Genomic DNA, 144,179 nt, shown 5'->3' on the forward strand with positions numbered 1-144,179 from the left:
AACATTGTCCAAAATATGAGACCTTTTACGAAAATTTATATGCTCCAGTGGCGGAGATACAGGGTGTCGGTGGCATATTTTCTAAATAAATTAGTACGCTACTGCTTTACGGTAACAATCATGATATTTTCGGATTCATCTTTCAATTTTGTACAAATTGCTACTCTCTTATGTTTTTCGAATAAACCTTAAAAAACGAACTGAAAATACACTTCGATATTCCAATAAAATTCGGTTTAAAATTACAGAGTAGGCTGCGACAGCAACTTTGTCATTCTGAACAGTTAGAAGAAAGAATAAATAATGCTTTTCATCAGATTCAGGCAACAGTAAATTTGGAATAAATTACATTTTCGTTACTAAAAAGATGACGCGCATGTGTTCGTGGAAATGGAGGTATTTTTGAGCATTTACTTAAATAAAATTATTAAAATTATGACTAATGTTGTTAATTTCTTTATTCGAATAAATAACCGAATGATTAGTGATGTCATGTCATTTAAGTAAAAATATTTTCAGTTCGTTTTTTAAGTTTTACTGGAAAATCAGGCTTTTTTCGAAAAACATAAGAGAGTAGTAATTTGTACAAAATCGAAAAACGAATCCGAAAATATCATGATACGTACTATTTTATTTAGAAAAATATGCCACCGATATCCCGTATCTCCATCACTGGAACATCTAAATTTTAGAGAAAGGTCCCAGATTTTGGACAATGTTTACGTAAATGCATGTGCCCAATTTCAAATTATTTCACTTACTAGTTTATAAATTATTTAAAAAAATTAAAAATATGTTTTTAAGTTTACCACCTTGTANTTAATTTAAAGTCACAATAATGTAGCACAGCGAAGAGTCACAACTTCCAAAAAAAATGCTACGCTAACTTTAGGATTTTTTATGTTTATACTAAATTGACAATGGGATTTTAAACAGAAAATTACTACACATTTTACTTTTTTGTAAGTTTTAGAGATACTTACTTACTAAATTTATGCAACTCGTTTTTTTCATGATATTAATTTTCCAAGAACTTAGTGGTATGGAAATTATGCCGTTTCCAATGGTAGTGCCTTCTAGTATCCTCTTCACTGGCAATCGTTGATATTTCTACGTATACATATATCAATGTGCTTTTTTAAATTTCAACATCCTGTATCTCAGAAACCAGTGGCAGATCGTCCCAGAATTTATAACGTGGACTTAAAAAATATTCTGTAGATTTGGTTATATCATGTATGTCATACAGGTGTTTCCTAAACCCCTGTCATAATTCCCGAATGTTGTCTATTGGAATATTTCCGTATAAAATCTAATAAATCTAAAAATAGTAAGCAGCTGGTTTTCGCTATAATACTCGTGAAAAATGTCATGTTTAGTCAAATATCTCCAAAATTTAACGTATATGGATGAAACTCACTTAAGTTTATTAACTAATTATATTGCAGGAAACAACTACTCTGCGAGCTAAAGCATTGTCCAGCTTTGAATTGCTCCCGAAATATCTAGACAATAGTTAATTGAGATCATTTTCCAGTAGAATCTTCAGATATTTACCAGTTTCCAAATTATAAGTGCCCATCAGTATGCCAGAATGGTCGACGATTTATCTGTTTAAGTGTCTGATACAAGTCCAGTGCGCACTTGTATTTGGAGCTATCTCAGACGCAGCAAACTTGTTTGCGTCTTAAATAGGTATTTATTTATTTTTGCTGGACGTGGTTTTAACCCACAGAATAGTTGGTTTCCTAAATATGGAGACTGAGACTGATATTTCGCCTACCAACATACACTTTCATATTAGTAGGTTGCTCTCTATCAGCAGATACAAAGCATTGATTCGTGAAAGTAGGCATAGAGTATCACTGAAAAATAAAATATAACACAGTTCGTAGAATACAGGGTGATTCACAAACGATGACCTCGTATTCTTTGGTGAATTTTAATTCTTTCGTATAAAGTTTTTACCTAGGACGCTTCGTTAAAAAGATACCGATGTTAAACTTAAACAAATATTTTTAATTTTTTTAAATAATTTAAAAACCAGTAAGTGAAATAATTTGAAATGGAGCACATGGATGTATGTAAACATTGCCCAAAATATGAGACCTTTTACGAAAATTTATATGCTCCAGTGGCGGAGATACAGGGTGTCGGTGGCATATTTTCTAAATAAAATAGTACGCTACTGCTTTACGGTAACAATCATGATATTTTCGGATTCATCTTTCAATTTTGTACAAATTGCTACTCTCTTATGTTTTTCGAATAAACCTTAAAAAACGAACTGAAAATACACTTCGATATTCCAATAAAATTCGGTTTAAAATTACAGAGTAGGCTGCGACAGCAACTTTGTCATTCTGAACAATTAGAAGAAAGAATAAATAATGCTTTTAATCAGATTCAAGCAACAGTAAATTTGGAATAAATTACATTTTCGTTACTAAAAAGATGTCGCGCATGTGTTCATGGAAATGGAGGTATTTTTGAGCATTTACTTAAATAAAATCATTAAAATTATGACTAATGTTGTTAATTTCTTTATTCGAATAAATAACCGAATGATTAGTAATGTCATGTCATTTAAGTAAAAATATTTTCAGTTCGTTTTTAAGTTTTACTGGAAAATCAGGCTTTTTTCGAAAAACATAAGAAAGTAGTAATTTGTACAAAATCGAAAGACGAATCCGAAAATAACATGATACGTACTATTTTATTTAGAAAAATATGCCACCGATATCCCGTATCTCCATCACTGGAACATCGAAATTTTAGAGAAAGGCCCCAGATTTTGGACAATGTTTACATAAATGCATGTGCCCAATTTCAAATTATTTCACTTACTAGTTTTTAAATTATTTAAAAAAATTAAAAATATTTTTTTAAGTTTAACACCTTGTATCTTTTTAACGAAGTGTCCTATATAAAAACGTTATAGAAAAGACTCTCCTTAAAATTCACCAAAGAATAGGAGGTTTCATTTTTGGTAACCGTTTGTGAATCACCATGTACATCAGTTTAGTCTATTATCCTCTTATCTAGCCTACCAGTTTTCGGATTATACGTAGGGTGCAAATGATTTCAAAATATTTCGCACTAGTCACACAACTCAAATGTGTTGCAAGATTTCAATTAATATTTTTGTACACCGTATTAATCAGTATTAAATAGAAATATTTCAATTTACCTATGACATTTCTCTACATTGCGTGTCATCAATTTTTTCCCAAAACATATTAATATCCTCTTCTCCCCCACATAACTCCGAGTGAACGATTAACTCGGTGAGTTAGTTTCGTCAGACATAAACTAGGATAGCCGGCTATGCACACAGAGCCTTCTGATCGGCACGTACGAAAAGTTCTGCGACCGTGTCGACATGTTTATCCGTGCGCCGGCGACACGGTAAATATTTGACTCGATTTAAACTGAAAACGTTCCGCCATCGAGCTATCTGCGTTTAATTTATTAAAATAGGAACTGAGAAGACGACTTCTCGCTAAAAACGTATTTAGGAAAGGGTGAATAGAAGACAGCGCGCCTATGTGGCCTCGGGCGACATCTCGATGTTGTTTTAATATCACCCTGTGATGTGTCGATCGAGACGGGGAAACTTCGTTTTCTGCAAATAACTGACGGCGCTATTGTTCTTACGGCCTTGTCCCTCGCCAAATAAAACATGGAAATGCTTGATGTAGCTCGACGTCGTTTCTTTTTCGTGCATTACGCCAGGAAGGCTCCCCGTAATGGTTGTTACCCGGAACAAAGGAGTGACCCGCTATAGAATGCCGCAATAAAGGTACAATGCTGCAGGCGAAAAGAAAATAATGACTGTCAATAAGACAACTGACGAACTGACATCGAAAATAATGGCGGTGACACAATCTTATAATTAAAATCTATGTCCCAAAGAAATATAATTGGCATCAAAACATCATAAAAGGCGACATATTAACTTACTAAGAAAAAGAGGAACCTTTTTGGGTCAACTTTCAGATTATTATATTACTGAAGGTGACTTTTCTTATTTATTTGTATGTTTCTCTTACAATTATGTAATTAGAGAGAGATACCTTTATCAAATAGTTAAGAATACTAGCTGAAACTCATGATTAGAATTCATATTCATTAAATACATTTTTCTCCAACCGTCACAAAACTATGACATTTTTTGACTGTCAGAAGTCTCTAAGGTTGACATTTTCCTTACTGAGAAAAAAGAATATCTTAGCAACAAAAGTATTCACTGTTAATCCTAGTAGCTAAAGATGACATTCTTAATCCTTAGATTAAAAGTGTTAATCAAGTTTTATTTTATAAAAGTTTATTCAACAATATTTACAATAATTTTTCTTTATCCACATTGATATTAAATACACAGTTTGAACAAGTATTAAAGTTGAATATACCACTACCCTTGTTCTGGGAGCAATTCTCAAAGCAGTCCAACGCGTCGTCATTAATAGTTATATTATTTTCAGATGCTGTGAAATCAGAAATGACAACGGTGCTTGGTTTATCATTACCAGCATCAACTGTCAGTATTCTTTTCCAAATGTTTTCTTTATTCAGAAGCGAGTCTTCAATATAGCCTTCCGATACAATACTTGATATCCACCTTCCTTGACTTTTAAGACAAGTGAGGTCACCATCGCCGTCAATTAAAAGGGTAGGAGACGTTCGTCATAATGCGTATCCACTGTATAGTCCGGGAGGCAGCGACATTATTGATGTAATTATTCCTACAAAGCTGATTTTTTCTCATTTTGTTGTTTCGATATCGTAAGTAAACCGAACGGCAGTCTACCGCGCCAATGTGGGGGCAAAAGTTAGTAACAATTTTTTAAACATGTAAATAAATAATACTTAAATGCCTTATACCTACAAGGCTGAAACTTTTTAGAGTGATCAATTATACCTAAAAATACAGTATAGTGATAGTCTACCGCGNATATTTTCAGTTCGTTTTTAAGTTTTACTGGAAAATCAGGCTTTTTTCGAAAAACATAAGAAAGTAGTAATTTGTACAAAATCGAAAGACGAATCCGAAAATAACATGATACGTACTATTTTATTTAGAAAAATATGCCACCGATATCCCGTATCTCCATCACTGGAACATCGAAATTTTAGAGAAAGGCCCCAGATTTTGGACAATGTTTACATAAATGCATGTGCCCAATTTCAAATTATTTCACTTACTAGTTTTTAAATTATTTAAAAAAATTAAAAATATTTTTTTAAGTTTAACACCTTGTATCTTTTTAACGAAGTGTCCTATATAAAAACGTTATAGAAAAGACTCTCCTTAAAATTCACCAAAGAATAGGAGGTTTCATTTTTGGTAACCGTTTGTGAATCACCATGTACATCAGTTTAGTCTATTATCCTCTTATCTAGCCTACCAGTTTTCGGATTATACGTAGGGTGCAAATGATTTCAAAATATTTCGCACTAGTCACACAACTCAAATGTGTTGCAAGATTTCAATTAATATTTTTGTACACCGTATTAATCAGTATTAAATAGAAATATTTCAATTTACCTATGACATTTCTCTACATTGCGTGTCATCAATTTTTTCCCAAAAAATATTAATATCCTCTTCTCCCCCACATAACTCCGAGTGAACGATTAACTCGGTGAGTTAGTTTCGTCAGACATAAACCAGGATGGCCGGCTATGCACACAGAGCCTTCTGATCGGCACGTACGAAAAGTTCTGCGGCCGTGTCGACATGTTTATACGTGCGCCGGCGACACGGTAAATATTTGACTCGATTTAAACTGAAAACGTTCCGCCATCGAGCTATCTCCGTTTAATTTATTAAAATAGGAACTGAGAAGACGACTTCTCGCTAAAAACGTATTTAGGAAAGGGTGAATAGAAGACAGCGCGCCTATGTGGCCTCGGGCGACATCTCGATGTTGTTTTAATATCACCCTGTGATGTGTCGATCGAGACGGGGAAACTTCGTTTTCTGCAAATAACTGACGGCGCTATTGTTCTTACGGCCTTGTCCCTCGCCAAATAAAACATGGAAATGCTTGATGTAGCTCGACGTCGTTTCTTTTTCGTGCATTACGCCAGGAAGGCTCCCCGTAATGGTTGTTACCCGGAACAAAGGAGTGACCCGCTATAGAATGCCGCAATAAAGGTACAATGCTGCAGGCGAAAAGAAAATAATGACTGTCAATAAGACAACTGACGAACTGACATCGAAAATAATGGCGGTGACACAATCTTATAATTAAAATCTATGTCCCAAAGAAATATAATTGGCATCAAAACATCATAAAAGGCGACATATTAACTTACTAAGAAAAAGAGGAACCTCTTTGGGTCAACCTTCAGATTATTATATTACTGAAGGTGACTTTTCTTATTTATTTGTCTGTTTCTCTTACAATTATGTAATTAGAGAGAGATACCTTTATCAAATAGTTAAGAATACTAGCTGAAACTCATGATTAGAATTCATATTCATTAAATACATTTTTCTCCAACCGTCACAAAAATATGACATTTTTTGACTGTCAGAAGTCTCTAAGGTTGACATTTTCCTTACTGAGAAAAAAGAATATCTTAGCAACAAAAGTATTCACTGTTAATCCTAGTAGCTAAAGATGACATTCTTAATCCTTAGATTAAAAGTGTTAATCAAGTTTTATTTTATAAAAGTTTATTCAACAATATTTACAATAATTTTTCTTTATCCATATTGATATTAAATACACAGTTTGAACAAGTATTAAAGTTAAATATACCACTACGCTCATTCTTGGAGCAATTCTCAAAGCAGTCCAACGCGTCGTCATTAATAGTTATATTATTTTCAGATGCTGTGAAATCAGAAGTGACAACGGTGCTTGGTTTATCATTACCAGTATCAACTATCAGTATTCATTTCCCAATGTTTTCTTTATTCAGAAGCGAGTCTTCAATATAGCCTTCCGATACAATACTTGATTCCTACCTTGACTTTTAAGACAAGTAAGGTCACCATCGCCGTCAATTAAAAAAGTAGGAGATATTCGTCATAATGCAAATCCACTGTACTCTTTCCAGCTGTTCAGCTTAAAAAGTTTTGCCACTTTTTACGAAACGGCACTGATTTTATGAATACCGACTACCATTCGATGACACTTTCCACTAACATATCTGACAATTAATCGACGTTCTACCAATCCATTGGACAAAAACTTATATAATTGTCTTCCAGAACAGTCAAAGAACGTGGTCTCTTGCTTTTGGTACTGGGATTTTTTATAATTAAGGCGGATTTCACATCTTCAACATTATCAATTTTTAAATTGACTGCAACCCCAAATATTAGGACGACCTATAAAAAGCTTTTTAAAAATGTTTTTCTTTTATTTTTAAAGCGGTTGTCTTCATCACCAAATATAAATTATCCAGTGCAGTATTCAAAAAGCAATCAACTTGCTCCTTTTCGATTTTGTCTATTGCTTATACCAATCTCGTTCTTTATATCCAAGCGTTGACGGCTTTGTTTTATTTGCTAAGTTTGGGAATTACACCATCAGTACATCTTCTGAATACAGCTTAAAATTTTTTTCTTAGCAAATCCATAAAACGTTGGTAGACACATTCATAAATTTCTGTCGATTTCTTTAAGAGAAGATTCAAAGAAACCTCTTTCGCACACTCCAGTATCTCCTCAGGTACATCTAAATCTTCATTATATTTCATTTTTACAGTTTTCAGCAAATTGAACTAACTACACACAACTCAGTGGTATAGATTTGTACCTGGAATTCTGATCTCATTCATCTCTTCCTGAGAGAAAAATGTTGAAGGCAGTTTATAATTAATTTATATAAGTATAACAGCCGAGATAATAATCGACAGAGTGCTTTGGCATTTCATATCTTCTAGCACTGTGTTCCATGGGGTCAGATTTCGATTGGGTCCGATGAGTGTCAAATATAGCAGTTTAGAACATACCTACACCTCAGGATTTTCCACAAATAGGTTGATATTCCACAATAACATTATTGCTATATGGAGGATTTGCTTCTCCACATGGGAGTTCCAATTGAGAAATGCATCTAGGATAGTGTCAAAATATTTTGCCTTCACAAATGGTATTGTCTCTATTCTATCCCAACAAACAGGAGGATCCCTAATGAACTAGTTTCCATTTTCATGAAGAGTACATTAACTGTTTTTGTGGGTGTTTACATACTCCCTTTCCTGTTACTCCAGCTCACTATCTAATAATACTGCCTTAAATGTAGATTAAATTCATTCGTCAGAAGGCCTTCTTACTAAAATGCCCAGTTGATCAGCATTGCCTGAACCTCAATATCCTATACAAAAATTATGCTAGCAGGTTATCTCTTAGAAGTGGTCAAAGCAAGGGAGGAAACTCTTGGATACCCTTTTCTAGTCCTGAAGAGTTTCTGTTTTCCGGCACTACCTAGTTCCAGAAACTGCTTTGTGAGCAATTATTGCAATATAGAGTGAATCTAGCAGTACGTTATTGATTCTTTGGTAGTATTGGGTGGTCATCTCGATCAGATTATCAAGTCCCTCTTTTCCATACATATTAAAATTAATAATAACTAATTAGTCTGAATTTAAATCTTCAGTTCAACCTACTGTAGATATGCTCGTGTATACTATCCTGACATTGGTCCATAGATGAAATGTAATGAAGTCTCATTACATTCCATTAGTCCAAATGATTGAATAGCTCTTTCAGTAACTGGTACCGTGATAACTTTCCTAGTTATATCCTTGAAGCCGACCTTTTACAATTATTTGATAGTAGTAAGTACATACATTATAATTTAAATTTTAATTGCTATAGGTGGGAACTTAGAAATGTTGTACGGTCAGAAAATGAACTTCAGGCACTAAATTTTTTTTGCTCTCGTAGAGTTAATCCACGAGTTGGTAGTGCAGATTATTTCACTCTTACCCAACGGGTTCCCTAATTTAAAGAGACGTAAGAAAACACCAGAACTTAAGGAAAGGAAATTAAGGCAAACAAAACGACTATAACACAACGAATTCAAACAAACAATATCAATAACTACTTTGCATACGACAACGTGATTTCCAGGAATCAGGGAATATACGGCGGAATTTGGAAGCAAAAATATAACCCATTAACAAATTAACCTCGATACTCTAAAGTTAAACAAACCGAACTGTGTAGAAACTCCAGGAGAACTGCCTTTTCCGGGAACTCAATGGATTCCAACACTTTTACTTCGACCCCGCCCATTTTGGACAAAAAGATGCCCTCTTCTTTATGTCTTGACTACAGAATGAACCTGACTTGGATTAAGTAATAGATGCCATTATTATAAATTTTAGACAGTGATTTGGAAAGTAATATTTTTGTAGTGATGATAGCGAGTGCTAATAAGCATAACATGTTAAATTTTAAAGTTAAATATTGTATCTACATTCCTTTTTATTTGTATTTGATAGCTATAAACATGTTAAACTATTTAATTGTAACAGAAAAAAATATTTTTATATGTTTATCGCCTTCTTAAAGTCTTTTGGGATTATTTCAGTAATAAAATAAAATATTGTAAGAGTAAATACCTACATTTTTGTCAGTAATGTACACCTATTTATCTAATCTAACAGGTAAGTACTCCATTAATCAGATTGATAATTTATCTCAAGCTCATTAACCTTATCCATATCCACACAATATCTTTACTAAGGGTAATCTATTGTCTGTATCTCCATCTCATTCTACATCAGGTGCGCCTTTTTTTATTTGCCCATTTCAGGGCTCCAGTTAAATAAGTCCTAAACAATTTTGAACTTTGCATAACATTTACATGTAAAATATAACTCTGTATAATAAGTTTATACAGGGTGTAAGAAGTTTGACTGCCATTACTTCAGCATGAGATAAAGTTGTAGTGTAAGAGTAGCTTTAGTGTTTTAAACTTAAACTTTCAATTGCTGAATTGACAATATGACACATACATTTAAAAACATAACTTAAATGAAATAACTGGCAACACGAATATTACAGAGTAATCACAAATGAACAAAAAAGTTGTATATTACAGGGGCGTAAGATTAACAGTTTTCAAAATACAGCGAGTATTCATATCGGGGAGTTTCATCACAACGTGACAACAGGGCTTAACCTAACGCTACACAGCTGATGCATACCATGTGTGCACGCGATAGACGTCCTACGAAAAAAAAACCGTCATTGTGAAACATTTAGTAAATTTCAAAACAATTGTTTTCCAGTATTTAACTTACTTAAATAAAATAAAATGTATCGATTTTGTGGCACAAAGATAGTGTTAAATTTTAGCGCGAATTTTAGTAATTATGAATCTCTTAAAACAGGAACTTAACTTTTTATCAAATTATGGATTTGAAAAGTATGTAATTAAAGTACCCAAAGATTCAAGTCTATTTGGATGACTTCATACGTANACGTTTGCCCCCACATTGGCGCGGTAGACTGCCGTTCGGTTTACTTACGATATCGAAACAACAAAATGAGAAAAAATCAGCTTTGTAGGAATAATTACATCAATAATGTCGCTGCCTCCCGGGCTAGTACACTTTCCAGTTGTTTAGCTTAAAAAATTTTGCCACTTTTTGCGAGACAGCACTGATTTTATAAATACCGACTACCATTCGATGACACTTTCCACTAACATATCTCACAAATAATCGACGTTCTACCAATCCATTGGACAAAAACTTAAATAATTGTCTTCCAGCACAGTCAAAGAACGTGGTCTCTTACTTTTGGTACTGGGATTTTTTATAATTAAGGCGGATTTCACATCTTCAACATTTTCAATTGTTAAATTGACTGCATATTAGGACGACCTATAAAAAGCTTTTTAAAAATATTGTTCTTTTATTTTTAAAGCGGTTGTCTTCATCACCATATATAAATTATCCAGTGCAGTATTAAAAAAAACAATCAACTTGCTCCTTTTCGATTTTTTCTCTTGCTTATATCAATCTTCTTCTTTATATCCAAGCGTTGACGGCTTTATTTTATTTGCTAAGTTTGAGAAATACACTATCAATACATCTTCTGAATACAGCTTAACATTTTTTTCTTTGCAAATCCATAAAACGTTGGTAGACACATTCATAAATTTCTGGAGATTTCTTTAGGAGAAGATTCAAAGAAACCTCTTTCGCACACTCCAGTATATCCTCAGGTACATCTAAATCTTCATTAGATTTCATTTTTACAGTTTTCAGCAAATTGAACTAACTACACACAACTCAGTGGTATAGATTTGTATCTGGAATTCTGATCTCATTCATCTCTTCCTGAGAGAAAAATGTTGAAGGCAGTTTATAATTAATTTATATAAGTATAACAGCCGAGATAATAATCGACAGAGTGCTTTGGCATTTCATATCTTCTAGCACTGTGTTCCATGGGGTCAGATTTCGATTGGGTCCGATGGGTGTCAAATATAGCAGTTTAGAACATACCTACACCTCAGGGAACAAATAGGTTGACATTCCACAATAACATTATTGCTATATGGAGGATTTGCTTCTCCACATGGGAGTTCCAATTGAGAAATGCATCTAGGATAGTGTCAAAATATTTTGCCTTCACAAATGGTATTGTCTCTATTCTATCCCAACAAACAGGAGGATCCCTAATGAACTAGTTTCCATTTTCATGAAGAGTACATTAACTGTTTTTGTGGGTGTTTACATACTCCCTTTCCTGTTACTCCAGCTCACTATCTAATAATACTGCCTTAAATGTAGATTAAATTCATTCGTCAGAAGGCCTTCTTACTAAAATGCCCAGTTGATCAGCATTGCCTGAACCTCAATATCCTATACAAAAATTATGCTAGCAGGTTATCTCTTAGAAGTGGTCAAAGCAAGGGAGGAAACTCTTGGATACCCTTTTCTAGTCCTGAAGAGTTTCTGTTTTCCGGCACTACCTAGTTCCAGAAACTGCTTTGTGAGCAATTATTGCAATATAGAGTGAATCTAGCAGTACGTTATTGATTCTTTGGTAGTATTGGGTGGTCATCTCGATCAGATTATCAAGTCCCTCTTTTCCATACATATTAAAATTAATAATAACTAATTAGTCTGAATTTAAGTCTTCAGTTCAACCTACTGTAGATATGCTCGTATATACTACCCTGACATTGGTCCATAGATGAAATGTAATGAAGTCTCATTACATTCCATTAGTCCAAATGATTGAATAGCTCTTTCAGTAACTGGTACCGTGATAACTTTCCTAGTTATATCCTTGAAGCCGACCTTTTACAATTATTTGATAGTAGTAAGTACATACATTATAATTTAAATTTTAATTGCTATAGGTGGGAACTTAGAAATGTTGTACGGTCAGAAAATGAACTTCAGGCACTAAATTTTTTTTGCTCTCGTAGAGTTAATCCACGAGTTGGTAGTGCAGATTATTTCACTCTTACCCAACGGGTTCCCTAATTTAAAGAGACGTAAGAAAACACCAGAACTTAAGGAAAGGAAATTAAGGCAAACAAAACGACTATAACACAACGAATTCAAACAAACAATATCAATAACTACTTTGCATACGACAACGTGATTTCCAGGAATCAGGAAATATACGGCGGAATTTGGAAGCAAAAATATAACCCATTAACAAATTAACCTCGATACTCTAAAGTTAAACAAACCGAACTGTGTAGAAACTCCAGGAGAACTGCCTTTTCCGGGAACTCAATGGATTCCAACACTTTTACTTCGACCCCGCCCATTTTGGACAAAAAGATGCCCTCTTCTTTATGTCTTGACTACAGAATGAACCTGACTTGGATTAAGTAATAGATGCCATTATTATAAATTTAAGTTTAGACAGTGATTTGGAAAGTAATATTTTTGTAGTGATGATAGCGAGTGCTAATAAGCATAACATGTTAAATTTTAAAGTTAAATATTGTATCTACATTCCTTTTTATTTGTATTTGATAGCTATAAACATGTTAAACTATTTAATTGTAACAGAAAATAATATTTTTATATGTTTATCGCCTTCTTAAAGTCTTTTGGGATTATTTCAGTAATAAAATAAAATATTGTAAGAGTAAATACCTACATTTTTGTCAGTAATGTACACCTATTTATCTAATCTAACAGGTAAGTACTCCATTAATCAGATTGATAATTTATCTCAAGCTCATTAACCTTATCCATCTCCACACAATATCTTTATTAAGGCTAATCTATTGTCTGTATCTCCATCTCATTCTACATCAGGTGCGCCTTTTTTTATTTGCCCATTTCAGGGCTCCAGTTAAATAAGTCCTAAACAATTTTGAACTTTGCATAACATTTACATGTAAAATATAACTCTGTATAATAAGTTTATACAGGGTGTAAGAAGTTTGACTGCCATTACTTCAGCATGAGATAAAGTTGTAGTGTAAGAGTAGCTTTAGTGTTTTAAACTTAAACTTTCAATTGCTGAATTGACAATATGACACATACATTTAAAAACATAACTTAAATGAAATAACTGGCAACACGAATATTACAGAGTAATCACAAATGAACAAAAAAGTTGTATATTACAGGGGCGTAAGATTAACAGTTTTCAAAATACAGCGAGTATTCATATCGGGGAGTTTCATCACAACGTGACAACAGGGCTTAACCTAACGCTACACAGCTGATGCATACCATGTGTGCACGCGATAGACGTCCTACGAAAAAAAAACCGTCATTGTGAAACATTTAGTAAATTTCAAAACAATTGTTTTCCAGTATTTAACTTACTTAAATAAAATAAAATGTATCGATTTTGTGGCACAAAGATAGTGTTAAATTTTAGCGCGAATTTTAGTAATTATGAATCTCTTAAAACAGGAACTTAACTTTTTATCAAATTATGGATTTGAAAAGTATGTAATTAAAGTACCCAAAGATTCAAGTCTATTTGGATGACTTATCATACGTATTAAAAATAATTTAGGTACTTACCAAAAAGCAAAATTCAGTAATTTTTAAACGCACAGGTCCAAAACAAACTACAACATATGCTCGCCCTCGCTGAAAAACGCCTCAAAAAAAGAAATAGTGGTACGCAAAAAACACTCAGACATGGTCCAATTCCAGATACCAACTGAATTGCGTATTACTGGACAGCCTAGTGCGTCGTGTTATCCGCTGAACCGTTGTTATATTGCTCGATATGAATTTTATCGAATTTTAAATTTATTACAATGCTAATTATTTTTTAGAATTAAGCAAAAAGAAATTAAAACAAGTGATAAACATTGTATTTTATGGTATTCTATGCAGGCAGTTATGACATTATTCCTTAATTTATTAATTTATTTATTTATTTGATACACCATTCAACAAAAAATATCCAATTACTGAATGGGTGGGAACACAATATGTAATATAAAAAAAAGAAAAATGACAATAACAATTGGTAAAACAATTCGAAGGCAAAAAAAATATAAATAAATTTAAAAGTAATAAAATTTAATAAACTATTATACATTAAATAAAATAACATTAGTGTAAAACAGTCATATGCTTTAGTAAAATACAATAAACATTATACATATACACAACATAAAATGAATAACAAAACAAACAAAAGCCAATTAAAATAGGTTTGTTATTGACTTTAGGTCTGTTCCAACAAGAATCAGGGATTGGTTCCAAACCGTCAGAAATCTGCATCCAACTAATTCTTGCGATATATTCAGTGAAGACACATTTAGAACTTAGCTGGCCAAACATTTCAAACGGTTCGGAACCAATCCCTGACTCTTGTTGGAACAGACATGTTATGTTACAAGAAAAAATGTCAATATTATGTTGAAGGCTGTTGCAATATTCACACATGACATAAATTGGTGATGACAATAATAAATTAGTATTAGGCATTGCGAGGTACATCATATTCGAGTAGCGTAGATTGGCGCGAGGCACGTGGAAGTTAAAACGATCCAAAATTTGAGGACAATCATACACATAATTAATGATTTTATACAAAAAAAAACAACAGAATGCATATGTCGACGTGTCTCTAAGGACTTACAGTTAAACATGTCCAAAAGAATATTGTGGGAAAATCCAATGTTGGGATATATTCCTTTGAGTTCTGAGGAGTTTTAAGTTATGTTTATAGACTGTATACTGAGGATACCAAACTATTGAAGCATATTCCAAGCGAGATCTTACAAAACAATTGTATAAATTTACTGTTGTAGAAGGATCAGCAAAATCTCTACAATTTCTGATCACAAACCCAAGGCATTTATAAGATGATGAAGAGACATTGCGTATGTGTGCATGAAAAGTTAATTTTTGATCAAAAGTTACTCCCAAATCTTTTATATAATTGGGACGAGTAAGAGAGTGATTGTTAATCCTATAATCATAGATCACAGGACAAGTCATTTTAGAGAAGGGCATTATGTTACATTTACTTATGTTAAGGGGAAGACAGTATTCTGTACACCATGTATTCACTGATGTTAAAGCATTTTGTAAGTTTTGACAATCATTTAAACTATCAATCTTTAATTAATCGAACTTTTGTACATCGAGTTGGAGATTTTGATAATTTTTTTCTGGGAAATGGTTGAGTTTAGGACCCATGTCGTATATGGTTTTTTTGTTTATTTTAATGCATTCTATCGTCTGTTAAAATTAAGGCAGTCAAACTTCTAACACCCTGTATGTATAAATGACTATAGTCGGAGTTGACTAGACAAATAAAGTTCATCTACTTTTTCCAGGCCAAAGGGTTAAAACTACCGAAGTAATGAAACATATTTCAATTAAAAACTGTTATACAAAATTAAATTCATATCGAGTTAAATAACATCAAAAAGATTACTTTTTTATTTTTAACGGTGTATTCTGTACAAAGTTAATTTACGCTCGGAACGAAAAAGAAATAACAAATAAAAATAAGTACGGCTATTGAATTACAACTGCTCCGCTCCAAATGCCGCTGAAAATCGCATTACCCGGGAAACTCCCGGGGCTCTTTTCACCCCCGCCCCCCATCTATTTACATTTCGTGTTGTCAAGCGATACTTAAAATTATTAGAACCATTTAAACAACTCATAATTATTCAAACAAGGCGACTCGGTAAATAAATTATGAAAAAGTTTTGGCGACTGACGGCGGTTAGCGCCGCGGGACGCGAGCGCAACTTGCAAAAGTCACTTACCGGATGTTATAAAAATGTAAATGGGATTTTAATCACGCGAAAGCAGTCGATATTTTAATTTATGCCGACGAGAGGCGCTCGATACCATGTTGGCTAGATTTATGGCGCTACGAGCCGTTCGCGGCGTGTGATCTGCCGTATTTTTTCGCTAACGCGGAAAGCGGACGGACGGAAGGTACTTCATTTACAAATTTCCAAATTTCCGTATCTCTTCAAACATTTTTAGTTTCCAGATAGTGTATGCTTATATACAGTGTGTCCCAAATCTTTTTCTACTTAGGTACTTTTTTTTCTCATAAAAAAAACACATCGATAAACACATAAAGTTCACCAGAATACGTTAGGCACAACGTGAATCGCTTTAGTTCCAATTCATTCGCTGTTAAATTATTTTGAGAAATGATTGCCCTTTGAACTGAATTAATTATGATTGGATGCGGAGATAAAATCCGTGCGACTTATTTCATCATAAGTATCCAGACCAGAGAATTAGTCGAGCTACAATAAATAAATTGTTGAAGAAACCGGAAGTATAAAAGGTTTACCTGGATCAGGTACCGTCAAAATGTGATGCTCGCCGTTACTGAAAATTCTCACTCATCCATTAGATTTATCTCAACCAACAGCCAATTTCAACTTGTCGAAGTCCTAAGTTCACACACTGAAAGAAATGGGCTTATTAAACTGTTTATCTAGAGTAATGTGTATAGCGCATATTAAAACTTTTATAACCAATATACAACTTTTATTAAAAAAAAAGCAATCATCTCCATACTCATTATTCAATCAGTTTAACTGGAAGGTGCTTAATACACCTTATGCATCTATGAAATAAAAGTTATAATGAATTACTTATACATTATTAGGTGTTATAGACTTTATATTCCAATTGTATAGTAGGGAAGATTTGTTGAATAAAGACCAGTATCCGAATTTGTATATAACAATTGTATTAACAAAATTATTCGTTCTTCTACTGAATATGTTTCCGTTTTTAACGTGTAAAACCCATCTTATAATGGTTAAGTGATCGTCACCTCTCGGTGCATAATCGGTTATGATCGTTGTTAAGTTATATTCATAGTCTTCATAATAATCATATGTCAGACCCGAGAGCGAAGTGCGCCGACTCAATAAGAAACCTGGCTATTCCAGCCGCTGATTTAGGGTTCGCCGCACGAGCTCATCCCTTCCCTTTTAAGATTTCAGTAGCATGCTATGCATGAAGCAGAACGGTACTCAACTATCTTATACAGTCCACTTTTATTATCCATAGATGTTCAATCATTGTCAAAATAAACACACAAAACCACAACGTCTTTATTATCTTTACTCAAGAAGAGAAAATACAACAATCGTAAAATTTCCGACAGTCCGCTGTGCATCGACTTACACACGTCTAGTTTGATGAAAATGGACAGTATATGCACATGTTTTGTGGGATACATGATCATATCGCGTTGTGTGAAATGGAAAGTTATTATGTAAGTATCTAACTGTTTTATGGCTTGTAATTGTTTTGTTTTTTCAAATGTAAATCTTGTCTAAATCTTAAAAATTATTATTTTGTAGGTCCTATTAGAAATCGCTGATGTTAAGTTTTACATAAGATGGAGGAACAGAAGGTTAACGGTGACAAAGAAGAGCATGGGTATAAAGTCAATCAACCAGAGGAAATAAAATTATATGGAAAGAAGCTCAACCTTTCTGGGGATGCTTCATTCTTAAGGTGGAAGAGTTATAGTGCAAATTCTCATGTAATACAAGAAAATAAGGGTGCATCGTTGCTAAGAAAATAAACTGGACAGTTTTGGGAGCGATTTGTCATCATTTTTAATGCTTAAAATATGTTTTATGTATGTTTACATTAGAACCTTAGCTTGTAATTACAGTTATCCAATAAAATTTCTGAAAACTTAATGACATATGTTTTTAACTCATACAGAGTATACAACAGTTTAATACATTTATTATTATAAAACTTATAACCAGTACTAGATGTTCTAATAACGATATGGAACACTTTAATAACAGTTATTGCTATTATTTCGTAAAGGGTATAAAAAACGTTGTATACTAGTTATACAATAATTTAATAAAGAATAAGGTTTATAGTCACTATACAACTGTGCTAGCAATACGCGTTTTATATCCAATATTCACCTGTTTAACTGTCACATATAGTATACAATGGTCTTATAAAGATATATAGAATTCTAATAAAGAATTAAACGCATTTCTTTCAGTGCAGAACTCTGAAGACTCAAAAGTTGTATCCTTACAAGTACTATGGACAGATAACATAGAAGGAAGATTACAGTTTTGCGAGGCAATTAGTTTATTTGAAAGACAACCTAACTTAAAAAATCACATAATTTTTACTGACGAAGCAACTTTTTGCTTAAACGGAACCGTAAGCAGACAAAATACTAGGCTTTGGAGCCCAGAAAATCCGTATTGGATGCAGAAAAACATACACAACGGCTGGAAAAAATGAATGTTTGGGTTGGAATAGTGGAAAATCTCATACTGGGACCTTATTTCTTCAAGGGCAATTTGACAGGCGACATTTATTTGGATTTTTTGCGTTTTCAGCTGATTCCATCCCTGGAATTAATTTTTCCTAACCCTAAAGAGTACGATATGCCTGCTGGTGATATCTGGTTCCAACAAGATGGTGCCCCTCCACATTTTCGCCTTGATGTAAGAAATTACCTTAATGAAGTTTTCCCAAATTGATGGATAGGCAGAAGAGAGCCGCTTAAATGGCCATCGCGCTCCCCTGACTTAACCGCACTAGTTTTTTTTTGTGGGGTTGTCTAAAAAGCAAAATGTATGTGAACAGACCAGACACTATCGAAGGATTGAAAAATTGTATCAGAGAAGAAGTTCGAAACATAACACCAAATAAAAAGTAGTACTAAATTATCGTTTTTATTTAATTCCTCAATTTTTTGGCAACTATAACGAAAAAGTAGGTATAACCTTATATTGCTGAATTAGTCATTAGAAGGGCTAGGTATCTATTTATACTATAAAATAGATAAATATATAGATAGATATAGGTATTTATTAGTCCAACTAGAGCATTACACCTTTGCTTTGGGATACGTGAAGAAATATAGAGCGTAATGTTATAGGTCTTTCAAAAAAAAAAGAAAATATTGTAGAAAAGTGACAATTTCTATTTACTAATTGACCTATTTCATCGTTTTCTTAAAATCTTAACTGAAAAAAATGTACTTTGTTCCATCACTTTGGGACACAGTGGATAGCGTACAAATACAAAATGTTACCTACTTGTTTCGTATTAAAGAGGATGTTAATTGGACACGCTTATTCAGAATCAACGAATAGCATACATATACAATTCCACAACACAGAGGACAAGGTTGAATTTAATTTTAATATAGGATATTGGAACATAAAAGACGTCAATGGTGTTCGTTATCAGATATTTTCTAAACATTTTACAACACAGCATATAATAACCATAATTTACATATGAAAAAGATTGAACTGGCACACCAGCACATATTTTCAAAGGTAGGTACATTGATTGGCATTCTGCCACAAATCTAAAAAAAAACTAAGAAAAAAACAAATTTCATTGGCGGCAACACATAAAAAGCATGAAAGGACCCCGCAGAGTCCTTATGGAAAGTGGCTTTAGGCTAATTTTTTTGAAACTTTGCTATGTGATAGTTCTGGTGGCGTGGATTAAGTCTAAACGGGCATAAAGTCTGAAAACCCTTTGTTTTGGACCTATGACCTCGGAAAGTTGATTTTTCCCCCTTACGCTACATAGTAAGAATACAGCAATGATTCTTTTTTTTATAAAATTGCATTACTTTAATATTAAATGGACTTTGTCCCGATCGATTAGAGATGTTTTCAACTGCCGGTTTCGACCGGAAGTAGCCCATTCGAACTGGTTCTTTCTATGAAATAGTTCCGATTGAAAAAAAGAATTTTCGGTCAGATTAGCCACTTCCGGTGGGAACTGAAAGTCGAAAATAACCCTATGAGAGAATGTATTCCGCTTAATATTGTGCATGACATGAAGATTTTTCTCGTTTTCCGAAAGTGAAAGAGCTTTCACAGGAATCGGCACAAGCTCAACTTCAAAGGTCATTTAGGGATCAAAAAACGCATTTAAGATAAAAATGTTTTAAAAATATCACATTTTTTGGTGTTGAGTTGAAATCCGTAATCATTTGAAAAAACTTACTTCCGATCCAAACAAGCTACTTCTGGTCCGAAACGGAAGTTGAAAGCATCTCTAATCGATCGGGTAGGGTCCATTTACTACGAATGAAATGCAATTTTACAAAAAAGAATCATTGCTGTATTCTTACGGAGAAGAAAATTGCACTTTCATGGGCCATCATAGGTTCAAAACAAAAGACCTTCAGACTTTGTGCCCATTGAGACGCGCGATCAAAATTATCACATAGGAAAGTTTCAAAAAAAAATTGACGAAAGCCGCTTTTCATAAGAATTCTGCGGGGTCCTCTTAGAATGAAAGAGATGAATGTACGGCAGGTAGCACAGATTTTTAATGATCGTCATCCTAACGAAAACACTTCGCATCTGTGCGTCCCTGGATTTAGTGCAAACATTTTCGGAAACTGATCGGTTGCGAACAGAAAGCATCAACGTGAACAGGTGGTATGGTACGTAATGAGGGTAACATCGCAACGAAACCAAATGTGAGTCTCAGGAAACTTGCCAGTACTATAAGAATTTCTGTACCTAGTTGCCGCCGAAACTTAAAAATGCCGAAGTATCGCCCATACAAAATTAATTTTGTACAAGAAGTTAATGAAGACGATCCTGATCGCCGCTTGCGAAGAAATGAGTGACCGTGCTCGAAGGAATCCAATTTTTTTATACTCAACCTGTTTTTCCTATGAATGTACGTTCCAACTGGATGGTCGAGTCAACCGCCATAATTGCCGCTACTGGAGTGATGAAAATTCATGCATTTTTCATGAAACTCATGTGCAACATCCGAGAAAACTGAATGTTTGGGCGGGCATACTGGGAGACCACCTCATAGGGCCTTTCTTCCTACCGGGAAATCTTGATGGAAACATGTATCTGAATCTACTGGAAATGCATATCTGGGTGATTCCATTCTAACAGTGATTATTAATGTGCTATTTGCTCTAACTGGTCATACATTAACAATGTATTTATACAATTTTGCAATACAGAGAAAATTTATGGTATATCTGTCAAATGTCAGTACCGTGTCATGTCCGTTCTTAGAATTTACCTATAAATCTTAATGTATATAATCGACCTCAAAAAAATTGACATTTTTTTTTCAATATACTTCTTTAACATTGAATTCTAGCTTAGTAACTTTTGTTCTTAGATTTAAGCAAATTTTTTAATTTGTATTCGTCTGACTCGCGCGCCATCTACCTCAAGATTTATGAAACAACTCGTTAGCCATGTTGAAAGTGCGTCACGTGAGCAATGCTTACAAACAATTACGTTGATGGAATAGTGCAACAAGTATGTGTCGTTTTAAAAGACAATTTTCAAAAAGGTATGCTATAAATTTACTTGTCAGTACTTGATTAACTATTGATTTTTTTTTGTATAAGTAATGAATTTTTGTACTTCTCACTAACATAAATTATACGGTAATTGGAAATTATCAAATTCATAACCAAATAATTATAGTTACTATTTAAATTTAAAATATCAGTACCGTGGCTGTCAGTACCATGTAAAAAAAGTATAAATATATTTAATTATTCTAAAGTGCAAAAACGTCGTTTAGAACAAAAAACGTATTGCTGAAAAATGAAGAAGACAAAAGTTAAGATATGATCCAGCAGCTTATGAAAATTACTGTCAAAAGGAAAGAGCAAAATATGAAAAAAGGAAGAAAGAAGGAAAACTTAAAACAATTCAATAATTATTAGATCGAGAAAAGCGAGTTCGTCGTAAATAACAAAATGTATGGAAAAGAAACTCACGAGCACAACAAAAGGAAATAATTGAATTAAAAAAATAATATGTATAAAAAAAACAAAAAATGTTTAATTATAAAATCAAAAGATTTTTAATCAAAAAAGTAACTGTTAGAACAGAATCACCAATCTATCCGATGATTGTAGAAGTATTGGAAAATGACAACGCTTTGCCAGAAGAGCATCTGTGTTTTCAGCAGGATTGTCCCTTAAAGTTCGTCGATGTAACGAGCGTTCAAATAAAAACGTGGTCGAAGTTAAAGACATTTTCTAAGATGCTCAGGGCATTGTTAATTTCACGAATCTTGTCTATAAGTCGAGCCTGCAGATGGTTTAAATCAGGAATAGGCAGTTCAAAAATAGTGTTTTTAAGGTAAGGCCACAAAAAGAAATCACACGGCGTAATATCACATGACCTCGGTGGAAATTCATGTTCAGCATTGAGACTTATTAGTCGATTTTGGAAAACTTCCCTCAACATATTCATCGTCTCGCCTGCCGTATGTGCCCTTGCGCCATCTTGTTGAAAGTAAAAGTTTGTAATTTCGTTTTCTTCCAGCTGGTTAACAAAAGGAGCGATAATTTCTTCTCTATACCTTTGCGCAGTAAGAGTACCATTAAAAAAAATAGGTCCATAAATCCTCCTTCGATTGAGAGCACACCAAACTCCAATTTTTTGAGCGTGTAGAGGGCCCTCGACAAAAAAGTTATCTGGTTTTTCAGAAGACCACATTCTCATATTCTGTGAGTTTACGTAACCACTTAAATGAAACCAGGCTTCATCAGAAAAAAAGGTGATATTATGAAGTTCACCGTAGTTGTTTAAAAACCATTCACAAAATACAGCCCGTCGCGGAAAATCAACTTCATGAAGTTCTTGCTGACAAGTTAAACGATAGGAGAACAAACGCAAATCTTTTTTTAACACTGTGTGGCAGGTACCGACTGATACTCCCACCATTTGTGATAAAACACGTACAGAAGTTCTTGGCGCATTTTCCATTATTTGTTGGACATTTTCTTTTAATTCTTCAGTCCGCTTTTTAGGTCGGCCGCTTCCTTCTTTTCTTGTTACACTGCCCGTTTCACGAAAAACATTAACACAACGCTGAACTGCACTTTGAAAAATTTTGTACTCAACAACGCCGGGAAATTGATTTTGAAATTCTATGAAACATTCCTCAATAGAATACTTCCATATTCCATCAATCTTGCATCCATTTCTAAAGTAGGACTCTATGGTAAACACTTTTTGTTCTTGAGAAAACACCATTTTAAACGCTTTTTAAAACGAAAATATTCAAATTGATAGCGGTGATATAGCGCTTTGACAGATGACGTTTAAGTTCATTTGCTATACGCTACGCCTTACGTCCAAATTTTCAGAACCAACTTGACCACGTTTTTATTTGAACGCTCGTTATTTAGGTAACATCCTGTATTTCATCTATACAGTGTATCGAACTGATAATGAAGTAGAATAACACAATATTAACAATGTAAACATTTTATTAATCGATATGGCCATTAATTTCAATTGCATCAATTTCAATGATACTATGACAAAATTAACGACCGCGAGACATTGATATAACACACTAAACATCAAGTAATCAACAGTGGTACATCATGATAACGAAATGAAGTATCGTTTGAAAGTTTATGTACAAAAGTATCGTTATAATGACCTTTTTCATCATATTTACGTCACTTTTTCGTTCTGCGTACTTTGTGGCTTCCAGCGACTAAAATACAAAACTAATACATAGATGCAGAGCGGTATCTTCGTTTCCTCCAACGACCCAGATCCAGATCTGACGACCTAAATGGTGGATGTCATTTCCAGGAAGTGGGAATTTAACGATCTCATAAACCCCACCACCAAAAAATCGGTAAATAATAACTGCCTAATCGACCGTCATACGATAAAAACCGAAACTGTTTACCCCCCATACATCTTCCTCCTCCCTTTTATTTACATTCCGCCAAAATATTCGGATAAATCTTTCACTCTCTGACGTCGGGGAATAAAAACTCCTTAATTTATTTAAAGACTCCATTTTATATTTTAATATATTGCGTTTCTTTGTGGGCCTTACATAACCATATTTCATGCTGATAGAGTGCGGCGGATCCTAACCGAATATATGCAAATTCTGAACAACTGCAGGGATGATGAATGTGGCCGGGGACTCTGCGGATTGTTTGGTGGGGCTATAATTTATCTTAATAGAGTCGTATAATTACGTGGACGGGGACTGGATTTTTCTCAGATCCGCCATTAGGGGCGAGTGGCGCAAAGATTTATCAATTTACTTCTGATGATTACTACAGATGTGTTTATTTATTGAACAAATAATGAGTACGTGTATAGGCAAGGATGTAACAGTTCATTGTAATTAGCTGATACGTTGGATCAATAGAAAAAAAAAGGGTAAAATAAATTATAAGAAAATTTTACTCTTATTACTTTTAATAATGGTAAAACACTCTTTTTCGAAAATTCATATTAACAAATTTACATAACCTCAAAATTGTTTTGTTAATTCGTATTTTAATATAACTTTTTTTTAACAAGGTGGTTATTTTCAAATTTGGTACCCTTATTGGCAATTACAGGAAACAGTCATGAAAGTTGTGCTATTCTAAAGGGCTTAAATGGCTCTTATTAACTAGGAAGTTTTTAAACTTATTTCTCAAAGAAATAAATAATATAGATCATTTAAAGACCTTACATAAATATGAAAACCTAGTAACAAATTTAAATGGTTTTAGGAGCTGAATTTAAACATTAAAGAAAATTTGGTTTTGCACAATTTGTATTAGAATTGTATTAATTTGAACATAAAATGTGGTGGCAAAATACTGTGGCGTAATATTAAATGCATCGTTTTTTGAAATCGGTTACTACTATAGACTTGGACCATTTCACAAGAACTTTTCATGACCATTCATCTCAAACTATTTATTTTTTTGAATGAAATGTTATGGCGAACATACAAGTCATTAAGGGTCATGTAAACATTTTGTAGTTTGTAATAATAATATAATAAGTCTACTGTATATCAAATTTGAATGAAATCATACAACAAAAGATGTTATAGCAGAATATTAATTAACAAAATAAGTTCCAGGTAGTATGGCTTTGACCTTTATATTAAAACAAACTTACAGTTAAGGTAAATATTTACATATACAGGTAATTCATTTATCCGAAAAAATTGTCATGAAAATTGGAGTCGCTAGTCGCTGGAGTAAAAAAAAAAATTTGTAAAATCATTATAGGTTCCGAGAAAAAATGATTGAAGTTGCAGTATTTTCAACCCTATTTACATCGCTAGGCTGCTGTAGTCTCTAGCGTCATTCGCGTTGTGCTGTGTGCAATGGGCTCTCTCTGCACGTGGCCCAGGCGATTCCTACTGAAATCCGATTTTAGTATTAATGTTTTTGTGATAGTGTTTATATTAGTTTTTCAAGTGTCAAAAATGGCTGTATAGCAACTCGGAGTTGATGGATATCGTTTTGATTTATGGTGAAGCAAGACAACATTTGTGTTAGTTCGTAGAAACTGGGTAAGACACATGTGTTTACACGTCGGTGGACAAAATTTTGAACAGTTGTTGTAATATCAGGTATGTCGAATTATTTTATTAATTAAAACCACAAATTAATTTTCTTAATTAATAATAACAGTAGCGCCCAAAAGCAGTTGAATTTTCTGATATAAAATAGGTGTTATAAAATTGTATTTTATTATTAAATTTTCTCTACGTTCGTTTTTTATTACACTTTGCCACCGTGCTGGTCGCTGACTGCATGCTTTGCTTTGCGCAAGGTCAGATTTTACAGTGGACCAGTTTCCAGTGGCGTGCAGAAGTGTATTTTTAAATCATTTTCAAATTGGCCTTTTGATTTTTTTTTTATAAAATCGTATTTGTAAAAGTCCCTTGTACATCCAAAAATTTAAAAGGATCAGTCAAGGGTTACTTTATGAAACTTTATTTATTTACCAAACATCTCACACTGACAAAAGCAGACACATCAGTAAGTCAGGTTATTCAATTTGTTATAGTTTCAAAAAATAATCTGTTTTCGTTCTAAAAATGAGGAATTATGATGGTTCATTCGATTTAATATAGTTGGCTAAAAACTATAGTAGTATTCTTTCAATTATTTAATTGGAAAACAAAGTGAGATCAGATAAATTATATGCAGACGCATAGACGACAGTATCATCAGCCAATAACGTACTATACAGGGTGATTTTGAATAGAGTAGCACAAACGCTACCAGTGCATCTAGATGAAAAAATAAGGCGAATAACTAATTATACCTTCGACAAAAGTTGCACTCCTGAGGATTTACAGGGTCTTGAATGTTGTAAAGCCAACCAATACTTCCTTCAATTTATCTTGAACGATGTGGCGTAAATCATTTATATTTGGTACAGCATTTGTCCAGTGCGGACACATACTTTCTATTAATATTGTTTAAATATATCCACCAGAGGCGTTGCTGTCGACTACATCCAACATATTACTCCAAAGAATGTTTCACCCTGTATGAAAATACATATCTTATTTACATTTTCGGACGTAACAACTAAAAACAAATTTTTTTTCTCTCTTGCATTTTTTCGATAAACGCGATAGTTTTTTTTAGATAATTTACGAAAAACAAACTTCGGAAATTTTACAGCGCTAATGATTGCAGTAACAAACATAATGAGACATGTTTTCAAAGACATGGCTTAGTTAACCATCGTAATAGTCATACATGGTCTGATGAAAACCCCCATGAAATATGTCCATCAAGATTTCAGCACAATTTTAGTGTAAATGTATGGTCAGAAATTGTTGAAGATGCTCTAATAAGTCCATTTATTCTTCCCCGTCGACTGACAGCTCTTGAATATCTTCCATTTTTAAAAGAAAATCTCCCAATATTATTGGAGGATATACCACTAGGTGTACGACAAGTTATGTGGTACATGCATGACGGGGTTCCGGCACATAGTACCTTAGCTGTCAGGCAATGGTTGAATTTAATTTTTCCGGGACGTTGGATAGGTCGTGGTGTCGATGCACCCGTTAGTTGGCCTGCCCGTTCACCGGACATTACCCCACTTGATTATTTCTTATGGGGACAACTGAAAAGTCTTGTTTATGCTACTCCTGTTAATACTGTTGAAGAATTGCGACAAAAAATCTTTCTCGCAGCTGACGACATTCGTAACAACCCAGAAATATTTGCAAGAGTACGTCATAATTTTAATCGTCGTGTTAGATTGTGTTTACAAAAAAATGGGAACTACTTTGAAAATATTCTTTAACTTTTTACTTTAAAATAACGTTATGTTCCTTAGTATTACATTCGAGATTACAGTAGGTAGTTTTAAATTAAAATTTATTATTTAAATTAGACACTTAAAATAACTTGATTTGTTACATAACGAATACTTACTGTTCCTTTAAAATAAATTTATTAAAATTACTTTACCAGAAAAGCGTTTTCCTTTAGCTATTAATGAGTGGTGTGTTGATGTTTTTGTATTACTGTAACCTTACTGCAACCATTGGCGCTGTAAAATTTCCGAAGTTTGTTTTTCGTAAATTATCTAAAAAAAACTATCGCGTTTATTGAAAAAATGCAAGAGAAAAAAATTTTGTTTTTAGTTGTTACGTCCGAAAATGTAAATAAGATATGTATTTTCATACAGGGTGAAAAATTCTGTGAAGTAATATGTTGCATGTAGTCGACAGCAGCGCCTCTGATGGATATATTTAAACAATATTAATAGAAAGTATGTGTCCGCACTGGACAAATTTCTGTACCAAATATAAATGATTTACGCCACATCGTTCAAGATAAATTGAAGGAAATATTGGTTGGCTCTACAATATTTAAGACCCTGTAATTCCTCAGTAGTGCAACTTTGGTCTAAGTTATATTTAGTTCATTCGCCTTATTTTTTCGTCTAGATGCACTGGTAGCGTTTGTGCTACTCTATTCAAAATCACCCTGTATAAAGGTAACAAAAATGGGGACAGATCGTTAATAGGTATATACAATGATAAACAGGGCCTCCAGTAAAAACCCTGTGGAATTTTATGCTGTACATATTCATATTTATTATTCATTATACAGGATGATTCAGAACTTATCAAAAAAAAACAAATTTGGATGTACAGGGAACTCGTACAAATACAATTTTGTAAAGATAAAATCAAAAAGGGCAGTCTGAACATAATTTAAAAATACAATTCTGCACGGCACTGGAAACTTTTCCACTGTAAAACCTGACTTCGCACAATGCGACCGACACGGCGGCGTGATAAAAACGGACAACAATTTCGCAAGAAATGGAATAAATAGAATTTTATAGCACCTATTTTATATCAGCAAATTCAACTGCTTTTGTCGCTATTATTAATTAATAAAATTAATTTGTTGTTTCAATTAATAAAATAATTTGTCTAACCTGATGTTACAACTGTTCCAAATTTTGTTCACCGACGTGTAAATACATTTGGGCCCGTCATACCCAGTTTCTACGATCTAAGACAAATGTTGTCCTGCTTCACCATTACACAAATGTTTCAGCATAATACAAATGTTGTCTTGTTTCACCATAAATTAAAACAATATCCATCAACTCCGAGTTGCTTTACACGCAAGCAATTTTTGATATTAACTACTAAAAAACTATTGTAAATACTATAGCAACGACGAATGTAAAATCGGATTTCAGTATTCGGAGTCGCTGAGATCACGTGGCTCTCCACGCGTATTGCCAATGACGCTAGAGACTACAACATTCTTGTGCAAATAGTAATACATATAACTCAGTGGAATTTGGCCAAAATCTCAGAAAAGAAATATAATATCTTTAAAAGGAAATTAAAAGTGATTCTTATTATTTTATTAAACTATCAAAGATATGTATCAAATTTTTCGGTGAACTTGCTTCCTTATTAGGGACGTTACCGAATACCGAATATATAACCGAAGAAATATTAATAAAATAAATATTATATGATATATCTAGCTATGAAAACAGATACACAAAGAAAATTTGATCTGCCAAAAAGAAACATCATCCCTAATTTTGAGAACGAAAATAAATTGTTTTTCGAAATGCTAACCAACTGAAGAGAATAGTTAATTAACCAGTAGTTTTTATTTGTCTGTTTTTTATTGTTTTTTAGTGTGAGTTTTTGTGAGGCCAAATATAACCCTTGACTGATTATTTTGGATCAAGAGCATATTTCATTGTATTTTTTTTTCAGGTGGTACAATAGCCAAGCAAACAGAAAAAACTAAAACTGTGCCACAAATAAAAATTTTAGACAAAATATGGAGTTATCGTCCTTGTCATGTAAAGCCGTCGCACGTGTATGATATCCTATCAATTTCCCTTCAAAAAAAAATTTAATTAAAAACGTGCACAAACCACGAAGAAGCACCGTCGCGGCACGTGTTCCTGTCGCGTACTCCGCAGGAGTAATCATCAACCATTATTATTAATTACCCCCGGCCTCTCTCATTATGTTCAGTAATTAATCACCTGCATTTGTATTTTATTAACCGGGGTCCCGGAAGCATTAATTATATCCGTTTACCGCACTGTATTAAGGCGGTTTACTTAGGGCGGGTTGAGGGGATCCCACCTTCCCGGGAAGTTTTATTTATCCGATGGGCCTTAGCCGGTCGCCCAACTAATACGGCATGGTGGCTAGATGTTTATGAGGTAGGTAATATCGCTCAAAGAAAGCAGACATTGTTAGCAATTTTTCTTAAAGAACTAATAAAGCCCGCTCAGTAATACATTTCTATCATAATCAAAAAGTTTTAAAATTAATGACTCGGGGGACTGTTGAGAATGTGGTAATAACGAGTTAATTACACCTCAATTGCATAGGGTGTTATTGGAAGCGGATTTTTCCTCTTACACTGAAAGAAATGCGTTTTATTCTTTATTAGAATTCTATATACCATTATAAGACTATTGTATACTATATGTACTGTATGTTAAACAGGTGAATATTGGATATAAAACGCGTATTGCTAGCACAGTTGTATAGTGAATATAAACCTTATTCTTTATTAAATTATTGTATAACTAGTATACAACGTTTTTTATACCATTTACGAAATAATAGCAATAACTGTTATTAAAGTGTTCCATATCGTTATTAGAACATCTAGTACTGGTTATAAGTTTTATAATAATAAATGTATTAAACTGTTGTATACTCTGTATGAGTTAAAAACATATGTCATTAAGTTTTCAGAAATTTTATTGGATAACTGTAATTACAAGCTAAGGTTCTAATGTAAACATACATAAAACATACTTTTAAGCATTAAAAATGATGACAAATCGCTCCCAAAACTGTCCAGTTTATTTTCTTAGCAACGATGCACCCGTATTTTCTTGTATTACATGAGAATTTGCACTATAACTCTTCCACCTTAAGAATGAAGCATCCCCAGAAAGGTTGAGCTTCTTTCCATATAATTTTATTTCCTCTGGTTGATTGACTTTATACCCATGCTCTTCTTTGTCACCGTTAACCTTATGTTCCTCCATCTTATGTAAAACTTAACATCAGCGATTTCTAATAGGACCTACAAAATAATAATTTTTAAGATTTAGACAAGATTTACATTTGAAAAAACAAAACAATTACAAGCCATAAAACAGTTAGATACTTACATAATAATTTTCCATTTCACACAACGCGATATGATCATGTATCCCACAAAACATGTGCATATACTGTCCATTTTCATCAAACTAGACGTGTGTAAGTCGATGCACAGCGGACTGTCGGAAATTTTACGATTGTTGTATTTTCTCTTCTTGAGTAAAGATAATAAAGACGTTGTGGTTTTGTGTGTTCATTTTGACAATGATTGAACATGTATGGACAATAAAAGTGGACTGTATAAGATAGTTGAGTACCGTTCTGCTTCATGCATAGCATGCTACTGAAATCTTAGAAGGGAAGGGATGAGCTCGTGCGGCGAACCCTAAATCAGCGGCTGGAATAGCCAGGTTTCTTATTGAGTCGACGCACTTCGCTTTCGGGTCTGACATATGATTATTATTACAAGACTATGAATATAACTTAACAACGATCATAACCGATTATGCACCGAGAGGTGACGATCACTTAAGCATTATAAGATGCGTTTTACACGTTAAAAACGGAAACATATTCTGTATAAGAACGAATAATTCTGTTAATACAATTGTTATATACAAATTCGGATACTGGTCTTTATACAACAAATCTTCCCTACTATACAACTGGAATATAAAGTCTATAACACCTAATAATGTATAAGTAATTCATTGTAACCTTTATTTCATAGATGCATAAGGTGTATTAAGCACCTTCCAGTTGAACTGATTGAATAATGAGTATGGAGATGATTGCTTTTTTTTAATAAAAGTTGTATATTCGTTATAAAAGTTTTAATATGCGCTATACACATTATTCTAGATAAACAGTTTAATAAGCCCATTTCTTTCAGTGTAGTACCTAGTAATGGTTGCAGTAGTAATGCCTCTTATTCCAAATAAAATTAGAATTACTGAAAACATACAGTTAAAATATACAAATGAAGAAATTGATGTATCAAATAAATCAAATGGTTTGTTTTGAAGAATCAACTAACAATGTACTGTCTGACGTTACTTACTTGTGACATAGTTTTCGTTATTTTCTTCATTGATTGAATATTTAGCTACTTGAGAATAAAATTGAAAAAAAAAATAAGTAAACAAAATGATCAGCCAAGAATTGTTTTTTTACTAAAATAGTTCTGCCCCAGCAGCCTGAGATTTACGCTGAAATACAAAATACACATCACTATACAGAGTGTTATTGATAAGTTTTGCCAAACTTTAATGGCGTACCTATCGATGAAAATAATCAAGTTTTGCCTATAAAAAATTTTGATAGGACGCTTCCTTGCGGAGATACAGGGTGTTAAAAGTTTCAAATATTTATATTATTTTTCCTGTCACTTCACTGGCATAAAAAAACTGAGTGATAAAATTTGGAGGATGATATTTTTTTACTCGGGACTATTTTTACATGGATACCAAAATAAAAAATATTTCAAAATACATTCCAGTGGCGTAGTTATTGGGAGAGTAGAGGACCTTTTAAAAAAAATCATACGCCACTGTTTTTTTTTAATTATTTTAAATATTTTTAAAACGTGGAATCAATTTGTGGCAATAAAGCAATAAAGTATTCGTAAAATTTACTGGTCTTTAGCTAATTGGGAACTCAAATAAGACAGTACCTACGTTGATAATTATTATTTTCTATTGATTGCTAAATGTGTAACAATAAATTTAATACCTAATATTTTTGAGAGATTTCAAAACACTATACAACGACACTGTTGTAAAAAGTTTGTTATTTTGCATACAACTAAAAACAGATTTTAATAAACAAAATGATATTCAATTCATTTCAACTGTAAAATACCAGTACCGTTGGTGGCAAGTTCTTCCTAGGAAACAGTCACAATTTTGAAACTGTGACACATTTTTGTCGTGTTTCTCTGGTAGTTATGGTCCGTTATACAAATATTAAACTAGCAGATATACATTTGACATTGGGTAGAGCGAATGGCAATGCTAGATAAGCTGAACAACTTTATAGACAGACTTTTCCAAATCGACGTCGTCCAACAAGAACATTGTGACACATTTAGCAATCAATAGAAAATGATAAATAGCAACGTAGGTACTTAAGTATCTTCTTATTTGATTTCCCAATTATCTAAGAATAGTAAATTTTACGAATACTTTACTACAATGTTTTTTTGCACAAATTGATTGTACATTTCAAAAACATTTAAAATTATTTGAAAAACCTGTGGCGTACGATTTTTTTTTTTCAAAAAAGGTCCTCTGCTCCCCCAATAACTACGACACTGGAGTGTATTTTGGAATAAGTTATCCATGAAAAAATAGTCCCTACTAAAAAATGTTATCCTCCAAATTGTATCACTAAGTATTTGTTGCCAGCGAAATTATAAGAAAAATTATGTAAATATTTGAAACTTTTAACACCATGTATCTCCGCAGGGAAGCGTCCTAACAAAAATTTTTATAGGGAAAAAGTTCATTATTTTTATCGGTAGAATACGGTGATACAGTTTGGCAAAACTTATCATTAACACACTGTATGTTAAACATTAACCATAAAAATAAAATAAACCTAGATTCAATTCTGACTCCTTATAAAGATAGGTATATCAGTTTGAAAATTATTTGTTAACAGTAGTTTTTCTTAAATATCTTCTAAACTAGTCCAAGTATCGCTGCCAAATTTGATACTCAGTTTTTGCTATTGGTGACTCATGTTTATACAAACAAAAGGAATCGTGTGGAATCTATTTCTTCATAGCCACCTTGATAAAACTTATTTGATCCCTTAGGATCTTTACCGCAAGATTGCACAATGCCTGGTTGCGCTAGAATTGGGGTCTAGGCCAGGAGCAATGTGCTCGCAAAAAACTTATGAACGTTTTTAGTAAACTTTTAAACGATTCAAAATAGATTGTTAAATTATGTATTTATAACCAACATGTATTTGACTACTGATCTGTAAAGGTTTAGAGGCTATATACTATGCAAAATGTCAGTAATATAAAACGTACTACACTCCCTCGTGGGTCCGCAGAAGTCCTGTAACGAAGTCCACCTTAGATTTGGTCAATTCTGCCGCGCTATGGTAAAACCTCGTAATCGTAAAGTAAACAAAGCAAGTCTCATAATTTGCTTGAAAATTGCTGTTATACCAATGATATATTAGAAGATAGACTGACGACTTGAGATGTTCCTATTAAAGTTTTAGACTGGTATATTGAACAGACCTTTTTTTGCAAGTAATTATTTTTTAAAGTCAGTTGCCTCAAAATGCATCTTTTTTCTAATAAGTACATGGTTCTGCCATAGCACGCCAGAATTGGCCCCTCCGGATTTCACCCATCTTGGTGGTACTTTAGTTTTGCCTTGTTGTTCCCCAGTTCGAGTTTCTTAATATTCTAAAAACTTTTCAGTGTTCGAAATTCGAAACTGATGTAGTCTATTTTTGCAGAGCGACGCCAATGGCTACTCTGGCCATAATATGCCTGATGGTGTCGTCTGCTGCGGCTTCAGTATTTTGGGGAGGCTGGGAATTGCAAAACAACTTTCGGCGCAAGTTTTGGAAAGTTAGTTGAAAATATTATTTTTCGTGCGCGCCTTGTGCTTCTAAGGTAATTTGTCCGTTTGGACTTGGGTTAGAGACAGCTTCGTTGTTCCGATTGGAAAGGTGAGCGAAAATTTAAAATCGTTCGCAAACTGGAATATGGCACTACATTACAATTGGTAGTAGGTAGTAGGTGGCATATGATGACATACTTTATAACTTAACTTGAACATTCTTGAAGAGCAATAGTTTTTCCCATCACTATCAGAGGATCTAAATCAAGATTACCTAAAAACAAAAATAATCGACATATTTTTATCAAGGCGACTATGAAAAATTGGGTCCAATGCAACTCATTTGTTTGCGCGTCTGTATAAAAATGAGTTTCAATAGCCAAAAATGTGTACTAAATTTGGTAATGAGGTTTTAACTAGTTTAGAAGATATTTAAGGTTATTTTCAAGCTGGTATATCTTCATAAGAAGTCACAATTGACTCTTTGGCATTTTTTTTGTTAATTTTTACTAAGAAAGATCCTGTAGAAGTTGTCCTGTCCGAATTAGGGACAACCCCGTAATTAAATAAAGTGATTAAGTGATTTTCATAAAATTTCTTTTTTTCCAAGCTTTCTGTAGTTCCAAATTTGGTACAAGAAATTCGAAATTAACCAGCAATTTACTTTTCAAGATCCTAGATCGGAGAAAATTCGCGCATTTGGATATCTCACACAAAATCCCATGAATTTTCTTAATTGACGCGTTGAATTCATCTTAGAGAATTTTTTCGGAATTTTTGAATTAAAAATTATTTGTATTCTTTTTTCAAAATCTGCGTCACCGAATTGATCTGTCAATAAAAGTAATAATTCTAAAACATAGAAAAAGCAATGTGTTACTGAACGCTTTAATGTAAATAAGAATAAATCCTCTTCTTTAGCTTAACGTCCTGGAGTATAAGCCTCTAGGCAGCACGTGCCAATTTGCCCATCTGCTTCACTCGTACACGAGCCGAGTCATTATTAATGGGTTATTCCCAGATGGCCCATTCCACAACTTGCTCCTGTTTTATTTAAAAATAGCGTATTATACAGTGCTAGCATTACCCCGGGTAGCCTTTGATCTATTGCGATGTATTAGAGCACCATGCTTATATTTATAACTCGACATTTCCGCCTGAAAGCGGAAACTTTCATAACACAAGCACGTTTATCCGTGGAATCCGAAAGTATTTGCTCGTGTTTAATTTCTTAATACATCGTGTGTATTGAATTTGTTTCTATTAATGTGTAAAAATATTCCTCGAATTAGTCTAGTGTTTTCTTTTCCTATTGACTTGATCTTACAATTAATATTATTTATTTGTAAAGTACAGTGCATACATTTTTATATCTTTTAAGGTTGTATGAATTTCAGTATAATTTTTACTGACTAGGGAACATAAGGATTTTTTTGCGTAAAATTCAGTGGCCTATTTAATTTTTTTTGATCAATAATTTTCAACTACCAAAGTAAATTTTTTTTAATGGAAACTATAGTTGGTCATGCCCTATAATAGCTAAAATAAAGGTATTCAGAAATATGAAACTTGTAACATAAATTGTCAATATTAAAAAAACATATTATGGAATTCACACAAATTGTTAAGTACTTTTTTTATTTTTGTGATACAAAACTAAGAAGGATATCTAATATCTTTCAAGTTGCTTTATGTCTAAAAATTTAAATTTTCATCTGATGAATCTTTTGTCTCCCATATACATATGTTGTTTCTCACCAATATCTAGATCTCCTTAGAAGCAACTTCAAAAATAAGTTAGCAATAGTTGTTGACCAAATTTCAAAAAGTACATAATATAATGCTACACGTACCAACTAGTGTGTATGCACAATTAGAGACTGAGAAACGCATCAGAATAGTTTTAAAATAATTATTTAAAACTGATTTTTTTATAATATTTCAAAACGGCTGTGACGTCTTAAAAAAATTATGTGTAAATGATTGCGTAAAAGAAAAAAATGGGAAGAAGAAGACGCTCTGTCAACACTGTCAGTAGTGTCAGTCAGTCAGTGACACTGTCGCATAAAATATTTTCAAGTCTACGAGTTATTTTCCTAATCTTCGAATTCCTTCTTTAAATAAAATTATTATTTAGTAATAATCATTTAATGTCTTCCCTTAGAATTAAAGCAGAATGTGTCAAACGGGATTTGTGAAAGCTACTTCGCAAATTTTACCGAAAATTGATATTTTTATAATCAGTGAATTTTTACAAAGAGACGATCTATTTAATGTTGGCGAAATCAGAGGTATAAAAGCAGTCAGGTAAGGATCAACATATTTAATGAATGATTTTATTGTTTATTTATATAAAATACCTATTTATTTATGGAAAATTATAGTGCAGTTCGGGAGTCATATGGAGATAATGCAATTGGCTATGTGGAATGTGGAACAGAACACCACTTAAATTTTGTTGAATCCATTACAATCAGGAAATTAATAATAACTATCACAAATACTCTTAACTGATAGACTGCTGTCACTTTTGTTTAAAAAACAGGAAACAGGGCAACAGGGTTTGACGGACAATTTTGACATATTTTCTTCTTCTTTAAAATTATGCAATAGTATCACTACTAGCTTCTTGTTCAATTGTCCCTTATGACGTCAGACTAGTTTTTAAGTAACGCAAAAATTCATAAATGATTTCTACCACTAATTTGTCATATATTTAAAATTTTACTATACAGGCAGGTTCTTTTATATAAAAATGGTTTGTTTTTATAGTCAAAAACCCTATTAATAATAATTAATGATAGTGTAGAAAACAACTACTCTCTGGATTAGAGATCCGTAACATGTAGTAGACATATTATACTTACCCACATAATAATAATTTACACCATACCACGAAAGAAGGCAGTCTGGGCCGTTAACCTGACTAGTGTATCTCAGTTTTGACCCTAACATCAAGAGCTTCATCTGGAAGTTATTGGAAAAACATTGCAATTCATGATCTATAACCAAACAACCCTACAACCTAATAACCTGGAAGTTATTTGAACGATTTTCCTAGAGTTTGACATTTGCGTACAAAATGAGTAGCGCTACTAAGAAACCACACACGTCTCCGCCATATTTAACCTACTAAATGTCAAACTCTTACCTACACAGTTTGTTTTTGCTTTTTGGTTATTTTACGTCGCCCTATATCTGCTACTATGGCTAAACACAGACGCCAGGAGACGAGCAACCCCCAATTTTGCCCCCACCCACCCACTTTGTCGTGGAGTAGGGATCTTTCACTTACCTAACATTGTTTAGACAAGGGACCAACAGTTTTACATCTTTCCGAGGGATGATATGTCTTCCTATACAAACCTCACCTAAATTTGTATAGCTTATGTGAACACAACAACATACTGAAATGAACACACTGTATTTCAGGACACTACACAGAGTAATGGTAGAGAGAAAAATTTAAAATGTATAACACCAATTCATAAAATTATAACGTAGACTATAAGGAAGACATAAATTGCATTTAAAGTAAAATAAAATCCAATTTCATAGTTATATCATATCAAAATTAAAATATTATCATTCAAAATTTAACTAATACATTTTAATAGAGAAGAATATCAAAAAGATAAAGTTTAGGATCGAAGTGGAAGCATGAAAGCACAAGAAAAATGCCACAAGAAAGGTCAATTTAACAATTTTATAATTAAATAAACGTTAAATAAATTAGTACAAAAGAAAATCCAAATATTATAGTATCAGAAAAACACATAGGCTAGAAGTTTATTATACAAATTGTCATTCAGAATTCCATATAGAAATTTCTTGTAAACTAGTTTTAAAATGAAAGAAATTTACTACGCAGTTACAAAATACAAACTACGCCGTAATTTATTAAAAATAAAATCACATCGCAATATGTTGGAGAGAAAATGCGCAGTAAGAAAACAATATCTCATGGATACAAGTGACCAATAAAAAAGGACAAATCAGAAAATTTTACCTTCTAAGGGAAACAAGACAGCATCGTTTCGAAGTAAACAAGTTGGAGAAGAAACTAGTTGGTCCCAGATATAGGTTAGGGGTGCATGTTATCCTGTAGCTCCCCAAATAACATCGTAGAAAACCAGGAAGGAACCAACTCACAAAAACCATCCACAAAAGACGAGATCAGCTGTCCACCCACGACTAAAAAGCGAGGTTAGAGTGAATATTGGACATTTCAACGCCGAGATAATGGAAAATGTAAGTCCAGTTGACTAAGCATACTCTCCGAAACATAAATTAAAGTGTTTACAAATTCGAATTAAAACATTTTGTGAAATAAAAAACTTCATAGACAGTATCAGTCAATAGAAATTAAAATCATATTTTAGAACATTTCATAGTATAAGGATTAGTTAAGTTTCTGTGTTTTTAATTTATGTTAATTTGTTTCGTAATACATTTAAAACAATACAAATTGGTTAACCAAATATTTTCAAAATTAAGTTAGGTAGAGATAAGAAAATTTTATCAGTTATTTATTCATGTAAAAGTCCATAACATATCCAGTTTCTGTGTTTCTTTAAAACATTGTTCGGATTTTAAAATGAATAGTTAATAAATGTCACATTGTTAAAATCGTTAAAAATTTGCCTTCATTCATTGCTTCCTACTCAAATCTATAGTGATAATAAGTATGAATAATATTGAACCGCTTCTCTGAGATAAGAACTCATGCTAGTATTCTTAATAAGTGTTTTTGAGGGACAGTGTATCATTGATTACTAAACATTCCTATCTACACTGTAATAAAGTGTACACTGTAAATATTATTTATGCAAGATAAAGCTGCCGGAGGAGAGGTAAGCAAAACCAAGGTAAGAAAAGTATAATTCGATGAAATTTGTCATTGTTATTGCTTAACTGTATCCTGAGAACCTGCATCCAATAAAAATTAATTTCAACACACACAAATTACATTCTACACAACAAAAGACGCCCAAACTAATACTTAATACACACAATAAAAAATCCATCCAAGTACTAACCGCGATCAGCAATGCTTGACTTTTCATATCAATGACATGAATGCCAAATCTCAAGTTGCACTGTGAAGAAGAACTTCTGATTTCAGTTTTTCAATCTTTCATATTGTTTTTAGATACTTTCTTAAATACATCGTCGGATAAGAGCTACTACAGTGTCTTCTCAGTTCTCAGCGTAAAGTTGCGGTCTTGTTCCCTTCCCATTGTACTTTCCTGAAGAAACGTATTTTGGTATTCGCCGAAGCGTAACTTAGTCTTAATAGAGATCGATCCGGCAAAGAGCGAATTATGTAAATATCCCACGGACGTGAATATAAATAAATAAATACGAACGAAACCGGTCTTGGCGAAATTTCAAAACAGCCAGTAATTAATAGAATTAGAGCGGTATGAAATTGGAATGTCTATTAAAGGAAATTCAATTCTGTTTAATTTCTTTGTTAAGAGGGGAATGCTTTGAATCCTAATTGAGACCATTTGGCAAATTAATTGAATTACATTTCGTTGGTACAACTGTAAAGTGTCGTCTTTGTTAGGAGCGACGTTGACCACTAACGCGCCTCGCTAAGCTGACTTTTATTTACTGTTACAACTTTATTTTAACGCTTTTAGTGCTCGAAGAGGGTACAATAAATAATCGCGTTCGATAAGGCCTTCGCACTTAAGAGCGACCATAAATACAATTTTCCAGTAAACACTTTACAATTAGAACTAATACTAACAACCTGCATTTGCTCAATTTTTTTTTCATCTAATCTTTCCTTAATTGTCTCTTCTGTTGTGATAAAGGTGTATGTACTTACACCAGTCCCATAAGGCTGTTGTGTTGCTGTTCTTGAAGCAAGGAAGTTACAATATTTATTGTAAAATTATCTTTCTAACTAATAATATTTATGTATTTATTTTATTTATTTATTTATTTACCATTCGGGACACAAACAGGCTAAAAAACCCACTAAAGTATCCACTAAATTAACAGATATACCTACATCAAACAACAGTACAAAGAGTTATAAGATTATAAAGAGTTATAAGATTGTCGGAAACAGCTACTCTACAAGCTATATGTCCCTGCTGGCATTGAATTACACTTCCAATATCTAGCAAATAGCTAAGATCAGAGACAGGAGCCATAGACGCACTTCAAACTTATTAGTGTCATAGGTGACACTACCAACAAATTATTCCGCTAATTATCTGTCTACCCTCGAAACATATAGCTCGTGAGGTAGTTGTTTCCTATAGTATCATAAGTAGACATCGGAAACTTAGTGGCGAGAATTAAATAAATAAACAGTGCTAGTAACCGGCAATACGCGTTGTATTAGCAGCAATAGGCTAAATCTGTAGGTAAGTCGTGTGCCGTTCTATGCTTATAATACACAATGCTAATGACTGCCACAAAAACACGTGCCATACACTCGACCAAGCAAATTCACTAACATATGCATAAACGACAATGAAATGCGCGGATAACGTTCCTCATCAAAAAAAGGTTTGTTCACCGCCACGTTAGACCGACAGGGTGCCGTTAGATACGTATCGAATAAATTGATCGATGCGAAGCTTCAGCTCATAAGCAGACATGTAAATGTTATTGTACAATGACGCGGATAGTGGGATTACTAAGACATAAAGTAGTTGATGCTTCACCACTATTAGTGAAAAGCATCTATTAAAACTCATTATTTTAGACATGCGCCTATGAGTCGGTAAATGTTGAACGGTCATCTTCATTTTTGAAATCCTACTGATCGTGAGAGACGATTAACCGCGGAACACTTAGAACAACTATTAATTATTATTTTCTACAATCGCTTTCCTTATGACTAAGAAATTATTATTTCCTCAAATTTTGCTGATGCTTATTCTTTCGTACAGTCCGTACGATATTTGTTGATATAGAATTTCACTTTTTTGGAATTAACCGCATTCTATACCCGAGTAGAAAGACATTGTCGGCGTTTTATAATCTTTTAACTTCATTCACATCGTGTAAACGTAGATTACCAAAAAGTTAAAGAATGAAGTGCTACTAAAGATATCAAAATACAAGACATATCTAAAGCCTACAACAAACTTCTACAGTCCATGCAATCATAATAAGATCACGTATAAAAAAAATTAAGAACAAGCCTTTAGTGACGTCATTTTATTTTCGAATTCTTCTCAGCAAACCCTTTCATTTGATACCCATATCATGGGGGTGCATAAAAAATAACTGGTCCGCCATTTTTGGGAATCCGCCATTTTGGATTTAGAATGACGTCATTTAGCTAACCATGCATTGTCGTCCAAACTAAACGTGCATAAAAATTTCAGCTCAATCGGTTGGGGACAACTGTTTTAAAATTCAGTTGCAAGATTTGACCCATACTAACAAAGCAAGTTAAATAAAAGCTTGTAATAATAGAAAATATAAGTAACATTACACAGATGATATACGTGTTATTTTGACACCACATAGGTTAATGCAAAATAACGTTGCTTTCATAAGGAAATTATTTTGATTGCACGACTCGTAAAAAAAGAAATAAAAACAAAAAATAGCAAAGTAATCATGTTGCAAGGGTTATGTTACCATAAATCAGTTTTATTAAAATTACAGCATACAATATTCGCGGTGTAATTTATGGAAATATTATTTTAGAAAGTTCCATCATCATAAAACCCACAACGTAGAGTTAGTTTTAGTCATAAAGGACGTCAATAACTTTGTAAATATCCTTGAATTGACAGTTAAATACTTGCATAATAGTATACGTATTACTGTATGCTGAACCTAAAGTACACTATTTCATCATGAAAAGGTAGTCTGTTCATAATTAATTAAAGTTGTACTATGACCGAAATTCTGATGCAGGCCAAAGCATGAATATGTAGTCCAAGATCTTGAATCATTAGGTTTGGTGTTTACGCATTATTCTACGTAGGATTTCATTCGATTGCTTTTCATGTAAAGTAATTAATTTGTTTTCGTTTGCGTACAAACTGAAATTTCAGCACATTCTGCTGAGTTGTTTTTGGTCTTACACATTTTCCAGACTGGACGAATGCAATCAAATTATTTCCAGTACAATCGTAGGGATTCGCTTGGAGAGCGTTACATGAAAAAAGTTAGTTTTTTTATTTAGTCATTGTTGTATTTTATTAGTTTGTTGTTGTTTGTTTGTGCATTTATTTCTTTATTCCTAGAAACTGTTTGGTGTATCGTGTTGAAAGTAAGTTAAGTAATTTTTAAGATACTTATTTACTACGAATGCGCAGCAGCACTTGCAAATTTTTAATTTCGTGTATATCAGAATGTAAAAGTTTGAATCTTCGTTCGGTCTTGTGTTTTCTATTTTCATATTTCCCAATAATGTGCCAGTTAGTTATCAAGTCAGAATAAAGTGCATAACTCAGATTCAATACAATTCAAACATGATATAAATATTATCGCTGAATGTTAATTGAAGTACTGGGACAAATTTAAAGAATATTTTGAAATTGTTTGACATTTATAATTGAAAATATTAATTTGGGACAAGCCTCCGAGTAGGCCAATCAACTATTTGTGATAAAAATACTAGTAGCAAACGGACTGTGCCATCATGTAAAGACACTAATTTAATGCTCTCTTGATTGGCCTAGAGATCAATTATATCATCTTGTTACGTTTCCCTCACATAGAAAAGTTAGTCTCCATCTTAACTAAAATTATATACCTACTTACCCATTACCCAAGACAACCAATAACTGCTTTAACTAAAATCAAAAATCATTTTATTTAATGTTAGACATTTTTTTAGTACTTACGCAATTATGTGGAAAAGAAAAAAATTATATCGAATTGCTGATACCGATATTAGCTTGCATTGTAATCTGGTCTATTCACGCCCTTAATCAGTAGTTCTTTACATCCATTTGTTCGACCGATTTTTTTGTATTTTGTTTAAGCGTGTCTTCAAGTCTTTATTCCTTGCAAGAAGAAACAATGCTCGAAATGAAACAAAAGATAGGGTACGCTTTTTCTTCCATCAGCAGACAAGGATGCTTGTAAATTGAATTAATTTCGAAATATCCCCTTTTGGGGCTGAACTTCTGAAACAGGTGAAATTAATTTTGTTTTGTTTGTATTAGAAATCGAATTTGTTGATTCTCGCGCGCGTTCACAAAGGTCCGCGCAAGGATTGACGGGATATTAGAGACGACAATAAGGCTATTATCCCTTTGAAAAGAAACTGGTAAGATTTATTAGCTGTAGCTATTCAACGACGGTTGATGTTTCTAAGGAGCGGTAAAAAGTTAAATATTTTATTAAAACTTGAGAATCTCTACTATTCCAAAGCAATCGACACAATGTCTTTGTTGCGAAAATAGTTATTTTCAAAGCCTCGCACAATTCAATTCATTAAAATACGATAAACTTTTTCCATAATTATTTTAAACTTTGTCGCCTATATATAGTTCAATAACTATACTCCTATTTCTACAATGTCAATAAACATACCGATTTTAGTAATTAATTCCCATTTGTGTCCTAATGAGATTGTAGCACTTTTTATGACTTGCTTCTGGTTTATGTTCCATTACTTTTTCCTACTGAATATTCTGATCCTGTGGAACTAATCAACAAAAGCAACTCTTCAGTTATTAAAGGAGAATGCAGAATCCAAACCGAACAAAAATGTTCATTAGACATCCATTTTGGATCCAAGGGAGATACAATGTACATCTGATGGATTATACATTTGTCCCAAATTAGGACTTTTCATGAACAATGATGTTGATTTATTGTTTTCCACTGGACACCCAGTGGACATTTAATGAGGTTCTGCAGAACGGTAGAAAGTAAAAAGTCGAATTAGGGAATCTGCTAATTTGCACTCAAAAATAATACATCACAATAAAAAATTGAAAATACCTATTACTTTTAAAATTGTTTAAGTGAATATAAGAACCAACAAAGCTTTTACTCATTGCAAAGTTGGAGACATTGAACGTATTGAAACATATTTACAGCTATTTCACAGAAAATAAAACTAAAACTAAAAGTGGTTAAAATCCGCTTCAGCGTTTGTAAGCCTATAGTAGCGGCATTTTATAATTTAATAATAAATTATGTGGCTTTCCACTTCTAATTTAAGAATTTTTCTAAAAAGAAACACAACCATAGCTAATATTTAGAATTTTCATTGCACTGATTACACATGCGCAATACCTACCAATAAATATATAATGTAGAGTGCTTTTCATATAAATGTATTCTGACGCAAAGTGAAACTAGGTTTTGATTGGTTTACTAGAATCAAAATGTTTCCAGCAATATTAAATAAAAGCGATTTCTACATGTTACTGTTACAGTTACTACTAGAGTAATAAGTAATTATAATTTCCCGAAAAAGTAAAAAAAAGAAATTAATTAAATTTATGAATGCCATATCAAATATTTAAAAAATTTGTGGATAAAATTAATGCTATTTTACTGATTTGCATTTTATCTTAATAGATTCTTATAGCAGATTATCATAATTGTAGTTTTCTGTATGTCCATTGGACGTCCAAACGATCTACAATCTTGACATCCGCAAGAGGACGTAATATGGACATCCAATGGACAGCCATTTGTGAACATGAAAGTGATGGATCAAAAATGAATATAAAATAGATGTCAAATGGATGATGAGTCTCCTCTGGGAATATGTACTGAAATCTAAAAATGTATTTCTAGATATTAATGCAGCACAAGTTATACTTCCCTAAGGTCAGTTATCCTTACATTGAGAGAAAAGAGAATTGATGAGAAACGTTCTTATTAGAAAGGATCGAGTCATAAGACTCACTGCTGTAGAACATGGCTATAGATGGCTGTGTTACTTCGGGAGACACGGACAGTCAATTTTAAAAAAAAATACCTACATCGACCTTCTTACTTATCATAAGAGGAGAAAAGTAAAGAGAGTTTAATCAGTCACCCTGTATGTAGGTTTCCTCAAATAGTGACCAGTAATTTATTATCTAAGATCACATAAAATTAAATAGAAAAATATACCTACTCGTTTTATAGAAAAGATGTTTATGGAATTGGTGAACAAATATATAACATGATATTCAGACTATAATGTTTGATAGAATTGTAGTTTATGTTTGAAGTTAAAATTTAAAAATGTTTATATGAATTGTTTTAATCTAAATATCTGCTCTCTCTTTCAGGTATGTCTGTTGCTCATTGTCTTCTCAGCCATATGCTGCTTGCTGTCCTTCGCTGTCGAATTCGGGAATTTAATCGATGTAAGTACAAAGAATTTCTTCATGAACATTGTCAACGGAAGCTATTTCTCAATATAGTAGGTGTGCGCAACTATCCCTCAGTCGAAAATACGACTTAATAAAGCGACATAAAGACCCCAGACACGTACCTAACGATCGCGCAATAAAAATAATAAATTCCTGGTGGCGTTAGGGGAAGCTGAAAAATACAAATTCCTGCAGCACCGTCATACACACACGTCCCTTAAAAAATCCCTGAAAGGTTATCGCATAAAAGACTCCAGCAAAATTTCACATCTTAAGTTGTTGTTTAAATAACTTGAAATATCTTCGCTATCTCTTTGTGTCGTAATCGATAATAAATGTAATTTGAGTCTTAGGAGTAGTTATGTAATAAGAGAGAATATTGGAAAGCAGGAAAGGAGGAAAAGAGGAAAAGAAACAACGTCAAATCAGTTAACATGTAGACTGTTTCGTGAAAACTTAAAAGTCTAAGATAGGATATAATTGGGTTTAGGAAAGGAATCTTCGGCCCTGGTTAAATCTGTACGTGGCAGTCAAAATTACGCTTTTGCCTCTCGGCTTTTTGTGCTAATGGGTTTCGGGAAAATGGCCCTTTTCTTTCGGCGCTAAATACCGAATTTGCATATAAAAAAACCTGGACGAGATGTGACTTCGATGCCGGTTCGTGAGGAACATCTTAATAACAAGGAAGAATATAGTCATTGCTAGTAATAAACAAGGAATTATGGAAATATGTAGGGAGATTTTCTTTATATTTTGGCACTTAGGTAGAGAGTTCATTATAAAAATTAAAAAATACAGTGCGTTTATGGTGAAAGGAACAAATTTGTTTAAAATTGAGGTAATTATTTAGTAGGAAATTTCGATTAGTTTTTTAGCTACGGAAATACCCATTTTTGAATTGTATGGTAAATTCTGAACACTTTTTGTATAACATACCATATCTCTAAAATCAGCGGTTTTCGTAATAATGACGTTTGAAATGTGATAAATGAAAAAAAAAAAAGATGTTTAATCATAAAACATTATTTAAATAACAATTGCTTTATAATAAATGTTCAATGTTTTGTCCGTTTGATCGTTTCCCGTTGAACGTTATCAGGTACCTCTACTGGAATAAGTCTTATTTCAGTAGAGGTAACCCCCATTAATGGGGTTAAATCCGGTGACCTTGGTGGCACTCTATAGGACCTCTGCGTCCAATCCATTTATTAGAGAAAGTTTAGTCAAGGAATTAACGAACATCAGTTACAAAATGAGGAGGTGTCCCATCGTGTTGGAACCATATGTCATTATGAGGAATATCTGGATCTTGTGGATTAGAAAACACAACAGCTAAAGCGAGGATGAGTTCAAAATGAAAGTCTAAGTAGCGTTCTCCATTTAAATTTTCTTCAAAAAAATAAAGTCCAAAAATTCGGTTTTCGACAATACCTGCTCAAATATTTATTTTTTGACGATGCTGTGTTTGACAGACTTGTGTTCAACGAGGATTTTCAGTTGCCCAGAACCTGCAGTTTTGTCTGTTTACGTGTCCATTTAAAACAAAAGTAACCTCATCAGAAAAAATAATAATCATTCGGGTGACATCTAAGTTTTGATTATTCATCTCAATTATCTCAAAAAACTGCGGTCTTCGGTCAAAATAGTCTTCTAAGTTCATGTATCAATTGAACTTTATAAGGATGATATTTATTTTTTCGGAGTATTTGTGACACAGATCCCGACAACAAATTACAATACCTGGAGATTGTCATAACGCCTACATTGGGATTATTTACAATTTCTACTAAAACGTCTAGTTTAGAATCTTCTGATATTTCTGCTGGTCTTCCTTTAAGTAAATTTTTAACGTGGCTGTGCACAGCAAATTTCAATTCAATTTTGCTGACAGTAGATCTAGTAATTGGAGGTCGATCAGGATGAATTACATTACATTAAATAAATTACACACTTCTTGTTGAGTACAAACTCTGTCTCCAAAACAAATCATCATAAGTACTTCAATACGTTCTTTCTCAGATAAATGCATTTTTAAAATGAAACGTAAAGCAGACAAAATGACAATGATAAACTAAACACCGTTGATAGTTTGGTTTTTATTGTCACAAAATACTACATTAAATTGGTCTAGGGGTCAAGGAATGAAAAACGATTAATACGAAGAAAATTGTTTTGTTTAAGATACAATTTGGCATACCAGGTTGTTTTTGTTGGCTTTAAAAAAATGTTCAAGGTTGTTCAATTTAAACATTTTATTTAATTACTTTTGTGTATTTCAAAATATCAATTTTCAAACGTTATTATTACGAAAACTGATTTTACAGATATGGTGTGTTATACAAAAATTGTTCAGAATTTACCGTACAATTCAAAAATTGTATAATATACAGGGTGTTCCATTAAAAAAATCAATGATGTCTGCATATGTACAGAAGTTACTTTGACCTTTAGAAACAAGTTTCTTTTCTTAAATTCTATCGCGAAACTATTTTTTTAAATTTCTTTTTCGTAATCTTCATATCCTGCTGAACAGGCTAGGCTTCATAACATCATACAATTTTAATTACGAAAACACATAAACATAACATACTGTCATCAACCACTGGAACAAATAACTTCGCAAAATATATAACTAATTTTAAGCAAAAAATATTCTACTCACTTTTCTCGAACTCCCAACGATTCTTCAAATATCGGGGTTTGAAGTTGCCAGATCGTGTGGGTAGTTGCTAAAGAGTAAATTACATTGTTGCGACTAGAGGGCTAGGTAATTTAATTAGCAACTTGACTTGTTTGTACCGGGCATTTTTGGAGAACGATCTACCTCTACTACTTCAGGACATTCCTCTTCAAATCAGAAGGACGATGTTCTTATAACACAATGGTGGACCGTCCCATTATGGAAGACGTGTCATTAATTTCCTCAATGAGAAGATTCATACAGTGTCTGATGAACTGAAAAACAATATGGAGAACTACAACTGGGAACGAGATCTTCGATAGAGGATTGAGTTATGCATTGCACAACGCAGTGGTCACATTGAGCAGCTTTAATAATCACACTGTCATTACGTTTTTATTATAATGAACCACATGTTACTTAGAAGTCCTGTAGTCGCAACAATGTTATATTTATTTATTGGGAATTCGAGAAAAGCGAATAGAATTGCTTAAAATTAGTCATAGAATTAATATACGAAGTGATACCTCGGCCACCCTGTATAGAACGAAAATGTCATAACGCTAAATTTTGACAGATTGGCAACTGTTGCTAAAATAACTTTTTTTAGAAATGTTTAGTATTGCTGGCCGTTTTTCTAGGAGCCAAGTAACAACCTTCTGATCTAAATTCGTACGCCCATGGGTGACCGCTGTATCAATGCATTTTTTTTATTCACTGTTTTGTTCCAACTTGGGCGACAGACAATAAACAAATTCGAGACGACCGACTTACAAATTACGGCGGCAAAATATTATAATCAGCTCAGTGTTGGGAAGTTAACAATGGCCACACTGGTGGCGCCGCTAAGAGCCTCACAACAGATCAAAAGGCCTACACGGGGATATTCACAAGGAGCTTACGCCTTTGTTGCATTGAGAACTGCCGGGGCCGCATTATCTGATGTTGCGGCGCGCTAAAATGGCGCTGTGTGGTATTTAGGAACCGGATGGAATTCCTCCGGCGAACAAAAAAAGAAGCGTCGCAAGAAGTTCTACCAATCGGCGAACCCCAGTGGCGTACCGATGACTGAAAATTTGGAATACAATTAGTCCGGTCAATCTAGACATTCAAAGATACATAAATTTACAACAAGCTGAAAGTGAGTAAAGTTGTTCAAAATATAATTAAGAATAACATATTAAAATTCCTCATCGTTCCGGTACTCGGAAAAAAATTTATTCGAGGTCAAAGGTACAAAAATGGGTTTTTCGCGATTTTCAGCTAAATGGTAAGCTTTATCATAAAATTACCTCAGACAAAAATTGTAGATCATAAAATTATCTATAAATGCATCAATACTTTTTTCTTAAGAGCTACCGTTTCTGAGATATAACGATTCAAAAAGTTGTAAAAGTTGTAATCGTCATAATATGCACACGTTTCCACGCCACCTATGAGGTAGTGTACTTAGCACGTTTTTTTTAACGTGGTTTCCCCAGTAGCCTATTCCACAGGTCTGTTGTGATTCTGTTTAGTTTGAAACTATTGCATAATAACAGGTCAAGGGTTGGAAATTATAAAAGCGATGGAAATTAAAAAAAAGTAGAGGAACTTATTCGTTTGATTCATAACTTCAAATACTTCTTCTTGCTCTTCTTGATCTTCTTCTTCTTCTTCTCCTTCTTCATTCTGGGTGTAAGTAAATTGCGTCAATAGTGATGTATCGCATGTCTCCTCGTTGGTATCAAACGAATCCTCTACTGTTGGTGATTAAACATTAGAACACGACCGGCCTTGACAATTTGTACATGCCAGAGTCCAAACAGTCCAACTTTTTTGCAACAACATTTAGCACTGCATCCCTTTTTACAGTTACAAAAAATTTTATTTAGCAGTTTTTCCAGCGCAGGTGGGAGTAAAGTCTGAATTGGTTCTAATGTATTGTCGACCAACTTCCAACCCCAGTCTTTTGGGTCTAGCTGATAACCAAGCCACACTTGAACTTGGTAATATACCCGAAAAAGATGTTGATGAGCAGCAACTGAGGTTGGAGGAAGACAAGCTAATTGCACTTGTTTTTTATATCGAGTGTTTTTAACGAAACATGCATGTCGATACTTATCTAAGCAGGTAGTTTTTTTAGGAGCTCCGTACATAGAAAGAAGAAACCGAATTCCGTTGGTGATAACTTCTTGTGGAGTTGAATTACTATTTTTAAAAACTTCAGCACATTGAACTAAATCTTGTTTTTCAAACATTTTAAAAACTGTTGTTTTACCTCTCCTGTAAAATGCAGATGTCGTATCACAGCCAGTTATTGCTTGTAAGAATAGTACATGCTTTCGACACTGCAAAAGTAGATAAACTTTTCGATGAAAATATTTCCAATTGATGTTGAGCTTTTCCCGGTTTTAAAAAGAAAATAGTTTTTTCAGTTGGAGTTCGAGCAGTGAGTAATACGAGTAAGTCTACATCTTCACCAACAACAATAGTTGTATTTGTCAAATTGAATTGCTCTATTGCTGTTTCAATAATCAGTACGCACACAATTGAACAGGGAGACAGATGTTGTCTCAAGGTTACACCGGCGTATAAATTAAGGGGTTGGGTTTCATTTTACCTGATATTCTCATAGTTATACTTATGTATATTTTATATTTTAAGTGTAAGTTACAATCACCGATGGAAAAATATTTTTCTTATATTACAGCTTCAGAGATGTATATACGTGGCGTACTTATGTATATTATGACGATTACAACTTTTACAACTTTTTGAATCGTTATATCTCAGAAACAGTGGCTCTTAGAAAAAAAGTATTGATAAATTTTGTATAGATAATTTTATGATCTACAATTTTTGTCTGAGGTAATTTTATGATAAAACTTACCGTTTAGCTGAAAATCGCGAAAAACCCATTTTTTTACCTTTGACCTTGAGTAAATTTTTTTCCGAGTACCGGAACGATGAGCACTTTCAGCTTGTTGTAAATTTATGTACCTTCACTCTTATTTTTTGGTCTAATTTGACCGGACTGTATAGCTCTTTTTATAGAAGAAATGTTGTATTATAGTTTTTAAGTAGCCAAACAATTTGTTATGGATTGAGTATAATTTTAAAATAATTGTACTAACATTTTCGTTTTCTTTTTGTAAACGCATAAAAAAAACCGGAAATGTACCGAAAGTTTATGGCCGTCGAACTTTTTTATTTTAAGAGATAGACAAAACTTATTTTAATAAAATTTCATGGCAAAATTGATATCTTTCACCTGGTGTAAACAAATTTTTGAAGTATCGTATGTAATTTGCTGTGGCCTCTACGCGAACAAAAAAATTGTCATCGAAGCAGGTTGTGGATACAAAAAATTGCTTGTTTTTTTTCCTCTTTTGTGCGATGTACTACATGTTGCCTTTATCTTTTATATTTATAACATTTTTATAATTTTGATATCAAAGATGTAGATTAATGTTTAGAAATTGTTTTAAACAGACCAACTACAAAAAATGTTATGAATATGATGTACTTTTTTGAAGCTAAGGATCTCATCAATATCTGGCACCCATCAGTTTACCATCATAGAAGTAAGGTCCTAAGATTTTGGTATCAAGAACTCTAACCCTATAACCAAAACTTCTGTTGAAATGCAGTTTCTCCTTGCCAATGTAAATTACCATTAGTCTATTTGAAGTAAATGTTCCTTTTAAAAAATCCATTGTCAATATAGGCTTCTAAAAGTAGTAAGTAAACAAAAATAAATTCTTACTCAAACACACATTAAATTCGCATTCATATACCAAAAACGGGCAACAATAATACTTTTAAAACTCTATCGGTTTCGGTATATAAATGAATTCTAATTCAAATTGAAATGTAAAAGTCTAGTTTGCATTTATAATTTTCATAGGCTAGAATTTTGCAATTCTACGCTCACTCGCGTAATCAATAGAGACCAACTCGTTTGCCAATATATCGCTAATTATATGACCGCTATTTGTGTAATTGCAGGGGTTATAGCCTGAACTAAAATTAGATAAATAGACTATTAATGAAAATATTAATAATTATATACTCATTAATTAAAGCACCAATTAAAAAAGGTATGGGTATGCGTTTATAATATTTTGTCAAAATATAATTTAATTATTCTCCTTCCCTAACGAAAATTGGGTTTTTGCAATATTATTATTTTTTTATTGTTTTCGTTTTGTGTTTCCTTCATAGATCTTCCAAACTATTCCTTCTAAAATATACTGAGGTCTTCTAAACATATAGTGTGTTCTACTTAGAGCAGCACCACTTCGTATTTTAGAATCCACGAGTCATTTTCAAAATTGTTTTTATCATGAAGCACTCGATATGACTTATCTAATTTTTTTTCTTTTTTTAACGGGAGGAGACATCGAAACACTTTTTTAATAAAAGTTGCTGTGGAAAAATAAGGAATTACATATGGTAGAAAAATATGTGTGAAATCGGGAAAGACAATTTCGATGAGATCACAACCCATATGGTCATTATCATGACAAAGATCTCTTGAGATTTCCTATTTTTTCTTTCCGTTTGCTTGTAATGGCGGTCTACCATCAGTTCTATTTCATCCTGTATATCCTGTTTCATTCCGATAGTGCGTAACATGAAGTAGGTACAATTTTTAAATTACAGATATTTAGAATAATAATGCCAACAATTCATTAGATTGATCTGTTTAAGACTAAGGTAGTCTTCGTATATTGATAAAAAAAAATTTGGTCAGTTGCTATTATAGAAATAAAGAAATATTGAAAATATAAAAATTAAGCAAGATCCAGTTATTTATTTATTTTTCATTGTGATTTGATGTTAATATTTATGAGTTTTCTGTTTTCAGTATTTCTCTATTTATTTATAGGTAAAAAAAATTATATTGATAAGGCAATATTACAGTTATTGAAAATATGTCTGTACTTATCTCTGCACAAAGAAAGTATTACTACACTATTGATTATATCCAAAAAAACTGACATTCAAGCCATTTTATTGCATGAATCGTTCAAAGGGTAATTTTAAATGAAAAATCCGCGGAGTGCTAGTAAATTAGAGGGTGGAAATTGGAGGCAGGGGTGAAAATGAACCCCTTTCAGTTTTTTAATTGTAGCTCAAAAACGAAGCAAAATTTTAATAGAGTTCATAGAAAAAATTATTTAGAAAATTGAATTTATCATCGAAATGGCTTATTTAAAAAATTTTAGAGGAAAAGTTTGTGCAAAAAAATCGTTAATAAACAATTTGAAAATAAGCAAAAACAAATTCGATTTATTAATTGTTTTTTTACTTTTTTGCCTCTGTTTTTTTTTTTAATAAAGATAGGTATAGGCATTGCTTCATAGAAAAAAAGTAGATGCAATTTCCTTTAAAATAAGCGGTTGTAAAGTATTTTTGGAGGAAAATTGACTGATATATGGCCACTTAAACTTACAATCAGCCAATTTTTCGATTTTCGTCGCGTTTACCCTTATACGTTTTAACTTTAATTTTTTGCAAAAAAGGAAGGAAATAAGACGTTCAGGGATTTTCATCACATGACTTGTTCGAAGGGTCGTTTTTAACATAATAATGATTATAATTCTTACTTCATCCAAAAAGTAAAAAAAAAATCAAAAAATCTTATTTTTTGCTTTTTTTTTTAAATTGTTTATTAACGTGTTTGGCATAAAATGTTCCTTTTAAATTTTTTAAATAAGCCATTTGGGAAATTCAATTCTCTAAATAATTTTTCCTATGAACTATAGTGAAATTTTGCTTCGTTTTCGAGCTACAAATAAAAAACTGAAAGGGGTGCATTTTCACCCTTATTTCCACCCTCTAATTTAATGGCATTCCGCGGTTTTTTCATCTAAAATGACCTTTTGNATGGAAAATTCTATGAACTATAGCGAAATTTTGCTTCGTTTTCGAGCTACAATTAAAAAACTGAAAGGGGTGCTTTTTCACCCCTATCTCCAATTTCCACCCTCTAATAATATAACTCCGCCGGTTTTTTAATCTAAAATGACCATTTGAACGATTCGTGTAATAAAATATTTTGAAAGTCATAGTTCCTTTCAAAATCCTGTAATCAATAGCCTATACGGCTAAATTAATTCATCGTTCTGTATAAGACCATATTTTCTTACAAACATTTAGTTTATCAATAGGACATCTAAATCGCATTTACATACAACAATAAGGTATACATATACTGAGACACTTCCATGTCGTGGCAATTTCCTGGATCTTAGGTAGGTATAGATTTATGTCGGCCCGCAAGACAGGGTTTGCCGGCCCTTCGATATCGGATTAATCCGTGTTTTGCACTGGATGCGTGTCTATAGAACGCTATTAAGTGTACGCGATGATGATATATACGTCTATGAACCTTCATGGGTCCGGCACAGAACTCAAGTGGGGCGAGCCCATCGATCACCCTGAGATCCCTGTAACTGACACTGGTAATAACACGTCGATTTTAAACATAATCGTGAGATACAACCTCTTTGAGTCCCTCACACGCCTCGTTCGTGCTCAAAGGAAATGCTTAAATGTAGTAACTAAAATGACTTATCCCTTATCCCTATGCTCGCTATCTGAAGAGTGTTTGACACGGATGTTGTTTATTTCATTGCAATTGTTACGAGTTTATTGAGATTTGTGCACTCCAAAAAACAAATGTTGTACTTATGTCATATCTTTTTTAGGTTCTTATTAATTTATTTTTTCGAATTTTCAACTATGCACATAATTTTTTTGCGAATAGTTTATCTTTCTTAGAAATTTTTCATTTATTGCATTATTGCTTAAAGGTTGTTTAAAAACTAATAATTCAGGGTTATTAAGAACAGAGCGCTACACGGAAAAACAACGCACTTACATTGTTGAACAATATTTTAAAAATAATGGCAGCTACTGTTCACAATTTTCGTACCAGAATATGGTCGGTATAGTGATTTAACTTTATCAACTGTGGAGAGATTAATTGAGAAATTTAGGGAGACTGACAGGGAGACTTAACACTCTAGCCCTCCACCAACAACTCGTTCAACACAAAACATCGAAGCAGTTTTTAAGAGTGGTGCTCAGAGTCCATCAATTCCTTAAGAATTGGAAATTTCAAGAAACTCTCTACAGAGTATTCTCATGAAAGATTTGCATCTTCATACTTCTATAATTAACTCAAGAACTGAAGTCTACTGACCACGCAGAGCGAAAGGAATTTGTTGAATGGATTACGGAACAACAAGTGAATGCTGATTTTTCGAACAAAATCATATCCAGCAATGAAACTTAAGGTTTCATTTTGATAGCTTTATTAATCGACAAAATTGTTGCATTTAGGATTCAGAAAATCGACGAGTGATTGTTGAGGAACAAATGCATCCACAACGCGTCACTGTTTGATGCGGATTTTTAGGCCGGAAGCATCATCGGAGCATTCTTCTTCGAAAATGCAGCTGGTCAGGAGAAAACAGTTAACGTGCTCGCTATAGCAACATGATAGTCCAGTTTTTTGTGCTAAATTGCAAAATATGGGTGTAGACGGCATGTGGTCTCAACAAAACGGCGTCACATTGCATGCATCCCAAGTCTGTGATCCCAAGAAACAATTCACTTACGGCTTGAGTAATTTCCTGGTCGTGTAATTTCCCATTTTGATGGTCACATAATTGGCCGCCTAAATCATGCGATTTAATGACGTTGGACTTTTTTCTCTGGGCTTTTTTAAAGTCTAAGGTTTATGCCAACAAACCCACGACGACCCACGTCCTGAAGGAGGATATTGAGCGCTGTATTAACCCTCAGCCAGCGGCATTTATGCAACACTGTCATGGAAAATTTCGGCAGAAAAGTGCGTATGTACCAGCCGTGGAGGCCATTTACCCGATATGCTATTCCATACACAACCCTATAGCGTATACTTTATGAAGCAATAAAGAATTTACAATTTTTATTTAATCTCTGCTTTTTTTACTCCGTGTGAAATTATAACAAACATTTATTAAACAAAATTCCTAATAATGTTAATTTTAAACTAATTTAAAATACAAAATTTTGTAAAAGGATATTACATTGGACTACATGACATTTGTTGATGTCTTCTGTCCTTAATGAATTGTTATTTATTCGTTGTTCTGCTCCTGTGTCACGAAGCTACCGAAAGGGCTATTAAATTCAAATTTATATGCATAAATCGGAAAACCGAGCATGTTATCCGATCATTAGGGGAGCAGAGTTATTAAAAAAAAAAATACGGTAAAATATTACCTCCCTGGGTAACTGGTGTATCCAGAGGTTAAAAAAAATCATAAAGTCGAGCCTTTTGCGTAAAAAGTTAGAATTTATTGCTCCTTTTATTAAAACGCATAAAAAGTGTTAAGTGATATTTATCGTTTTTTCGTAATAAATAGTTATTCCTCATAATTGGAAATGACAAAAGTTATTTATTAATTCAGACAAGATGAAAAATTGTCTCCAGAAATTATGATGCATAGCCGCTAAAAAAATCCAGAAAATCAAAACGATTTATAACTTTATATTTGCACGAATTATGAAACTGCATGAAAATGAAAATAATATTCTACAAGAAACACGATATAGTAATTATAAAGTATTTTTATAATAAGATACATTTATGAAAAATATTAAAAATCTTTTTCCAAATACTTACCCACATTCCAAATTTATTTTTTATAGGTTCAAAATTAATGTTTCTTTATTATCTTTGACGTCTAACAAATCATTTTTAAATAGGTAATATGATGTTGTATAGTGCATTTCATTTTTGGTGTATCAAAACTGATATAAAAAATAGAAAGTTGGGATTTTCACAAATGTTTTTTTGAACAAAATTTTATGGTCAAAACAGACTTTCGACATGTTTAATAAAGGAGTTACTGCTAAAAAATAATATTGTAATGGTTTTAGTTGGACATTCCTGAGGTTTTGACACTTTACCAACGGTTTTGAACTTACAGATCAAAACTGCATTATTTTAATTATAATCGGTTAATAAATAAAAATGGGGTGGCTAATTCTTAAATAGAACACACTGTATTTATTTCCCATAGTTCATTACTGCACATAAAATACTCCTATTATGTGCACAGAATTATTCAGAAAGTGAAGAACCCCTCAAATTTAGCGCCACATCTTTCTGCGAAGAAATAAATTTATCATTTAATTCAATTTAAAAACTGTCCCAAAGGGCCGAGAGGACCGATCTGAATTTCAAAAGCAATTGGGCGGATAATTTATAATTCGAAGGATATTGCAGAGAAAATCCCTGCGTAAGGTTGTTTAGTTTGAGTTCTAAAGAAACAGACTGGTAGAGTTTTAATAGAAACTTTATTTTATATTTCGAGAAACAATTTTTGCATCAAATACTATTCTCATCTGTATAATCAAATAAAGGGGATATTGTTTCTACAACTTATGACATTTGTCAGAAGGTACGTTGAGTGTAGAATAATTATAAATTGATACGTTTTGACATTTTAGTACGAAGTAGATACCTGATAATAGTCGCTTTGACTATTATTTGATTTGAATTATATACACTAAAATTAAAAACTGTGTAGAATTATATTAACGATTTTTTTATCTAACTGTTAGTAATTTTAATCTACCCGAGAAGTGTGTTAGTGATTGAAAATGCCCCTCCAATCGGTTCGCGTAAAGCGAATATTGAAACTTGATTTGCAAAATTTAATTAAAATACACAAACCGACATAAAACTTCCGCCATACAAATCAGATTTAAACCCAATCGAGTTGGTTTGCGTTGCTATGAATATCAACTTCAATTTAACATCCGTTGAGATCATTTTTGATGAATCGATAGGAAAATGTAAATCTCGGTGAGAAAAAGGAATCATGCTGAAAAAAATGATAAAGGCTTCCTGGAGATGGAGCATTTATTAGACGCTTCTATGGACAATTTTATATTGGTTTACTAGAAGGCAGTGACAGCAGTGACAGTGAAGTTCATAGTGAAAGTTCAGTTGTGAACTTCATAGTGAAAGTTCAGTTAGTGAAGTTTCTAGTACTCAACCTTTTGTGCTTTTTTTCATTGTGTATCATCGATCTCCTTATCGATAGAATATGGGGACCTCAAGCCGAGGATACCATACTGGATGTATACCTCGATAGTAAGTTCTACAATATTTTATGGAGCTAAGCTATGGTGGCATAACACAACAACCACAGCGAGTGAAAAACTGAATAAAATCCAGAGAGTGACCTTTTTGAGAATAACGGGGGCGATGCCATCGACCCTAACAGCTGCGTTAGAAATCATGCTAAATCTTCCATCGCTCCATATAGCGGTGGAAAGAGAAGCGTTGTTAGCAGCACGCCGACTCAGGAAAATAATGACTGGAGAGATGGTCCTATTTCATGATTATGGAAACATCTATGTAGGAATCAATTCTGATTATTCGAGACTCGAGTAGAGAATCAGAGCAAATAGAAAGACAAGTGTGATAAGTACCCTGGAAAGATGAAGCCTGGTACGGTGTACGAATGGTTCCAAAATGGCCAGAGGAACAGACTCAGACCAGCGATACAGAATGGGAAGGCTTCTCCACTGTATTCCAAGTAGAAATTTTCGCAATAACGGTGTTCTTAGCAGAGAATGTAAGTAGATACAGACTCACATAGGTATATGTACTCGTACATATTCCCTGATAGTCAAGCAGCAATTAAGGTTTTCAACACACAAAACTTGTGTGGGAATGTTTACAAATGCTAACTGAACTGACTACCACTAATATAGTTAGATTGTATTAGGTTCCAGGGCACAAAGGCATTGACGGAAATGAGAAAAGCGGATGCACTTGCTAGAAAGTGGTCGGGAGCCTCTGCGCAAATGGACAGAATATGGAACTTATGGAGTATCGTTTGCAGAACAGAACAAATGGGTTGCTGAGTTTGAATAAAATTCGGCCTAGGAAAGTGACAGGACTTATAACGGGACACTGTCACTTGAGGAAACATCTATACAAGCTAAGGCGTATAGACAGTTTGGTTTGCCTTGTACGCGGAGCGCAAATGTCTCCATCTGTCGTGCTGACCCCCAACTGTGCCATTCAAATGGCTACAGTAGGAAGCTACCAGCTATATTGCATGTACTTTGTTGCACGACTGCCACCCACAGAGGGCGGCCACAGTGTTTTAATTGCCAGTGTTGCGAGGGCTATATGCCCCCAATTAAAGTTTGGTTTGCCGACTTGGCGGATGAAAATTTTCTGTATATTTTGGGCTAGTGCTCAGGATTTGCACGTAGTAGAATTATGCGCCCGGGAAAACACTTTTTGGAAACCAAGAAACTGAGAGAAGTGTGGACAAGGAATCTTTTGGACTTTGTTAAAAGGACAAAGCTATTTGCTAAATAGATTTGAACAGTGGGACACACAATAGGCCAGATAAGGCCGCGGTGCTATGGAATTCGAATAGTACGTAATCACAGGAAGAAGAAGTAGATGTTATTTTATATTATATATTTTTTCTAAGAATTAGATCCTTTATATAATTAACGACACTGCTACTTTTACCCATATTACACTTTCAAATATTCCTTTACTATGTTCCTTTTTTGCTTGTTTTATTTAATTTGTTTAATTAGTTTTTTAAATTCTATTTCTAAATATTGTTATTACAACTCTAAGAATCTCTAATTTATATATTTTGTTATGACCGCGTAAAATCTGTGGTTTTTGACGCCTCTACTGGCGACTACTCGAAAGATGGACTTGAATGGTAGTGCTCGTTGAAACCCTTATATTCTCTTGTGCCTTTTTTTATCGCTTCTGTTACTCTATTATTCCGCTATTAAACTCTGGGGATTTGATTACGAAACCGGCCAGTATCAACCTTTAGAAGTGCTCTCCCGTATTAAGTGCGATTGTGTAAGAACACGCCCATTTTAAAGGTAAGAAAACCATCGATCGTTTTTTCTTCATATTCTCAGTTATTTTATTTCCAATAAGTCATATGAACCAGTAACAAAAAATACAATCCAATTTCAAAATAAACTAGTTTTTTAAATATTAACTTAATATTATTTGCAAATCCCTAATTTAATACATATTTTTAACATTTAATAGCTCTAAGAATGTTTTGATAATACACTCGTAATCTGTATTAATCCGATCCTGAACAAAGTTCCAGGTGGCGTTATCCTAAATTATACGTCTTATTCCTTCTATTGCGTTCTTTCTCAATCTCGCGCAGCTCCGCCCTATCCAGAAATACAAACTTATTTGTGTCGGTCTGTACTTTTCCTATTTCCCTCGTAGCACACACATAAACAGGGCTGACGTCGAGCAGAGCCCGCTAACTTTTAGATTAGATTTTGCGACCGCGGCCCGGAACATCGCTGGGAACATCCAGCATTCCGGGCGTCGTCCTTAATGAAAACAAATATCGACTGTTCGCGGCGCGCATAGAAGGTTCGCAACATAATTACCTTCCACGTTTATATGTAATAAAACCGGCCGCTGGCGTTTAAAAGCTTATGGCAGTTAAAATTAACTGTAAAATCCTCTCTTATGGCCGCGCCATAAACCGTATTTCTAATGAATATCGACCCCAGTTTGGAAGCAATAAAACGGGAGCAGCCTCAAAGTTACTCTACCGCTGAAAACAAGGTTAATAATAAAAACAATACGTCGCAACTTGGGCCATAAAGGAGAAATATTATTACCGCTGTGCGATAGGGATAGCCACACCGTCATTTTAATGACGTCACAAAAGTAAAATTGGTAAAATCCAACGACCTGTAAACTTAATTAGACCCAGTGCATTGTACTCATATTTCATAATAGGAACAATCCAAGAGTTTCATACAAAAAGCGGGCAAATCCGCTTGTTAAGTATCAATTTCTTTTTGCTCATGATGCAGTTTATGAACCATGTCAATTGAATCTGATAAATTAGTCGAGGAAATAAAGCACTGAACCTCTGAATTATGTGCAGTAAGATGGATCGTGATGCGGTTTTTTGCATTCGATTCGTTAGAGCATCCAGAAAGTTTGTGACCCTATGTGATCAATGAGAAATGAAAATTGCATCGGTGCATAGAAAATGCATATTTTAAATTGCATCTGGAAGAGTTAAAATATGAAAAATTTATAACTCGGAAAATATTGACGGAAATGAGTTTAATTTTGCTACTCGGGGTTTTTTGGGGTCGTTCAACACGAATATCACGACGGCAACGGTCTCCGAGGTACCTAGTGCCCCAGGGTGGCCGGTTTCAACGTCATCTTCTGGAGTTTTGTGGAAATTCGTTATAAACATAGCCGAAACTCGTTACCTCGGGGTTTTTGGAATCGCTCAACACGAATATCCCGACGGCAACTGTCTCCGAGGTACCTAGTACCCAGGATGGCTGGTTTCTGTGACAACTATTTAATTCTTAATTATTTTTTATTATAAAAATACATTTATTCATTACAAAATGTTTATTTAATACAGCAAGTGACCCATCCTGTGCCATAGATTCAGGGATATACTACATTTTGTTGCAGTTTATAGTTTGTTTGTTAAAAACAGGTTTGTTTTGTTTAAAACAGGTGTCCACATTTACCCCAAAAATTAAATGCTATGGGGTAAATACGAACACTTTGGAGGGGTAAATGAAGACACGTCCCATGGCCTCAAAAACCCCCAGGTAACGAGTTTCGGCTAAGTTTATAACGAATTTCCACAAAACTCCAGGAGACGACGTGGAAACCGGCCACCCTGGGCACTAGGTACCTCGGAGACCGTTGCCATAGTAATATTCGTGTTCAGCGACCTCAAGATGATACTAAGATACTAGGTAATCTTAATCCAATTTTATTTATGTCAACACCTATGGCTAACATTAATTATCGAATCGGTGGAAAAAGAAAAATGTTGAATCTTCGAAATTATTAAGTGCTTGGTACTTATCTGTGACGCCTTAAGATGTAACAGGACACGCGATGAGGTGGTACATTTTCCACGGGACGAATAATGGTCGCTGGCGAGTGGATTGTATTTAAATCTGCAGCGGCTTCTTTTCAGACCGATGACGAAACTCTGGCTTACAAAACTCGTTGAAGGAGTTCTCCAAAAAAAATTATCTTAGGACAAAAAAGTACTACCTCCCAGGTAAAACGTCTAAAAGTGTAGACAAAAACAAATATGTAACGCTGTTCTGTAATGAGTTAGGACTTGAATTACATTTTTATCGAAATTTTATGCACGCTTACCTACAATGCCGAATTCCCTAACAATGGAGACATAACAGACAAATATGGCTCAATTCAAAAGAAAATCTGTCACGTTCTTCAACGAAAACTTATATACTAAACAGCGATGCCTTTTATTGCAAATCACGTATAATAATTAGCAATAGTAATTATTTTGCTGACACCTACGACAGCTGGCCATTTTACAAAACTCGATCAAAAACTCTCCGAGAAACGCTCTTTACTCTACGCGAGGCGACGTTTTTCGGCAACCAATAGTGTTATCTTCCTCTTTTTTAAAACTTAAATAAAAATACCTTTCCACTCTCCCATAGATGTCCTTCAGTGTCCGAAAATATTATTAAGTGCTTATTATGTATCAATAAATATATACCAAATAAAATAAAATCTTAACAAGTGCTATGAAAAATATTATGAACATAAAAACGCAATCTTAACGAAACAGAGTATGAACGAATTTTCCTCACTTATATTGTTTTATTATTATTTAATTATTTTGGATAATTGTGTAAACAATGTAGGTAAATGTATTACAATACACACAACAGAAAATTTGTTTTTGTTTTTGAAGCGTTTTCAGATATGAAGTTTCTCTCATATACATTTTATATTTCCCTAATTAATATTTAATTAAAACAAGATAAACCAAACTCATATTTTAATTAATTGAGTATTTCCACAACTTTTAGAAAATTTACTTAAGTGATTCTTACACCAAACTCTTCAACCTTATTACTACGCCTCAAAATGTTTATACCTGCAATTCCACCAAATCATTGGAAATGTGGACAGTGGACAGTGGAGTTTGAGATTAAACGATTCATACTGTATGAACAAATTGAGCTATTAACGAGCTGAATACGAGTATAATCGGAGTTACAGCATTATTGTGACGTCACCACCAGTAGTTTAGATAATGTGTAATCGTACATGATAGAATTCGGTACGCACATGTTGCTAGATTAATTCAATAGTATCAGCAATTATTACGAGGTATATTTCATTGTAAAACGGTTTATTTCATTGCGATTTTCAATAATATGTAATTGTAGTGTCTGGTACGCGTTTATTATAATACAAACCGACACAAATAAGCTTGCGTCTGACACAGCTCCCCCTAAATTGTGCTCTGAATGCGGCCCCGCCAGGCGCAAAATGGTGAGGCATTAAATTTAAGAGGTAGATGATAATATAACTCAGTTAAGGGACATTCTAACAAAAATTATTAGATTTCTGTCTTAGAACTATGACAAATATACACCAAAACAGTTTATTTTTGCTACAATTTTAATTATCCATTGACGGTGGATTTTCGATGCATTTCCGTTACGTTACTTCAGGCACAAAGCCCATTTGACGTCGATCTGATACAATTTATAACATACGGCCACGTAAACAGGCACCCCGGGAACAGGAACTGATAAAAGGCAGCGAATTGTGACTAATGCAGCTGACCGGTATTTCGGACAGGTATTTATGTTGGCGTGTCGCGAACACTTCACGCCGAGAACTTATCAAAAGAACGGACGATTAGGTTTTCACGTTTCTTGATTTCGGCATTGTTAGTTTTGCCCGGGATAATAAAAAAATATATTATTAGTTTGTGTGTCACACAGTGGGAAATAGAAAGCCGGAATGAGTTTCGATTACAGTTATCGCAATTTAATATTATTGAATTTGTCCTTCACCTGTATAACAGGGAAATGTACTTCAAGGTGTCCCGTGAGCAGTTCTGAGCGATTTCGAAAAACACCGATGTTTCCAATCCAAGGCACGAAGTCACTCGCAAAGCTGGAAATACCATATTCACATTGCAACAACTTTCAGCGCATAAAGTCTGTCGCAAAAAACAGCCAGACATGGTTATATCAGCTGAAATTGAAATTTTTCACGATCTTTCGAATTCAATCGCCGGAGCTGCCCACAGAAATGCAAATTACTCACAACAGCCAAAGCCGCAACAGAGGATGTCAACAGAACCCGATACTTTTGGCAGGACTATCGACAGCAACGAGTGGGGCGGTAAAAATTTCTGTGAGAAAACACCAGAGAACGCTAGTAGAGCTCTAAACAGCTCCAAAATTATGCACAGTATATGTCCGAGACTATAGAGTTTCTTGCCAGAAACACACAACGTCGGTTGAAAAACGAAATTTTCATCCATATTTTGACTTCAATCGCCGAAACTATCAACAGAGCAGCAAACTGCTAAAAGCACATCCACCCAGCCAGGGAAGATGACATCCAGAAAGCTGATACTGTTGGCAGAACGACCGCGAAAAAACCCTAAAAAAGCTAAAAAATTTCGAATTTTTCCGAGAAATGCTAGAAATACCACGAAATTCTAATTGGGAAAGAAGACTAAGTTGCCTTACATAAATCTAAGATTTCAGCCAAATCCCAAGACAGATCAAGATGACCCCAAAGATCGTCCAAATTCAATGAAATCAGATGTCAGAAACGTAACGGAGATCCTCTTCAGGACATGACCGAGCCACTCCGAAGTACTTTCGAACATCGAATCTGGTTTTATACAGATGAGTCTTTCCAAAGTTAGTTGAACATGTCTAAAAACGTCTAAAAATAAAATTTAATGACTTTCATAGGCGTCCCTAAGAAAGTTTTCTGCTAAAGGTAAAAAATTATAATAATTTATATATAATGTGTATTAAATTTCTATTATATGTTCATTTGGCCAACAGCATATTTTAATAATTTATGTCCTCAAACAATTTTATTATATTGATGGTAAATTTCGTTTTGTTCCGTTTCAAAAGGTCTCCAAAATGCCGTGTTGTAATAATATTAGTAAACAAAATATCCCTCTTATTTCCCCCTTTCGAAATTGTAACATGATTAATGGTGCCTATAGTAAATTAAAATTACCTGAATCACATCAAATTCCGTATTGCTGCACTGCACTGCTAGGCAAATTGTCAACTACTTGTCAACAGTTGAGATTTATTGCCCAGTCGCCCAGTTCGGCTGTCTGTGTACGCCGTTTGCCCGTCGCGTATTCTTCAACTGGGCGTGTACATTCCTACCACTTACACATCTAGTTTGACCAGACCTGTGTATGGGTATGGCTAAATAAATATGAGAACAAGTTTTTCAAATATTTCAATGTCGAGTTGCTGCTTTAGCGACCGAACCTGGTACAAACTGCCAACCTCTTGGTTCTTGAAATGGCAATTGAAATCGGACACTACAGCAGGGCAACGTTTCTGGTCAATACAGTTATGTCAAACCAGTTACATTTCGAAAATCGCCAATACTAGGAACTTAATTAGTAATAGTTACCTGACACTCCTCGTTACCGATTACTTTTGATATTACCCTTTGTGTACAGTATTTACAATACTACTGCAGTTACAAGGACCAGATGATTACAACTAAGCGAGTCCTATTACCAATCAAACTCAAATTCAATTAACGTTACATATGCAGTGGCGACATCTATTGACTACTTGACAAAGAAATATAAAGTTTTTTTAGTATAGCGTATTTATTTAATTCCTAGTCCCTAGATAACTTAAAATAAAAATCCATACAATTTTAAACCCAAGCTGAGTCATTTATTTCAATGTACTTACTTTCCTTATCATTTGTTTGTTTTCTTGCTACATATTTATTTTTACATAATTTTATTTTTGAATTGAGTTTTTTATAAGTAATCTATTCATTTATTTATCCCCCCTCATATTTTAAATTAAAATCACTAAATAATTATTATTTTAATATTGGTATCTATCAGTTGGTATCAGTTATGAGTGATAATATAATAATAATTTAATATGAATCTTGTAACAAAATGTATTAAAAAAAACTTGTTTTAATAAATGACGTACCTATTTCTCGTTCCAGTGTTTCACCATAATGTAAATTGTAATGTATACCTAGTACCACAATTTATCAATACCTACTTGTTGCTTTTCTGTAATATTTGATAATACTGATGAAATGTCAGTGAACGAATAAATAAATAATAATCGAAAAACCGACGATAAATGAGATCCGATCTGAGTTTACTAGAAACATTAAGGCGATGTTTCGCATTGTATTAGCTATGTTCTGTCCAAATTTTGTTCGTACAACTCTCTTGTTTCGACTATGTATGTTTTTAGCCACGAAAATTGAATAATTTCAAATATTTCGAATTTTCACCACCAAGAACGGCGGTGACAGCATTTTTAACCTTAAGGCTATGTTTCGCATTGTATTAGCTATGTCCCGTCCAAATTTTGTTCGTGCAACTCTCTTGGTTTCGACAATGCCTATGTATGTTTTCAGCCACGAAAATTGAATAATTTCAAATATTTCGAATTTTCAGTTTAGTAGACTTTAATATTACCCGACTAGTATTGTGAGTAGGGATATATTATGAGAAATACGTAGTAGTATAACGAGTATGTACAAATCTAGTACTCTATTACTTTGGAGCCTACCAACGATTACTGAGTAACGGATAATTATTATAACATTGACATTACTAGTCAGTACTCAGTCCGCTCATAAGAATTAATGTTATTTGCATTGTATTCATTTAACTCTGTATATTAACGAAATATATTGTTATACAAATATTCTCTATAAACAAATTTTTACGGTTCAAAACATTGTAAAACATTTTTATGAACCACAGTTTAGATCATCATACTAGAATCCAAATCACTCCGGAATAATTAGAGGCTTGCGGTCCTAAACCTAAAAAATGCTCAAATAAAGACAAAAATGCAGTAGAAAAGACAAAAAACAGACAGTTGAAAGGTTCAAGTAGAAAATGTCATCGAAGTGGTGTACATCACATTACAAACAAGAGCGTGTCCTACTCTTAACAGGTCCAGAATCTAAGTCCAAGACTGAGCTAGACAGAGATAACCGTGATGAAAAAAGACTGTAAAGTGCGACGCACAGTTTCCAATGAGTCAGCTGTGTTATTAGCTCAGTTTCTCGAGGTGCATTCTACATCGGTAAAAGTCAATGAGAGAAGGGTCAGTGGAAAGGACGAAATGCCAGAAAATCTGTAACTTGACATATTTATATTGTATTACCTGTTTGCCTAAATATGTGACAAAATTAATATCACGAAACTAAATGTAATAAATAAAAGTATTTAAGACACAGACTTGTTTTTTAAAAATTGTACATAGTATTGTTTTTAAAAAAACTGAACGTTGCAAGAGGCGTTTTGCAGATAGTCTGCAACGTTGTAAAATAACGGTAACATCAGCATTATAAGTTGCATAGTACTAGCAGGGGCGTGGAAGGTTTTGCGTGATTCTAACAACATAATTGGACTCTGGGGGCAATGTATTCTTGAAACGTGTAATAAAACGAACTGCAGGATTTTAAACGCAGGTTTCATACGTCTTGCCAAACCGGACCAGCCTGGAAAACGTTTCGTGATAGCTGGAAACAATTGGGAAATAGTAATTGTGGTATGTGTCAAAACGTACATATTACAAAAGACTTTTAATTCTCATATTCCCATACACGTTTCATTCGACCACAGTAATTTTTTAAGTAATGAACGTAGTAGGTGTGTATAAAACTAAAAATAAAAATCAATAATGTCAAAGTTATAGTCACTTTCATGCTGCACATGCACATCAGCTACTAACACAATATGGCACTCAATACACGTACTAGCTATGCGTGTTGGTATTGAGTGCTGCATGTATGAGGAAATTGAAACAAGCAAATTAAAGTTGACATAAATTATTTGGTAATAGCAGAAACTAACATCAGAGGTTCTGGGCAGTCTTCTTTCTTTCTGGGCCTTTGTAAATAGTAAGCAGTTAAATTTGTTATCTGTCTTTCTTCTATGTAAGTATATACATACAACAACCTCTTTTTAATTTTGATACTGTTCTTGTAAACGATCCAATAATTTTGAATATTTTGAATATTGAAGTTTTAAGTATTTTAAAGCAAATGAACCTAAATTAACGTCACGCCTTAACACCATTCCTGCATTCGTGCTGCGAGAGTATGCACACGTTCTCACGTCTCCCTTAATTAAGCTTTTAAATCTTTTAAAACTTTTACTATTCCAACAGTATGGAAATTATCCAAGATTTGTTCTATTTATAATACGAAGAAGGTAAACCTATTTCAACTAAATTTTGTAAAGTGTTTGATATGCTTCTTCACAGTTGACTTTACCTTCACGTTCATGAAATATTATCCATACATATTAAAAGACGTTCAAGCCACTAATCTGGTAAATATTGTGTATAATATAAGCATTCTACAGACTTGACCGCGGACTGCTCTTAAGAAAATGAAAAATGTATATCATTATCCTTAATCGATTTGTTTACACAAACAGAAAACAATAATATGTTGCCTTTGGTGGTTTTAAATCCGTAGAACATATAGTTTAATCTGAAATTCATTACAGTTTAATATTTTTAGGAATGACAGTTGAGGTTATGTATGACCAGTGTGTAGAGATGTAAAATTTATCACTGACTGGGTTCTTCAAATTATTCCTAAACGTTTAATTTTTTTTTAATAAATGTTTTAATGCCCAATCACTTTAAACTGCAGTATGTTAAATGTTAGATATCCTTCTTCAAATGTCCGAGATTTTCTATGATTTGGGAGTAACGTTTGATAGATTTTTAAATTTTAGTGCACATATTCACAATGTTGCGAAATTTAATCTCATGTATGGTTTCATTTCACGAAAACTTTATCAAGACTTCTTTCTTACAGAAATATTGAAACTACTATATGTTAGATCAAACACGTTCTCTTATTACTTTGAAATTACCCATTCCTAGAATAAATGTTTTGATAGGTTTCCCCTCTTTGTCTGTATTGTAAAATTTATAGCTCAGTAAGTGATGTTAGCTTGACTTCTTTAATATGTTCTTAGCATATAAAATATTTATTCCAAAATTTTGTTTACTCTACTTACACTTGCTGAATGTTACATATATCTAATTCTCCTCATCTTACATCTTATACTTATAACGTTGGATGTCGTAATTTACAAAAAATAAAGACAAAAAGCTCCTATGAACATACCCTCTGCTTTATAAAGAAGCTATAACCTTTTATTAACAGCCACAAACTTTAATTTTTGTTTCCAAAGGCCGACATTTACTTATACCCAACAATTTCGTATGGTTATGGCTGGTGATATGAAAGAAAAATAAGTTTTTTATGATCTACATAAACTTTCTGTATTTTGAAGAAGAACTTTGAAAACATTCAAATGAAACTCATAAAACATAAAATTCTGAAAAAAAATACATTATTCGAATCGTGAATTTAATTAAAAATCAACTTTTAAGAAATTTTCTTCATATTTAACTGATAATAACTAGATCTTGAGGATTACTGCACTATATTTTTGATATCCTACATATTGCTGATGAAGTGTATTGAAAAAATCGCCAATAGAGTTAAGATTAGTTCTTTTTNAACCTACAGCTAACTGTCGGATTATATTCGTCTCTGTACTTATGTTCAAATATCTCAAAATCGGTGGGATTTAGGTATAGGGAATGCTTATACCAATGGAAAGAGAGTTAATAGGAGCATCTACTGGTATTATAAAACACAGGGTGTTCTATTTAAAATAAGAGAGTTATTAAACTTTCAAATTGACATAATTGGTCCGAGTTTTTTAGACGCCCTGTGTAACATGCACCAACTTTCGAATATTCCATATATTTGGACACGTTTTGGTATTGACCATCTAAAATTTCAGCTTCCTATCTTAAAAATTGGAAGAGATAGAACCGATTAAGTGTAGGTATGTTTTTTTTCAAAAATTTTGAAAAAGTCAAAATATTTATATAACGATTGAGTTTAAGGATAAAGTAAGGTTATCTAACTTACCTTAAAATTCGATGTAGAATCCAAAAATTAAATAAAAAATAGTACATTCCATTTGAAATAAGCGAGTTGACGTCTACTTCCGGTAGAACCGGAAGTTCCACGGCGACGCCAATATTTTCAATCGATAGAACATTAGGAGAAACCCCCGTACATAAATTTTCAGAATTCCAGTACGCGTAGTTTTCCAGAAACGTCTAATTGAAGGTCTATCTGGAACACCCTGTATACATACAATAATCTCTTTTTAATTTTGATACTGTTCCTGTAAACGATCCAATAATTTTGAATATTTTGAAAATTTAAGTTTTAAGTATTTTAAAGCAAATGAAGCCTAAATTAACATCACGCCTTAACACCATTACTACATTCGTGCTGCGAGAGTATGCACACGTTCTCACGTCTCCCTTAATTAAGCTTTTAAATCTTTTAAAACTTTTACTATTCCAACAGTATGAAAATTATCCAAGATTTGTTCTATTTATAATACGAAGAAAGATCTCTTAGGTAAACCTATTTCAACTAATTTTGTAAAGTTTTGATATGCTTCTTCACAGTCGACTTTACCTTCACGTTCGTAAAATATTATCCATACATATTAAAAGACGTTCAAGCCACTAATCTGGTAAATATTGTGTATAATATAAGCATTCTACAGACTTGACCGCGGACTGCTCTTAAGAAAATGAAAAATGTGTATCATTATCCTTAATCAATTTGTTTACCACTTACTTAACAAACAGAAAACAATAATATGTTGCCTTTCGTGGTTTTAAATCCGTAGAACATATAGCTTAATCTGGAATTCATTAGAGTTTAATATTTTTAGGAATGACAGTTGAGGTTATGTATGACCAGTGTGTAGAGATGTAACATTTTTCACTGACTGGTGTTCTTCAAATTACTCCTAAACGTTTATTTTTTTTTAAATAAATGTTTCAATGCCCAGTCACTTTAAACTGTATGTTAAATATTAGATATCCTTCTTCAAATGCCCGAGATTTTCTATGATTTGGGAGTAACGTTTGATAGATTTTTAAATTTTAATGCACATATTCACATTGTTGCGAAATTTAATCTCATGTATGGTTTCATTTCATGAAAACTTTATCAAGACTTCTTTCATACAGAAACATTGAAACTACTATATATTAGATCAAACAGATTATGCCTCCATAGGGCTGCGCTTTTAAAAACGTCTTCATTTTATCCGAAAACTGATGTACCACATGATGCTCTTCTTGCAAGACATAATATGTTAAGTTTAAATGATCGTAGAAATACCAACTTTGTTATCTTCTTATGCAATATATGACATAATATTATTCATATTCAGCCATTTTACGAAAGTTTGGTGTAGCTATTCAAGAGTAACAGCACGTTCTCTTATTACTTTGAAATTACCCATTCCTAGAATAAATGTTTTGATAGGTTTCCCTCTTTGTCTGTATTCTAAAATTTTTAGCTCAGTAAGTGGTGTTAGCTTGACTTCTTTAATATNCACGTTCTCTTATTACTTTGAAATTACCCATTCCTAGAATAAATGTTTTGATAGGTTTCCCCTCTTTGTCTGTATTGTAAAATTTATAGCTCAGTAAGTGATGTTAGCTTGACTTCTTTAATATGTTCTTAGCATATAAAATATTTATTCCAAAATTTTGTTTACTCTACTTACACTTGCTGAATGTTACATATATCTAATTCTCCTCATCTTACATCTTATACTTATAACTTTGGATGTCGTAATTTAGAAAAAATAAAAACAAAAAGCTCCTATGAACACACCCTATGCTTTATAAAGGAGCTATAACCTTTTATTATCAGTCGCAAACTTTAATTTTTGTTTTCAAAGGCCAACATTTACTTATACCCAACAATTTCGTATGGTTAAGGCTGGTGATGTGAAAGAAAAATAAGTTTTTTATGATCTACATAAACTTTCTGTATTTTGAAGAACTTTGAAAACATTCAAATGAAACTCATAAAACATAAAATTCTGAAAAAAAATACATTATTCGAATCGTGAATTTAATTAAAAATCAACTTTTAAGAATTTTTCTTCATATTTAACTTAACTTAACTTAACTAGATCTCGATGATTACTGCACTATATTTTTGATATCCTACATATTGCTGATGAAGTGTATTGAAAAAATCGCCAATAGAGTTAAGATTAGTTCTTTTTAAAAAAAAGTATTTTGCGCGTACCCTTTCAGGTAGAAGAGTTATTTATTTAGAATTACTGCGGTTTCCATAGTTCTCTTATCATCGTGATTTATTGTTCACATCAGTCTTACAAGTATTCGAAATGGCCAAGTGAACAATGCAGAATTAATGAATTTTGTTTTAATTGACAGAGAAGCAAGACAAAATAGATTAGCAGTTTCTTCTTGTATTCCGAGTAAATTTATGACAAGACATTAATAATAACAAATTTTGGATTTTGTTAAAATATTCTTTTTTACACTATGGTTTCTGTATGAATGTGTTGTACAGCCCATATTTTCTTTGAGAAAATTGTGGTTTAAAAATACAGGGTGATTCATTAACAATGGTAAAGTCGAAAGCTGAAGATACTGCACGCCAAATGGTGACCATTGACGCAAACATGCTTTATCCGAAAGTTGATAGTTTCGGAAATACAGGGTGTTAAAATTAAAGTTAAAATTTTAAATCGTTTTTTTGCGATTATTCTGAAAATATGTAGGTTAGGAACTTGAAAATTTGTGAAACTATATTTTTTTAGGCGACGAATAAGATGCGTGTTGTAATTTCAGCATTGCTCATAGAGGGCGCCACTTACGACCAATTTTACCGAAAATTTAGTTAATAACATTTTACCCTGTATATTTAACATGAAACTTGATTCAAAACCTGAAAGAGCTATCATTTTTCCATTAATTATGTACTCTTGTTTCATTTCGGTATCTCGATCCGTTTTCGAGAAAAATCGATTTAACGAACACTATGTTTTGATAATATGAGAAATTAAAAGCGAAACAAACCAAGTGTTTCTTCGTGTTATTACAACAATTAACAATAAAACAAATAAAATACGTAATTATGATTTAAAGTAATTGTTCGAAGAATCCACCGTTGACACTGATACACTTTACACGTTTTCTGAGAGATCTTCGAGTTTGAAACAACATATTGGGATTGCGTCTGACTTCGTTGGCAGCGATTTGTATTCTTTGCCACAACTCTTCACACGAGCCAATAGATTCTTTGTAAACTATATCTTTCATTCGAGACCAAATAGAAAAATCAAGAGGATTGAAGTCCGGACTTCTGGATGGCCAAGCAAAAATGCTTACATGGCCAATCCAGCGATTTGGAAAAACTGCATCTAAATATGCACGCACTGGCCAAGAAAAATGCGGTGGAGCTCCGTCGTGCATGAACCACATGTCTCTTCTTAAATAAAGTGGAACTTCTTCAAGCCGTGGAAGCATTTTTACTTGGCCACCCAGAAGTCCGGACTTCAATCCTCTTCATTTTTCTATTTGGAAGAATTTATTGGTTCGTTTGAAGAGTTGTGGCAAAGAATACAAATCTCTGCCAACGAAGTCAAACGCAATCCCAATATGTTGTTTTAAACTCGAAGATCTCTCAGAAAACGTTGTGTAATGTGTGTAAATGTCACCGGTGGATTCTTGGAACACTGACTTTAAATAATTATTACGAAATTCATTTGTTTTATTGTTGTAATAACACGAAGAGACACTTGGTTTGTTTCGCTTTTATCTCGTATTATCAAAACATAGTGTTTGTTAAATCGATTTTTCTCGAAAACGGATCGAGATACTGAAATGAAACAAGAATACACAATTAATGGAAAAATGATTGCACTTTTAGCTTTTGAATCAAGTTTCATGTTAGACATACAGGGTAAAAAGTTAGTAACTAAATTTTCGGTAAAATTGGTCGTAAGTGGCGCCCTCTATGAGCAACGCTGAATTTAAAACACGCATCTTATTTGTCGCTTAAAAAAATATAGTTTCACAAATTTTCAAGTTCCTAACCTACATATATTCAGAATAATATCAAAAAACCGATTTACAATTTTAACTTTCAACACCCTGTATTTCCGAAACTATAAACTTTCGGATAAGGCATATTTGCGCCAATGGTCACCATTTCACGTGTAGTATCTTCAGCTTGCGACTTTCCAATTGTTAATGAATCACCCTGTATATGAATGAAATCGTTAGTAGGAAGGTTTTTCCTCTAATTTAATTAAATATATACCTATACCTAAATATCGACGATACAGGTTCGCTAGTTCTTGTATGCAGTTGCCTATTATAACTTGCTTTTGCACATTTTGTGAAAAAAATACAACAGCCATGTAATTACTTCCTGATTTTCTATCTCTTTCTTCCTCGCAACTCTGACTATGCGCCTAAAGGTCAAAGGCGAAAAATGCCATCCAATATTTCACCGACATGGGAACGGGGGCAGGTGACATCTATAATGCAGCCCGCAGGACGAACGTCCACGAATTTTTTATTAAATGGACGCGCGCACAGAAAAAAAATCGTAAATATTGCGGGTCGAAGCAATATAGGGAAGACGAGTTATTAATGTCGGCAGTTTTCTTTTATCGTTGGTTTGTGTCTTCCAAATTGGATATTTATTTTTGTGGGAATAGAAAGCATTGTACCAACACAGAAACTGTAGTTAAAACAATTATTAGGACTTTGATATTAAACAGCAAATGTGTTTCCTTCAGTTTTCTTTCATCAAACATTCAAGGTGATTTAGGTGAATATTAATTAATAAATACAAGAAGAAATGTAATAAAGTCGTATACGATCACACTTCAAATGCACCAATTTATGTTTGTGGCATTGTTGGAGCCTTACCTCGCATTCAGTAGGAGGGGAGTATANTGTACCAACACAGAAACTGTAGTTAAAACAATTATTAGGGCTTTGATATTAAACAGCAAATGTGTTTCCTTCAGTTTTCTTTCATCAAACATTTAAGGTGATTTAGGTGAATATTAATTAATAAATACAAGAAGAAATGTAATAAAATCGTATACGATCACACTTCAAATGCACCAATTTATGTTTGTGGCATTGTTGGAGCCTTACCTCGCATTCAGTAGGAGGGGAGTATATACCAAGCTATTCATGTATCACCATAGAAGGCAATTCATTAATGTGAAGTCAAAATTCGTCTACCTGGAAATTTGGGCACATGCAATTACATTTTCTTACATCTGTAAATATTATAATCATTCTCGAGGACCAAAAGTTGCCGTTGTTACACTTTTGCATCACAATCTTTTTTAACACGTTCCAACTTGCTAACCAATATTTTTTCTTCATTTACGATTATTTCATTTGTGCTTACAGTAATTTTAAGATGTCTTTTTATGATATATCTCATAATATTAATGTTTCTTTATACTGCGACGTTTTTTTAGCAAGTAATTCTGCTGCGCTGTGCTCTAATTTTTTAAACCTACTAGCCTTGACATTTTCATTTCGGATATTTTTCACAAGCATTTTAAAAAAAAATATCTCGTCCTCACTCTAGCATAATGGGTACTAACCTTAATAAGGTGACGTTACTTACAGACGCGCTCTATGGCAAACAACCAACGCTAAATTACGGTAATTTGCTGGCAAGGGAGTTCGCCACACGCAGGGGTCGCGTTGAATACGCTCCGGTTTATGCCCAACTACTGCTTAAATATTGTACAAGCAGCCTAGGGCAGGAGCTTCTAGGACACTTTGGAATTCTAAATGAATAATATATTTGCGCAGTTGAGCCGCTTACCTAGATGAAATATGTCTTGCAGAAATCATTTTGTAAGGACAGTGTTTGTATGTTTTACTTGCTTTGACATCGTGTTTTAGAAAGTGCACTGAAAAAGTTTTGTGCATATATTTGTAGTGCAGTGTAATGGATGTCTGCCATTACGTATGTGAAAATATTGTAAACAATCAGTCAGAAGAATATTTTGAAAATTCGAACCTATTTGATTCCTAATTGTACGAGGTTTGATCAAAAAGTAACGGGTAATTTGACAAGCGACATTTATTTGGATTTTTTGCGTTTTCAGCTGATTCCAGCCCTGAAATTAATTTTTCCTAACCCTAATGAACACGATGTGCCTGCTGGTGATGTATTACCTTAATGAAGTTTTCCCAAATCGATGGATAGGCAGAAGAGGGCCGCTTGAATGGCCACCACGCTCCCCTGACTTAACCCCACTAGATTTTTTTTGTGGAGTTATCTAAAAAGCAAAGTGTATGTTATAGATCTGTCAAACATGGCTCAAAAAAATAGAAAATATTGCAGGAAAGTGACAATTTCTATTTACTAATTGACCTGTTTCAATGCTTTTTTTAAATTTCAACTGGAAAAAAATATTAATTTTGTTCCATCACTTTGGGACACACTGTATAACACGGATATATTATTATCTCAGGTATTAAAAAATGTTCATTTCACAAAAAATAATAATATTAAATTTAATATAATATTATATAATTCCGCTAAAATTACGAAAAAATTATTGGCATAGAAATTTTTATTTTTCTGAAAGATAGTAAATTGCAAATTTCTGTTCTGAATTTTCCAGACGTTTATTGAAATTTGTTCGTCAAAATATTACCGCGCCATTTCCATAGGATATTTTTCACAATTCGTGTTGATGCCATTGCGTAACCTCGATTGGTAAGAACGATGAACCCCCGTCGCATTGTATTGCAATGTAGACAATAAACCGAGCCTGGTTATTTAAAAAAAGCCTGGATATACTCGTAAACAAGCGAATATAGCCGGTGAATATAAGCAAAGGGTATTTTTTCATTTTACAATGTAAATTTGAATTCGTATACGGTCAAACATCATATCAGTTATTTTTTTATACAGTTCGGCAGCGTTGTTTGTTTTACGACAAATCAGAACAAAAAAGTAATCAGTTAATTGAATCCTACAAAGTGCGTTGTCAAGCACTGGAGTTTTTTTCAGTTTGTCCTCATTACTTCAACAAGATGTTGAGGCTTCCTTCAAAATAATAGAAATATATTTGTTGCAAATCGGTAAAAACCGACAAACAAGCTCTGAAAATTGAAACCTGACTAGAAAGTGACTCACAAACTGAAAGATCTTCCTCGAATAAGCCCAAGATGTTTTATGCGGCTATAAACCAGAGCTTCTTTGCTTTTCTTGATATTTATTTAACGAAGGGGAAGTATACCTTCTGTAAATTCATCTGTAAATACGATTTATATTACGAGCCCCGGATATACCTCCACTAAAATTTTAATAATGTATGAGATCCCGTATTTGCCTACAGTTAAAGGCGAGTCATTCAGACGGTAATAAGGAACGTCCGGAAGGGACAGCGCAAATTGGACTGAAGCGATCGGATTTTTGGAAGTAAATTATGTTCGTCATCGATAAAAAAAAAGAACTGATATTGTTTGTAGAATGAAGATTGTATAAAGCGTTTTTACGAACTTTATTGCTAATTGGAGACAGGTCTTAATAAAAAAGCCAACAGTACTTAAGTTGTGACAATATTATGTTCGAGTATCGTTGAGATATTTATATCCCCAATATTTTTATTTTACCCTTACAAGGTTGCACTTGATTAAGAAGAGAACAGCAGTATAATTATGAAAGCTGAACTCATGAAAGAAACGAACGGTTTGCTGTAGAAAGTGTAAACAGTACAGGCGAAAGAAAACAATTAATAGTCTTATATTTAGTTGATTTTTTTGTTTAGAAAGTATATCTACTGCTAGTGTTGAACTTACTTACTTACGTACTTAACTAGTACATCTAGTGGTCTGTCGGTATTAGTCTAACTGTAGTACCTAACTGTTTATTGACTATTTTTTATTGTTTGGTGTCTACTGTTTATTGTTTATTCTTGCTTCTTCTGTTTATTATATGCACATAAACAAGACAAACACAAATACGTATTCTTTCTTTCAACCTCGAAAGAATTACAAAAATATATACAAAAAATTTACACATGAATAAGAAAAACTTTGAGAGAGAGAAACATAGAATAAGTAAATAGATTTAAAAAATACCCTAATTGAGTGTGATATTGTTATTAGTGAGGTAATTGTTTATAATTAGGAAATACTTTTTAATATAGGGGCATATTTTTATCTTTTACATTCGTGGACGACATGTACAAATGATGGTTAACAGCATTTTTCTATGCGCTAGCTGTATTTTTGCAATGCTTTACGATTTGTTTTTATGTATATTTCTTTTGTGTAATTTTTAACTTGGATAAATTATACCCTACAATTAGTGAAAGGATTAAACATTTGGAAAACTTTTTAGACTTTCTGATATCCAAATTGAGAAAACTTGTTGCATTTTCTTACTCAATAAATTCATCCAAAGTACAGTGTTGTTTGTGAAACTAATAACCTTTAGTGATTTTATATCAGTTATAAATGGCGAGAATTACATATCTGCTATTACAGTATATATTACAAAATTCCCTTTGTCCCTGTTCATCCTAAATTCTGTAATTGGAAGCAGTTGCCAGCCACTTAGGTAAGATTTTAAAATTTATTTATGACTTTCGCAAAATTGTTAAGATATCCAAATTTTCTATAAAGTCCACTAATATAAGTATATTACAAAATATTATATACTTACTTCCCTAGAAGCTATAGAGGTTGTTAACGAGAATCTCTTATTCCTTTTTTCTTAAACAAGTTATGCTTGTATGTCTAAAATGCATTCCAGAGAAAAATTTATTTCAATAATTTTTTACAGCGTTCAATCGGTAAGTTGCGAACAGCTAAATATTTCTGGATATTCTAGTTTAATCGACCTCACATTTACACTAACTTTTTAATAGAGGCAAGTTAGTCCAAACCATAAAGGTTCTTATGAAGTTTAAATTTATTAGAAGACTCCGAAATACTTGAATATTAGTAACTAATGACAGCAGTACAACAAAAAATTTAAAAGCGTTTTTCGAGGAAACACTTTTTTTAACTGTCCGGAAATACAGGGTGTTAGAAGTTTCACTGCCATAATTTTAACAGACAATAGAATACACTAAAATAAACCAAAAACCTTATATGACATGGGTCCTAAACTCAACCATTTCCGAGAAAAAAAAATCATCAACTTCTCCAACTTGATGTACAAAAGTTCGATTAATTAAGGAATATTGACATAACTGCGTGCATAGAATACCATAAAATATAATGTTTATTACTTTTTTGATCTTCTTTATGCTTAATTCTAAAAATTAATTAGCATTATACACTTAAAGAAATGCGCTTTATTCTTTATTAGAATTCTATATGCCATTATAAGACCATTGTATACTATATGTGACAGTTAAACAGGTGAATATTGAATATAAAACGCATACTGCTGGCACAGTTGTATAGTGCCTATAAACCTTATTCATTATTAAATTATTGTATAACTAGTATACAACGTTTTTTATACCTTTTAGCATCTAGTACTGGTTATAAGTTTTATAATAACAAATGTATTAAACTGTTGTATACTCTGTATGAGTTAAAAACATATGTCATTAACTTTTCAGAAATTTTATTGAATAACTGTAATTACAAGCTAAGGTTCTAATGTAAACATACATAAAACATACTTTTACGCATTAAAATGATGAGAAATCGCTCCCAATACTGTCCAGTTTATTTTCTTAGCAACGATGCACCCGTATTTTCTTGTATTACACCAGAATTTGCACTATAACTTCCACCTTAAGAATGAAGCATCCCCTGAAAGGTTGAGCTTCTTTCCATCTAATTTTATTTCCTCTGGTTAATTGACTTTATACCCATGCTCTTCTTTGTCACCATTAACCTTCTGTTCCTCCATTTTATGTAAAACATAACATCAGCGATTTCTAATAGGACCTACAAAATAATATTTTTTAAGATTGAGACAAGATTTACATTTGAAAAAACAAAACAATTACAAGCCATAAAACAGTTAGATACTTACATAATAATTTTCCATTTCACACAACGCGATATGATCATGTATCCCACAAAGCATGTGCACATACTGTCCATTTTCATCAAACTAGACGTGTAATAGTCGTAAGTCGATGCACAGCGGACTGTCGGAAATTTTACGATCATGCTCCGAGAGATGACGATCACTTAACCATTATAAAACGCGTTTTACACGTTAAAAACGGAAACATATTCAGTATAAGAACGAATAATTCTGTTAATACAATTGTTATATACAAATTCGGATACTGGTCTTTATACAACAAATCTTCCCTACTATACAATTGGAATATAAAGTCTATAACACCTAATAATGTATAAGTAATTCATTATAACCTTTATTTCATAGATGCATAAGGTGTATTAAGCACCTTCCAGTTAAACTGATTGAATAATGAGTATGGAGATGATTGCTTTTTTTTTAATAAAAGTTGTATATTGGTTATAAAAGTTTTAATATGCGCTATACACATTATTCTAGATAAACAGTTTAATAAGCCCATTTCTTTCAGTATGGATGACGTGAATCTTTGGGTACTTTAATTACATATTTTTAAAATTCACAATTTAATTAAAAGTTAAGTTCCTGTTTTAAGAGATTCATAATTGCTAAAATTCGAACTAAAATTTAAGCACAACACTATCTTCGTACTATGCAATCGATATTTTATTTTATTTACTTAAAACATGGAAAACAATCGTCTTGAAATTTACTAAATGTTTCACAATAGTTGTTTACATTTTTTCCATAGGACAAATCTGCCGCGTGCACACATGGTATGCATCAGCCGTGTAGCGTTAGGTTAAGCGCTGTTATCACGTTGTGATAAAACTCCCCAATATTAATACTTGCTGTATTTTGAAAACTGTTAATCTTAGGCCCCTGTAATATACAACTTTTTCGTTCATTTATGATTATCTATCCCATGTTTAAGTAATGGCAGTCAAACTTCTTACACCCTGTATAACTCAAGTTTTCAATGAATCAACTTGAAATTTTGTGTAGGACTTCACAATAACATAATTTAGGAAATATTAAATTAGTTTTTCGATTGATTAACAATTTTCATTGTTATTAACAATTTAACGCAAAATTTTTCGTCTTTTTTTTTCTACAATTTTTTTTTTATGTTTACTAAATCAACAATTATAAATATTTTTAATTTCCCTACGATGTTCATTAACTTTTTTGTTCCAAAACCATCTGTTCGAAATAAGAAACCTCTCTCAGCTCAGGTCTCTGAATAAAAGGTATCCTTGCTTACCGCCATTTTGAATCCAAATCGTTTAAAAAAAATCACAATACTACCTGAAAACATGTAGAATAAAGCCTTTTTGTTCCTGACACTACATATTTTATAGATATTTCCTTGAAAATTCCCGAAAATTTCCGTTTTTTTAACCCCGTAAAATGAGTTGAAAAAAAAAACAAATAAAATTAAATTTTATTTTAAAAATTTTAAAATTTTTTTTAAAAAAGTAATATTGTTCTACAGTAGAGTGCTCCACGGAAGCTACTCTGGAAGGAAGGCCCATTCACTTTTGGACACTCTATATATTGCAGTAGACCTTTAAAAGGTATCCCTATATATTTGAACAAACACCGGGTTTTTAACGTGAGTCTGCTATTATGTGAAAGTTCTTAAAGAGGTTAATGTCTAATATACATAACTATTCAAATAAATATTAAGTGGCGTTGTGGGTACAACGCGTTTAGGCCAAGGCCTGCTTATGGAATACTAATGAAAGGAATGTATCAGCCTTTTTAATACCGTAGGTCGCTTTTTCTGGGGGTTCGTTAAAACTCGGTTATTGGAAGCACTTATACCGGCATAATCGAATGGAATTTTTAAGTTTACCCCCTATAGAGATCCCATGGAAAAAAATTAGGGACGTCCTTACGACGTAGGGGCCCTCCTTTGTCCTGAATATTTAATCAATAACTGAATAATGGACGCCGTATCCAATCCCCAAGTTCATAATGGCTCAACACAGCTCAAAGGTGGAATCAATATAGCGAAATTAGATGTTTTACTTCAGTTTCCCTTTGCCCTCTTATTTAAATATCCGGCCTTGTGGGGTTTCCTGTTCGAATACACCTACCCCGAGCTCAACCGACCCAACTCGATTTCGGGCACCAACAATACACAAAACAAGATTCAATTAATTTATATGATGAGATTTCCGAGCATAGAGGCAGGCGGATTTCTAAAACATTTAGCAGCTCCGTGCCGGATGTTTCGACCGGTGTGGGGGCGACTGGGTCAGAACTTATGCCAAACTGAAGGTATCGATCTTCCTCCAGCTGTACCAGTGTTGGAATATCATTTAAGACGGACAAGACAAGATGTACGGCTTATCAAATATAGGAAAAGCGCTACTTGCTATAAATTGAAAAGAGGACCCTCTTCCGCTTTGATTTTAACAGGACTAGATTCGTAACACGCGACTGGTGCGTACTGAATTGCTCTATTTTGGGAACCTGTATATGTTTATTTTAATTCTATTAAAAAATAATAATGGATACTTTAATTATACTATATTTATTTGTGTTAGCCGATTGTGTCTATTTGAATTTTTCGTTAATTTTCTAAAAAATCAGTGTTTTCCAACACTAATCATCTGTTAACTGTTAGTTTTGTGGTAAGGAAGCAAATACTGATGCATGGTTTCTTAGATATAAAGTACTCGAACTCGACATTTTGAACATTCATTATAAATACATTCTGACATTGAATATTTTTATTCTTCGTTTCAATGTTTAAATAGTTGTTAGAAATTAATTACAACAACTATTATTACTGGTAGGGATAGAAGTTTGGTCAAAATTAAAAGTATGTATTCACTTCTTTTTAACTTTAAGCCCATAAAGCAATTTATTATTATTTTAAAATTTCTTATAGGTAACAACATGTTTTTTTACGTTAGAATTTAAGAAATTTTAAATCGATTTTTTATTCGCATTTCTAGATGAGGAAAATAAGCCTAAATTCATTTAAAAATGGTTGCTTTTACTTTGAAGATCGCGTAAAGATACAAGATAGATAAATAATTTCTAAAAATCGATTCTTATGCTAGTTTTGAGGTTAATAGTAATAATATCTAAAAACAATTATTTAATCTATTCCTTTAACAAATTAATAAATCCCTCAAATTAATTAATGCCAACATTCTACTCTGTGTTGTATTTTTGTGATTAAAATGAAAATGTGACCCTATTACCACTGCACTTAACCCGCCACTGAACGGAGTAAATCACTGTCAATGTTGCCAACTACGAAAAGTAAAAATAATAGGACAGCGGCGCATAAAATGTTTGTAAGTAGCGGCGCCATCATTCATTCTGGATATTTGGGTACACCGTAAAAAATTTCTCTCAAATTAGTTACTCCTACCAATTTAGAGTTGACTTTTCCTCTAATATCATTTAAATGTAACTATTATTGAGTTATTTTTTACTCAGACTTGAATTTTAATTAATTAAATATTGAGTGCAAAAATAAATCACTCATAAATGATTAATTAGGATATACAGTGTTGAAAGTAATTCACCTCGCGGGGCCTCCTGTCCTGGCTGAGACCTGCCAGCTGAGACAGGTTAAGGTCTGTTCTCCTGGCGATCACGCTAATCTGGAGCATCTAACGAGCCCCTATCCACTGTGGTCGAGATTACAGAAGCAATACGTAAGTGGTGCCATCTTCACGGCGTCATTCAAATTACTCGAAATTAATATACATTCAAACTCACTCAGTAATAACGACATTTACTCTCACTTAGGTACAAGCGCACTAAATACGAGTTTACTTGAAGAATTTATTTAAGGAGTATCTACTTTTGAGTGAAAGTACTCAGTTTTAGTTTAAATATAATCACAAATTACTAAATTGATCAAAATGCTCAATATTGAGTGAAAATGTACTTCATAATTTCACTCAATGGATTTTTTTACAGTATACTTGCATATTTTATTCCAATAATTGCATTAAGATTGTTCTTTTTCAGTTTTCAAGATAAATATTTAGTCTCTTGGTAAACCTATGTTGCGAATGAGATCTTTTATTTAATAACTTATCTGATTATCTTTCGACCCCCCGGTCTTCACTGTCCATTTCACTATCATCATCCTCCTTTTCGTATTCCTTTTCATTTCCAAATTTGTGTTCAGTGAGACCGAAAATATGGGGGGTTCCTCCACGACATTACAATCCTTCAATAACCCATTTTTTAAGTATTTGGGAGGTATTTTATAGAAAATAATGGATGCTGGCGCTAAACTGATTTCAGATTCATATTAAGCAGCTCAAAAACGTAGCAATAATAGGGTTTTATCAAAACAACAGACCATTTTTTTTGCTTTGTGTTCCTATGTTATTATAGCCATGTCAAACTTCTGTCAATACAGTTATATTCAATATTTTACAAGAATGATTCAATTTTTGTATGAATAATATTTAGTCGTTATTAATGAGAATTTTTAATACAAAATTGTCATTGAAAAATAGGTTTTGCTTGAAAAATAGAAATAATGAAAAACTAATCAAATTAACTTTGTTTTAGCTTCTGATCCAACTAGGTAACTGTAAATTGTGTTTCAAATTTAAAGCAACTGAAAAATTTAAGACAATATGTTATAAAGAGTTTGAAAAGAGTTTGAAAAAGCTGTGTTTTATATACACCGGTACAGATTATTTTTGTAATTGTAATTTGTTTCCACGACCACCTGGTATTCATTAATTTAATTTTCTAAATAAATCTACCCTAAAATTGATAAACGTGTTCTGGGATTAAATGCAGTTTTTAATAATCCAAATGCAGCTACAGTGGCTTCAGATCTAAAGTTTGACGATATTGCTGGGATCAGGAGATATTACTTTACTTAGCCCAGATTACCCCTAAGCTTGGAGATGCTAAATAACGCTATGCAGTAAGTAAGGGATTCCCTTAAGTCTGGAATATCCTCTAGGACACATCAGAGAGAATGTTCCGGTACTGATTTCTATTCTCTTGGTGACCGTATTAGTAATTGTTGAATGCATATTTTCAGAATATGAATATTTACATGTACATATTAATTACTCCGCAAAGAAATCTATCCTGCAAAGTGTTCTAGCATTTTTAGACTAATTCTAGGTTAATAATTACCCTTCTACAGACGTAAACATATGAGTTCGACCAAATAATAGGTGTCATTAAAAGTTAATTAAACGAATCAATCACTGACTCGTTTGCAGTTGACCAGGCTACTCGTAAAATTTTTAATAGAGTTCACTTGTATCTGGGTCAGTGCAGTTTTATAAAAATTGGTGATATTGCTAATTAATTACATATTTGTCAATATGTACTCTAGTTGACGAATCACTTGTTCATATAATTCAAAAAGAATCGATAAACCTAAAATCATATATAGCGTGTATTTGATTCTCTAGATATATAGGGTGCCTGCGAAAAAAATACGCCAAAAATAAAAAAATGTACGCCATTTAACAAAACAAATAAAGAAATGCAATACAACATAGATGATTAAAAAGTTTAAATAACTTTGCTAAGTTCAAACTCGAAGTTTACAAAATCTAACAAGAACTAATAGCAATGAATAAAACTGTTTGCTGTTAAGTGAAATAATGAAATATGAGAATGAGATGTCACTTCTTTCTAATTATGTGTAACCCAAGTCGAACGTGAGTGTTAGTTATTGTATCCTTTGATCGTTTATATTAGTGTTCTGGGGGCAGAATTTTTTTGTAAGAAGTCGTATTTACCATAGGTGAATACGTCATGTGATAATTTAAGGATAATGAAAATGAAACTCTTATGAAGACACGCTAAGACACTTGTTGCGGTACCGCAGTATATTTTAGATACTGGTAGTGTTATTCCTCACGTTGAACAGGGATTACAACAGAAAGTTTCCGGCAAAACAACAGATAAGTTGATAGGTATTGTTGAATATAATTCCGGTACATTATAAAGAGAAATGCTAACCAAATAGGTGCATTTGAACACTAAAAACCACATTAACAACAGTTATTTTCCCTCAGTCAATATCCACGAGTGCAACACTTGACAGTAGCAGAAATAGAATTTCTGTAGTCGGTTAAAAGTAGGGATTCTTTTACATGTAGTCAATTTTAATTTTTGATTAGTACTTGTCACTGAGTTGCTGATATTCCACAAGAGGTTGTGTACCGAATATGAATCCATGAAGAGCAGGTTCGTGAGAGAATCTTTGCTGCTGCTCAGTTTGTGGATATTTATTTTGAACAATTATAGCTGCAACAATGTTATTGTTGCAGTCTTATAAAGGCAACATGTCATATTTTATTATCTAACGTTTTATTAATTTTTCGGGTTTACAACTTTAAGTAACACCACCTTTGTTTTTTTAGTCGTTCTTTAATTTTTTTTCCGTACAAAATACTTAAATTTTTGATTTTTAATTTCAGGACATAGTATTTTGAAAAAACTGCCAAAAATAGTTTGATTAAGCGATTGTAGTCTTGGTCAGATACTTTAGGCACCGGCCATTTAATCGAATTAAAGTTACCGTTTGAGTACTTTCTTAGGGTTTTTATTTATACCCTTTTCCCGTTTTTGTGTAGTGTAAGGTGTCGGCGTCTTACCAACCTTCTTGCGCACTAATCATCGGGTTATAAAACGGGTGGCGCCTTGAGGAAATAGTTTTAAGTATTTTCAACCCCCCATCGCTACTGAGCTAGGGCCAACGCTATAGTTGGAGAGAGCTTTATCGTCCTTGGAAAGGGAAATCTATAGAAGTTTTTACTACTCACAAGCGCGTAGCACAACTTCCTTATAGTCAAATGTATGAGCAAAGTTTATATATCTATATCTCTTAAAGTAATTAACCTAGTCGATGATATCTGTTGATTTAATTTGAGATATACCGTTTGTTCAATTACAAGCCGTAGTACATACGACCGTAATTGCTTATAGACCGAAGGTCTTGCCTTAGTTTGTATTGCCAAACGAGCTCGTACTTTTCTGTCATTTAAATTTCTGATATGCGTTCTGGTTTAAATGTATTTTTATATATTTTCAATAGCCATGTGTACTTGCTCTGACGATACCAATTAGTTTGTTTTCATCGTCGGGGCCCCAAGTGTATTTCCCAATATGGAACTCTAGGAAAAATCCCAGGGCGTATGAGTTTCAGGGATTTTCACCGTTACCATTCTACGAATCGTGTTTACAACCGAATGTCGTCCTGTATTCAGGAGACGGGTTGTCGAGTTGTAAATAACGAATAAATATACTTCAGGGGATATACAGACAGAGATAGAAAGAGAGATGAACTGTATTAATTTGCTTTTAAAGGACCTGTTTTGTTGCGTAAATTATAATTACTTTATTTACGTTATATTATCTCATATTAACTTTTAATCAAAAGAATATTGCAAGTATATATAAAGGAAAGTAAATAATAATCAAATAAATATTTATAAAAAAGACAGAAACATGGATTTTTTGTTTTGCTGATGAATGTATCATTTACGGAAAGTTTCGGGAATTTGTACAAAAATAGAAAGACTGGCGAATTTTACTTTTTTTAACTTTATTGATTAAGTTATAGTACGGTCTATCCTAAAAATTATTTTTTTTCAAAAGCTCTTATGAAAGCTATATGATGCATTTCGTGTTGTACATCGGTTAATGCTAATGCCGACGGTCCTACCAATTAAAGTTATAAAACAAACTAGATCGACTATAACACTCGGTTTTTGGGTGATGGAAGTTGTGGTTAGGAAATCGTGGGGTTATGAATTGTATGGTCATGGGGGTTTTGGGGTTTGAGTGCATAAATTTTTAAGATACCCTCAACCATGTTAACATTTAGCCATAATACAAATTGCCTATGATTTATTAGTTATGGGGTTATGGGGTTGTGAAGTTACGGGGTAATGGGGTTCTGGTTTTGAGTACTTGGGTTTTGAAGGAGTCCTCAGCTATGTGATGTTTTGAAATAATACAGATTGCGTATGAATTATTCCATTGGTTTATGGGGTTATGGGGTTGTAGGGTTATTGGGGTTTGTGTTCATGGGCTTATTAGGTTGGAATATCATTAGGTTAAATGTTTATGGGATTTGGTTAATTCGGTTTAGCGTTGGAAGCTTGAGACTTAAGGTTATATGGTTTAATTGTTTAGAATATCTTTTTTTTTTTTTGAGGTTATGAAAAATCCTTGGATGATGGGGTTAAATGGACTTCGGATTGAGCCCTCTGGGCCCGAAAGTCGATTTTTGTGTGGCTGTGCAATTATTCAAAATAAAATTGAAATGTTTAAATAATTAATAGAAAAACACATGGCTAAACAGTAATATCAAGATTACATTAAAACAATAACATTCTGGTCCACCGGCTGTAGTTGGTGTCACTTTTCACAAGATTCTATTCAACCAATCAGTGATCGCATTATCTCAAGCATAGACATAAATTGTTTACTGTAAACGAATCATTAATATTTGTGATCCAAGATTTAGGGAATTTTCCTTACCAGTACCAGCCCTGCAATGTTGGTTGCCTAAGCTCGGAGGTCACGTGGCTTGTAAACATTTATGAACGCTCTGTATATCTAGATGATTTCAAAAATGTATTGTATTTTGTATTTGTCTGNTTTGCCGATCAATTTTAGTTTTATCATAATAGCAAACAAAGCTATTTATTTTATATTATTAAAATTATATGATATTTCTTTCATGAATAATAATAATTTCATCAGGTCGTCTGTGGTTGCTATGAGACGAGCGTTATTCCTATTTAAATCCATAAAAAATAACTATTAACTGTTTTTAAATTGTCAGTGTTACGAGAAACAACTACTGCGCGGGCTATATGCCCCGACCGGCATTGAATTACACTCGCAACACCTAGTGCAACAGCTAGGATTGCTCGTCATACTAACCCACCAGGCACAGACCGGTTTCGGACTTATTAGTCCTCATCAGTGTGTCATAGGTGAGACAACCGACGAACAATCCAGCTGTTATAATGTCACATACTCACGACAAAGAGGTACATATTACGCGAAGCGCAAATGGCTCCATCTGTCGTGCTGACTTCCCACTAAGTAGTACTACTAGTACGTAAGTAGTAGTAAGTAAGTACTAAAGTAGTTGTTTCTCGCAACAATGGCAATTTAAAAACATTTTTTCGCCTTCTAGGCGACAGTCGTGCAACAAAGTACCTGGCAAATTTTAGCAGGTCGCTTCCTACCATAGTAGCCATTTGAATGGAATAGTGGGAAGTCAGCACGACAGATGGAGCCATTTGCGCTTCGCGAACTATTATTTGAGATGGACGAACTCATATTAACTCCGCCATAAATTATTGAATCAACAAAGCAAATCGTGTAATTTATTACCAGAAAAATCGAAGTAGATATATCAGCAAACATATAAAAAAATAATTGATTACCGGGCTGAGAATGACATTATGATTGTCTTTTTCGGAAAATGTACTATCGATATATTTTTCTGAATTAAGCAAAAGTATGAAATGTTCTTCATTTTGGTCAATATATGCGTTGTTCAGAGCTACTTTGAAAGTCTACAACAACATCGATATTGAAAAGTATCTAAAATCAAAAGCAAGCGGCAATCGGATGGATATCGTGCTAAAAAATTACCCGTTTTAGAAAATGAACAAATTAAAAAATTTCTTATAGAGGCCCCTGATGATACGTATCTAGGACAAAGAAAATTACTGTCGTTAAACAATTTTAATTTTTAATTTGGCGGCAGTAAAAATGATTATAATACCTAGGCAGTAAATGTGACACTAAAACTATGCCTTTAATGTCGATCGGCGAAAAATAAATTTATTGTAATTACTTCATATCACAGGTACAGTACAAGACAACATGTGGATTTTCATGTTCCATTTGCTAAAATAAACAACAGACTACCTGACGAATTAAAATTAATTAAAAATATTCATTGCTTTAAAGGTGTTTAAAGCACTTTTTTAAGGAGCAATTATTATTCTATACTGGCTTTTTTGCTAGAAAAATAAGCTGTTATTATTATTACTCTAATAATTTATTTTTGTTGTTACTAGTTCACCATAACCATGCTGCTCTACATCTAGGTTTATGATCAAAAAACACTCTTCCATAAAATGACATTCTTTAATTTTTAAAGGTCGTGCTTTAAACGATTCTGTATGTTTTACGTGCAAAAACTTGTTGTTGGTTCGTCGCAAATGTAAAAAAACGTTTTTCCTTTAACCGTACCCGTCAAGCTATCCCCTATAATCGTAGAAGTAATAATGGCCATTACGAGAAGGGCATTATCACATTCTCTATATTATAGGTTTCTCATACATTTCCCGACTTTAACGCTGATACAAAATTACCAGCGTAGGCCGAACTTTTCCTTTTAAATCTGACAAGAATAAAAGTTTCGCCGTAAAGATAAAACGGCCATCAGTTTTATGAGATTGAATGAATTAATATTTACAAGAAAAAACCACCAGCCATGCTTTACAATGTACAACCGACAAGTGATGTAGAAAAATTGTTTAAGACAGTGCAATATGATGATCTAGGGAAGTGCTTTAATTTGAGCAACATTCATTCATTCAATTAATTTTTTAATAATTAAACTCCACACATGCGGTTTAATTCTGGAGACCTAAGAAGCCATTTTAGAATGTTAATATTATTTTCTTTAATCCAGTTTCGAACTACCCATGGAGTGTGGATTGAGTAGTTATTATACTGCAATAGGAATTTTTCATAAACTTGCACAGATGTCGTACATTTATATTGTCCAGCACAAGCGAGTCCAGTTAATCGTTCTCTATGATTCCAACAAACTCCGGAACCTCAGTGCAGAACTAATCTACGCGCACATGTTTACTCCAAAACAAACACTTCTTAGTGTATGCACGAATCTTCCATAGTAGCAGGAATTTGTTAGTCTATAAACTTTAACACAGTCGCTATAGCACGATTGGAAAACGTTTTCCTCCGAGAAAGAACGTTGTTCAAAATTCAACATCTCTATTGGCAAACTAAATCATAAAATAGAGAGTGATATGACTGACTCTATTCATTGATAGATAATGCATTTAGAATGATTAAAGGAGTGACAACGAAAACAAGTTCAAAATGAAATATTAAGAGAAGAGCTAAAAGTAAGACCAGTAATGATATTCATATTGTAATAAAAGCCGGGACGCGTAGTCATTTATTTATTAGTTCTCGAAACGGATGGGCCAAAAAGTAAAATATTTTCGTCAACACAAATTATCGAAAGTTGAGGGCTTTCAAAAGTAGGTAGCGCCGTCCTTCGGAGAAATTTACCAATATTTTTAACAAGTTCGCTTAGAGTCGGGGACATGTTACAGTCATCTGTTGCGTCTGGGAGGCGCCAGCGTAGAAACCCATATTTTTAATAACGCGCGAAATCACGAGAAGAGCGTAGAGGTTCCAAAGTAGAATTAATTCAAATTGTAAATTGATAGTAATTTGAAAATAAACTAACAGATCAATAGCTGGTTTTTCGGCGGATTTTCCAAGCTATTAAGAAGATATTAAATGAGATTGACTAATCCGCCCCGTAATTGCTACACGGAGTCACTAGAGGAAGGCTAGGGTTACTTGTAAGTAAGTTTAGTTTCAGAATTCTTATATAAATGTGTCAAGTCAATTAGGTAATTATTAACCTAGTATAGTTATACCAAGCGTCCCGATATTCAGGTCCCCGCCAATAAGATATGAACCGAAACTTCTGGACCCAAGAAATGGGCGTGCCTCGGGCTAATTAATTAAATTTAATAATGGACAAAGTTTTTCCAAATGAAGCGCGCATTCCCTGGATCTCGGTACGCTGTCGCGTATAAATAAATTAATTAATAATGTTGTTCGAGTCGTTGTGTGGTTATTTTGTTCTGTTTATTGTTATTAAAACCCTTCCTGGAAGTTTTGGTGTTTCGTTTTGCCTCTCTTCAGTGTCACCCTGTATAGCCAGCCACTGGACTACATTCTACGTAAGCAATAGAGGGTAAGTGCCTGAAATTCATTCTCTGAACATACAACATTTCTAAGTTCCCACGTATTAATTAAAGAATTATGATAATTATAAACTCCCTTTCGAGAATTAATTAGTAAACTCTTGTGAAATCCAGACTCGTTATGACACTGGTCATAACGAAAGATAGATAGATAAAGAAATAACCCCTCAGGTTACAATATGGAGACAACTCTTAAAATGATTCACTTATGTTGTGAGATTGGAGAACAAAAGTAGTTTAGTAAATGAAAAACAATCTTGTGGTAGATTGTTCGAAGAATCGAAGACTAAGTTGGGATGAATGAATAAAATTAGCGAGAAATAGAAGGAATGGGCAAAATTTATTCACAAGTAGATAAACGTACGCTTTAACAACTTAGACTATATTTAGGTTATTGATTATACTGTTTATTTGCAATTGAACAGTTTCCTAGCTACTTACCCTTAACCGTTTCTGTTTGAAAATTTGCTTGGTCCACTGCCTTATTTTCAAATTCAAACGGGTTCTCTCACATAAAATTTACAAAGATTTCAACTTCTTCTGGAGTAAAAACGTTTCTACGACCTGGGGTTATTTTTAAAGTATACTATTGTCTCCACTTCTACTTTATTGTGTCTACAACCCAAAATGGGACAGGACAGCCAGTTGCCATGAAAACCATACATCCAAGCGTTGAAGTATTCTCCCCCTGGTTACTTCATGGGCATGTTAAAAATCATAGCCATGGCAATCCTGCAAAGTTAACACGATATAAATTAAGATAAATAGTATAATTCTTTTGTTGTATACACTACAATTGTTTTAAGATTGCCATTACATCACGAGTATGTCCTAATATCAAAGACAGGCGTTACGGACGTGAATAATTCATTACGTGTTAAACGTGCCAAAAAGCGATACAATGATGTATAAAACGTCTTCATAGTCCCAATCTATCACAGACAATCGTTCCAATATTTTATGTGTATTAGAGTGAAAGAAAACGGTGAAATGGAAAGAAAATGGTAGAAATGGTGGAAAATGGTAGATTTGGCATAGTTTGACTACCGTAGTTAAAACAAAACGGAGCTGACACTCAGATTAAAAATTTGACAGATGTTTTGATCGCGTATTACGGACACACAAACTGTTGTTTATATTTTCTGAGCTTTGAAATATCGATTTTTTTTGGCATATTTTCGTAACCAGTCTTCTTCTTCTTCTTCATCTAGTGGTTGGTCCTTCAAAAGTCCCATAGCACTGCGGCCTAACTAGGCCTATTGTGCGTCCCACTACTAGTCCTATTCAGCAAGTAGATTTGTCCTTTTTACAAAGTCCAAAAGCTTCCTTGCTGACACTTCTCTCAGCTCCTTGGGTTCCAAANTTGAGAGATATCCAGATTTGGGAATTGTCAAGATGACATTTCAGTTATATGAAATGTGACTAATTTGATTATAATTTTTCATCTTAGTTCATGCGAATATTGATAAGTTGACAGTACCAAAAACGACCAATAGTAATGAGCAGTTGCTTAAGAGTAAATCCACAATATACTGGATTTAATTAGAATGACACGCCAACGCAAATATTTCATTCTATTGACGAATTGAATTGTTTATAAAAAATTTAGTAAACAAAGCTGTGACCACTCGTCGGCCGAACTTGTCTGACCTAGACGATTTCGAACTTGTTGGCCCTCATCAGCACTCCGTGAGATAAACTACAAATGATCCAGCTATATTAGAGACATAACATTAGTCTACAGGCTGATTCAGTTACAATATTAATTTTAATCGCGTATTCGGGGACAGAAAATCGAAAAAAAAAAACTTTAAAAATAAGCAAATTACCCCTTAACTCCCGTTAAATCAGCGCCCTACTTCGCAACAAGGAACGCACCGGCGGACTATGGAGCGTTCGAACGTTGAAGCGAAACAGCGGATTTCCCCAGTCTTGAATTTTGCAGTTGGTTTCAAGATCAAAGTACAGCGGATCCCAACTTTATTAACAAAGTGGATGGACGAATGAGTGAGTGTTTTCTTAGCCGCACTGCCATTTTAAATATATAGATACCATACTACTTTTTGAAAAGGAATAAGCCACACGAAAACGTATACGTACAAACTGAATAATTAATTGAACATAAAATGTACTAAACACTCATATTCTATTATAAAACATAGTGAAAACTGTTTATTCGTTGTCGTCCACTAACGAATGAAAAACGCATTAAAAGCTAGGTTAACGACTAAATATTGCAGTAGGTCAAGATAAACCTTTGTGGGTCAGCGGTCAGGAGCGGCCCGAAAAGGGGTTTAAATAGTGATCTGAAAATATATTTTTTCAGCGTAAATATGCATTTAAAAATTTTTTAATCTCGTATTAATTCTAATCATTTTTCCCTATCTTGCCTTAAAATTAATGACATTAAGACTGAATCACCCTGTACGTCACCGCATACGGCAAATTGAAATTAAATATTTTTAATTTTTTTTTTTTTGTATGTGGGATATGATCGAAAATGGCGAGACATTTTAAATATTTTAAGCAAATCTGGAAGCGAATTAAAAAAAATTCGAAAACTGCCCCGTTGAAAATGAAAAGTTGTTAGTTCCAGGTCTATAATTTTAAACTGCTAGAGAAAGGCCGAAAGAGGGAAACAATTTTTTTCCTTCGCAATGGTGGAAACCTCAATTAAAATTGCTGCTGTCTTGGCTCTTCTTGCCAGCATCGAAACGTGATTGGAAGTGTAATGTGCTACTCTTTTACGGTTGAGAGCACAGCGGAAAACCTTTACAGGATTTTCCCTCACAATCAATAAAATTCTGTATTATTAAAACGAGTTTGGACGGATATATCGACGGTTGCCGAGAAGTTGCTGATCAGACAAGTAAGGTACCTACTAGTTTATATCAGGATTATTGAGGCTACCGTCTGGTACTAAATCTAATTTTGAAAGGAGAAAAATGGCCGCTGATAAAGCGGTTTGGATTTAGTATATCGAGGAAGTATTTCGAACAATTCCCGTATGTCATGAACTAATAATAATTATTATTTTGAAACGTTGATAGAAAAGTAGATAAGTAATATATTCCTCCAATTGTACAAGATCATTAGCATAACATTTTACTCTCTTATCTTTTCTACATTTTTATCTAAGAAAAATGATAAAGACCAAAGTTTTAATAAATTTTCATGCGATTTCAAAAAGTAAATAAAAAGACAATTGACTGTTGCAATTCGAAGATATGAATCAAGCTTTAGCCTTTTTTTATAATTATTGACCTTACCATTTCTTCTTAAATAGAAATATTAAAAAAGATAAAATGGTAGAATATTATGTGAATATGTTTTGTTGCTAAATAAATATTATGTAAATTAGAAATTATTATAATTTAGATAATTGAATTTTGTACAGGAGTGTTGAGTACAGTGCAGTACAATATACAGTGCTATTTTTTTAAAACCTGACTGGCCAACTTTTTTATTTGAAGTGATAGATTAGTACTTCCAAAGCAAAGTTGTAGGAAATAACTTGATTAAGAAAAATTTACAAATAATTCTTTCCGGTGTTGCCAAATTTCTGCAGTAGCTACAAAAACGATATTTTTTTAAATGGCAACACAGTATTTTTTAACATAATTTGACAAACCTTCAAATTCTAAATAAAAAATGTTACGTCACATTTCTTTATTGGAGTAGCCGTTTTCGAACAATCAGCAAAAACAAGGAAAATAATCTGCAGTCGGTAGGAACTAAAAGAAGCTAACACAGCAATAGTAGGCCTTGGATATTAAACAAAAATTGTGTTGTTTGAAAGGAGCTATCATTATTGTATTGTCATTATGTTATTTGAAAGCTGTTGTATTTGAATGTGTATAAAAATAACGTTTTAACTTATTTGTAAATATTTCTTAATCAAGTTATTTCCTACAACTTTGCATTTGGAAGTACTAGTATATAATTTCAAATAAAAAAGTTGGCCTATGTCAGGTTTTAAAAAAATAGCACTGTATATTCAAAACAAACTGAAGAATATTTTTTCTAAAATTGTAATTGCAAGGGTTTGTATTAAAGAAAATATGTGATTTCGATTATTTTTACAATAAATAATTATAGGATAGAGTTAAATATTTGCAATAAATGTTATTTATATACAGCAAAAATTAACATAATTCTTCTGTGACAGAAATTACTTATAACGTTTTTATAAAATTTCCTTAATTAGAAATAAATAATTAAAAAATATCTTGTTCATATTTTACCTTGATATTAAACTTGGATAATTTCCTCAAATATTTGTTAATAGTCCACTATTCACTTTGACATAAAATTAGTAAATAATTAAGTTAATTAGAATTAAATTGTTTATTTTATTGCCAGAAACACTTTTTATGTTCTACTTTATGACAGAAAAAATAAAATGATTTCCAAAACACTTTCTTTGGTCAGTAAGTTTGATTAAAACAAAACACAAAACAAAAATTTAGAAAATATTCAAAAAATCTCTCAAATAAACAAACAAACTGCAAACGTAGTCATAAAAAGTCCGAGAAAAATAATAACGTAATTTATTTACCAGACCATACCTCCTAATGCTTCTAACAAAATGGAAAATTTCTAAGTCATTGATTTTTTCGAACATGGTTAGTTTGTATTTAAAATTGTATTTGATCAAAGAGTATTTTTTTTAAGAAACGAATAGTTCTAGAATTATTTTACATTTTCTGAAATTATTCGTTTCAAGAATAAAATGGAAGATATCTTTTTTCTAACAAATACCACAAGGAGTTACAAGAAGAGGTCGAATTTCCAAAATATCCAGTGGCGTCAAATTTCTGGGTGTTTAAGTGGTAATTCCCATCTCCGTCACTGGTGTACGTATTTACGAGTATATTCAGTAGATTTTTTATTTTCATTAAATAAATCATTAGTGGGTCCGTTTACATAACCTTTTTGAGCTAAAATCACTCATACAATAATTGTCCCTTAAAGTTTATCGAAGTACTTAATTAACCATGTATGTTAATTCACCCTGTATGTTAATACGCTATTATTTCTTAAAATTTGAGTAATCGTTCGCTAAAATATGTGTAAATATGTGTAATATGTGTTTTCTAAAATATGTATAATATGTGTAATATGTGTAATATGTGTAATCGTTCTCTAAAATATGTGTTTTGTTGCGAAATGCCCTGTATGAAATCATAACCTAATTTTAATACATTTATTGCTCTATTTAATCCTAGGAATTATGAAAATAAGAGATGAAATACTTCTAACGCAACATATTAAACACAAACACTGTTTAATGGGTTCCCTACGCTTGTGATAGGTGAACTAAAATAATTTGTTTCGAGTGAATACATGTGTAGTCGACTGGAAAATTACATTTGTATTTTGCTACCCAACACCGGGCTTATATCTGTTAAATATTCAGGAATAGCATAAATATATGAATCGTCATCATATTGTCTGAAGTTACATATTTGTTTTTTCTTTATTTATTGGATATTTTGCCACCTGTGAAAAAAGAAATTAAATTAATAAAATAAAACTGAACCAATTTGATTGGTTATTTTTATGAAATTGGTTTTGCCTAAGCAAACATCAGACAAATACAAAATACAATACATTTTTGAAATCATCTAGATATACAGAGCGTTCATAAATGTTTACAAGCCACGTGACCTCCGAGCTTAGGCAACCAACATTGCAGGGCTGGTACTGGTAAGGAAAATTCCCTAAATCTTGGATCACAAATATTAATGATTCGTTTACAGTAAACAATTTATGTCTATGCTTGAGATAATGCGATCACTGATTGGTTGAATAGAATATTGTGAAAAGTGACACCAACTACAGCCGGTGGACCAGAATGTTGTTGTTTTAATGTAATCTTGATATTACTGTTTAGCCATGTGTTTTTCTATTAATTATTTAAACATTTCAATTTTATTTTGAATAATTACACAGCCACACAAAAATCGACTTTCGGGCCCAGAGGGCTCAATCCGAAGTCCATTTAACCCCATCATCCAAGGATTTTTCATAACCTCAAAAAAAAAAAAAGATATTCTAAACAATTAAACCATATAACCTTAAGTCTCAAGCTTCCAACGCTAAACCGAATTAACCAAATCCCATAAACATTTAACCTAATGATATTCCAACCTAATAAGCCCATGAACACAAACCCCAATAACCCCACAACGCCATAACCCCATAACCAATGTAATAATTCACACGCAATCTGTATTATTTCAAAATATCACATAGCTGAGGACTCCTTCAAAACCCAAGTAATCAAAACCATAACCCCATTAAACCGTAACTTTACAACCCCATAACCCTATAACTAATAAATCATAGGCAATTTGTATTATGGCTAAATGTTAACATGGTTGAGGGTATCTTAAAAATCTATGCACTCAAACCCCAAAACCCCCATGACCATACAATTCATAACCCCACGATTTCCTAACCACAACTTCATTATCCCATTCACCAAAGAACCGAGTGTTATAGTCGATCTAGTTTGTTTTATAACTTTAATTGATAGGACCGTCGGCATTAGCATTAACCGATGTACAACACGAAATGCATCATATAGCTTTCATAAGAGCTTTTGAAAAAAGAATAATTTTTAGGATAGACCGTACTATAACTTAATCAATAAAACTAAAATAAATAAATAAATGAATGACTGGTGTTAAGAATCTCTCTTGACTAGATTAAATGAAGTGAAAATCCAAAGGATAACAATAGATAACCCAAAAAACTATATTATTAGAATGACTAGATCAAAAGGCCGGACAAGTGAGATGATTAGATCAATATATTGGATGCATTTTGGGTTTGAGTACTAGGGTTTGCAACGAGTCCTCAGCTATGTGATGTTTCGCAATAAAACATACTGCCTATGATTTATTCCCATGGTTATGGGGTTATGGGGTTATAGGGTTATTGGGGTTTGGGTTCATGGGCTTATTAGGTTGGGACATCACTGGGTTAAATGTTTATGGATTTGGTTAATTGGATTTAGTGTTGGAAGCTTGAGTCTTGAGGTTATATTAATAATAATAATAATAATAATGCTTTATTGCCCAACAGTCAAGACCAATAATAGGACAATTACATATAGAACAATAGGTAAAGTAATAATAACTAATAAATAGGAAAAAAAACAAAGGGAACAACTTATATAACTAACTAACAGAAATCTACAGTACCTGAAAGGATTAATAAAATAGACTTTAAGGTGGTATGATTTAAATCACAGTGATGCGACACCATATTAAATAAGTTGCACATATTATATATAGGTGACTTAAATAAAAGATTAGTTCTTCTTCGCAAACAATAAAAAGTATCAGTATTTCTAGAATTATGCCTAGGAACATGAAAATCAATTTTACTCAGCAGCTCAGGACAATCAATTTGACCATTTAATAACTTATAGAGGAAAGTGACTGAGTTTAATTTTCTCCTCAAATCTAAACTTTGAAATCCAAATCTATCAGTCAGTTGCCTATATGGTGTACCTCTTTCAGGATAAGCATTATCTATCTTAAAACATAAATATTTGAGAAATTTTCTTTGCGGTTTTTCAAGTAACTCTCTATGGCATAAATAGAATGGATTCCAAACAGTAGAGCAGTATTCTAGTTTATTTGTAACGTACGAAAAATACAAAATAATGAGCGACGCGACATTAGTAAACGATTTACAGTTGCGAAGTATAAAACCGTAAGCCTTCATTGCATCATCGACCTTGGACAAGATATGACATGAAAAAGATAATTCCTGATCGAAGATCACTCCCAAGTTTTTAATTTTAGTCAAACGATTAATTTTGATTAAATATCTATAACAATAAAGTGATTTCTTCTTTGTAAAGCTAATAATATTGCATTTCTTAGCATTTAGATATAAATCGTTCAAATTACACCAGGCTTCAATTTTTGCTATTTCTCCTTGAAAAACGACACAGTCATTTAAGGAGGTAATGTTAGAAACATTTTTAAATCATCAGCATACATTAGTTTCCGACAGTTCAGACTAGTTGTAAGGTCATTAACAAATAAGAAAAATAACAGTGGACACAAATTTGAACCCTGAGGTACTCCCGACTTCGCCAAATACTTGACAGAACCGTAACCATTATAAAAAACATATTGTTGTTATATTGTTTAATTGTTCTGATTATCGTTTTTTTTAAGGTTATGAGGGTTAAATGGACTTCGGATGTAATACAATACCAGGTGAGGCATGTAGCCCATGGAGTAGTTGTTTTCCAGAGTACCAGCAGTTAGCAATCCTGTCTGTGAGGTCGAATACCTGTCTTTTGCATACTGGTGGTCTGGTGTCGAAGAACATTGTTTGACTTCATTTGATAAAATGTATTCAAATTTGTTGAAATTAGCTTAATACCTTAAAAAATAAGTAAAAATATTAAAATTTGTGTTTATAGGTATATCTAAAAAATAAAGAAAAAACTATTTCTGTCGAAAATTTTAAATACATCGAAAAAAATTACAGACTAAGCTCTAAGTTTTTAGTAGAAGCAGCAGCGTTTTTTCTTCTAGGTCTAGTATAAATATTTCTGTTTATTCTTTAAAAGGTCAAATGATCCCAGAGGCGAACAGAAAGTAAACCAAAAGGTTTTAGACAATTCAAACAATGAAAACATTCATAACCGTTCGGGATTACGCCCGGATTTTAATGCGATCAAAAGTTACCAACTTGGCACAGACGTATAAAAAAATTGCTTAATAATCAACACCAGCCGCGAATTCAAACTTAACTTCTTAAAAGGAAATTACTAAACTGTAACTTCTTTGCCTTTGTTTGTATTGCCTTTAAGCTCTGTTTATATAAGCCTCACTCGCCCGCTTTTCAGATGTTCTATAAGGAGTTAATACAGTTAAATAAAAATCGCCGGTTTCCCCGGCTTAAGTACTTTGTTAAATTGGTCCTTTAACGTCTATTTGAGTGTCTGAAAATGTTATCGCTTCTGAAAATTGTGGCGATTGTTCTCCAGTTCAGAAAGAACGTCATTCTCAAATTACAAATAGAAAAGTGTGAGAATATGCTTCCGCCTAATTTATTGAGTAATGCTTCACAACCTGATAATTTTATTCATTATTTGTATTTCTATACTGTATTTATTTCAGTTATACTCAGTAGCACAGACATTTTATCATTATTTATTTATTTATCCACAATCATCTTATAATCGGACTTTTATCCACATATATGATAATAAATGGAAAATTGCTTCTTGAGTTTCTTCAAAAACAGCCACAGGAACACAATTACTTTCTTGCATTTTACCAAATTCAGATAGAACCGTTTATTAAATAATTGATAATAAACAACGTACCATAGCAACCAGTAGGTATAACAAAACCTACCACGTTTCATTGAGTACTAGTAAGAAATATCAAGTCATGCAAATTTTTTTTTATTAGATTCCAATAATTCTGATTCCTCAAATATGATTATGATGTGATTATGGATAAAACGTTGTTTAAAGTATTCCTGTGTAGTTATTTCCGAGTTATCAAGGAAATATCACCAACAGTAACTTTTCGGCCTCTGTCGACTGGACTATTAGTATAGTAACACGCGCATTCAATTCAAAATTGCTGCTGTCACATAGAGGATGACATATGTCAAATAACTGTTTTACTTTTGCGTTATAAAATCCTGTTTTTGAAGTGTAAGAAACAGTTTTTCAGTATATACGATTGAATATTAATGCCTTCTGCATTCAATAAAGCATCTTCTAACCTCCTCGTTGTGGGTCGGCGTCGTAACCTAGTACCGTAAAGGCCATAGCAGTGGTGTAAAGTTAGAAAAGGAGAGACCAAGAACAGACAAAGCGGCGGTTTATTTGATATTCCAGAAAGAGCCGCGAGGACGCGATACGTGCATCTGAAATTTATTCTCAGGAAAACTCAAGATCGCCGATGTAACTTCTTAAGCAAATCTGCTGCAGCGTGGGAGGAGGTCGTAAATCAAGTGGTAGGAGATTTATCTTTGTAACCAACGTATCTACAATATATGAGTCATCTTGGGCCATAGAAAAAGTCGGTCCACCGCGATGGAATTTATGCGAATTTGGCAAGAATTTGGAAAGAAACATCTTAAATTCCAGAATGGTGACTGATTGCGGTTTGCAGAAGTTCGCTGTCTTGATCTGCAAATGATTGAGAAAAAAAATTGAATGTTCATTCATTCCAAGCTTTGAGCTATTTATTTATTAATTTAATCCAAAGAGATTCCAGTCTAATTCTACGAGCAATAAATATATAGCTACGTAAAGATGTACTATGTGTCCATAAACAACAAAATAAACCAAGAATAAAACAATAAAAAGAACAAAACGGATTGGAAAAGCAAACAGAAGATTTCAATTATCAGAGCAGGAAAATATTTTAATGGCAATGACAACTGAATATTCCAGCCTGTTTTCAAATTTAACATAATTAACATTTGGTGTACACTGTTACCTAATCTGCAGCGAAAGTTTATGGGAAAAAAGGCATCATATTTAGAAATGAGAAATGAGTCGTTTACTGTTACGCCGTATGCTGAGCGTATACAAACTGTGCTCAAATTTTGTACAGCTGTCAGATACACTGTTGAGCACAAGCAGAATGCAGGAAAAAGTGAACATTAAAATTATTCCCACTTTATCATTGATGAAAAAGACAAAAAAACAGTGGACTAAGTATCGAATCCTGAAGCATGCCTGATGTTTGGTTAAATATATGGGAATTGTAACACTGCTATTGTACAAATTGATATTGTGATGGGAAAGATATGATTTCAACAAGTGTAAATGAGAATTATTGATGTCAGATATTCATGATTATGTGGTAATATACCGTGATAAAATAAATCTAATACTTTGGGGAACTTTAAGTAGATCATATCTATTTATCCATCTCTTTGATACAAAGTTTTAGCAATTAACCATGGGCAGGCAACACACTAGATTGGATACAGTAAATCTACCAAGCATAAAACCATGCTACCTAAGGATAACTGAGCTTTTTGTGTAAGAAGAAATGTTTCCGAATAATATTTTCAGTTTAAAAACATTATTTATTATTGTTGCTTCTGCATTTATTTCTCGAAAAAAATAGTTTTATTTTCCGCTCAAATAATTTCGTTATTAGTGTTAAAGGTTAATTGATTTTGATTGACTTGCCAATGGTAATGCACCTGAAGCTCGACTGTATGCTAAAGCCTATCCTCATCGTCTAATTCCTTTCACTCAAATATTCACCTGATTTCATCAACTCCGGCACAGTGCAAAATTTGGTAAAAAATATTGATTTTGAAAAACGTAGAAAAACGTAGAGGAAATCCTAGAGGAAGTGGAAAGAAACCCTAGAGCTAGCGTTACGCGGATTACGGTTCCTGTATGTATTAACCACACTCTTGTTTGGAGAACCCTTAGAGGAAAACTACTACCACATCCAAAGCATACATTCTGAAAGAACAAGCAAACGTTTCCATTTTAATAAAATTCATCTTTTTCAAGTGTGAAGCAGGATTTACGTGGGACAGATTTTTCAATTTTCAAAACGCATGTTTAGGCTGATAAGCATCCACAAGCTATTATTCAACTGATTCAATGGTCACATAGATCACCAGACCTGAATATACTTCTGTATATTTGGTGATACTTTAAAAATTTTGAGTATACACAACCAGTTAGGGACTTGAAAGTTCTACAATAGCAAATAGAAAGAGGCTACAGTAGAATTAAAATCGAACCCGGGATATTTGAGAGGTCGTGCAATTCATTAGTAACAAGACATAAAACTACACTGACATGCAAGGAAGGCAGTTTGAATACCTTCTACTGTATGCAATTTTTATGAAACATCTACGCTAAACCACTCAATTTAATTTAGCAAAAACAGTTTTCGGATATATATTCATATGAATATTTTTATTCATCATTGGGGTACTCTTTGCTTTTCTAAAATTTCGTAGTTTTCGCAATTTGAGAGTATAAACGAATTCTATTGAGCTCCAACCACCTAATTGTGCGGTGTATTTGATATTCTGAGGGTATGTGACTCTGTTGTCCAAGTCAAACTCGAAAATAGCCGAAATGAACACTACACCGAAATAGTCCATTACAGCCAGTAGTTGCATAATAACAAGCCCTATTCAAACATCAAACTAAACAACCGCATAGCGCATACAACTGTTTTCGACCGATGCAGAGGTAACTAGGAATATATCGTATAAATTAACGCTAAAGCCCGCCTTGTGCCACGAACTCAAACAACGGCGAGTCGTGTTTTATGTCTGTACCTTCTGGGTTGTTATTAATTTAAGAGGCCGGTGCCTCTGGAAATGGTAGCTTTGCGTCGATAAGCTGGAGTATCCTCTGTAGTTTTATGGCAATGGCGCTGTATTATAAATAATTTTATGCAAATACAAATGAGTCCCCTCGTAAAACTGGTAAAGCATTATTATTACCAGTTTCGTACCACATCCGTCAGAAACAAAATATAATAATCATGTAAGTGTTTAGATGTAATGTCACCTGTTTGATTTCGGATTCTTCCGAAAATGTCACGTTTGTTGTATGCAGAAATATTTTGTATTTATAATAAAAAAAAGTATTTCTTTTCTGGAAAGCTAAGCTTCAGCTATACAATTGAAAATTGTCATTGGTACAGTCCTGAACGAAGAAGTTTGTCATTTTGAATCTTATCTCTATGCAGATCAGTGTTGAGAGAAAACGAAGAGTATACTTTTCAGGGATTTTTCCAGCCAAAAAAATAAAGAGACTTTTTAACGAAAAATTTATATTTATTGCAATTTGTAATTTAAATAGTAATTAAACATATTATTAATTACTTCTATTTTTACGTTTTTTTTTTAATTTATTATCATAAGATACATTACAATAAAACCCTGATGCGATGGAAAAATGTGTTAGGAATCAGATATCAGTTTTAGAACAACATAAAACCCGTTTTAAAATTCTGATCGTAATACACAATATTTTTTCATATTTTCATAAACTTTAAATGCTTAAGTATAACAAAAAAACTCTACGCGATGGAAAAAATCTAGCAGCAAATTCAAATTCCTACAAGAATCACCCATAAATGTTTGTGTTACAAAAATCATGTCGACTCAATGGTAATTAGTATTAATAGTTGGGAATCTTGTCTTTGAGGTTAGATTCATACCTAGATTTATGGCACAATAAAATATGGCTTGAAGTAATTTGATAAAATTTCTTACGAAAAAAAATACTGAAATTTTTTTAATTATCTTATTACCTTTATAACAAAGTAAACATAATCTTACAACAGTCTTACATCTTAATCTTACAAGTCTTCAATCTTACAACACATATTTCTGTTCAATTTCTTGCCGTGTATAATGGCAATATAATTTAGCTATCGTCGTTCACGTACCTCGGGAGTATTAAACTGAAATAAGCTGGCTGAACATCCATCTTCCTCCTTTTCTCTTCGACTAAATAAGTTAAAATTTAATTTAAAGGAAACGTGTTACGGGACTCACACTCGTTACGAAACTTTCAAGACGTATTTCACAATTTTCAGCTACTAAATTTAAGTTTCTGCACCCTGATTTATGTTTTAATTTTGAAATAGTTCGAGTCTGGATTGTTTTGACAAGCTAGACATATACGTTGCCTCAGAAGATAATTCAACGTAGGAAAGTCATAACTAAACTAACGTTTAACAAAAAATATGTTCGCCGATTAATTCCCAATTTGTAGATTTTGCTCGGGAAAATATGTAGGAATAAATAAGCTTTTAATTATTATCAGAGAGCGCTTACAATTTGTCAGGGGTAATAATTATTTCCCGTTTTTACTGAACAAATAGCTGGTTTATATTTAATGCAAATATAACAATACAAAGGGGCCGATCGAGGTCGTTATTGGCAGCGTTCTATTTGATGTTGTTTATCATGGAATGAAAATGCAATCAATTAAGTACCATAGATGCGTTCAGTTTCAACCCTGGCAGAAATTTATGTGTGTATTAGATGAAATATATCCAATCTGAATTTATTTCCCGTGAAAGCTGTAGGCAGATGTCCAGAAGTGACAATTATATGTTCAAAAAAATTATTATTATTTTTATAAATTGATGTTTATGGATTAAGAAACAAATCCATTTTTTTCCTTTGATCTCAATCCCAGTAAACACACACACAGGTTTTTAAAATGTATTTTCAACGTGTCATTAGTCAATAATCACAGCCACACAAAAAAAAGTTGTCTGTACTTTTCATGCGATATATGTAATCCGTAGTATTTCTGCCTCCTGATCACGAATCCGGTGTCAGAATTGAGCTATCACATCACAGGAATTTCCTAACCTCAAAAAACAGGTCAAAGATAGCAATAATTCACCAAAAAATGCTAGGAAAAATACAATACCAAAAAATTTTTTCTATATTCAAATGTTCATTTATGTGGTTAAGACCCCGCTGAACGTGAATCCGTGGACAGAATTGATGTTTTTTTTTCTAACCTTAAAAAAACGGGTCAGTTATTAACATCAGATATCGCGAATTTTCAAAAAATAACAGATTTGCACAAAAAGGTATACGGGGGTTTTCGGGGTCGCTGATCACGGATCTGATGTCAATTTTACAAAATTCAAAATGGCGGATCCAGGATGGCCGACCAAATTTTCAAAAAATAACCCATTCGCGTTAAATTTGGTATACGGGGTTTTCGGGGTCGCTGATTACGAATTCGAGGTTAGAATTGCGAAATAATATTGTAATATTTTTGTTTACTTTATAATCTGAGTACCCAATCATGTTTTAACCTTCTTAAAGTACATAGGTAATTGATTAAATTTTTAGAAACGAATTTTGTAAATCTAATCTCGGATTCGTGATTCGTTCCAAAAGTTAAAGAATAGTAATGCTAAAAATGATCCTTTCACATTTACTAATATTAAATGCTTATGTAAAACTGCGACATTTTTAAGTTGGTCATATGTAAAAACTACATGTTTTTCTCAAAAAATGGTATTTGGACATTATAAACGTTTTTCTAACCTATATGACTTTACTGGTGTGGCTGATTTGGGAAAGATCATCATTGATGAATTTTGTTAATTACTCAATTCAATTCATTCAGTTTTATTCGCCATTGTGTGGCTTCGTTTACATTTTATAATAATCATTTAATTAACGCGGTTGTATAAACTGCAAACATAAAAGGTGCTGTTTCATCAGCATAGATCCAATTATGTAATAATTAGTGAAAATAGCAATTTCAACTTCTACATATTTTATAATTTCTCTGTACTCGTATATACATATTGGCTAATGTCCAATGAAGTAGACGCAGGGTGATACAATATTCTAGAGAAACATTGTACAGGGCGATGAAGTTTTTTTATTTAATTTTTAATTCATTTTACACATTTCTTAATAGAGTTGGTAACAATTTGCAGCAAATTAGCAGTCGAAACTATATTGTTACGAATGATTTAAAACTATTCAACGGACCAAATAAAAAATATAACCATGTTTTAAGTTACATTTTGATGAATTGTTACTCTATCCAAAAGATACAAAGAAATTATGAGGCTAACATTTACAGGACACAGACAGATTCTGATGTCTTTTTGAAAAGAAAAGTCATTGTTCCTACTACAAAAAAATTTAGGATAATAAAGGATTTTGATTCCAAAAGAAATATCACCCTGCACATTCATTCGACCAGCAATTTGTCAGTCAAAAAGAGCTAACTTTAATTGGTTATCTTAAGAAATAAATAAAAAAATGGGTATAACCACAGACAATAAAGCTTATCGTCACAGACCGCGCTTTGAAAAAATTTAGCGTGGGAACTCTTCTATTCGGTAATAGGAGGCAGTTCTAGCGGTGGCTTTGTTGCCAAATAATAACTGCCAAAAAAAATTTATGCATTTAATTATGTAATTGAAGAGTTTATGGAACTTATCTTGTTTGGAAATGACATTTATGATATATGCTAAATAAAATAAATCAAGTCAGAATTAAAACTATGAATTTACCTAATTAATAATTTATTTCAAAAAAATTCAAAAATGTAAAATTTCCGCAAGGGCCCCATATTCTTTAAATAGTGTTTTCCACAAAGACGAATAATTTCAAGCATTTAATAACCGAATAATCTAAAGCTTATCAAATAATAGGAATGTTATGTCATGCCATTTGGTTATTTTCAAAGACTCCGCAGTAAAACGAATAAACAGGTGCAAAAAACGATCAAACCATCAAGGTTTTAGGTACTGAAATCTATGAAAATACTAACTTTTTTATATATAACTCTACTTGTAAATATTCTTATAACATTTACTTGCTTAGTCCTACATATAAAATTGTTTACCTTTATTTATAAGTACGTGAAAATAATTCTTAAAATGGGGGGTCAGGATAACAGCAAACGCATGTTTTACAAACGCTTTTTTCTTAGTTATTATTTTATTTGAGTAAATTTAAATAGTAACAATGAATAAACAGAACACCAAGGATTTTATTTTTGTGCTTACTTTTGTTGTACACGTTTTAGTTTTCAAGATTTCAGTACCTAAAAACGCCAGAAATTTGACTATTTCTCGGCCAGGGATATGGCCACCTTAAGAATATTTTTTATTTAATAAAATTGTTGGAACCTCAAGGGGTGGTTGATACGAAATTTATTAAAAAAAACAACAAATCATCAATCAATGAGAGATAAGATAATGCATTCGCTACTACTGTTGCAATTATTGCCTAACTTTTTTGTTTTTGGACATACGAACTTCGAACCTTTTGCATTCAACGCAGAACGGACAATCAAAACAGATTGTTTAAATTATTTTTTCTATTCAACGCACCGTTTCCGAGTTATAAATACTTTTTTATTATATGCTGTCACACACCGTTGGTCCCAATTTTTTTAGCCTCGCGTTCTACCCCACGTTCCCTCCGTAGAGGTGTCCTGAAAGTGCTGGGGAAGCCAGAGACTCCTGAAGACAGCAGAGAGAGAGAGACAGAGAGAGAAAAGCCCTTTATAAGGACAGTCACTCTCTCTCGCACACTATAACTCTATCTCTCTCGCACACGATTAGACAAAAACGAACCTTCCTTTAAAAATACATGGGATTGATCATTATCAGAATAACCCATATTAATTTCGATGACGAAAAATAACACATAATTAAACTGTATTATTCAAATAAGAATAATGTGCAGAAGTTCTTCAGGAATATTGGCAAATTTATTTTGGAGGAAGAATCCCGTCAACGAACACTAAAAAGTATTATTAGAAACCTTAAGTGGCTAGAAAGCCGCTCCGATCTCTGTCCTTGAGACATATTTTTGTGGGGACAAAATATATTATTAACAACCTCAATATTTACAAGTATTGAATGAAAAATACAGGATGAAACGTTTGATAACTCTGAATTTGTTTTTAAAGCAATAAATAGTAAATTAAAGCATATTTTCAACTGTATCATCACAATTACTTGCGTGTGAAAATTTGTAAAAGTTGTAGGTATTTCAATGTTACTTCATTTTTAGATATTCTCCTTATGTTGTTCTAAAGGTTAATTATAAAAATCGTTGTTTGTTATTTCAATAAGGATGAATTTTAATTTTTTAATGATTTTTTTTTTACTTTAAACATATATTTTATGCCAGCAAATTTTGATGTCAAAAGAAGTGAAGGAAAAGTCGTACATTTGTATTTAAAGATTTTTTCTATGTTTAATTATTAAACCTATAAGTGGATGTCAAAATACAAAAAAAACTGTAACTACATTCCGCGACGTACTAATAACCCACCTTGTATATTAAATAAATTTATCATCATCATCAAATATTAAAAAAATTATATTACAAGCTGTTTAAAATATCACTACGAATTTTGTTTATTTGGAAATATATGTATTTTCTGCATGCAGTACATTAATATCAAAAATTGAAAATAGTAGCTAATTAACGAAATTATGATTAAATAACCTAATTGTGACACCGCTGCAGAATATCATTTGAAACTACATAGATATTCGTTGATTCTTTAAAACATTTTTATCAATAATTACATCACACATTTAGGTAAATACAGTAAGGCAAAAAACAGATATTGATTAAAAAAAAGTGTAGAAAATAAATCCGTAAGTACGCCTGGCAACATTGCCAAAATGTTGTTTATATGTTGCTAGGATACGCGTAAGAATGCGGGGGCCGCTGCATTTGATTCTTCCTTAAAAATTCTGCTGGTGGTGTACTCTATCGGCAATTCGGAAATTTAAAACTTGTGTCCTATCCAGTAGCGGTCTGGGGCGAAACTATATTGTACATATGTGGTATATGTAACTGAAGGAAATTTTGTTAATGGTTTATTTTGGTTTAATTATTATATTATTTCAATTAGTAAATAATTTCCCAAGGACTAATTTTCAACACTGCATATTAATAATAAATAAGCATAAGTTCGNTTGTTTGTTATTTCAATAAGGATGAATTTTAATTTTTTAATGATTTTTTTTTTACTTTAAACATATATTTTATGCCAGCAAATTTTGATGTCAAAAGAAGTGAAGGAAAAGTCGTACATTTGTATTTAAAGATTTTTTCTATGTTTAATTATTAAACCTATAAGTGGATGTCAAAATACAAAAAAAACTGTAACTACATTCCGCGACGTACTAATAACCCACCTTGTATATTAAATAAATTTATCATCATCATCAAATATTAAAAAAATTATATTACAAGCTGTTTAAAATATCACTACGAATTTTGTTTATTTGGAAATATATGTATTTTCTGCATGCAGTACATTAATATCAAAAATTGAAAATAGTAGCTAATTAACGAAATTATGATTAAATAAACTAATTGTGACACCGCTGCAGAATATCATTTGAAACTACATAGATATTCGTTGATTCTTTAAAACATACATTTAGGTAAATACAGTAAGGCAAAAAACAGATATTGATAAAAAAAAGTGTAGAAAATAAATCCGTAAGTACGCCTGGCAACATTGCCAAAATGTTGTTTATATGTTGCTAGGATATGCGTAAGAATGCGGGGGCCGCTGCATTTGATTCTTCCTTAAAAATTCTGCTGATGGTGTACTCTATCGGCAATTCGGAAATTTAAAACTTGTGTCCTATTCCAGTAGCGGTCTGAGGCGAAACTATATTGTACATATGTGGTATATGTAACTGAAGGAAATTTTGTTAGTGGTTTATTTTGGTTTAATTATTATATTATTTCAATTTTTAAATAATTTCCCAAGGACTAATTTTCAACACTGCATATTAATAATAAATAAGCATAAGTTCGTTGGTTGGACGAACATTAAGAAAACATCTTGCTAGTTTTTATTTCATAAATTAATGTTAGTTTAAGCCTTTATTACGGAAAGCTGAATAAATAATATCCAGACGGTGAGCTGTTTACTCCTGTGAGATCAGGAGAGTGATTTTACATCATTAAATAGCTAAAACTTTGCTCGACGCTGACAAAATATTGTCTCTAAACTTAACGAAAACCTAATTAAATCCGAGTTGGATCATTCCGCTTCGAGCAAATAGTGAGATAGTTTACTTCTGGTTTGATATGAATTAATTATAAAGAAGCTCAGTCTCTGAGTGGCATTCCTGCTGGGAAATCCACGTTCGTGGATATGCATCTTATAACTTAACTGACGGTTAGTGGATCCGCTTTACTTTCCTGTTTTAAGCCGTCGAGTTTGTAATAGTTTGTTTTAGATCGTAATAGAAACAGGATTGTTAGAGTAGGTATCCGCATGCAACCCTCGGCTATTTATATTTTGTGATTGATTTAAGCCCAGTTCAAGGATTCGCTGATAAACGAGGAATAAATCTTGCGCCAATGATTCTCCTTAGCACCGCTGTGCATGTAAGATTTCCGATCGAACGTAAATCATCCAATCCGACAGGCTGTAGTTAGAAATTTAGTTTTTTTTCGCTCTATTTGTTAGAGTCTTTCTGCTTTCTTTATCTGAATATTCCATTGTCAAATTTTTATTGTAGACTGAGGTAGCTTATAGTCGATAATCGATTAGTGTTGTTTCCCGTTCTTTCCCTCACTTTAATATTGTTTTACTAATATAATTGTTTGTTTGAAGGAACACATAACGAAAAAATTACGTAAATATAATGAAAAAAGTGACTATAATGATTCTTTTGAACATTATTTTTAACCAATGCTTCGACATTTCTATACAATATAAGGTCATCAATTGGAAACATTGATTAATACAATGCTGATAACATATTTTTGTCACGTCATTATATTATTGTACCTTATACATTATTTACTCAGTATCATGGGCCAGTCATTATAGCTTTTTTTCGAGGAAAAAATACTATTAGAAGTTTTTTTGCGGAATATTGTTCAGAAACGTTTTATAAACAAAATATCAAAAAATCAACTCGAGACTAGTTGGGAAACTTTGTTCAAACAATGGTCAAAGTTATGGAAAAGTGGTTTTTTGTCTCGCGTAAAAAAACTGTTATTCATAGAGAAAAAAAGTTTATACAAAAAAGGTAGGTATTAAATAAATCTATAAAATAAGACAAGTCCGATTAAATTCCGATAATTTGTTTATGCGCAAGAGCTCAAAAATTGTCGAAAATGGCCGTTTTCTTCGATTGCTAATAATTAATGCAATTTTCATCGTAGACACTTATAATTGATAATTTTTTAGGCTTTTTGCACCCTTAATAAGTGGTAAAAATTTCAGCCCGAAAGCTTCATTAGTTTGGCGTTGGCGGAATTTGTTATCTAAGAAGATACTATTTTCAATTGATTTTTCCCAGGCTCAAAGGCGTTGTAGAGTTTCGATCATTAGTTGTTTTTGTACCGAAATAGTTGTATTGACATATGCATTTACTGAGAATTTAATTTTTCAAATTTAATTTGTTCAAAAATGACTGAAAAAATGTTAATATTTATTATATTTTTAAGATAGGTAATTATTATAAAACAAAATACTAACGTCTATAGTTTAGTTAGTACTATTTTTCTTCGAATTTAAAAAAAAATCGTTGTTCTAAGTTGATTAGAAGCTGACACAATTTTTTTTTATTTAATCGCAGTGTCCTTAATTATTAAGAGCCAAAATTTGGAGAGAGTATATATTAAGAGCTATATTTTCATGTCCTACATTAACATTAAGGTGAATTCAACTATTTAATTGCAAAAAAGAAGACAGCAGCAATGCGTTCTATTACTCGGTCTAGCGAACGAGTGGGAAGAGCGAGGCTAAATAAAAAATTAAATCTTGAATTTTCGCGCTACCACAGATTAAAAAAAGAATCATCTGGATAGGTTCATTATTAACCGAGATATAGCTAATTTTTCCAGCTCCATCGATGTGAAGCCGTTCGATCATTTTCCTGCGCGCTACAAGGCGCGTAGCGCGCATGCTCCGCCTCGCTTTCCCCACGCGTTCGCTAGACCGAGTAATAGAACGCATCGCCGCTATCTTCTTTTTTGCAATTAAATAGTTAAATTCACCTTAATGTTAATGTAGGGCATGAAAATATAGCTCTTAATGTATACTCTCGACAAATTTCGGCTCTTAATATTAATAATTAAGGTCACTGCGATTAAATAAAAAAAAATTATCTCAGCTTCTAATCAACTTAGAATAACGATTTTTTTTTAATTCGAAGAAAAATAATACTAACTAAACTATAGAGGTTACTATTTCATTTTATGATAATTACCTATCTTAACAATTTAATAAATATTAACATTTTTTCAGTCATTTTTAAACAAATTAAATTTGAAAAATTAAATTATCAGTAAATGCATATGTTAATATAACTATTTAGGTACAAAAACAACTAATGATCGAAACTATAACGCCTGTGAGCTTGGGAAAAATGAATTGAAAATAGCATCTTCTTAGATAACAAATTCCGCCAACGCCAAACCAATGAAGCTTTCGTGTTGAAATTTTTACCTGTTATTAAGGGTGTAAAAAGCCTAAAAAATCCTGAATTACAAGTGTCTGCGATAAAAATTGCATTAATTATTAGCAATTGAAAAAACGGCAATTTTCGAACATTTTTGAGCTCTTGCGCATAAACAAATTATCGGAATTTAATCGGACTTTTCTCATTTTATAGGCTTATTTAATACCTACCTTTTTTTGTATAAACTTTTTTTCGCTATGAATAATGGTTTATTTTCGTGAGTCAAAAAACCACTTTTCCATAACTTTGACCATTGTTTAAACAAAGTTTCCCAACTAGCCTCGAGTTGATTTTTTGATATTTTGTTTATAACACGTTTCCGTTTCCGCAGAGAAAATTCTAATAGTATTTTTTTCCCGAAACAGGCTGTTTCATGTCTATAATGACTGGACTATCATACGTGTACAGATGAATTAGATATTAATACATTTACTACTCACAAGTGTCAAAAACAGAAACTTTACAAGAACTTGCAACTGAGGTTCATTATAGACGACAAGAATTAAAATTTAGTGGACTTGGAAAAGACACCAGATGGACCTTCTTTCCCCTCAGGGATCTATGTTCAAGGAGCAGTCTTGTCTCCAGCTTTGGCCTATATCTAAAGCCAAAGCGTAGATTCAGATATGTGGAATACATGTATTATCTACCCCATGGATATAACAACATGGAAGGGTTCCTGATATCATTAGAATACATCGGGATGTTAACATACACACCGATAAGATGGATCAAAATGGTACTTTGTCCTTTTTAATATCCTCATTAAGAGAAAACCAGACGATATCCTGGAGCACAGCGTTTACAGAAAGCCAACTCACATATGGATAAATATCTGAAGGAGTTTTGTCGCCACCAAGCCTACAAACAAGATATTGTCAATACTTTGGTACGAGTATGGGCCATCTGCGAGCTCGAACACTTGGACAAGGAGTCAGTGGTTGCAGAACACAGCGCAATTACAGGACGTGCGATAGACATAACTAATACCAGAATTCTAATAAGAGGGAAAAGTTTTTAGCAAAGACTCTATTTCGAGGCAACAGAAATTAAGAAGAATCAAGAAAATTTGGATCGAGATGTGGGGTTAGAAACTACCTGGAATTTTGAAAAAACGGGTCAATGACTAAAAGCCGTAAACGGGAATGCCACGGATTAGCGCACAAAGCAAATATAAATACCAACTTAATATCCAGTTCCAGAGTTTCTTTTGAAGAGGAGAACAATGTGTGTCTCGAAACGCTAAGAAGCCAAAACCGATGACGTGACAGCTATAATAGTATTCGTCTTAAAAATTGTGTATTTAAATTTCTATACATTAGTCTGGTATAAACCAAAAAATTAATAGAGTATATAAAATTGGCATCTATACAGGGTGATTCACAAATGATGACCAAAAATGAAACCTATTATTCTTAGGTGAATTTTAAGGGGTCTGTCCTATAAAGTTTCGTTAAAAAGATACAGGGTGTTAAACTTCAAAAAATAATTTTTAATTTTTTTAAATATTTTTTGAAGTTAACACTCCGTCTCTTTTTAACGAAGCATCCTAGATAGACTATATAGGCAAGACTCACCAAAGAATACGAGGTTTCATTTTTTGGTCACCATTTTTGAATCACCCTGTATAAATAAATATACACCTACTTGTAATTATAAAAAATTATATTTAATTTTTTCCAATCAAAATAAGGCCTGATATTTTCCAGTTTCTATTATTTATATTTTTTATAATCGGTTTTTCTGCTACGGACTCGGATTCAGCATCAAAAAAGACAAAACGTACCTACTTATGTCTCTGGCACAGAACTTTTTTCTGTGGGGCTGTATTATTATCGTTATTATTCTACTGTTGTTTGTTATTTTTCATGTATTAATCTACCTGTGAATGTAAGCAAATGTAAAATTATGTCTTACAGCCGACCCAAAACTAATCTAAATTTTGATTATAAAATTGGTGAATCTTGTTTAAATAGAGTTACGCTATTTACTGACCTTGGTGTTACTTTTAATACTAGATTATCGTTTGACGAGCACATTGGTTTAGTAGACAAATCTGCTTATAAAAATTTAGGCTTTATTTTGCGTAATTCTAAGGACTTTCAGAACGTAAAGGTTCTAAATATACCTGTATTGTATGCAGCATTTGTACGTTGCAAACTTGAATATGCATCGGTTGCATTTATAATATTTATAATATTCAATTAGAGAAAGTACAACGGAGATTTTTAGACTATTCATTTTATTAGTTATGGATTTTATNTCAGTAAATGCATATGTTAATATAACTATTTAGGTACAAAAACAACTAATTATCGAAATTATACAACGCCTTTGAGCTGGGGAAAAATGAATTGAAAATAGAATCTTCTTAGATAACAAATTCCGCCAACGCCAAACCATTGAAGCTTTCGAGTTGAAATTTTTACCTCTTATTAAGGGTGTAAGAAGCCTAAAGAATCCTGAATTACAAGTGTCTGCGACAAAAATTGCATTAATTATTAGCAATTGAAAAAACGGCAATTTTCGACCATTTTTGAGCTCTAGCGCATAAACAAATTATCGGAATTTAATCGGACTTTTCTCATTTTATAGGCTTATTTAATACCTACCGTTTTTGTATAAACTTTTTATCGCTATGAATAATAGTTTATTTTCGTGAGTCAAAAAACCACTTTTCCATAACTTTGACCATTGTTTAAACAAAGTTTCCCAACTAGCCTCGAGTTGATTTTTTGATATTTTGTTTATAACACGTTTCCGTTTCCGCAGAGAAAATTCTAATAGTATTTTTTTCCCGAAACAGGCTGTTTCATGTCTATAATGACTGGACTATCATACGTGTACAGATGAATGTAGATATTAATACATTTACTACTCACAAATGTCAAAAACAGAAACTTTACAAGAACTTACAACTGAGGTTCATTATAGACGACAAGAATTAAAATTTAGTGGACTTGGAAAAGACACCAGATGGACCTTCTTTCCCCTCAGGGATCTATGTTCAATGAGCAGTCTTGTCTCCAGCTTTGGCCTATATCTAAAGCCAAAGCGTAGATTCAGATATGTGGAATACATGTATTATCTACCCCATGGATATAACAACATGGAAGGGTTCCTGATATCATTAGAATACATCGGGATGTTAACATACACACCGATAAGATGGATCAAAATGGTACTTTGTCCTTTTTAATATCCTCATTAAGAGAAAACCAGACGATATCCTGGAGCACAGCGTTTACAGAAAGCCAACTCACATATGGATAAATATCTGAAGGAGTTTTGTCGCCACCAAGCCTACAAACAAGATATTGTCAATACTTTGGTACGAGTATGGGCCATCTGCGAGCTCGAACACTTGGACAAGGAGTCAGTGGTTGCAGAACACAGCGCAATTACAGGACGTGCGATAGACATAACTAATACCAGAATTCTAATAAGAGGGAAAAGTTTTTAGCAAAGACTCTATTTCGAGGCAACAGAAATTAAGAAGAATCAAGAAAATTTGGATCGAGATGTGGGGTTAGAAACTACCTGGAATTTTGAAAAAACGGGTCAATGACTAAAAGCCGTAAACGGGAATGCCACGGATTAGCGCACAAAGCAAATATAAATACCAACTTAATATCCAGTTCCAGAGTTTCTTTTGAAGAGGAGAACAATGTGTGTCTCGAAACGCTAAGAAGCCAAAACCGATGACGTGACAGCTATAATAGTATTCGTCTTAAAAATTGTGTATTTAAATTTCTATACATTAGTCTGGTATAAACCAAAAAATTAATAGAGTATATAAAATTGGCATCTATACAGGGTGATTCACAAATGATGACCAAAAATGAAACCTATTATTCTTAGGTNGAGCAGTCTTGTCTCCAGCTTTGGCCTATATCTAAAGCCAAAGCGTAGATTCAGATATGTGGAATACATACAAGGTGTTCCTAAATAAGTGTCGCAACGGAAAACTGTAAATTCCTCTGGAAAAAAGAAACATTTTTTTCCTCTTCCATTTTTCTCTCCGGGCTTTCGTTTTCGAGATACACGGTGTCAAAACTTCAATTTTTTTTTTAGTTTTTCGCCAATATCTTAGGAATCGTTTGAACTACAGGCCTGAGCTTTTGTGCACACATTACCACTATTAATAGCTACTTTTTCGCACCCTTCTCGAATTCATTGGACGTGCCAGTGGTGGAGATTTTAAGGTATCGTAATGTCAATACTATCGAAAATTTGATAATATTCAATTAGAGAAAGTACAACGGAGATTTTTAGACTATTCATTTTATTAGTTATGCATTTTATCCTCCTCGTGGTACACCTCAAGATTTATTGCTTTCATGTTTTAATTTTAATAGTCTCTGTCGTAGGCGAATCATGTTTTCAATTATATTCCTTTTTAAAATCATAAATAACACGTTAGTCTCAAGGATTTTATATCATGTTCCTAGACTTAATGCTAGATTACACTTCGTTTTATAATTACCCACACCTCGTACCAATTTACTAATAGCATCTCCCCTATATCAAATGATTTCCAATTACCAGAAGTATGAAGATCGACTTGATACATTTTTTCATTGTGTGAATGACATAAAAAAATTGTTTGTCTAGTAAACGTAATCCTTATCTTGTATATGTTAGTTAGCTTATTTGTTTTATTTGTCTGTTATTGTTTATATATTGTTGTTTATCTAATTAATTCATTAATTACTTTATTTTGAAATGAAAAGGACATCATATTAATGATATTACATTTGGTCAACAGTGATGATTGTCAGGATTGTAATTGTCTTCTGTGAAACAATAGATGTACGGTTATTATTATCATGATATATTGGAGTACTACGTTATTGTGTCATTGCAAGTTTGTCTTGTTGTGAAGTAAACTTAATGTTTCACATTAAATAAGATCTTCGCCTCGCATGCTCGGTCCAGCTTTTTCTGAACTGGATATCCCGGCTTTTTGTTGAAATCCCAACCTCCGGGGGCGTGTTTTGCCTTGATTTATTTGCTATAGTTTCTGAAGCACCCGCTGAAAAGGTGGTTTTCATTATTTGGTATATTTGGTATTATTCCCATGTCAATTGTTGGCGGGCGTGTGTTGCGCCAGCCGTGGGACTATTAATCGTCGCCATAAAAACGGTTCCAACTGATAAATTGGCCAGTTTTAATGGTTTTCGGGCGCCTGCTTGATGACGCCACTAATCATACTAACCAAACTCCCGCACGCCATTTTGATTTCCTCCGCCCCGACGACCTTCGCCACCTTTCCGGTCCCACCCAGAATAGAAATTTTAGGATTTTTCGAAGGTATAGCAAGTTACTAATATAAAATGTTTAATAATATAATAATTAAAACACTATTTTTTATTACCTATGCCTAGTACCACGCAGCATAAATAGTTTATTTCAGTTTAACTAAAACTATAAATACCTTTATTACGTTATAACAGAATTGTAATCACTGTTTTCAACATTAAAAGTAAATCAACTTACCGGCAATTTATTAAAAAGTTGTTTTCATAAAAAAAATAGTAGCGTTAAACTTAACTTCTGTTATTTTCAAAAAATATTATTTTTATTTCTTAAAATTTCACCATAAAGTTGAAGTTTATCTCTGCAAGAATATATTAATATAGGTACATATATTATTATTACACCAAATTCCTAACCTATGGATCTAAATTTTAACAAACCTTGACGTAAATAAAACCTATATTTTGTCTTGTCTTTTTAGTCTGATTTAGGTTACAGATGTAACCCAACGATCAAAAATTATATTTTACCTTTAACATTCTTATTTTCCAAACACTTATTTTTTATATAAGAGCAAAAATTATTTCGTAAAATGCCCCGATAATCATTTTTACTTAAAATATGTTCTAAATTTGTTATTTATCTTAACAGCAAAATTACGTTTTCATTGCTTAAATTCTTCAGAATTATAATATGTCTCATTTATGTGTGGATTTCCTCCATGTAAGTTATATTTAAAGTACAACCACAGCCTAAATAGACTATCTAACTAGGCTGTGGTACAACGACTTTTCGGGTTACCGCCAGATACAGACTTGTAATAATAATAATAATAATAATAATATCTCTACTCCTCATTCTAACTACGAGAATTAGCCCAAATGTCGGAGACTTGTGCGGGAGGGGAGGCGGCATATTATTATTAAGCAGGCCGCATTTGCGCCCAGGAACGACTTATGTTGGTAGGCCCTAACCACCATTCAGTGCAGGAATGAGGGAAACTTGGAAAACCTCATTAATTGGTCAAATGCCAACCGATGTCAATCTCTCAGACCCAAGCCAACATTCTTCCACCCTACCTGCACAGAGGGTGCCAATCCTCCGTACAAGCATAGCTACGGTCTACCTGCCGCGAAATTCGAAACCCGGGCAGATAGCACACATCGATTTAAGTACTGACGCCCTAAACCGTGCGGCTATCGACCGACGACAACACTTATCTTGCACTATCTTAGCCTTGGCTAGGAATCTTTGGTCCGTTCTCGTTGTTCTCGGTCTAGGCTCTGTGGTGACGGATAGAACTCCTAAGCCCGCTCTGATCTTAATTTCGTTTCTTGTTGGTTCTAAATCCGCTACGGACGTAAGACCATGGTCATCATCTGAGACGTTGTTGCGGCCTCTGTAACTAGTCGTATCCAGTGAAGGCTAAAGTACTGAAAAGGAATACTATGATGTCGTGTGGTACTAGGTCCGCCATATCTTTCCATTAGCTCTGGTGGTCAGGTGAGACTAAAGTTAGCCTACGGGGCTATCGCCTGGTGGCCGAAAGCCCAGCAGAGGGCAGCTAAACTAAAGCTCAGCCAGGTACAAATGATTGCCTGTCTGAGCATAACTGGAGTTATGCGAACAACACCTACCATAGCAATGGATGTAATGCTGTGTCTGCCATATCTGGATATGACAACCATGCTTCACCTCAAGAACGTTGGTTTCAAACCGGATGTAGGATGTGGAGAAGTTAGGAGTCACCTACGGAATGGGGTCGTCAAGAAGATGCCCCTTCTACAAACAGACACTGACAGTATTTCTTCCCGGTTTGCGTTTCGACAGACCGTAGATACTCATCAGGAGACAGGAGAATACCGCCCACGAAAATGTAACCAACGTCTTCACAGACGGATCAAAAAGGAAGGAAGACGCAGGATGTGGAATTTATTATAGATCCTTGCATATCGGATATCAATGGGCAATGAATATCAGTATGGAAATGTCACCAGACACTGGTCGTGGCCTTAGTTTCCAATAGCAATACAGAAGCTAGTCAGGAGTGCATCGGGCCTCAATATTTTTGGACCCGACTCCTCAAGTGTGCTTCCGCTGTCAGCACTCGCTAAAATTATTAAGGAAAACACCCACAAATAATTTATGAAATGGTAGGATTAAACAAATAGGTGTCAAGGAGTTCCTAGAATACCTTAACAAGGATACAGCCAAAAAATGCCTGGCCATGTCTAGGTCAAATCTTATTGACAGGTATTCAAACTGGACACTGTTGGCTAAGGAAACACCTTCACACCATCAGGAAGTGTGAAACACTTCTTTGTAGGGGTTGTGATAGTACTGCATGTGCTATTCGAATGCACTGCCGTCAACAAGAGAATCCGTGTTGGAAGAACATTGGTCTTCTATGGCCTATATTAGAGAGATCCCCCTGAGCAACGTCACCACCTTTTTCTATTTAATAGGTTGGTTAGCAGCACAGGTGGATTGATTTCCTAATTAGAGGAAGTACAAGGGGCTCAATGAGGCCTAACTGCTGCAGCTTTTCAAACTACCCTCTGAGAAGCCATATTATAATAAATATTTTTCATTACTGAAACCAATTCTGAGTCTTTATTGTTTTAATTTACACTCTAGTAATATGATACGAGGCACCCTTTTAGACTTTTTGCAAAAGATATAAAAACACAGTAAAAATTTGTAGTGCATTATTTTCAAGGATAGAACGAGTAAACTCACAGTGAATATTGATTGGCAGTGTTAAAAATATGACGAACAGTTTACATCAGCACTAGATATTTAGCACTGTGGTGTTATAGCCTATCTTCATTTTTTATTCTTTGCTGTAGAGAAAAACATTTTTTCTGGTTATTGACTATGCTATTCCAAAAAGGTGACCTACTAAGCAAACAAAGGATTTGTTCCGTATTATGTATTTGCTACCACAATAACCGTAATACTTACCCTGTTATGAAAACTATGTTGTATAACCAATAGGTTATTACAACTTAGTGATATTACTTTAAATGTACAGCCTTCATAAATGATTACAAGTCACTTCACCAGAAAATTTGTTTGGAATGGCAATTTTATTTCCTCCATGTTAGCAACTAAATTTCGGTAAAACTAAATATTATTAAAACAATAAGGATTACATTAAAACACAACATTCCGTTTCACCTGCTGCGACTGCTGTAATTTTTCTTAAGATATTATTTAACCAATCAGCGATCGCATTATCTCGAGCGCAGACCTGACTTATTTAATTTTAAATAAATATCATGTAGCCGTGGAAAGGATGCACATGGAAAAGAGAAGTACAAATTAAATTTTATTCAATGCAGCAGATTGCATAAATCCGGAGTAATTTATTAAATGGATTTGCCGTTGCTTGGCATTGCTATAGAAATAGGAAGATGCAATTATTTATGTATGTAAATCGGAATAAATATTCGTTTCATAACATATTAGTTCCCGGTATGAATTGCTTTCCGATTGCATTGAAAGAGGCAGTTCCTCGTCGACATAAAATCGTACGAGATTGGTTACATATTCATAAGAATTATGAATAAAATACTAAAACATTAAAGACAATTTATAAACTCTGTTGCCTTTCCCATTAGCTCTGAAAATGTAGCTTTATTTGAAACAATTTGGCATTCAATATTCAAAGCCTACTTGCTAATTTGTGAACTAATGTTTGCTTTACATACAAATATATCAAAAGTTGCAATTATCTCGAAAACCTGTACATCCTACTAAAGATTTATAGACAATAAATTTACAATTGTAATGCCAGGAGAAAATAATTTGCAAAAAACTGCATCTCCTTGACAATATCAAAGCAAACAAAATGTGACTTGAGACCCGTTTGTTGCAATTTACAATTACCACTAAATTCTATAATGAAGATATACTACGTTTTAGGCTTGTTACTACACAAAGCTAAACGTAACGCCCACACAGTGTGTAATGGTAGATATGTATCATCGCGTTTGTATTGTAGGTGACAATTATGGAGCGAAAATTTACATACCCGCGGTTACTTTGCGTCATCCTTTCACAAGTGTCTCTTAAATTATTTCGAGCCATATAACACCGCTCGGATATGTATGCGATTCTGTGTACACGCTATCTCATTTTCGATGGAAATCCAGAATACAACTTCAGAGTCCACAGTAGCTATTGAATTATAACAATGGTTACACTAACCAACGGCAATTTTGGAACCGTCCTTCTTCAAGCTTCATGATACAACTTATTTAACTGACGTAAGTAAGATATAAATTGTGACATCTAGCGGAGAAAGATTCAATTTAAAGATAATTACGAATCACGAAACTTTTGAAAAATACATTCATAGATATCATAAATGCAATTTTTTTAATTTAGTTTCACTATCAATATCATCAGCTACGTTAATAATAAATCTTTCTATTGTATTCGCAAATGAATGTATGAATTTTCGATAGTTTTAACATAATAAAAGAAGAAGACTAGTTTTATGAATACACGGTTACCTACCCAATTACAGAGCAAATGTACTTAATCATTAAGAATAAAATAATATATATTTAATCTATATACAGGGTAGCCCAACGAAAACGTACCGCAAGGCATTACAGGGTAGTAAAGAATTTTTTTGGCAAAATCCAAAAACAGGTCAAATTTGTTTCTGAGGGGGACAACTTTTGGCTCAAAAAGCATACCAAAAAAACAGGTCAAATTTGTTTCTGAGGGGGACAACTTTTGGCTCAAAAAGCATACCAAAATCTTCAACCCCCTAAGTGGGGGTGCTATCCCCTAAATTTTTTCAAATGGGAATGGGGGTCAAGTGGGGGGTCATTAGAAAGGGCTTTTAATTCTCTATACATCGATTCTTACTTTTTGAAAATCGATTCATTATTTTAGAAAATATGCAGCTTTGAAAATACGAACAATATTTTTGACGAGAAATGCGAAAATCGATTTAATTTTACTTCAAAACTTACGGTATTAGTCAAGTAAATGCTGAAAATGTTGTCCGCCAACTTGCATACAATGATACAGGTTGTCTTCAAACCGTTGTCGAACATTCTGGAGCACTTGCGGTGTTACTTCGCGACATACATTAATGATTCGTCCTCGCAGATCTTCCAAGGTATCAGGTGGAGTGCTGTAAACTTTGCTTTTAATGTGCCCCCAGAGAAAGAAATCTAAAGGATTTAAGTCGGGTGACCGAGGGGGCCACTCAATTGCACCTCTTCGTCCTATCCAGCGTCCTGGAAACGTCTCATTTAGGTAATTGCGCACATTGAGCGAGTAATGTGGAGGAGCTCCGTCTTGCTGGAAAATCAGTTCGTGTTCATTGTAAGCAGGGTCGTCCTCTATGATATTTGTTAGAGCTGGGTCGATGACATTTTGTAGTAAATCCAAGTACATATCGCCTGTCAAATTTCCAGGAAGGAAAAAAGGACCTACAATGGAATTTCCAAAAATACCTGCCCATACATTCAACTTCTGGGGGTGTTGGGAGTGTGTCTCATGGAAAATCCTTGGATTGGTATCAGCCCAGTAACGACAATTATGGCGATTCACTAAACCATTCAAGAAGAACGTACACTCGTCCGAAAAACACACATTAAAGAGGAAATTATCGTTTATCGCTCGTTCAGTCATTATTTCGCAAAATTGCAAACGACGATCAAAATCGTCTTCATTTAGCTCTTGCACTAGCCGAATCTTATAAGGATGGAATTTGTATTTTTTTAATATTCGTTGGACACTTGTACGACTCACTCCTGTCGCAGTAGCCAATTGCATTGTACTCAGCGTACTATCCATTGCCACTTGCCCCAATACCGCTATTTCCGTAGGTTCATTTAGTACCGGATTTTCAACCTGCCTCTTTTTGTTATGAACGGAGCCAGTTTCGCGAAATTTGGCCACCAATTCGCGAACAATTTTTCCAGACGCATGTTTCTCAGGATGCCGTTGGTTGAACAGTTCGGCGACCCGATTTCCGCATTCATTGTTTTTGAAAAAAAGCTCAATAATTTCTACTCTTTCTGGAATTGAGTACACCATAATTAATCAATTTAAAAGACTCGGCAGTATTGGTACTCTTCAACTACAAGTCACAAGACAGTTATCTAGCAACTTCTTGTGGCCTATCTAAATACGAAACAAAAAGCGGACAATTTTTTGCTCACCAAAATCAGGCTAAAGAATTCGCAAATCAGAAAAAAAAACAGCGAATTCTTTTGAAGGAATTTACCAAGCTAATACCGTAAGTTTTGAAGTAAAATTAAATCGATTTTCGCATTTCTCGTCAAAAATATTGTTCGTATTTTCAAAGCTGCATATTTTCTAAAATAATGGATCGATTTTCAAAAAGTAAGAATCGATGTATAGAGAATTAAAAGCCCTTTCTAATGACCCCCCACTTGACCCCCATTCCCATTTAAAAAAATTTGGGGGATGGCACCCCCACTTAGGGGGTTGAAGATTTTGCTATGCTTTTTGCGCCAAAAGTTGTCCCCCTCAGAAGCAAACTTTACCTGTTTTTGGATTTTGCCGAAAAGTTCATTACTACCCTGTAATGCCTTGCGGTACGTTTTCGATGGGCTACCCTGTATAAGAAAAGTAATTATAATTATATTAAATATAAGTATAAAAAATATATGCATGGAGATTAAAAAAAATCACAAAAAAATGTATTCCTTCTAGTAATTTTGTATAAATAGCATTAACTTTAAATAATCAAAATATACAGAGTATTTCAGTCATAACGTCATTAATTTTAACCACATATTCGGAAGGCCTAATAAGGACAGAAAATCGAAAAAACTTTACTGGACCTTTTAAAAAAGGAGGCAATTACCCTTCAACTCCCGTTAATTCGGTGCCTTACTTCGCAACACATTTTATGACAGGGAACTCATCGGCGGATTACAGACCGTTGGAATGTTGAAGCGAAACAGCTGATTTCCCCAGTCGCGTTAAATTTTGTAATTGATTTTAAAATCAAAATGCAGCGGATCTCAACTTTATTATCAAAGTGCTATGAATGAATGAGTGTTTTTTAAGCCGTATTCACATTTAAATAGGTAGGTACTTACGTATAACCACTACAAACTGAATAGTTAATGGACATAATACAAAAAGCTCATATCCAATTAATTATAAAATATAGTAAAATCGTTAACAATATTAAAAATACTAAATTTTAATGACCTAAAATTCGAAAACAATTATTATTGTTAATACATTTGTATTTACTAACAAATAAATAATAGTTGTTAATATTTAAAATGTAAAAAATATGTTATTCATTCATGTGTAGGTATAGGTAAAAAGATCTGTTTTTTCCATCTCGTTCACTACGGATTGAAAATGCAGTAAAAGCTAGGTTAATGACCGAATAATACGGTAGGTCAAGATTCACTCTCGATAAACCTTTGTGTGTTAGTGATCATGAGCGGTTCGAAAAGAGGCTTTAATAATGATATGAATTTTTTTTTCAGCGCGAATATTCATTTTTCATTTTTTTAATCGCCTTCCTATTCGTATTCTATTCATTTTTCCTTCTTTCCTTAAAATTAATGACATTATCACTGAATCACCCTGTATGTCACATGAATGGTATAATTTATTGAAGTTACAGTACATTGTATATGATGGGGATTTCGAAGAAATATATATTTTTGGAATATTAAAAGAAATTGTTTTGCTATATCTTGAGTGTGACCTAAGTATATTAAAATTAATTTGGAACAGAAGAATAGTACTCAATGTCATTATGTAATATTTTATATAAAAAGAAGAATTTTTTCTTAAGATAAAACTAGCAACAAGGTTTTTAGCACTGTTTTAAAGGATTATATTTGGTCAAAATAAAAACTAAAAATATTTAATATAAAATACATACATGATATATTGAAATTGTTAAGTAGGACAATAATTCAAAGAAATATCATGTATTCTTGATGTTCCCATCACTCTTGACAAAAATTAATCGCTTTTTTACATTTTACTTAAAATTATTTAATAGTAGTATTATTTCGTACAGAATTAATAAATATTAATAGAAAAAGAAATTATATATAAACATTAAACTTTCAGATAAAATGACACATTTATTGTAACCATTCTTAAAAATTAGGCATACGTTAGCTTGTTTCCAATGAAATGGAAATACATTTGTCTTCCAATATAATTTGGAATGTTTTTTGTTAATGGAATATCAAATGCTACACGATCTGTTGTGGTAAATTTATCTGGTCCAGATGTCATTTTATTCTTTTATTTTCAAAAAGCTGGTACTTTATTAACTTTAGGGAATATTTTCTGTATAGCTGTTTCTTTTTCTTTCTCAGTCGTCTACTGTGGTAACTTGTATTGCAAAATTATCCATGTTAATCACACTGTTAAGCCAATGCACCTCTACAGCGTTGTTCTACTATAATGAATTTCCGAAGCATCCACTCTAAGTGAATTCTCCACTATTGATACAACAGCTCTTCATACAACTTATAAATTTTGCGCAGGACTAAAAAAAAATTGAGTTTTACTGCATCGTTCTCTGTTTGCTGCTAGATTTTCTGCTAGATGTAAACAAAGCAAAATCGATGTTGCCTTGATTGATGCATGCAGTCGTTGACTCGCGCATGAATCCGCTATTCAGTCAAGGACAAATAGCCGGAGTTAATATTAAATTTTCAGGTGAGTGAACACGAGCAGCATTCGTCATTGTTTCGGAGACTGTTAACAGGAAGAGATGCACTGTTTGGAATTTAGATTTATGGCGTTAATTATCGTTAAGATGAAGCTTCTTTAAGAGGGAGTTCTGCAGTTACATTGCGCTAAATAAAACTATAGTTTTTGTCAATCAAATGCGTTCGTTACGTTGGTCGAAATAATTTTCCTATAAAATGGCGAAGGTGCAGGTTTGAACGGAATATACATATAAATTAAATATGGAGCTTACTTGAATAATAGAGCATTTAAATGAAGTTTCACTAAAATTGCGCTGAATAATATCTCAATTTCTGTCCACACCAGATTTACTGAAATTATTTTCTCCATGTTAATGCTAGTTCAACTGCAATTTTATGAGTGAAATTATTACGGTAAAAGTCAGCGACCTTTTTTTAAATTAACTTCAACTCAAAATACCAACTAAATATTTACAGAAATTATACTTATTAAATGATATATTTGAAATTTTGGAAAATTGTGATAACAAGAGTTCAGTATTAAAGTCCATGTTAAAATCGAAATCAACGTTGTGTTCAGTGATCTGGAATAGTCTTTGTATTCCTTTTTATATAACGTAACAAATTTTCATGTTCCAGGCATCTGTCAAATTTTTTATTTGAAATTAACCTTGTTTCCCTCAATTTATTTTGAATTTGCATGAGTTATTTTAGTTTATTAAAGTATATGCTTGTGTGTATTATTGATTTAAACTTGTAATGTTTTAATTTTTGTAAATTTAAAATCTGGCTTCTTGTTTTACATTTTCTCAATTTTTCACATCGTCATAATTTCTTTGGCCTGTACTTGATCTCTTTATTTAAACTGGATTTTTATTCTAGAGGTAAATTTTACTGTTATTGTTTCAATGCCATGTGGACGTATTTAGCTGTCTTACTTGTTTTCAATTGATCTAATATCATAGCTGAGAAAAAATTTTATTTTTAGATTTTATGCCATTATTTGCCTGTAACAAATTCAGTACGATTATTTAGATTGAATTTTACACAAGCTGCAAAACGTTATAGTAAAAGCTATTATTATTGTATTATTTTATTGTATTAACAAATTTTCTTGAAATAGGTGCACTAAAAATAACCAAAAATTCCAATTTATACAAAGATTTTATTGAACAAAACTAGTGAGATTAGCATAACATAAAATAAATGCAAAAAAAACTTTTACACAATAAAAACTGATCGGGTGAATAGATTGTGAATATACCAAAGATTGCTTATGTAAAATATCCATGTTACCTCTATCAAGACTCATAATGCTGGTGCCTAGGTAATTATATTCAATGCATTTAACACAACTTTTAACAGAGGGAACTCTAATATAGTCACGTTGCAACTTTGAATCTCTCATGACAGCAGATGATCTAGGGATGAGATGATGGATTGAGTGAGGAGGACTAGCAATGTGTCAAACTTGAAAAAAATTATATGAATCGGAAACATTAGCTCAAGTTCAGGTCAAATATAGTAAAGGTGAATTATATATAGTATTTTTATAATTGGAATTATATTTAAATTTAATTAATCAATTTTAGTTGAAATATTACAATAAAAGAGCAAAATACCACAATGCTCAGTACTAAGTGTAAATATACTCTATATTTTAATTCATTGGATTCACTCAACACCATTTATTTATAGTTTTTGTAAAAATCAAGAAATTCAATGAAATACTAAAAAAAATTGCTACAACAGTATAATATAAAAAACTGAAGATGTGATTCCACTCTCGTGGATTCCAACTGCAGAGACAATTTGCGGAATTAACGAGTGACGGTTAGATATGCAGTAGACATCCTGATAAGTCTATTATAACTGTAATTTCCTATAGGAAGTGTCGTGTTCCGTTCGATTTATGACTCGCCCTGAAAATTCCTTTTAGTTCACAGCGTGAAGAAACACTTTTTCCTCTCACTTACTCCAGAGACCACTACCACGAAATTTATTGCTACACTGAAAGAAATGGGCTTATTAAACTGTTGATCTAGAATAATGTGTATAGCGCATATTAAAACTTTTATAACCAATATACAACTTTTATTAAAAAAAAGCAATCATCTCCATACTCATTATTCAATCAGTTTAACTGAAAGGTGCTTAATACACCTTATGCATCTATGAAATAAAGGTTATAATGAATTACTAGGTGTTATAGACTTTATATTCCAATTGTATAGTAGGGAAGATTTGTTGTATAAAGACCAGTATCCGAATTTGTATATAACAATTGTATTAACAGAATTATTCGTTCTTATACTGAATGTGTTTCCGTTTTTAACATGTAAAACGCATCTTATATTGGTTAAGCGATCGTCACCTCTCGGTGCATAATCGGTTATGATCGTTGTTAAGTTATATTCATAATCTTGTAATAATAATCATATGTCAGACCCGAGAGCGAAGTGCGACGACTCAATAAGAAACCTGGCTATTCCAGCCGCTGATTTAGGGTTCGCCGCACGAGCTCATCCCTTCCCTTCTAAGATTTCAGTAGCATGCTATGCATGAAGCAACGGTACTCAACTATCTTATACAGTCCACTTTTATTGTCCATAGATGTTCAATCATTGTCAAAATAAACACACAAAACCACAACGTCTTTATGATCTTTACTCAAGAAGAGAAAATACAACAATCGTAAAATTTCCGACAGTCCGCTGTGCATCGACTTACGACTATTACACGTCTAGTTTGATGAAAATGGAGAGTATATGCACATGTTTTGTGGGATACATGATCATATCGCGTTGTGTGAAATGGAAAATGATTATGAAAGTATCTAACTGTTTTATGGCTTGTGCCATGTGCCATGTTTATAGTGCAAATTCTCATATAATACAAGAAAATACGGGTGCATCGTTGCTAAGAAAATAAACTGGACAGTTTTGGGAGCGATTTGTCATCATTTTTAGTGCTTAAAAGTATGTTTTATGTGTGTTTACATTAGAACCTTAGCTTGTAATTACAGTTATCCAATAAAATTTCTGAACACTTAATGACATATGTTTTTAACTCATACAGAGTATACAACAGTTTAATACATTTATTATTATAAAACTTATAACTAGTAGTAGATGTTCTAATAACGATATGGAACACTTTAATAACAGTTATTGCTATTATTTCGTAAAGGGTATAAAAAACGTTGTATACAAGTTATACAATAATTTAATAAAGAATAAGGTTTATAGTCACTATACAGCTGTGCTAGCAATACGCGTTTTATATCCAATATTCACCTGTTTAACTGTCACATATAGTATACAATGGTCTTATAATGGTATACAGAATTCTAATAAAGAATAAAACGCATTTATTTCAGTGTAGTTTACCGTTTGAGCATGCCCTTCGGAAAATGGGTAATTAATTTGCAGATACTCAAATAGTTTAGGAATACCCAAACTTAATGTAGAACTATTTATATCACCATGCGTAGCATTTTATAAGCGAATACAAATATACTATATGTCTACGGTTAGAGTGGACATGAGGGAAAATATTTGTATTTTTCATTTTACGAGAAAAAGGCATTCTTGATTAAAATTTTTGCTTGTCTTTAAAATGCGGTTGGCATGGAGAACTTCATTTTGCATGTACAGGGTGATCTGCAAACCGGTAAATATAAAAATCAATCAAGAACAAACTGTTGGCATGAATAATGTTGGCATGGAGAATAAAATAGTTTCACAACAACCGTCATAATGATAGGGCTTTTGAGTAATATTGACAGTTATTCTTAATATGCTTACGTTGCAGCAAAAAAATTTAATACAGTGTTTTAGCAAAATTACTAAATAAAATTCTTCATGTCAGTTATATTAAAATGAGCAAAAGTCAGTTTACTCCTGAACGATTTTTATATTTACCGATTTTCTGACCGGCCTGATCAAAATAGTTTGATGATTATGAAGTGTTTAAACTCAAAAACTGTGACCCTTAATTTTTTTCAAAAGTTTGACTGTTTGAAACAAAGAATCGGTTTGCTAGATCGAGATGAAACTTCACAGGGTTCTTCTGGATATATCGAACTGTAAAAGTCATGCTTAACATTAGTCACTTCGTGAATATTTCTAATTTAGTTGTCAATTTTTTAAAAAACCATAAATTACCCTTTTTTCCTGGTTTTTTAAATTCGTATAAAAGATGAAAAAATTTCGAAAGTTCGGCAGTTTTCGAAACTGCCCTTCAATTCTCTGTACGACCATTTGTCGCCGATGATTGAAGATGAAAAATGGTCGTATCGAAATTTAGAAAAAAAGGAAATTGAAGCCAAATAAACAAGCTATCTGGTCCATACAATGGCTTACATGAAAAAAAAGTTCCAAGTCTGTGGACTTACGAAATTTTTTTTATCGAGCTATTTTTTAAAATTGCATGATTAATCATATCTACTAAAAAATTTCAACCAAAAGATCTAAAAACTTGAATCTTAGAGCTTCAACTTGCTTTTTTTTAATTCCCAATACAACCATTTCTCACCTAAATACAGTCTGTCAAAAATCACGGAAAAATTTCAGAAATTCTTTTGACCATTTAATTTTTTGCATTAGTTTATATTAACGTAACTTTAAATTAACACCTTATCGACGATTAAAACGATTATGTTAAAATAAAATTTTTATTTATTTATTTATTTATTTATTTATTTATTTATTTATTCCTTTAAAAAATGTTTACAATTTTTTCATGAAGAGTTCTGTAATAAGCGGGAAAAAATAAAATCTACAATCAATAAACAATATATTCAATACAATCTACATAAATACAATAATACAAAACTTAGGAGAATGAGAAAAATCAAACAGGTACCCTAATAGATAGGATAGATAGATAGATAGTGTATATTTGACCATTTTACATATTGTCATACATTTATGNTTACACACATTACACATTACATTACATTACATTAAAATATTCCTCTAGAGAATAAAATCACTTTTCTTTCAGACAGTTTGTCAAATGCTGTTTTGGTAGTACTTTCTTTTATATCTGTCGGTAACAAATTAAATATTCTAGGCCCTATAAATCTGGTTGAGTCACTAGTTATTTTTAATCTAGCAGAAGGCTCATATAGCTTATCCTTTCGTCTAGTGTGTCTTACTTGTGATAATGGCTATTCAAAGCAAAAATATTCCTATTTTTAAAAACATACATACTTATCTCAAATATATATGTGCACTGCAATGTTAAAATTCCAAGCTTCTTAAATGTAGGTCTACAAGACTGATTACTTAGTGCCCCAACAATACACCGTAAAACCCTTTTCTGAGCAATAAAAAGACTAGAGCTTAATGTGGAATTGCTCCAGAAACAGACATAATACCTTAAACGTGAGTCAGTTTGTGCAAAATATAACATTCTAATTTGTCCCCCATTTATAAACGGTCTAATATTTCGAAATAAATATGTCAAAGGAGAAATTTTCGATATCAAAACTTCACAATGGTACTTCCAATTTAGACATTCATCTAAGCGAATTCCAAGAAATTTAACAGTTTCGTTATATTTAAGTTTAGTGTTAGTAAGATTGATATCCAAATTGTCACACTTCTTTTGTCTGCTATGAAATTGAATAACTTGAGTTTTTAGGATTCACATAAAACTGATGTTGAGTGAAAGTATTTAATGAAGTCAAAATGTGCTTGTTGTTTTGTTGAATTAATTCATTCGATGTATTAGAAATTATTATAGAAATGTCATCTGCATATTATGTGTCCAATGTCATTTATATATAGAATAAAAAGTATGGGACCCATAACGGACCTTTGAGGAACTCCCATGCTAATATCTACGCTCTTTAATGCCACACTTTTCATTACATGTTGATCAAAATGCTGCACACTTACATACTGTTTTCGGCCTTCAAGAAAAGTGTCTACCCAATTTAAAGACATTCTTCTAATACCATAGTGGGACAATTTAGACCGAAGGGTATAGAAACTGGTCTATAATTTTCTAATAATTGCGGATTCTGATTTTTAAAAATGGGCACAATTTTGCCATTTCTAAATACATTTGGAAAAGTTCCCGTTTCAAATGATAAATTTATTATATACGTAAGTGGCTCGACAATAGCATACATTGACTGTTTTATTATGAAACTTGGTATATCATCAGGGCCCGATGACTTTTTAGTTTTAAGTTTACTAGTTAACAGATTTGACATTTCATGACTTGTAAACGGATTCAAAAATAAAGAGTGACTTATATTATTGACTTGACGTGACTAAATTATATTCTTTAATATAGTAATACAGTAATAGTACTAGTAGAGGCATTTATAATGGCACTCATGTATTAAATCGGATCAATTTAAGTATTCGGCTGTTGGTTTGAATCAAACTGTAGCAGATCGGTCCTATAGATGTCTGAATACGAGAATTGTGGAACAATTCCAGAGGTTGCGGATATATCAGCGAGGGGGGTGGGGGTTTGCAATATTTTCTTTGAAAAAAGCAAAAAGAAGAAACGCAATTATACACTGAAAAAAGGATTTATTTGGACTAAATAAATATCTTTGCCATAAACTAATCCTAGTTTTGGATATTGCCTAGCATATATAGTGTGAAAAGTAACTAATAATAAGTTCATAGTTTTGTAAAAATTCTTATTTGAATGTTAATTTATTTTTACTGTAATATTACATTTCGCCTCTTTATTATTAATCTACATATTTTAAGATGTAGATGACATAAGATTATTAGAAATATATCTTAGCTTAATGTAAACTAACAGTTTTTCAGTGAAAATAGGTTATTTTAATATTAATAAATCAATGGTTTATTAAAAGTGAATTGTTTTTTACACTAATATTGGACGTATTTTTTCTTGATTAGTCTCAAAATTATGTACTTTCTCAAATTTAATTAAACTGATAATTAGATAACTTATCTAACTATAAGTTTATAATTAAATTTGAAAAGGTACATAGTGTTGAGACCTACTTAATAGAAAAGCACATACGAGTATATACGATACTTTTATTCGAACATTTCATTTTTGCTAAAAATTAATTTTAAGACTTAAATATATTGTTCAAAACTACTTGTCATAGTTGTTGACAGTTTAATGATTAAAAATAATTTTCGGATTTTTAAATTGGGTTTTATTATAAATTTATGAAACTACAACAGCAACACCATGTCCTTATCTAAAACTGACTTTTTGACGATTATTACTTGTTTGGCCATAGCTACCACAGTTTCTGCATCCATTTTAATTAGGAGCAAACGGAACACAGCATTCTGTAACTATATGCACATGTTATATTATGAATATGATCTAAGAACAACAAGAAATACTACCTTTTGATATAGTCCACACTAGCCTACTGAACTACACAATACACTACAGGCACCTTACACACATAGTCGCCATGATGGCAAAGATACGACTGTCAGAGAAGAACACAATTTGGTCACGTGATTGGAGTCATTTTTAAATAATATTTTTTAATACTGAACTGATAATAGTTTTAAACTATATAAAAATTTAACATTTATAACCAGCTGGTTCACATTTAAGAAATTATATATTTGGAATAAGTTTGCTTTAAAGTTTAATTGTAACGTTTGATAAGCCAATATAAAATAAAATTTATTAAATAAAAACGAATATAAATTTGTATTAAATATTTATTCTTTTAATTCGCCTAACAAATATTCTAAAATCATAAATGGTTATATTAAATCTAATTTGTTAATTATAGACAAATCTGTTGTAAACTGTTTCTTTTTTTAATTCAAACAAGTCAAATGACTTGCATTGAATGTAACTGGTTTAAATCAATGTAACCAGCATAAATGTAAACTAACTGTATTCAAAACAACCAATTGCTTTAATAGAAAGTAATTGTTTTTTCAGTGTAGTCTAGCATTGGTTTAAAAGAATTATAATTGAGATCAGGATACCGTTTCCTTAGCCAAATGATATAAAACATATAAGGCTTTTTTCATTTAGTTTTTTATAGCATATTTGCAAACATTGGGATAGTATATTGAACTTTTTTTACTTACATAGAGCCTGCTGCTACTATAGCCTCTACATAATCCATAATCGAGTGTAGGTCTCGCCTCGATGGACGCCCATCCATAAAGAAGACGAGCAGCTCATTACATTAACGTCGTCGCGTCCAAATTTTATTTAACTTTGAAAATTCCAATCGCGCAGGAGGAAAACTTTTCAGGTCTAGATAAAACATCATTTGTCAAATGGCAGATCCATTTCTTATTGCATTATTAACGCCCGATGGGCTCCAAACCAAGCCGTGTAGGTACAAGGGGACCGGGAAGTGTTCCTGCACTTCCCAAGAACTTGATCAATTATACAATTACGGACGGGAATCGAAGCGAATCGAAATCGGCGACGTGATGACGCAAATAGCGCCTTTGGTGTTATTAATAAACTCAACGGGCACGAATGCCACTGAATAGGTGCTAATGTAGAAGTGCGTCATTGTCATGAACGTATCTGCGGACGTGTATTATATTGAAACTGTCGTTTTTCCATTAAATCTGCATGTACTTAGATTTTTGTCTATACTAGAATGGTTTCCTTTAATAAAATTCTACAGTGTATCTCTCTGTGTATACATTTTGTCAAAGAAATATCCGAAATTTGTCAATAAAACAATATATTCAATTAATGATCAAAATTTATTTTGTCTCCTACAAAATATGCTCCATTTGAAACAATACACATTTTCCAACGAACAAACAGTCGTCAAAGCAGTTTTTAAACGCATAATCCGGTATGGACCTCAACTCCTTCGGCAATTTTTGTTTTATGGCTTCTGTTACTCGAAACGTGTTCCACGAAGTGGTAATTTGAGTGTAGAAAAAAGCAAAAAGTCAGCAGGGGTGATATCGGACGAATACGGTGGCTGCTCTATGACATTTGTTGAGTTTTTGGTCAAAAATTCATTCACAATTATCGCTTTGTGTGAATGTGCATTATCGTGGAGTAAAATCCAAGAATTGTCCTTCTATAAATCTGGCCTTTTGCGGCGGATACTCTGTCTCAAACATCCCATTACGCCTGGATAGTATTCTTTGTTGATTGTTTCTCCATCCGGAAGGAATTCTATATGGACAACACCACGATAGGCAAAGAAAACATTCAATATGATTTTGATTTTTAAAAAACAATTATTGAAGAAAAATCTCAACATATATAATATTAAATTAGATTAGGTAGCAATAGTTCTCCATTTAATATGTAATTATTTAAAACATATAAATTTTTATTTACAAAATACTTATGGAATTACAGCGAAAATGTTTTCTGGTAGGACACAATTATAAAAATTACACAGATAAGGAATATAAGGAATTTTAATGGTTGTACACTTATTTCTAATAGTTTTTTGACAGTTGTGGGTTTAGGACAGTTAACAAAAACTCCTTTTTTTCGCAAAAGGCCATTCTATCATATTCCATCATTATTCTGTCATAAAAAGGATCTTAAATTAGTAAAGATAAAATAAAGCGTTTGCATCGCATAAGGAAAGACAACCAGAAATCCTTCTGCCTTCATTAAAATTAGTACTGGCAACTAAAATCGGTTTTTTTGGATACTCGTTTAACCGGTTTCGGATAATTCGCATTTTTTACAAAACCCGAAAACCGGTTACTCGATTCTTCAAATATCCGATTATTCAAATAACCAATTATTCAAATAACCGATTATTCAAATCGATAATCTGTTCATTCAAACATTCGAGTAATCGAATTCTCCCTTTATAGTCAATAACTACATAACACTAAGATTATATTATAGAGTAATATAGTTACAAAAATCAGATTGAACTATTAAGGGAAATACATAGTCCAGCTACTCAGGATTTTTACCTCCGAATTCTTTATATTTGAACCGATTGACGTGAAATTTTGACTGAATGTGGGGAATGCCTCAAGGAACAAAACTTATATAGTGCAGAAGAGTGGTATTGCCCTAGGGGTGGTTCCCACCCCTTCTTGGGGGTGGAAATTTTTACTCCCAAAATAATCACAGGAGTCAATTTTATATGATGTCAATATGATCGAAATAACATGGGAGTCTCATTTTTTAAGAAAAAATTAATAAACAAATCAGTGCCTTTGGCGACAGAATTAAAATTAAATGCAATCCATTTACAGATTTCTTCATTTATGTTCTAAGAATATGTTTTGGGTCTTTGGCTCACTTACAAAGCATAATTTCGAAGAAAAACTTAATTTTAGAAAATTTTAATTTTTCAAATTTTTGAAAAAAATTAGATTTTCACGCTGTAACTTAAAAATTAATGGGTGTACGAAAAAAAATACAAGAGTAACAAAATTTAGCATTATTTTTGCTGAAGATTTTGCTTTATTTTTTATTCCTCTAAGATTAATATTAATCGAGATATCGCCATTTCAAATTATCATACGAATGAGAGAACCACCTTTTTCGAGCCCTTTAAACCCTTTAAACTTAAAAAAGAAGGGCTGGAAAAAGATCAACTCAACAGTTCACGTAGCCCTTATAATTCCCTGCAAAATGAGCCTTTGTGTGATTAAAAATCTNTCGAAATAACATGAGAGTCTCATTTTTTAAGAAAAAATTAATAAACAAATCAGTGCCTTTGGCGACAGAATTAAAATTAAATGCAATCCATTTACAGATTTCTTCATTTATGTTCTAAGAAGAAGGTCTTTGGCTCACTTATAGAAGAGTAAAAAAATTTAGATTTATTTTTGGTGAAAATTTTGCTTTATTTTTTGTTCCTCTAAGATTAATATTAATCGAGATATCGCCATTTCAAATTATCATACGAATGAGAGAACCACCTTTTTCGAGCCCTTTAAACCCTTTAAACTTAAAAATGAAGGGCTGAAAAAAGATCAACTCAACAGTTCACGTAGCCCTTATAATTCCCTGCAAAATGAGCCTTTGTGCGATTAAAAATTTTAAAAAGTAAGAAAGTTATCGTCAAGAAAATAAACACGTGTATAGGTGATAATTTTAGGAAAATTTAGGTCAAACAAGAATTTTGAAGCATTTAGATCTTTTTTGTATATATACGTATTTAGTATGTGTATATTCGAATAAACCAGCACTATAAGTACTCTATTATAACTACTATATTATAATAAGAGAATAAATGATTATTTAATACGAATGCACATTTAAATTGTTTCTACTCTTTCAATGATATTTTTTCATTTTATTTTCGAAAGAAGGGGTATTTTTCAAGGGTTGAAAAGTTGCAATTGATAAAAAAGATTTTATAATCAAGAAATCAATTTTAATTTGATACAAATGCATGATTAAAACGTTTCAAGTTGAAAAAAAATTGTATATTATTTTCATCCAAAGGAGTGAAGGTTTTTCCGGGTTGAAAATTTGGGATACATTAAATTTTATGTTAGACAGCACATGAAATTACTCATACTGCACAAATAAAATAGATTTGATTACATAAAATGCTTAAATTTGTATTTTTTCGTTATTTTTCCAATAAGGGGTGGTTTTCACCCCTTAAGAACAAAAAGCACACCTACCGCATTTATAAGTTTTGAAGTGGGGTGTAAGATGAGCCTAATTCTAAATTTTGAGAAAAATCGATGCAGTTATAAAAAATTCGGAGGTATTACTATATTTTCAGCTACAGTAACTGGACTAACAATTTATTTTTATATTTTGTCCTGGGACACAGACACAGACTGATAACAAAACCAACCACACACACCCACATACACCAAACGATCAAACCAATTTATATAAAAATAATAAATTGAGTAACTGCAGTTTATTAAGTGTAACAGTTTTAACTGTTTCAACATTTTAACTTTTGACATTAGATTTAACTTTAAAATTTAAAATATGTGAATATGTGAATAACATCGTATATCCCGTCAGTTTTTCAAAACACCGATTTTCATATATCCGGTTTTGGCCATTATTCGAGTAACCGGTTATTCGAATAACCGGTTTTAGAATATCCGGTTTTAGCCACCAATCGACTAACCCGTTTTATCTGAAATCGGTTTTTACGGTTTTTGCCAGTATTAATTAAAACAAGGTTAACAAATCTAAATGGTTTTATTTTAACTCTACTGACTTCTGACTAATATTCTCCAAGAATCAATGGATCCGCTGATTACTTTCTGTGTGTTTATTTGCAGTATGTATGACATATGTAATATAGGAATATCCCATTAAATACTTTTTGATGGTTAATAAACAGATTACACTCTAGACACGTTATTAACTTCAGACAGTGTAATTTTCCATCTATTTCGGTGCATCCTTTGGAACAAAGAGCAATACATCGCTGTATGGAAGCTGCATTCCAATCTACAGTATCGGGCACTCTGGGAAATATTTAAAAACGCCATCGAAGAAAACCAATTAGGCCTGCCGCTAGCATATTCGAAATGGCCGACCCAACGACACATAAAATTCTATTTTACGCTGATAAAATTCAAACGGACTAGAAATAACACCGTCTCGGTGAGAATGCCCGTCTCGCGGGGGTATATGTCGATAATAATTCAATGTAGCGGCAAAGTTCAATGGCTAGGCTCTGAGACGCGGTATAGGTCCGACGAGGGTAATTTTCGTTGGGTGAACTAAGCCAATATATTCAGTAACGGTGTCCGTTGGTAGTTGCCAAGGATGAAGAAGAATAAATTAGAAATTGTACGGGAAACTAAATAGCTATTTATGTATCTAGTGCAAAAAGTTAATGTTTATTGGGTTTGCAAATAATTATTCAACATAGCATATACGAACCTTTTACAGAAGTTGCATGTTACATAATAGTATATTACCTTATAAGACCGTTATACATGGTTTAACAAGCGAATATTGAAGTTAACTGAGCAAGCGGAGTGCATCCATGTAAGCATGTTAAATCCTATAACGGTCGAATATTGTACAACGTTTTATGTGATCCTGAAACCCTTTCATTGAAAAAAAGAGAGAATAAATGGATGATAATATTTGCTAATTTTTATAATAATTATGTGAAAATCTAATTGCATTTTTAGACAGCAACTGTGTTTTCACAACAACGAGTAACAATCAAACATCAACAGTAAACCTACTACACTATAAATTCAATATACAAATTATTAAATACAATGCAAGGGAAGGTGCAACAAATTCAGTCACCATAATATATGCATATAAGAAGTATTTAAAAATGCCTACATCAACTGAATAAAAACAATGTTTTATGTGGGCGTTAAAACTAGGAACATTCAACGTTTTAATACTTGATAGGAAAATATATAAACAGAAATTTATAGAATTTTATATGTTTCTATTATATACAACAGAATTATAAATATGATTATCATATCTCGTTTTATAACTGACACTGACAATGTGTATAGACCTATAAATGTTTTTGTGAAAGAATCTACAAATTAAAAAGGTATTATTAGATAGTTGAATCCCTAAACTCTTAATAATAATGTAAGGAAGTCGCCAAGAATCACACCAAGTACTTTTATGGCCATGAACGACAGAATTTAAGACTGTTTACTGAAAATTGTATTTCATCGGGAAACAGAGAAATATCGGTTAAATTATAGGCAGGCGCATTGTTGGTAGATACATCAATAAATAACGTACTACGAAATGGTATTAGGAAGGGGAACAGATCACAAATATATGTATAATGAAAAGCAAAGGACCAAAACGGAACCATGAACTTCGTGAAGCACGTATTCGTAAAGTGAATAAGAGTTTTTAAAACGAACGGTTTTTCTACGATTATTAGGTAAGATTGAAATAGTTTTAATGGTACATCTCAAATAAAGAAAATATTTTTTTACAAGAATATCATGTGACACACAGTTACAAGCCTTTGTTGTTGGTTATGATCTTATGGCGGGTTTCCACTAAACGGACAGTTGAGTTTATGTCCTGTCTGTGTTTTCTAGAAGCTGAAAAACAAAAACAAAACTGAAACAAACCCAAAACTCTTGTTTCCATCAAGCGGGCTACATTTTGTTCGAGTTTTGTTTTTGTTTTCGGTCCTTTTCCACTGGTTGTCGCGAAGAAGTCAGAACACATTTTTCCAATAACCAGCCAATATGTTTAGAGAAGATTTTTTTAGTCTTAGTTATATCTGGTTTATACTGAAGTTCTTGGAAAAAAAGTAAGTGTATATATGTACGTTTGAAGTATTTACTTGGTTAGTTAGTTAGTTTGTATACTAGCCAAGTAAACACCTTAACCATACACATATTGAAATACATAAGGAATTTCAAATGATTTTGATTTAAAATTTAAAAATAATTAGAATTATTTATTTTAACATTTGAAAAATTAAAGTAAAACAGGTATTGTTATTAGATATAGAAATATTGTAAAAAAAATAATAAATTATGTAAAATTTAGATAATAAGGTAAAACGTGTGTGAATACAGGAAAGTTATACAAAATTTAAAAAGATGTGTTTTATATGGCAACGGGTTTGCATTAAAAAAAGGAGAGGTGTGCGGAGATGTCATTGGAATTTTTTTAAAGAAATTAATAGAATTTGAGAGAAAAAATATATAAAATAATCAGTTAAAATTACTCCATTATCAATCAAATAAATACCAGTTAATATAACATTATAATCAAAATTCGGCAGTTCTAATAAGATAGAAGAAAAACACAGAAACATGGACACAATGAATTTAAGTAAAGGAATGAAGCAGAATATAGGAACATTATAGTATCAGTGAACTATTTGTAATATTTGCATGACAGAGAAACTGCTGGACAGAATTCGTAAGTGAATAAACATTTGTTGAATACGTTAAAAAAACAATATTAAAAGTCAAATGAACGTTAGTGCTAATGAACGTCACTTTTAGTTAGATAAAGATTTATTTTTTAAACATTTAATGTATATAAAAGTTGGAATATAAATACCTAATTAACAAAATTCCCAATATTAATACTCGCTGTATTTTGAAAACTGTCAATCTTACGCCTCTGTAATATACAATTTTTTTGTAATAACTTTTCTTATTATTTTTGTGACACCTTCTACAAAACATAACATTTAAATCTCCGTCACGTACGACAATCAAATAAACGAATTTCACCAAGAAACCAACACGCCATGTTCCGAAACATTGAATATTTATGATCTAACGACCGAACCAAAGAAATACTCGCCGCTATTTGAATATCAAACAAGCCACCCTAAATCTATACACTTAATCTTAATACATGCTGCAAGTGAATTCCAAGCCTTTTCTCACGAATATCACCCCTTACGTAGAACCCGCGAACAGGTTTGGTCACTTTGAAATGAATATCAAGTGTGCGTAGCAGAAGTGTGCTGAGTGCAGCATCTCTGGACCAGGGCTCTTCTTAGATGATCGTGGGATTCAACGGCTGGTAGACCTGAAGGGTCAAGGCTTGCTGAGACCTCTGACCCCCGGCATTTGCGACAAAATGTTTCGACCGGTNTATTTTAATTAATTTTATTTTTGATCTAAAGTTCGGTCAGGTAATATTTCCATTGTGATAAATTTTTTTGTGTATTTCCAATTTGTTACAATATGTATAATGAAAAGCAAAGGACCAAAACAGAACCAGGAACTCCTGAGCTGAATAAGAGTTATTAAAACGAA

Source organism: Anoplophora glabripennis, unplaced genomic scaffold, assembly GCF_000390285.2.
Source record: "Anoplophora glabripennis isolate ALB-LARVAE unplaced genomic scaffold, Agla_2.0 scaffold359, whole genome shotgun sequence".
Taxonomy (NCBI): Eukaryota; Metazoa; Arthropoda; class Insecta; order Coleoptera; family Cerambycidae; genus Anoplophora; species Anoplophora glabripennis.